Here is a 144179-nt window from a genome sequence, read left to right as displayed (position 1 = left end):
CATTCATTATCAGTTGGCGTTTCCTCACCAACAGAAGCCCCCAGGTGGGCATAGCTCCCTTTCTCTAGCCATGATTGATGGTAGGGATGCCATTTTTGTGGATGAAGAGCATAGCAACCCAAAGAAAAAAATTGGAGCCATCTATGGGGTAGTCTTGGGAGCTGAAAAGGGTCTATGACAAAAAGCAGAAATTATGTCACAGAAGCCATTGGAAGGATGGGGCAGGAGTGGATGAAAGAATACCTTTAACATGAACCAAGGATGAAATTTTACTCTAAATTCACAGAGTCATATTTCCAAGTACACTTGAAACATTTGGTGTCTGTGCTTGTTTATAGTTGGGATATCATAATTTCCTTTGTATGTATGTTTTAATAAAGAACTTGAAGAGAAAAGAAACACCTCTAAAGCCTTTTTTGATGACAAATAGATTTTATGAAACATTCTTTAATAATCTAAGTATAAAGGATCTAATAGCACATAGATCAAATCTCTCAAAATATCAAGGGAAATAAAAAGAAAAACAAATATGTAATAAAAAGAAATACATCGTTCTTCCAAATATTTCAAAATTTCTCTCAATATGCAGAAAGTCCCCAGCCCCAGTTACGGTTACCTGTCTCAAGGTTACAAGGAATGAAAGGACTTCTCCATGATCTGAGAGACAAATAAAATCTAATTTACTGTGGATATACATTAATAAATATGTATCCAAGAGGTCATTTCAGCTCTAGTGGCTTGGGCTGCTAAGTGCAGTCACTTTGCTCACAGAGAAACTATCTAGTGTAGTCAGCAAGTTCAGTAGGACTCATTTTTGATATTGTTGCCATTTAGAAAACTGACCTTTTTTTTTTTCCTTTTGGTCACCATTTTCACATTCTAATTCTAGCATACGAAAAAGATTGGCAGTGCTTTGGGGCAGTAGGGGCAGCTGGCATTGAGATAAAAAAATGCTGAAATGCTCAGGTTGGCATTTAAGGAGTAATTGCAATTGTGAATGGCTCTCTCAGGCAGTGTCAATGCAGATTGGCTTCTATGAATATGACCACTTGTTTTATGCTTGGAAAATTCAGTATAATGTCTTTTTTTAAATCTCAGATAACCACATTTTGCATGATTCCTTTTTATATTCTATGAGGAAGATTCTTTTGGAAATTGTGTCCTAAAAGGTATCCACAGACTGGTGTTGACCAAGTGGTTATACACATTAGCTATTCCCTCTGCAAACTGTTATAGGACCAGATTATCTCACTTGTCCTATTAAATGAAAGAAAGAGAAAAATACCTGAAAACAGGAAAATCACAGAAAGAAAAGTATAAACCAATTGTATTTTTCTCCTTCATCTCACCCATCTCCTTAAGATAGTATTAGATTTGTAAATGAATGCTTTGTGCACAATACTGTTTTACCTTGAAATTTCTAATTTTATAAACAGTCATCTAATTTTGGGGAATTTTCTGATAGCACAGTTTCCTGTTTCTTGGTTGCTCCCCAATTTTCTAAAATGTAATCATAGTTTGTTGTCCAAAGACAGGTGAAAAGTTGCCCAAGGAAGAATTTATCAATCTGGGAAACTCCCAAGATAAAGGACACTGAGAGTTGATGCTATCATATAGTTGGAAATCACTATTAAGAGCTTGAGGAAAATGATGGTTCACATTAAGTGAAGTGGAATGCTAAACACCGTGTGACAGACAGTGAAGAAGGGATCAAAAGGCTCACAAAGTAGATGTACTACCATGTAAGCCTGGAAAACTCGCCTGATGACTACATTGTAAAGGACATCCCAGACTTTAAAAATGGGAGGAGGCTGACTGCCTGGTTCAGTTGGTGAAGTGTGTGACTCTTGATCTTGGGGTTGTGAGTTGGAGCCCTGCATTGGGTGTAGAGATTACTTAAAAAGAAAATCGTTAAATAAAAAGAAATAAAAGAAATCCCAGGGGACACTCCTTTATTAAAGCAGCTTTGGCAAGGGGCATGAACACAATAGAAAAGCTTCATGGTGGCTGTGCTTCACAGACCATAGTTGATGGTAGGAGTTGCCTTAATAGACAGCAATGGGGATTGATAGGATCCCAAACTAAGGGAGGCTAATTGTTAAATGTCAAAAGCCAGTTGGGCATATTTACTGTAACGAGCAGCAAGGCTATAGTGGTAGCTGGGACACCTGAGATCAGAGGGCTCTGGAGATGGTTAATAGAACATGGCATCTCTAGGGACAAGATAGATGGGAAGTCAGCAAAGGTGTTGCTCAATCTACACCATTAAAATAAATCAAGATTGTCAATATGCTAGGCAACTTCCCAATAAAATGTCAAAATCTCTTACCCCTTTTCTGGATTTGAGCCAGTTTATCGATCCATAACTTATTTACTGTAGAAGAGACAATATTCTCAGAAGGAAGGACACAACAAGATCATGACAAGTGTATATGACAATAATTCCCTTAGTACTTCTGCAAAGGAATCTCTGGGCACTTACTTAACAACTATATACTGAGAAAGGGACCCAAACATTTTGAGGAACATTGGACAAAGAGGCTGTGGGGAATAGATAATAAAGACCTGGCTCAGGTTTGACTCAAGGAGTCCAGAGACCCACTCACTGATTATTTCCCCAATCACCCAATATATAATTGAATGTAGCAAAAAGAAACTCCATATTGAGATCTAAGCCTACGCCTGTATGTAAAAGCAATCATAATGAGGAATGCCAAATAAAAGTCTCAGAAATAGCCTCCTTCCCATCTTGCCTTCCTGGGACTGAATTTCTGATCCTCCAGTTTCTAGAAGTATGGAAGTATAAAGCTGGGAATATGTGAGCTTTAACTTATAAAGCTAAGTTCCCATTTCCTCAATAATTGAGTCACTCCTCTTTCCCAGGGGAGCTTCAATCTAATGGTTAATGAGAAGGATATAAAGGTTGGCTCCTTTGCCAATTTCCTACAATTCAGCTGTGCACATCCCTAGCTTCAGAGCTCCCCATGAGATTGGCTGAGGATGTTGTGGGGCTTACCATCTCTCTGCCCATTGGTACTTCTTTTAGCATCCTATAGGTGGTAATGTCAAGGATACTCTCCAATAAACTTTGTGCATGCAAACCTCAGTCCTCTCAGAATCTGCTTACCAGGGACCTGACCCGCAACATCATCCTTTCTCTTTTCAAAATAGAAGAATTGTGGGACTTGCCCAGCAAATAAACTCATCAGCTTATTTTAGCCAATTCTTCCAAAGTGTTAGGTATTCTAAATGATCGTTTGTCTGTGGCCTTTTTGATATGAAAATTACCTTGATCTGATGAATGATTACTTGGGAAATAAATTAATGAGTTGATTGTTTCATTTGGGCTCAGCCTAGCATTTTTATCAGAATATCCCATTAAAGATTCAAGGAGATGGTTCTTTCTTTGGAGAGACCATTCCATTCCTTCCAAGATTACCTTCCATTTTGGGGGAATTCTGAAATGCCCTGAGCTATGCAAATGAGTAAAAAGGAGCCTCTTTATTCTCTCTGGTCATAATATGCAAAATGGTGTGATCTTTTATTGAAATCTTCCAAACCTGAAATGCTTTTTTTTTTCCTTTGTCTATACTCATTCAAGTAAATTATTGTTTTTATAATAGTAAACCAGAGACAATTTCTCCTCCCATTTTTATATTTTGAAATTGATTTTTATTTTAAATCTTGGGTATAGACTGGCTTTTATCCATTGCTTTTAGAAGGCTTTACAACCTTTACAACCTAAAAGGTGTAAAACCCAGATTTACTGAGTATCTACTATGTGTCTGCCATTATGCTTCGCTTATTCATATGCATTATATCATTTAATCTTCACAATCATCATGTATTATAATTATTATTCCCATTATATTATTCCCATTGTATTTCCCAACTCCTAAAGAGTTGAGAGGTAAAATAAATTGACTAAAGTCAGACAGCTCATAAACTGAAATCAAGGTTAGAACCCAGATCCTAGTCCCAGAATCCATGTTCAAAGCTTTTTCCACAGCTAATTTGACTGTGTGCTTTGTATCTAAAAACCATATCTCCTTTATGGAAGATTTTTAACATCTTAAAAATTGTGTCTTATCTGAAATACTATGATTTTACAGATAATTAGACTCTATTGAAATTTTATTTCGTTTTCCAAAAATCACAGAGAAATTTGTGGAATAAGAAATCTTTTTTCTTTTTTTGCCTCTTAAAGAAGTGGACTATAGTATCCCCTTTTGAATTCTTTGCTTTGAACTCAGAAAATATTTTTACTTGAACAGAATGAGAATTTAGTATTTAAAATATAATTGTGGCTAGCGTGTATATGTATGTGAGTTTGTGTTTGTGTATATTTAATTTATAAGACATATTATTGTGTAGTAGAAGTGAATTAATAGATCATTGGAATGGTTCAGAAATATTTAATGTATTTAGGAAATAATTCTCTACCTACCTCACCAGATGGTTTTACCATCACCAGGGTGATGGGGCAAAGCAATGATTTCCTTAAATGGATCTGAAACAAATGACAATGACTCTCCCAGACAATGACTATACAGGAGGAAGAGCAGCACACTTATTCTTTGACCCTATCTCTGACTGAGTGGTAACCAAAGGAACAACTAGCAAGTAAGTCTTTCTGTATCACCATTTTAGTTATAAGAAACTCTCTTGAGAGAGCCAGTAGAGTATAATAACGTAGCATAGCCTAGATAGGGGCACTCCTCTTAGTAAAATAAATATCTGGGAGGAGATAAATAAGTGACTGTAGAAAGTATTAAGAAGTAATTGCTTGTGTATTCTAAGTCAAAAGTATAATTTTGTGATCAACACACATCTATTCTGTAGAAGAAAACCAGGGAGCGCAACATATCATTTATGTCAGTACATCCACAGCAACCCTTATTAGTTCCAGGTTTGGAGTGGGGACTCAAGGGCACTTTGGACTATTTACCAGATAGCGTTTTCTGCTTGTTGTTACTAATGCTTCATTTTAGTATCTCGGGATCAGTGTGTTTCCATATGGGGAAACTTTAGTCTACCCAAGAAAGTCTATTTTGACACTGACGTAAGAGGGTTATACGAGAATCTGATTCAGTGCTTTAACAAATGGTTAATCTTATGTAACAATGCAGTTCTGTAAATGCAAAACCTTTGGTTTAGTTACTAAAACAAACACTGCATATTATATCTAATGAAAGCTCTGATGTCCTACAGTTGGAGTGATAAGAATTCATTCTTGTATGTTTACTTTATAATTTCCAAAGTGTTCTGTTTCATTCAATGTCTTGAATGTTTAATATGACTAATCTCTTCTTGCTCTGGAAATGAGCATGTTCTTTGATAAATTGTTCGAGTGTTTAGGCATATAAATGGAAAAGATTTAGATTCTTGACACTGTATAGCATACAAGTTGATGAAGGGAACCTCACTATCACATGCCAAACAGGTTCTTCAACATTATGTATGTACAGAGAGATTAATGAAAAATAGCATAGGCTTTGGAAAGTTAACCTCTTCTCATTCCTAGATTTTATTTTGTTTCTTAGTTTGTTTTTTTAAGCTAGAAACAACTGAGCCATCATTGAACAGGTGAGAAAATCATACAGGTTTACTTTATGCACACACACACATATACACACAGCTATTAAGTAATAAGTATTTTCTGAAGCATTTGTGAAGGCTAAGGGAAGACACTGAAATAACTATAGATGATGGGGGGTGGATAAGGCAACAGTGCCACCAATTACTTTTATCAGCCATATCACCCCATTATGTAAATCATAGAGATATGCAGATATATCTTTATAGATTGGCTTTGGCTTATCTATAGGGACAGATGTTATCATTTGAGTTGAACCCAGTACATCATACATTCATAAAAGCCAGATGGATGACACTGCTTATAGGAAGTTTAATACCTGCCCATAAAGGCCAGATGGGTGCCGCTTCACAAAAAGGTTTATATTGGCCAGCTGTGACTGCACTCCAGAGAGTAATGAAATATTCTCAATTCTCCAAAGAATTTCTTTACTCTTTGTTTTCCATTGTAATTGTCTACAGAACCTTTCAGAACAGAAACACACCATTGACATAATCATATACAACCTATATCTAAAGACTGTTGCTCTAGGGTAATACATAAAAAATATAAGACACTCAGCAACCATTTCAGTCAAAGAAAATAAACCAGTCAGATTGTGAGATGATTTTATGCTGGCTATTTCCTTCAATTAAAAATGGTTTTGAGTCCCATAAGTGTAGCTTAAAATATGTCAAAGTGAACAAGAGATTTCTTTGATGGAAAACACTCAAAATCTATTCTCTTCACCTGTATTAACACACAAGATTCCAAAACATTGTGGTGAGTGAAAATCAAGCCAATGTTGAATGAAGACTAAATTGATATTCCATCTCTATGTGGTTTCCTCATAAAACATTTATTTTTGTGACTTGTTCTCTTTGCTGACTTGGTGACTGAATTGGTTATGCTTGGTTTCTTAAATTTTCAGTCTCATAAATAGTTTGCTTGTAATTTAATATTATGATTACTTAAAATCCTAAATTTACCACAGACTTTAAATTCATGGGAGAGCAATCTCAAGGCTTTGTAAATATTAAAATTTATGAATATCACAATAGCAAATTATTTTCCCCATGAAACTTTTTATATTCTAAGACCCATAACTTTCTTATAGGGTTTCATATTCTGTTTCATTCCTGCCTCTAGCAGTAGCAATTCCCACTTGTTTAAGGACTATTTATTTCATAAGCCAAGATTTGTATCACCTCATGAGTTTTACTGTGTGCATGGAAAAATAGAGAATAATTGATCTTAGTTAGCTGTAGATGATGAGGTTAGTAAGATTCTAACATGTTCAACTAAAATTCTTTAAGGTTAGTCAGTGTTGGTGAAACCATGAATGTTAAGTCTGTGAATATTAAAAGTTTACCATGTTGTCTAATCTAATACACCTATGGTGATAAATCTCTTAAGGCTTTTTAGGGGGTTAATGTGGCTAAACAAAGAAAAGAAGTATTTTAATTAAGAAGAGGGAGAGCATGAATCGCTCCCTCTCACTGAAGTCTTTATTTTCTTCGAATTTCTTCAGATATTCAATATAGTTTCCCTCTACACAAAGTATGAGAAACTCTGAGCTAAAAAACCAATGGGAAATTACTTCAAATTTCAGGTGTACAGGTCAAGAGTTCAGACTGGACACCACTTCAACTATTTGGTGAGAAAGTTCACCAAAAGAAAGAAGAAGAATGGAAGCAATATACACTCAATCCACATTTCTTATGGGCCAGCAAGCCAAAAGTATGTTTAGTCAAATATACCAACCAAACTTGGCTCTTCTAACTTTCAATGTAGAAGAGCTCCTTCACAGATTGAAACACAAATATGATGTTATTGAAGAGTGAACATGGCTCCATTGTTATCCCCCAACCAGGAAGTAGAGTCTATGGCCCAAGCAGAAACACTTCAGTAGTTTTGGCCTACTGAAATAGGGTTTAAAGAGTGAAGGACTTGAGCCCCAGCATTACCATATTGACAAGACATAGCTAATTTTAGTGCACAGGGCAAAATAATAGAGTGGGCCAGATCTCTGAGGTTCTAGGAATATGATCTCCTTAAAGATCTCTCAGAGTTAGAAATAAAGCATTGTAAAATATTAGAAATTTCCACAGATGGCAGAATAGAGAGATCGTGAGCTTACCTTCCCCCACAGAGAACCTATACCCACATCTCTGAGAACAAACTAGCAAAACTAGCAAAACAGATCATATACAACTAACAATACAAAGAAAAATCCATATTGAGATGAGGAGGAAAGGCAAAGATGTGGTTTGATCAGGAATTATTGCAGGTGGAATATTACAACCATAGAGGCCCTCTCTGAGGAATGAAGTCCTAGGCCCCAGATTGGGCTCTACAGCCTGGGGGAACTGCACTGGAAAGAGGAGCCCCCAGTGTTTGGCTTTAAAAACTGATAGGCCTTATGTCTGGGAGAACAGAAAGGCAGTAGGAAACCAAGACTCTGCTCTTAAAAAGTGTATACAATCTCACTCGCTCAGAATCAAAGTGCAGAGGCAACAGTTTGAAAAGCACTTGGGTTACATTTGAAGGAGATCCATTGACCAATTTACTCAATATATGCCAGATGGGCAGGGATATATTGGAACATTCTTCAGGGACAAAAGCACTGGTGGGCACCATGTTTTTATTACTTCCCTTCTACCTAGCTGGCCTGGTGCTGGTGGGTTCCATTTCTGAAACTCTCCATCTATTGTCCTAGCATCACTTGCTCCACCCTGGCTTTCTCCTGTGGTCCTGCCCTATTAAACCCATCTGCCTACCAGGAGCCCCTCATAAGCTGAATGCTACCCTAAACTTCCCAGCAGTATTCATTGGCCAGCCCCAGAGCCCTTCCCAAGTAGCTTCCCCAGCTCTTCCACTTTCAGTGGGAACACTTGGCTGGCACTGAAACCACTCCCAAGTGGCCCTACTCTGGGGCCAGCCCCACACACTAAAATGCCTATAATAGTGATAGCTGGACTACCACTAAGCCTATCAGTAAGCCCACAGCTATTGCAGCCAGACCCTGCAGCCAGTTGCACTGGGGGACAGCCTGCATACCATAGTGCCTGCAATAGTCATTTCCAGGCCACAGATTCAGACAGGCCATGGGCCAGCCCTGATCACCAGCATGCCCATAAAATTCATGGCCAGACTTGACAGACAGCCTCCTTAGCAGGAGGCTGTCACATCAGCAAGTCTACAAAAATCATGATCCAGACATAACAGGAGGATGAATGCAGTCCACACAGGGGTCACTCCTAGGGCAAGTGGCTCAGGTGGCCAGGGAAAGTTTGCAGTACAAAGTCCCACAGGGGACCCTCTTCATAAAGACACTACTCTGAGACCAGGGAACATAACTCATCTATCTACCTGATACATAGAAAAAAAACCCAGAGAATTAGATAAAATGAAGATACAGAGAAATATGTTCTAAATGAAAGACCAAGACAAAACTTCAGAAAAAGAGCTAAATGAAATGGATATAGGCAATCTACCAGATAAAGAGTTGAAAATAATGGTCATAAAGATGCTCATCAAATTCAGACGAATGGATGAACAGAGTGGTATTTTCAACAAAGAGATAGGATATACAAAAATAAAAATAAAACCAATTAGAGCTGTAAAAAAAAAAAAAGAAAAAAAACACTAGGAGGAATCAAATGGATTAAAGGAAGCAAAAGAACAGATCAGCAATCTGGAGGACAGAGTAGTAGAAATCATCCAAATGAACACACACAAAAAATAATAAAAAATAAAGATATGTTAAGCAATCTATGGGACAACATCAAGCATATTAAAAATCATGGTGTTCCTGGGTGGCACAGTCAGTTAAATGTCCAGCTTCAGCTCAGGTCATAATCTCATGACTCATGAGTTCAAGCCCCATGTTGGGCTCTGTACTGACAGCTCGGAGCCTGGAGCCTTCTTCAGATTCTGTGTCTCTGTCTCTCTGTGCCCCTCCCCTACTTATGTGCTCTCTCTCTCAAAAATAAATAAACATTAAAAAAATCATATTAAAGGAGTCTGAGAGAGAGAGAGAGAGAGAGAGAGAGAGAGAGAGAAAAGGGTAGAAACATTATTTGAGTAAGTAATACCTAGAAACTTCCCTTACCTGGAGAAAAAAAGGACACCCAGGTCCAGGAAGCATAAATAACACCAGACAACATGAACTCAAAGACACATAATAATTAAAATATCAAATGTTAAAGATAAAGAGGCAATCTAAAAGCACCAAGAGAAATACAAATTGTTATGCAATTTATGCAATAAAAACTGCCTAAGGCTATCAGCAGATTCTACACCAGAAACTTTGCAGAGCAGAAGGGAGTGGCAGGATATATGTAAAGTGCCAAAAGGAAAAAAACAAGAATATTTTACCTGGCAAGGTTATCATTCAGACTTCAAGGACAGATAAAGAGTTTCCCAGACAAACAAAAGTTAAAGGAGTTCATCACCATTAAACCAGCCTTACAATAAATGTTAAAGGGACTTCTTTAAGCAGAAAAGACTATAACTATAAATAAGAAAATTATGAAAAAAATCTCACCAGTAGCAAACATATAGTAAAGGTAGTTAATCAACTACATATAAAGCTAGTATGAAGGTTAAAAGACAAAAGTAGTAAGGCAAATATATCTAAAATAATTAGTTAAGGGGTACACAAAATAAAAGTTGCAAATGTGACATTAAATGTGGAGGAGGGAAGAGTAAAAATGTAGTGCTTTAGAATGTGTTCAAACTTATGTGACCATTAACTTAAAATTGACTGCTATGTACATAGAGTATTATATATCAACATTATAGTCATCATAAACCAAAAAACGTCTATTTTGTTAACTGATACACACAAAATAAACAGAAAGGAATATAAACAACACTAAAGAAAGTAACCAAATCACAAGGGAAGAGAGCAAGAGAGAAGAAAGGAACAGAGAACAACTACAAAAACAATGAGAAAACAATCATTAAAATGACAATAAATGCATATCTATCAATAATTGCTTTAAATGTAAATGGACTAAATGTTCTAATCAGAAGACATAGGGTGACTGAATATATTAAAAAAAATAAGACTCACACATGTGCTGCCTACAAGAGACTGATATCAGATCTAAAGACACATACAAATGGAATGTTAAAGGATGGAAAAAGTAATTCCATGAAAATATAAACAAAAAGAAAACTGGGGTGGTAATACTTATATCACATAAATTAGCCTTAAAAAAAAGCTGTAACAAGAAAAAAAAAGAAGTGATTTACATAATGATAAAGGGATCAATCCAACAATAGGATATAACACTTGTAAATATCTATGCACACAACATAGGGGCACTTAAATACATAAAGCAAATATTAACAGACATAAGAGGAGAAAATGGCAATATCACAACAATAGTAGGGGACGTTAACACCCCACTTACATCAATGTATAGGTCATCTGGACAGAAAATCAATAAATAAACATTAACCTTAATGATACCTTAAACCAGATATAACCTTAATAGTTATATACAGAGCATTTCATCAAAAAGAAGCATAATATACATTGGTTTCAAGTCCACATAGAATAGTCTTTAGGATAGACCACATATTAGACCACATAACAAGGCTCAATTAATTTAAGAAAAATGAAATCACATCAAATATCTTTTTCAACCACAAAAGTATGATACTGGAAATCAATTACAAGAAAAAAACCCCTAAAAATACCACAAATACAAGGAGGCTAAGAACCTGCTACTAAATAACCATAGGGTCAATGAAGATACCAAAGAAGAAATTAAAATATACCTTTAGACAAATGAAAATAGAAACACAATGTCCCCAAATCTATGAGATGCAGAAAAAGCAGTTCCAAGAGGAAGGTTTATAACAATACAGGCCTACCTCAAGAAATAAGAAAAAATCTCAAATAAATAATCTAACCTTATACCTAAGGGAATGAGAAAATGAACAAAGCCCAAAGTTAGTAGAAGGAAGGAAGTAATAAAGATCAGGGTGGAAATAAATTGAATAGAAATTCATGTGCACTTGAGAAGAAAGTATATTCTGTTGCTTTGGGATGCAGAGTTCTAAATATATCTGTCAAGTCCATCTGATCCAATGTATCATTCAGGGCCCTTGTTTCTTTATTGACTGTGTGTCTAGATGATCTATCCATTTCTGTAAGTGGGGTGTTAAAGTCCCCTGCAATGACCACATTCTTATCAATAAGGTTGCTTATGTTTATGAGTAATTGTTTTATATATCTGGGGGCTCGGGTATTTGGCGCATAGACATTTATAATAGTTAGCTCTTCCTGGTGGATAGACTCTGTGATTATTATATAATGCCCTTCTTCATCTCTTGTTACAGCCTTTAATTTAAAGTCTAGTTTGTCTGATATAAGTATGGCTACTCCAGCTTTCTTTTGGCTTCCAGTAGCATGATAAATAGTTCTCCATCCCCTCACTCTCAATCTAAAGGTGTCCTCAGATCTAAAATGAGTCTCTTGTAGACAGCAAATAGATGGGTCTTGTTTTTTTATCCATTCTGATAGCCTATGTCTTTTGGTTGGCGCATTTAATCCATTTACATTCAGTGTTATTATAGAAAGATACGGGTTTAGAGTCATTGTGATGTCTGTATGTTTTATGCTTGTAGCAATGTCTCTGGTACTTTGTCTCACAGAATCCCCCTTAGGATCTCTTGTAGGGCTGGTTTCGTGGTGACAAATTCCTTCAGTTTTTGTTTGTTTGGGAAGACCTTTATCTCTCCTTCTATTCTAAATGACAGACTTGCTGGATAAAGGATTCTCGGCTGCATATTTTTTCTGTTTAGCACACTGTAGATATCGTGCCAAGCCTTTCTGGCCTGCCAAGTTTCAAAGGAGAGATCAGTCACGAGTCTTATAGGTCTCCCTTTATATGTGAGGGCACGTTTATCCCTTGCTGCTTTCAGAATTTTCTCTTTATCCTTGTATTTTGCCAGTTTCACTATGATATGTCGTGCAGAAGATCGATTCAAGTTACGTCTGAAGGGAGTTCTCTGTGCCTCTTGGATTTCAATGCCTTTTTCCTTCCCCAGTTCAGGGAAGTTCTCAGCTATAATTTGTTCAAGTACCCCTTCAGCACCCTTCCCTCTCTCTTCCTCCTCTGGGATACCAATTATGCGTATATTATTTTTTTTTAGTGTATCACTTAGTTCTCTAATTTTCCCCTCATACTCCTGGATTTTTTTATCTCTCTTTCTTTCAGCTTCCTCTTTCTCCATAACTTTATCTTCTAGTTCACCTATTCTCTCCTCTGCCTCTTCAAGCCGAGCCATCGTGGATTCCATTTTGTTTTGCAATTCGTTTAAAGCGTTTTTCAACTCCTCGTGACTGTTCCTTAGTCCCTCGATCTTTGTGGCAAGAGATTCTCTGCTGTCCTGTATACTGTTTTCAAGCCCAGCGATTAATTTTATGACTATTATTCTAAATTCACTTTCTGTTATATTATTTAAATCCTTTTTGATCAGTTCATTAGCTGTTGTTATTTCCTGGAGATTCTTCTGAGGGGAATTCTTCCGTTTGGTCATTTTGGAGAGTCCCTGGCGTGGTGAGGACCTGCAGTGCACTTCCCCTGTGCTGTGGTGTATAACTGGAGTTAGTGGGCGGGGCCGCAGTCCCACCCGATGTCTGCCCCCAGCCCACTGCTGGGGCCACAGTCAGACTGGTGTGTGCCTTCTCTTCCCCTCTCCTAGGGGCGGGATTCACTGTGGGGTGGCGTGTCCCGTCTGGGCTACTTGCACACTGCCAGGCTTGTGTTGCTGGGGATCTGGTGTACTAGCTGGGGTGGGTAGGCAAGGTGCACGGGGGCTGGAGGGGCAGGCTTAGCTCGCTTCTCCTTAGGTGATCCACTTCAGGAGGAGCCCTGTGGCAGCGGGAGGGAGTCAGATCCGCTGCCGGAGGTTTGGCTCCGCAGAAGCACAGAGTTGGGTGTTTGCGCGGAGCGAGCAAGTTCCCTGGCAGGAACTGGTTCCCTTTGGGATTTTGGCTGGGGGATGGGCGGGGGAGATGGCGCTGGTGCTTTTGTTCCCCGCCAAGCTGAGCTCTGCCGTCCGGGGGCTCAGCAGCTCTCCCTCCCTTTGTCCTCCAGCCTTCCCGCTTTCCGAGCAGAGCTGTTAACTTATGACCTCCCAGACGCTAAGTCGCGCTTGCTGTCGGAACACAGTCTGTCCGGCCCCTCCGCTTTTGCCAGCCAGACTCGGGGGCTCTGCTTGGCCGGCGAGCCGCCCCTCCGCCCCGGCTCCCTCCCGCCAGTCCGTGGAGCGCGCACCGCCTCCCCGCCCTTCCTACCCTCTTCCGTGGGCCTCTAGTCTGCGCTTGACTCCGGAGACTCCCTTCTGCTTGAATAGAAATTCAAACAAACAAAAAATACCTAGAAAACATCAATGAAACTAAAGTTTCTTTCATAAAATAAACAAAATTGATAAACTTTTAGCCAGAATCATCAATAAAAAGAGAAAAAGAGCGCCCAAGTAAATAAAATCAGAAATGAAAGAGGAGAACTTACAATGGATACCACAGAAATACAAAGAATCATAAGAGACTAAAACAACTGGGATGACGTGGAAGAAATAGATACATTCTGGGGCGCCTGGGTGGCTCAGTTGGTTGAGCAACCATCTTTGGCTCAGGTCATGATCTCACAGCTCATGGGCTCAAGCCCCGTGTCAGGCTCTGTGCTGACAGCTCAGAGCCTGGAGCCTGCTTGGGATTCTGTGTCTCCCTCTCTCTTTTCCCCTAACCCACTCGCATTCTGTCTCTGTCTCTCTCAAAAATAAATAAACATTAAAAAAATTAAAAAAAAAAAGAAATAGATACGTTCTTAGAAACACAACCTTCCAAGAAGAATCAGGAAAAAGTAGAAAATTTGAATACACCAATTACTAGTAATGAAGTTGAATCATAAGTTTAAAAACCCCAGCAAACAAATGTTCAGGACCAGGCAGCTTCACTGGTGAATTCCAACAAACATTTAAATAGGAGTTTATACTATCTTTCTCAAAAAATTCCAAAAAGTTGAACATGAAAGAATGCTTCCAAACTCATTCTATGATGCCATAATTACATAACACCAAAACCAGGCAAAGACACTACACACACACACACAATAATTACAGGGTGATATCCCTGATAAACTATGATGTAAAAATCTTCAACAAAATTTTAGCAAGCCAAATTCTCCAATAAATTAAAAAGAACATACACCATGATAAAGTGGGATTTAATCCAGAGATATGGGAATGGTAGAATATCCACGAATCAATCACTATGATATACCATTGAAGAGCATCTCAATAGATGCAGAAAAAGCATTGATACAATTCAACAACCATTCATGATAAAAACACTTGATGAAGTAGAAAAAAGAGGGAAAATACCTCAACATAATAAAGGCCATATTTGAAAAACCCACATCTAACATCATACTCAATGGTGAAAAGCTGAAAGCTTTTTCCTTTAAGATCAGGAACAAGACAAGGATGCCCACTTTCACCACTTTTATTCAACATAGTATTGGACATCCTAGCCACAGCAATCAGACAAGAAAAATAAATAAATTTATTCATATTAGAAAAGAAGTAAAATTGTCACTATTTGCAGATGACATGATACTACATATAGAAAACCCTAGACTCCATCAAAAAACTACTAGAAGTAATCATGAATTCAATGAAGTTGCAGGATACATAAATCTACTGCATTTTTTTAACTATTTTTTTTGAGAGACAGAGAGAGACAGAGCATGATAGGGGAGGAGCAGAGAGAAAGGAGACACAGAATCTGAAGCAGGCTCCAGGCTCTGAGCTGTCAGCAGAGAGCCAGACGTGGGGCTCAAACTCATGAACCGTGAGATCATGACTTGAGCTGAAGTCAGACGCTCAACTGACTAAGCCACCCAGGCCCTCCCCCCCCCCATTTTTTAAACTTTTTAATGCATTTATATACACTAATAATTAACTATCAGAGAGAGAAATTGAGAAAACAATCCCATTCACAACTGCATCAAAAAATAAAATTCCTAGGAATAAATTTAACCAAGGAGGTGAAAGATCTATTCTCTGAAAACTATATAACATTAATGAAAAAAACTGAAGACTACACAAATACCTGGAAAGATATACTGTACTCCTGGATTTGAAGAATATTGTTAACATGTCCATACTCCTCAAAGAAATCTACAGATTCAAAGGAATCATTATTCAAAATACCAATAGCACTTTTCACAGAAGTGGAAGAATCCTAAAATTTGTATGGAATTACAAGCCCCCAAAAAGCCAAAGCAATCTTGAGAATGAAGAAAAACGTGGGAGGTACAGTGCTCTCTGACTTCAGATTATACTACAAAGCTATAATAATCCAAACAATATTGTACTGCCACAAAAATAGACACATAGATCAATGAAACAGAATAGAGAATTCAGAAATAAACTCATACAGTCAGTTAATCTTCAACAAAGGAGGAAAGAACATATAACAGGGAAAATCATTCTCTTTTGTAAATGGTATTGGGAAAACTGGGCAACTACATGCAAAAAAATGAGACTGGACCACTTTTTTTTTTTTTTACAACGTATACAAAAAAAATTCAAAATGTTTTGAAGACTAAATGTAGACAGGTGCCTGGGTGGCTCAGTCGTTTAAATGTCCGACTTGGGCTCAGGTCATGATCTCACAGTATGTGGATCTGAGCCCCAAATCAGGCTCTGTGATGACAGCTCAGAGCCTGGAGCCTGCTTCCTCTTTCTCTGCTTCTCCCCCACTTGTGCTCTGTCTCTCAAAAATAAATAAACATTAAAAATTATTAAAAAGTAAATGTAGACAGGAAACCATAAAACTCCTATAATATAACAGGTAGTAAGCTCTTGGGCATTGGTCTCAGCAATATTGTTTTTGATCTGAGGCAAGAGCAACACAAGTAAAAATGAATAAATGGGACTAAATTAGACTAAAAAGTTTTTGTACAGTGAATAACAGGATCAACAAAAGGAAAAGGCAACCTACTGAATGGAAGAAGATTTTTGCAAATGATATAACCAGTAAGAGGCTAATATCCAAAATATATAAAGAACTGAAACAACTCAAGATTTAAAACAGCCCAGTAATCCAATTAAAAATGGGCAGAGGATCTGGATAGACATTTCTCCAGGGAAGACATGCAGATGACCAACAGGCAGACACATGAAAAGATGCTCAATATCACTAATCATCAGGGATATGCAAATTAAAACTACAATGAGATATCAACTTACATCAGTCAGAATTGGTGTTACCAAATAACAGGTACTAGTGAGGATGTAAGAAAAGGGAGAAAAGGGAACCCTTGTGCACTGTTAAGAATGTAAACTGGTGCAGCCATTATGGAAAACAATGTGGAGACTCCTCAAAAAACAATTAAAAACAGAACTGAAACTAATACAATGTTGCATGTCAACTACACTTCAATTAACAAAAAAAGTAGTTGCTATGGCCCATTTGGCTCCATCTGGAGCCTGCTTCAGATTCTGTCTCCCTCTTTCTCTGCCCCTCCCCTGCTCACGCTCTGTCTCTCTCTTTCTCTCAAAAATAAATAAACATCAAAAAAATTAAAAAAAAAAGAAAATTTTGTCTATAATAGTCTGAATACTTAATGTCCTGAAGTGGACCTCTAAAAGATGATTCTAAAGTTGAAGAACCATAAAGGTAGGTAATTTTTGTAATAGCAAAGTTAAAATAGGCATTTGATTTTTCTTTCTCGGTCTATATGGGTTTTTATTTCTCTGGACTGTACATAAATATAAGGAAAGCCAATCATAAATATTATATATATGAATATTTTGAAAAATCTTATTTGAGCTTTACTGGATTTTAATCACACAGAAATTAAAGGGTTTGCATTTGGTTCCAAATGCATTATACATTTACAGACTTTTTCTAGTTTTTTTTAATTAAAAAAATTTTTTTAATGTTTATCCATCTTTAAGAGACAGAGCACGAGCTGGGAAGGGGCAGAGAGAGGGAGACACAGAATCTGAAGCAGGCTCTAGGCTGCGAGCTGTCAGCACAGAGCCTAACACGGGGCTCGAACTCACGAACTGTGATATCATGAGCTGAGCCGAAGTCGGATGCTCAACCGACTGAGCCACCCAGGCACCCCTCTAATGTTTTAAATAATTATTGCTAGTTTGCTTTTGTAACTGAAACAGATGTATATCATTGATAGCAACACCAAAGGAATGTTTTAATTTATTAATTAAAATGTTATGGCTTCTTCAAGGCCGGTACCTAAATGCAAGCAAAGGCAGTGATCTGTGAATTAATTTCTTTTCTCAAATTTCTTTTCTCAATCATTTTCTCAATGGATATATAAATAGCATTTAACTGAAAGAGAAAGTTCTGTGGCTAAATCAAAGCATTAAAATATTTTAGTGAAATTTCGATTTCAGTTCATTTTCCAAACTCACGAATGATTTTCCCTAAGCATGAAAGGCAGAAGTTGAGGAGGCTGGGAAGAATGTGGTCACTGTAAAGGGAAGCACAGTCCCTGGTTTCTGTGATTGCCACCATTCCATTTCAATGTTGATTTCCAAAGTCTGGTCATGATTCTTTCTGTGGTCATATGTAACTAAAAATGTCAAACTGGTAACAAAATGGCATAGCTGTTGAGTTGGCCTCCCAGCAGTTGGATGGCAGATCACTGTTTTGGCTTAAGAGCTTGGAGGAGAACCTGAAGATGGAACCAAGGCAATTCCTTTTCCACAATTATGTTCCAAGAGGTTCTCTCAAGATTGAACTTCATTGAGAAAGTTCCAGACAACATTGGCACTATGCAAGGGAGACTCAGCAAATAGTTTTTGATAGAGTCAGTCACTAATTCTCTGACCAGATCTGTTCTAGATCATCATAACCAGAGATGCAGAGAGGGCATGACAGAAGATTAGGCTAAATCTCTAATATACCCACAGCAACTATCTCTTTCATCTTTGGTTTTCGGTAGACTGACAGCTCTGATCAAATTCAAGTTGATGTTACTTTTAATACTATTCTTTCCTCAAAGGACACTCCTTAGTAAGAAGGGTGTGGGGAAAGACAGTGCCAGCTACAACATGCATTTTTGAAGGCTTCCTGGCCATACACCTTCTTTCTATAACATGTATTCCATTTCTTATCAGACTCAGTATCAAATGCTTTTCTTTAGGCTTAAAATGAGTGTTCTATTTGTGGTTTAATAGAACTTATAAGTTAAATCTTTACAATTTATAGAAAAAATATAGCAGGGAAAAATAGAGAACTTTTTGTGGTGGGTAAACTTAGTTATTGGGGAGTCGAATATAAAAGGGAAGAGAAGACATTGGGCCTTGATAGATACAGGTTGCTGTCCACAATACTTATTAAATATGACCTTGGAAAACACTAGAGATTCTTATTGTGTACTACCAAATAAAATGATCCTACAGTCAAGAGGAATCCTGGATTGCAAAATGACTTCTGAAAATATACAGTACAAGTAACATCGGTCTGGAATTTCAGTATGGTCTCAGTATGGAAATTCAGTATGGAATTTCAGAGATCTTACAAGTATAATGACTTTATAAAACTACTTCAAATTAACATAGAAGAACTAGAAACTGATTATATTATCTTTAATGGGTTAATGAGATTTATGAGGGAATCAACACATGTAGGAAAAATAAAATTCATGAATTTCGGTCTTAGATCTATACCTCTTTTTACCCTTGGTTCTTTAGAAAATGGAGTCTGTGACAAAGCTTAATTTCTCAAGTTTTATTGGTAGTAGCAGCAGATCTGAGGCAAAAGATAAAGTGAGGCAGGGAAAGAGGGAATGAACATACAAAAGGATACATAGACAAGCTGGTTCTAGCTTCACAAGAAATATAACTGATTGCTTGATTTTGCACACTGTTTTCCAAACAGGTCCTGCCTCAGAGTTTCCACTTTAGGGCAGGGGTCCACAGAATTTATGTGTAAAAGGCCAAAGAGTAAATAGTTAGACTAAGCAGGGCATATAGTCTAGGCCACAATTATTCACTCTGTTGTAGAATGGAGTTGCCATAGACAATAAGTAAATAAATGAACATGTCTGTATTTCAACAAAACTGAAAAAATAAAAGGAAGGTCAGAATGACCCTTTGACTGCTTGACAAATCCCATCTTAGAGAGGAAGGGGAGAGGGATTTACTTGCCCTTTCTTTCGTGTCTTCTCTCTCTCATTGGTCAAAGTTCACCTCATGGGCCATTAATACTTCTGACTTTGTCAGCTACCCCTCCCGATAGTCACTGAGTAAACAGATTCCACATATCACAGTGTGGTGTATCATCTGAGCTTAGAAATGTTGAAGGAGTTGTAGCCTTCATAGGAGGTTGAACTTGATTCCAAGAACCACCATGATAGCAAATGACAGGGTACTAAGAGGAAGAAACAATGGTGGCAGTTTGAGCTGTCTACTTGAACAGGCAGCCATGGACTGAAGACTGGGACCCTGATGGGGCTGATTCAATCTTGGGAACTACCTAAACTGAATCTGATAATGTATCATATTCATATAAGGATTAAAACTTTCTGTGAAGAAAATATAAGTGAGAAGTGTTAATTGACACATATCTGACCTATGTTCTTTGCTTTAAAGTTTGTTAAATTACCACTACTGTAAAACCATTAACAACATTCTCTGAGATGTTGCTGAGGCCTTAAATGGCTACAGAGCCTTAATGGCTACTGAGAAAATTGGGATAAAGTCAACATTTGAAAATAATATGCAAGAAGATGCAGTTGTCCTCTGAAGGGTCTCTGGAGCTGCTGTAATAGGCAGAATAGTTAGTTGATTAGATGGTCATCAGAGATCTTGCTCTATTTTTTACATAGCCAAACCCAGGCATTGGTGTCAGAGAGCTTGGGTTCAAAGCCTGGCTTTGGAATGGATCAGGCATACTCCTGACTCAGACCACCTCATTTGCTATTCCCCTACCTGGATATCCTCAAAACAAGTCCCTCATCTCCTTGGGGTCTTTGATGAAATGGCACCTGCATCCTGGGGCCCTGCTGGACCACTTGTTTAAAATCACAAATCCCTCCTTCTCCAGCCATCCATATTTATACCACCTCCTATTTAATTGTCTTCATAGCATGTATACCATCTAATACATGACACCTTTGATTTCTTTATTTTTATTAATGGCCTATCTTCTCTCCTGTAGAATAGAGAAAGCTTTTGTCTCTATTGGTCACTACTGGATCTTTCATGCCTTGAATAATCCTAGCACATTTTTGAATAAGTGAAAAATCAACATTTGAAAAATATAGAATTTTTATATATATATAAAAGCCTTATAGTATTTTAATTATATATAGAATTTATATATATATATAATTTATAAATCTATAAAATTATACATATATGTACATAAATAAAATTTACATACATATATAATTTTATATGTATAAAATATACATATTTTATACACATGCACAATATAAATTTTACATATGTGTATAAATATACACTATATATGTGTATATATAAGTGTATATATGTGTGTGTGTGTATATATATATATATATATGGCTTATAGAAATAATCTAACTGGCTCTGGCCCAAGATAGTGACATAGGAAGACATTGAACTCACGTCCTCCATGAACACACCAAATTACACCTATTTATAGAGCAATTCCTCCTGAAGAACTGATGGTAGACTGAACAGCTTCTGAACAACAAAAGATAGAATGGCAGAAGAGAATGGCAAAAGAGACAGAGACAGGGTAACAAAAGGAACCCCTACCCTCAACACTGTGAACTGCAGTGGGGAGGGATAGTACTGAGGGACTAGAAACAGATTCATTTGTCCTGGAGCACAGAAAAAAGTCCCAGTTTAAAAGAGCAGCTAGTGTATAAAGATCCAGCCCTAGAACTTTGCCAAATGATGGGGGAGCTTCTGGAACTCTCTCTGGGTGGGATGGGCTGGTGGACATGGTCTATGCTCCCATCTACCTTGAAAGAACAGACTACTTAATGAAGGGTCTTGGTTCCAGAACATGCCCGCTGCTTCAGTAAGCCCCAGACCCCTGGCCCAAACTAGCCCCAGCCATCCCATCAAAAAGGCCACAGGGTGGTTCCAAAACCCCTGGTCAGCACTCATTACAGCTCCAGCATTTATACCAAGGTGACACAGGCACAAAGCACCCTAAAACACTCCAGGCCCATACCACCTCAGCTTTAGATAGCTTGCTAGGGTACTCCCTGGATGATACCCGCTTCAGATTCAGCTGCCCTGCCACGATGCCCCCTACATGGAGCATTCTGGGAACCCCTGGCCCATGCCAGTGTCAGTTATAGCCACTTTGCCAGGGCATGCCCTGTGCAGAGCACCCTGGAACACCCCCACCCAGGCTGACCTCAGCTCCCAGTGCCCAGCTAGTGTGCCCTCTGTGCTGAGCACCCTGAAATTGTCCCAGCTTGACCCTCCTTCAGCTTCATATATCCTTCCAGGGCACACTTTGTGCAGATAGCCCAGGCACCACACCAGCCCCTACTTCAGCTTTAGCTGTCCTCCAAGGGAGTCCCCTGTGTGGAAGACCTTAGGGCCTCCTGGCTTGTACCCTACTTTGGCTCCAGGCACTCTTCCAGGCCACCCTCTGTATAGAGAATTCTAAAATACTCCAATTTACACCCACTTCAATCTCAGCTATTCTTCCAGGGTGCCTTTTGTACAGAGAATACAAGAACCTCCTGTAATGCACACTGCCTCAGCTCTAGTTGTCTTGCCAGGACACCCCCTGCATGGAGTGCCTTGAGACATCCCAGCTTGCACCCACTTCAGCTTCAGCTGTCCTGAAATGAGCATTTGCTACACAGAGCCCTAGCATTTCCTGGCCTACATCCTGCCTCAGCTCCATTCTCCCTCCCAGGGCACCTTCTGAGAGTCCTGGAATACCCCAACTTACATCCCTTTTGGCTTCAGCTATCCTCCTTGGTGCCCTTGGTGTGTAGAGCCCTAGGACCACTTGGCTTTCACCCATTTCAGATTCAGCTGTCCTGCTAGGGCACCCTCTGAACAGAGAACCTTAGAACCACCATAGCCCACACCCACTTCAGCTCCAGCCATCCCACCAGGGAAGCTCTAGCACAGAGTGCCCCACAACCTCCAGCCCATGCAAGCCACAACTCCAGTAAGCCATTAAAAATCACCAAGCACACACAACCTACATAGGGGCAGATACACAGGACCATTCCTTCAAGTTTAGGAGCAGTAACTATGTGCCTAATTCATAGAAACAAACATAGAAATTCAAGCAAAATAGGGAGACAGAGGAAAATGCTCCAAAATAAAGAATAAAACAAAAACTTCAGAAAAAGAAGTAAATGAAATAGAGATAATAAATATGCCCGATAAAGAGGGTTAAAATGATCATAAAGATGTGTACCAAGCTGGAGTGAAGAGTGAAAGAACTCAGTAAGACTTTCATTAAAGAGAAAGAGAATATGAAAAGAACTAGCCAGACATGAAGAATTCAATAAATGAAATGAAAAATACACTAGAAGAAATCAACAGATTAGCATATTAGCAATCTGGAAGCAGTGTAGTGGAAAGCACCTAAGCTGAACAGCAAAAGAGAAAAAAATAAAAACAAATGAGGATAGGCTAAACAATCTCTTGAATGACATCAAAAGAATACACATTTATATTTTAGGGTCCTAGATAAAGAAGAAAAGAAAAGAACAAAAATCTTATTTGAAGAAATAATAGCTGAAAAGTTTCCTAACCTAGGGAAGGAAATAGACATCCAGGTTCAAGAAGCAGAGTATTTTAACAGGATAAACACAAGGACATCTATATCACGATACATAATAATTAAAAATATAGAATTTTAAAAGCATCAAGAGAGAAGCATAAAGTTATGTACAAGGAAAACACTATAAGGATATCAGCTGATTTTTCAACAGAAACTGTAGTCCAAAAGAAAGCAGGATGAAATAGTCAAAGTGCATAAAGGAAAAAACTGAAACCAACAATACTCTACTCAACAAGTTTATCATTTAGAAATTAAGGAGAGATGAATTTCCTAGACAAACAAAAGCTATAAGTATTTATCATCACTAAACCAGCCTTATGAGAAAGGTTAAAGAGACTTTGTTAATTGGGAAAAAAAGGCCATAATTAGACATAAGAAAATTATGAATAAAAAATGTGAAATATGACAATATATATATAAAAAAGATGGAGGATGGAGTTAAAAATAGTGTTTTAAGAATGTGTTTGAAAATAAATGACCATCAACTTAATACAGACTGCTATAAACTTAGGATGTTATATATGAACCTCATGGCTCATAATCCAAATCCAAAACCTATAATAGATACATAAAAATTAAAACAAAGAAAGCCAAACATAACACTACAGAAACTAATTAATCACAAAGAAAGAGAGCAAGAGAAGAAGGAACAGAGAACAACTACAAAAGCAACCAGAAACAATTAACAAAGTGACAACGAGTTCATATCTATCAATAATAACTTTAGGGGTGCCTAGGTGGCTCAGTAGGTTAAGCATCCCACACTTGATTTTGGCTCAGGTCATGATCTCATGATTTGTGGATTTGAGCCCCGTGTCAGGCTCTGTGCTGAGCATGGAGGCTGCTTGGAATTCTCTCTCTGCTTTTTTTCCTGACCTTTCCCTACCCACACTCTTACTCTCTCTCTCTTCAAATAAATAAATTAATTAAAAGTTCATAATCTCATGGTTTGTGAGTTTGAGGCATATGTCACACTCTGTGCTGACAAAGCAGAGCCTGCTTAGATTTCTCTCTCTCCTCTATCTCTGCCCCTCTCCTACTGTTCTCTCTCTCTCTCAAAATAAATAAATTAAAAAATAATAATAATTGATCTAAATGTAAATAGACTGAATACTATCATCAAAAGGTAGGGTGACTGAATGAATAAAGAAATAAGACCCATCTATATGCTGCTTATAAGAGATTTACTTGAGATCTAAAGATGTCTATAGTCTGAAAGTAAAGGTATAGAAAAACATTCACCATACAAATGGAAATGAAAAAATAGCCAGGGTAGCAAGATTTACATCAGACAAAATAGATTTTAAAACAAAGACTAACAAGAGACAAAGAAAGGCATTATATAATGTTAAAGGGATCAATCCGACAAGAGTATATAACAATATAAATACCTAGGCACCCAACATTGGAACACCTAAATACATAAAATGCATATTAAAGGACATAACGGGAGAAATTTATAGTAATGGAATAATAGTTGGGGACTTTAACACTCTACTTACAACAATGGATAGATCATCCAGATAGAACAACAACAAGGAAACAGTGTTTTTGAATGACACATTAGACTAGGTGGATATAATGGATATATACAGAATCAAAAACCAACAGAGTACATATTTTTTCCAAGTACACTTTGAACATTCTACAGAATATGTCATGTATTAGACCCAAAACAAGTTTCAATAAATTTGAGAATTTTGAAATTATATCATGCACATTTCTGACCAAAATGGTATGAAATTAGAAATTAATCGAAAGAAAAAAAACTGGTAAAAACACAAATATGTAGATGCTAAATAACATGATAATAAACAACCAATGGGTCAATGAAGATATCAAAGAAGAACTAAAACATGCATGGAGATAATTGAAAATGAAAACACAAGGGTCTAAAATCTTTGAGACACAGCAAAAGCAGTTCTAAGAGGGAAATATATACAAGTACAGACTTAGCTCAAAAGTCATGAAAAAGTTCAAATAAACAATCTAATCTTACAGCTAAAGGAACTAGAAAAAGAACAAAGCTCAAGATAAGTGGAAGGAAGGAAATAAGAACCAGAGCAGAAATAAATGACATAGAGACTAAAAAAACAATGGAAGAGATAAATGAAACCAAGAGATGATTCTTTGAAAAAATAAAACCTTAGCCAGACTCATCAAGAAAAAAAGAGAGGGCCCATATGAGTGAAATCAGGTATGAGAGAGAAGTAACAACTAACACCACAGAAATACAAAGGATTATAAGAGAATACAACGAAAAATTTTATGCCAACAAACTGAACAACTTAGAAGAAACAGATAAATTCCTAGAAACAAAATCTTCCAAAACTGAATCAGGAAAAATAGAAAGTCTGAAGAGACCAAACACTAGAAATAAATATGAATCGGTAATAAAAAAAGTTACCAAAAAATAAAAGTCCAGGAACAGAGGGATTCATGGGTGAATTCTGTAAAACACTTAAAGAACTATTAATACATATTCTCCTCAAACTATTCCAAAAAAATAGAAGAGGAAAGAAAGCCTCCAAATATATTCTATAATATAGCATTACCCTGTGGTCAAAACCAAATAAAGACACCACAAAAAAAGAAAACTGCAGGCCAATATCCTTGATGAACATAGATGAAAAAAGTCTTCAACAAAATACTAGCAAACCACAATTAACAATATATTAAAGTGATCATTCACCCCAATCAAGTGGGATTTATTTTGGGGATGCAAGGATGGTTCAGTATTTGGGGATGCAAGGATGGTTCAATATTTTGGGGATGCAAGGATGGTTCAATAATTAGCAAATTAATCAATGTGATACATATCAACAAAACAAAGGATAAAAACCATATGATAATCTCAATAGATGCAGAAAAAATATTTGACAAAATTCAACATCCTTTCATGATTAGAATGCTCAAGAAGTGGGTTTAGAGGGAACACACCTCAACATAATAAAGGCCATATATGAAAAACCCACAGCTAGTATCATCCTCAATGGTGAAAAACTGATGACTTTTCCCTACGATCAAGAACAAGACAAAGATGCCTACTCTCACTACTTTTATTCAACACAGTACTGCAAGTCCCAGCCACAGCAATCAGATAGCAAAAAGAAATAAGAGGAATCCACATTGGTAAAGAAGTTAAAGTCATTATTTGCAGATGACATGATACTATATATAGAAAACTCTAAAGACTCCACCAAAACACTACTGAAAGTAATAGTGAATTTAATAAAGTTTCAGGGTAAAAAATTAATGCCCAGAAATATCTAGCATTTCTATATACTAAATAAAGTAGCAGAAAGGTAAATTAGGAAACATTCCATTTATTATTGCACCAGAAAGAATAAAACACCTAGGAATACACTTAATCAAGGATGTGAAAGACTTACTACAAAAATTATGAAACATTGATGAAAGAAATTGAAGATGACACAAACAAATGGAAAGATATTCCATGTCATGGATTAAAAGAATTGATATAATTAAAATGTGTTTATTACCCAAAGCAATTTACAGATTCAATGCAATCCCTATCAAAACACCAATAGCTTTTTTTCAGTACTATAATAAAGAATCTTAAAATGTATATGGAACCACAAAAGACCTCAAATAGTCAAAGCAATCCTGAGAAAGAAGAATAAAACGAGATAACACAATTTCAGATTTTAAGATATACTACAAAGCTATAGTAATCAGAACAGTATGGTACAAATATAGATATATAGATCAATGGAACGGAATAGAGAGCCCAAAAATGAACCCACAGTCATATGGTCAATTAATCTATGACAAGGTATACAATAACACACAATGAGGGAAAAACAGTCTCTTCAACAAATGGTGTTGGGAGAAACTGGACAACTACATGCAAAAGAATGAAACAGGACCACTTTCTAACACCATACACCAAAATAAACTCAAAATGGATTAAAGACCTAAATGTGAAATCTGAACCCATAAAAATCCTAGAACAGAAGAAGGAAGTAATTTCTTTGACATTGGCCATAGCGATATTTTTCTAGTTACGTCTCCTAAGGCAAAGGAACAAAAGCAAAAATAAATTATTGGGATTACATCAAAATAAAAACCTTTTGCACAATGAAGGGAACCATCAACAACAACAAAAAAGGCAATCTACTGAAATGGAGACGATATTTGCAAATGATATATCTGATAAGGAGTTAATACCCAAAATATATAAAGAATTTATATACAATTATACAATTTGTATATTATATTTGTATATTATACAAATATATTTGTATATTATACAATATACAATTTGTATATTATACATATATACAATTTATATACAATTATATACAACAACAATTACAAAAAAGGCAATCTACTGAAATGGAGACGATATTTGCAAATGACATATCTGATAAGGAGTTAATACCCAAAATATATAAAGAATTTATATAATTCAACATCAAAAAATCAAACAATCTGATTAAAAAATGGGCAGAGGACTTGAATAGATATTTCTTCAAATAAGACATACAGATTTTCAACACACAAACACAAAAAAAGATGCTCAACATCACTAATCATCAGGGAAATGCAAATTGAAACCACAATGATGTATCACCTTATATCTATCAAAATGGCTAGAACAAAAAGATAAATAACGAGTGTCGGCAAGGATGTGGAAAGAAGGAACTCTCATGCTCTGTTGGTAGGAATGTAAATTGGTACAGTCACAATGGAGAACATTATGGAGGTTCCTTAAAGAATTAAACATAGAAATACCATATGATCCAAAAATTCTACTATTGAGTTATGATCCAAAAGAAAAATGAAAACACTAATTTGGAAAGATACATGTGCCCCTATGTTTACTATAGCATTATTAACAATAGCCAAGATATGGAAGCAACCTAAGTGTCCATCAATAGATATATGGATAAAGAAGATGTGGTTTACGTATATGTTTGATTATAAATATTATAGACATAAAAAAGGATGAAATTGTGGCCATTTGTGACAACATGGATGGGCCTAGAGGGTATTATGGTAAGTGATATAAGTCAGTGAGAAAGAGAATGATATGAAAGTATATGATTTCATTCATATGTGGAATCTAAAAAATAAAAAAAAACAAAAACAAAGAAAAAGCAGAATCAGACCTATAAATACAGAGAACAAACTGATGGTTGCCAGAGTTTGAAGAGGTACAGGGATGGGAAAAATGGGTAAAGGACAGTGGGAGATATAGGCTTCCAGTTATAGAATGAATAAGTCACAGGAATAAAAGGCACAGCATAGGGAATATAGTCAACTTATTTCCTTGCTGTATCCTAGCCTCACACTGGGTTTTTAACTTTTAATTTTGTACATTTTAATATTTTTAAACTATAATTTTTATATTCTCTGATAATACAGCAGACAGGGGGAAGAGAACTGAAAAGTTTAACCCCTAAAATATGCAGTAAAATTGCAGATTCAGTTTTTAACACAACAAGCTGAGGAATTGCACAGAAAATAACACAGGCTTGTGTCTTTTTACCATTGCTTTTGTCCAGCACAGCTCATTGAGCTTTGCGGGTATATTCAAGTGGCTTCACACAACTAGCACTCAGTTTTACAGGTGGAGTGACCCGTATTGCAGCAGTAATTCTGTGTGATAAGCATCTACCACTCATCTCTTCCCTGGAAGGAGTTCTGTTCGAAGTGGGCATACCCAAATTTCTTTGCTGTTACTGACAGGACCCAGAAACCTATTTCTGGTTTGGACTGGCAGGAAAATACGAGAGGATAGCAGGGTAAGACTTGTCTTTCTGTGTCCAGGAGGATCCACTGCTGGCATTCTGAAGGGGATAATCAATTAAAATATCTTTATGCTACTCTGAAACTTGTGAAAAGAAGAGGTTTTTAATTCAGTAGGAACACTTCAATTGCATTACTTGGTGTCTTGCCTTCCCCCCAGCTTCTGGTACCTGCTGTTGAACATGTACCTACCTGGCCAAACCATTCGGGTAAAGGGAGAGGTGAGATATAATCTCTCCACCTACTTCTAGGTTGGGTGGCATCAAAATCATCCTGAATTCATTGAATTGTGCAGTCTCAGATCCTTCCCTTCTCTATGCCCAGAGAAGAGAGGGTCGTGGCATCCACTTTCCAGTGTTCACTAGAATGCTATTCAAAACCTTGGGATAGAATAACCTCAGCCTTTCTCTTCTCCTCTGTCATGAAACCAGGTCCTCAATTTCAAGGAAAGCTGTGATCTGAGTTTTACCTGCTCCTTTGAGCAACAGCGGAAGTGAAAACAAATTAGTTCCTCCTTATTTTCACATGCAAAACAAATGTGATAATATATTATTTTCCTCAGGAGAGCCAAACACTGGTCAGTGTTATACACTGCCCAATTTTGTATATTTCTTCAATTAGTCTTATTACAGTCATAACAAGTTAGCCAATATTGCCTTTGTTCTTATGCATTTCTCCTGAGTACATAGGATTTCTATTTGTTAAAATTCCTTAAATATAAAGAACTACGACTGGAGGATGGTATCTGATTTTAATACACTAAGCAATGTTATTTCTTTCCTACAGAAATTTTCTTCTGAGTTTGGTCTTATCACCATCATCGTCACCATTATCATTATGACAGATAACACTTACGTGGAACTTACGATATACTAGGCATTGAGAGGATTTTACATTTATTAAGTCACTTAAACTATAAAGCTTCTCTGTAACACAGATACTATTTACCCACTTTCCAGATGAGAAAGGTGAAGCTCAGAGACATTGAGTAGTCCAAAGTCACACAAGTAGGACAAGTGCTAGAGCTAGGATTTTAACCAGGCAGAGTAACATGCTCTTATCCTCTGAGCTATCCTTTTTGTCACCAACTAAAACAAACACTGCTATTCAACTGCTATTTTCCATTAAATTACTTGTTTTCTTTCTTGAGTCCCCTTTAGGTATATTAGTTCTATGATTAAGTGGTAATTAAGGAAGTGTTCAGATGCACAAATGGACTTGTATTTTTGATAAAACTCTGGTATTTATGTTGTCTCAGGGTTTTCCTCCTATTTCTTAATTTTTTTGTGTCTTATGAAAAATAATTCTGTCTCTTACTTGCTGAGAGTTATCATGACCATATAAATGAAAAATATAGTAATTTTAAAGAGAACCATAGAAGATTTATTCAGGTGGGCTTTAGCATTTGAAAATAGTCAAATAATTGAATTGGTAAGATGTGAACTGAAGGCAACAGCTTTACATGTCGCAGGAAGGAATTTTATAGGCAGCAATGGGCATGCAAGCCTTGTGTGACACAGGAATATGTTTGCTTAATGACTTACCAGATCTAGTGCCAGTCCTAGTTTATGAGAATGGCCCTGTGTGTTGCTATGTAGATGATGAATTGTAATAAATGTGTTCAAGGACATTACACTACATCAGCAAAGACATTTGGAGAATATATACTATATGCTGTAAAAGAAAGTTGCAAACATTTCTGATTAATAAAAAGATATTTTTTGTGGAGGTATTACTTCATTCTTCTGTCTTTTAATCTTTATTTGAAAATTATGCAATCAGCTCTTTTGTTATTAAATTAGTTTCAAATCTACTACTATATATCTCAGTATATAAGTGACTGCAATTAGATGACAGCCATGTTTGATTTCACTGCATAGCCTTCACTTTCTTTAAATTCATGTTCACAAGCAGCATATTAAATGAATTTATTTTACAAAACAGTAGTTGCTGAGTGGTGTTAGGTGTGTGTGTGTATGTGTGTGTGTGCCCGCAGCAACAGCGCGTCTAGGAACAAACTTGTGTCTCAGGGTGGAAATTTGGCCCCCTAAGTTTCAGCCAGAATTATTTTTTATGACTTAGTTATAAACCCACAAAAACATGGCTTTATAATGTAAATGCTGACATAACCTTTATATATACCCAGCAATAAATCCAGGAGCTATAAAATACAACATTTAAGAAGTCAAGCTAGGTAAAAATACTGAGTTAATGTGTATTGGGAGAAAGAGAGAAGTTAAACACTTCCAGTTTCAGTTTTGAACGAAATATAGACCCTTTTGTGTATTTTCCATAACAAAATAAAATTCAGAATGACCATCGTGTAGAAGTGAAATTAATGTCCAAAAATACTCTTTATGGGAAATAAAAGATACTTCAATTAGGGGATTACTGTATCCCAATCCAAAAGCAAACCTATGAAGGCCATTAAGAGTTCCTTCCCTAAAGAATTAAATTTCAGTCACCTATGTTCTGCTGGAGATAGAAAAGGTACTCAGTTCTCAGGGAGTGCTGTGACAGGGTAAAGAGTTTGTGGTGTTCAGTGGAACATCATGCCAGCAGAATTCTCATTGAACACTTGATGTCATGCATCATCTGACACTGGCTTTTCCATCAGGTCATTTCAGGATAAGGTACTACTGAAAAAGCATAACTGACTGGTGAACTGCTGACAAGTTTTAGGGGTTTGGCTGGCATTCCAAAGTTTATTTGAGTTAATCTCCATTCTCATTGGCCTGCAATGCTCGGTGAAAACTTGGTTTTCAGGGAACACTTTCATTACTACCTGATTGTACTGGTATCACAAACACCACAAGAAAAGTACTTGAGAGACAGGTTTTTATAGGAATAATTTTCTTCAGGTAAGAAAGAACTTCCTGTTACAAGGTACAAGGCAAGGAGTATCGGTTTTTGTTTATTTGTAACACATGGCAACTGCAGACAGCCGTATTTACCAAAGCCAGTGTCATTGGTGTGTTGGTGACTTGTTCCTGGAAATTATCTGGAATTTATACTTTCTACAGTAGGTTCCAAAGAATTCTCATTGATTGGTTAAGTAGGTAGAAGGTAGCAACAGATAAAATCAATTCAGCAACTGCACTGTGAAACTGCAGAAATTATAGTTGTAATTTTAAGTTTAATAGATGATGATTGATCTGAGAGGGTGTTAGACTGAATAGAAAATACCGCATTTTACTGAATCTCAGAGCCTTAGGGCTCAAGGACCTTATAAACTATACAACGATTCTCAGATTTCCATATATTCCATCACCATTTACAATGAAAAGGTCTGTACCATCTTCTGAGGATAATGTGTATATGCTTAAATGATTTTTCTTCTGCTCTAGTAATGGTTATGGAAAACCTATGTTCTGCTTAGACAAGTCTGTACCTGTGAGTTTGGTTGGGATTTTTTTGGGGGGTGGAGTTTGATAGTACATATAAAAATAATAGCTAAGTGGGAAAAGAAGCACTGGTTTGGTCAATGGCTGAGCAAACAGAAACATCACTATTACTGGATTTTGTTAAAAGATTTGAGAACACAGTTTAATTTTGGAAGCTTAGATGAGGCCTCTAGCTGCCTCTTCAGGAGATCTTAAGTTCTGAGGCTCTCATCCCCACCGCATGAGAAAGGCCAATCCACTGCACCTACCTGTGCCAGAAGAAAAGGGAAAGGTAGCAAGAGAGTCTCCTTCCCACTGATGGATCATTTCAAGCTGGCCTAAGCTGTTTATACACTGCTAGGCCTGACTTCCTGTGTGTCAAGAGAAGTAAGGAGAGCAAGGCCCTGGCCCTCTGACAGGTGAAACAAAAATTTATAGAGAGAGTGGAAAAGACCTGTTTTAAATGGATACAGGAAGTGAAAGAAGAAAGCAGGACATGACCATTTCTTCTTAAGACACAGTAACAGTACTCTCCGTTAAATGTGGTGCCAAAGATGTCAACTTTTGTCTGATCAAGTTGGAATGTACTCCTCCCACAGGGCAGTGGGAAGGACTGAAGCCCAGGCAGACATTCCCTTTTTTATGAGCAGAGATGGGAATGTGGCGAGAAGAGGGAGAAATGTTTATCTTCTACACTTCCCTTCTGACAGTGGAATCGTTTCCATAATTTGCTCCCCAAATGACAATCCTGAACTTTCTTGAATACCTCCAGAAGCTGGAAATTACTCCTGGCAGTTCAGTGTGATTTGGGATACTTGTAGGAAGTTCTTATATGGAACCCAACTTACCCCATGACTTCTACAATGTATGTGGGTGTTGTCTTTGCAACAGTAAAGAGCTGGTCCAGCTATGTAACTCATTTCTAGATATTTGAGACCGTTATCTCTCTCCACACACCCCTCCTGACCTTCAAACACCATGCCTCTCCATGAAATCTAAGAAGTAGGAAGAATTTTTATAAATATAAGGACACTTAAATCAGTTTCCTCTTGAGAGCACTTTCTGTTATATCACCTCCTGGAGGGGAAGTTCAGGTTAGAGTGCAGGAGAAGCAGCACTGATTGGCAGGACCCACAGTGGCACAGCAGGGAATGTGTAATGCCTCTTCTTTCCTCTCACTAAACAGCAGTGAAGGCTCTTGTCCCTCTCTGTGTGCCTTCTTTTGCCTCTGCTCTTAAAAGTGAAATTCTGCATAGTTGAGAGGACTGGTGCAGAGTTAAGACTCGTAGAGCCAAGAAAATAAAGAGTCAGATGTCCCAGCAGCTTTCAGTGCGTCCTGATTCTCACCACCCCCAGAGCAACCATGAAAGTAGGAGGGACCAGATGAAGACATTTAAAAATTGGTTCTGCTCCATAGTGATCCAGAGCAAGCTGGGGCTCGGCTGCTTTGAGGTGGTTTGAGAAGCTTCTCTCTGGGGTTGGGACATTAACGTGGCAGCCCTGCTTCCCTTTGAAATCACCCGGACTCACCCCCCAAAATAAAAGTGTTCCTTTTTTAAAAAAATCTATTTATCTTAACATACAATCTAATGAAACCAGATTCCATGGAAATCCAACAGAAGTATGTATTCAGCATAGCCATGGCCAACTTCTGGTCTTTAGCACGGATCTGTAATGCGGGAAGTGTGTGGGTGTTTGTGTCGGATCCGTGCCATTCATTGGGTCTAGAGTGAGATCTGTGTGAGTTAAGAATTCCATTTATCCCATACGTTACAAGGGGAGAAAGGAAGTGCACTTATGTGCAGTGTTAAGAAACAAACAAAACAAAACAAACCCCCCTACAATGTAAAGGCCTACATCTTTAAAACTGTACCAGCTGCTGGAGAGTAGATGATATACATTTGGGATCTCACATGACATGTACAATGCTTCATGGTCACTTATGTAACAACCATTTGGGTGGGGAATTACCTACTGAGGGCTTTGTATGACTATTAAAGAAATATTCATAGAAAATACCTAAGTATGATATGAAATGTAGATAAAGTAAACGTTAGCCACCTGCATATGACTTGGCAAAGCATGAGCCTTTGTAATTACCTGGTAGGAATCTAACATCTTCCAAGTTCTTTAGTAACCTTGGGAATTCATCAAGATTGTCAGGGCCTGTCACGAGGTAAGCACGGAGTGGATAAGGTTGAAAGAGCAGTAGATTGAACTTCCTTTATTTCTTTCTCATTACATCACACAAATGTCTGTGTTCCTGGCCAAATACATTAAGAAAAAAAATAAAAAGGAAATTCTAAATAATGATTGATAAAATGCCAAGCAACTTCAGAACTTTGTTGACATTTGCTCTCTTGAATTGTATCCTAATGCCTATATAAGATACAACTCTAAAGTAAGTAACTTAAAATACCAGTAAAAATATGCATTATTTTCACTGGAGCAGTCATTATGGAATGATAGCATTTAACCCAATAATTCCAAAATTATTCAAAACCATTACTATATTCTCTGCAAGTATCTACAGTTCCATGCACATTGCTTTGAATGTCAGTGTCACTGGGCCTTACTGTTTGGCACATGCATGTCCTCTAGCATCCTCATTATAGAGAAACTTGATCTATAAAGTTCAAGTGATTTGTCCAAAGTCACAGAAAGCTGGGACCAGAATCAAGATCTGTTTTCCAGGATAATATTTTTGCCACAACATCCTTCTGCCTTTTTCCTTCGTGGGTGGACTTAATTTTTGGCAAAAAAAAAAGCGCATAAGTTATTCAAAGCCAAGTCTAGTGAATAAGATGGATGATCAGCTCAGTTCAATGCGGCAAACATTCATTGGGCACCGACTATATACAAGGCATTCTGACAAGTGCTGCATGGCATACAAGAGATTTTACGGTATTGAGCATGACCTTAAATTAACTGTAATAGATATTGGGAAAATGAACTGTGATTACAGTATAATTGAGAGCAGTTTCCTTGAGTTCCTGATTCTGTATAATATCCCTTCAATCAATAGGTTTGGATTTTATAAAACCAACAGAGAAAGCACCTACTTTAGTTAAGTACCTATTTGTTGTGCCCTTCTTTCAAATTCACCATGACAGGATTAGAATGAACAAAATTATTAGCCTATGAAAAGCATTATGAGTCTTTAAAATGAAAATGGGACCCAGCATTTTAGGTAAGAATACAATTATTATTTTCTGTAAAACCTGTTAGAATTTTTAGAATATTTATGTACTGCCAAGTTGCTACGTGGATACCTTTGGGGAAACGAAATCAACACATCCAATCTGTGGTGACAGACCTTTAATCAATCCTGTGCTTTCCTAGAGTCTTTCAAATATGGCCAGCTCTTAAACCTACTGCTTTTTAAAATCCCAAAATAAAGATAATACTTTGTGAATCTACTCTGTTTCAATTAATTTATATTATGATGACATAACGGCCTAGAAACAAAGTACATTGCCTACACCTTTTCCTGTGGTTTATGTAACAGAATAAATGTCTTTTCACAAGAATATATAACTACTGACCTATCATCAATAGAGATTTGAGTTAGTTTTCCAGTAATAATGTCATTTGGGAGATTAACAGTTGTTAAACATACATTCGATGTCTGGTGCATTTTATAAATATTAATTGCATCATTTACACATTTAATCCTCATAATAACTTCCTCAAGTAAGTGTTAGTAAGGAATCTGAGGCTCAGAGAGGCTAAATAAATTACCTAACTTCACAGAGTAAGAAAGTAGCTATACTGAGATTCAAGTTCAGATTTGTGGGTTGCTAAGCTGTCTTCTTCTTGCTGCATTATCTGTCCATGCTTCTTGAAATCAGAGTGCTACGTCACGTTTCCCTTTTATAATCAACGGTATAAACTGCAAGGTGTCTGGCCTTGGGGGAAGAGAAAGTTGAGAATAAATGGCGGAGAAAGAAACGGTAACTAGCGTTCTAGGAACTTCCAAATCCAGTCCTTGGCCTCCCACACTTCCCTGAAAGAACCCTGAAGGATAGGTATTCATAGAAAAACATGTCTGGCAAACATTAGCACTTTATTAATATCTGTGTCTTTGACCACACAGTTTGGTGCATTTTCTTTGGGATCTAAGCTGGGTCTTATGAGGAACCTCTATAGACTCTTGCTTAGGCCAGAAGCCATCCAAGTTGTCTCCTTTTTCCTCTGCCTCTTTCTGGTTTCCACTTGGTTTCTGAGGGGAAATGAAGTGGAGAAGAGGCCACTTATTCTTCAATTAGGACAGGGCCTGATTCTACTTTACCATGTAGGGATGAAGCAAATATAAAGAGATAAGTGTTTGTGTTCTTTCCGACAGAACAAGTCTTAGAGCCCTGTACTCCCCAGTCTTCAACTTCTGGCACACTCAGATTGTGATTCTATCCAATCTGGTGAAAATTATTAACCCAGAGACCAAAAAATGTTCTTTCTTGTCTTTCAATACATCCATAGTGAGTGGATTAAGGATAGTAGAAATGGGAATGGGCTAGGACAGGGTCTATAGGCTTCTCTTAGCTATTGGGGAGAATTATGCATTGATTTGAAAAACATCCAGCTCACAATGCTGTCTTAATTCACACACTACCCTAATCTTCTGAGTTAACCAGCCTATATCTACCTTAAAGTTAGGTGAAATCATTTCAGAGGAGACATGGATAAAATACATGCACAAGAATTACATTTGACCATATCCTTTATACACTGTGGTAGAAATGACTTGACATGTAACCTGAGATTAAATATCTTTAAAGAAGAGGATAACTCACAAAACACCTGAAACAAATATTTTCTAAATTTGTGGCTACAGAATAAAATAATTATAATGGTTTTCTTTTTTTCCCAAACTTATCACTAAGTTTGTGCCAAAATTCCAAACACATATCAAATCAAACTGATGAGCCCATAATGTTAGTTTCCGATCTATATTGTGTAAACAGGGCTTTATATGCATGTGGTTCTATGAAGTGAGGCCCATCTTTTCCATGTATGAGGATGGAGCTTTATCTATCGTCCCAGTCAGAATAAACAAATAAGAGTTTTAAGGATGTCTTTATTTGAGATAATTCTGGGATAAAACACCTATTTGAGCCCCAACAAATAAATATAACTATTTTATCACCACATATGTAGTTTTCCTGCTCCTTATATTTTATTTCCTATTGGTGTAATATTCAAGACTGTGTTTAATATTTTTATTTTGTAAAATCTAAGTGTGGCAAATGCTATTACTTTACTGTCCAAAAGCTATAGTCTTTTCTTGGCTAACAAAATCCCAATTTTTTAGGTAGGCTAAGTACCAGCTTTAGGAAATGAATTATAATTAGACAAATTTGGATGATTCTTTCTACTTTATCAGATACTTGCTTTTCTAGCCTTTATTCTGGTGAGGGATGCCATATGACAAGTTCTAGCCAATGAGGCCCAAAGGGAGTTCTGTTATTTTTTTTCCCCTTTCTCCAATTAAAACGAATAGTTGCCTCCTTCTACCTGCTGCCTTCTTCCTCCCTACTTGAGACACTGAAATAAAGATGTGATTCATCATTCCTCGAAGTACAGTAATTATTTTGCAGTCATAGGGTACTAAGCCTAAGCTTGAAGGTCCGTTCACCATAGCAGTGCAGAAACACAGGAGATGTGCTGCACCCAAAATGAAGCCACAAGTTTCCAGAATAAGAATTTGTACTATTAGTCAGATTGAAGATGTGGACAATAACAATACACTTATGTATGTCATATAGAGGAAGCTTAAGGAGCTAGGATAGAATGAATGAGGATTCCAAAATATGGTATAGGCAGATCCAGAGTTATCCAGACCAAGGTAGGCAGAAAAATTCTGTAAGGAAAGTAATCTAAGCTGAGATACCAGTGGGTGCAAAGGCAGGTTGATGAGCAAGAATATGACCTGATTGCTGAATATCTATTATGTAGTTTAAGAGTGTCAAATGCCAAAGGGTCAATGGTGAGAGATGAGGTTAGAGAGGGATTAGTATCCTGATCCTAAAAGGACTTTTATGCCAGACTGAGGACTTTGCACTTTATTCTGATGATAGAGTGTTATTGAGGGAATATAATATATTATATTACTACCTATTATACATTATATATTATATTCTAGAAGTTCCAGAACTTGGAGACAAAGAGATATGTTAGGATAAGGGAGAACATGAAGAATATAATGGATTTTTAATCCTTTCACAAAATGTGCAGATTTTATTGACTATGCCTTATTCAGAGCTAGTGATGTCCTAGGAAAATGTCCTTCTGCTATCAACGGGAAGCTTTTATACATAAAGACTAGGGGATCACATGTCTGGGTATGAAACCCAAAAGACAGATTCTTAAGCTACAGCATCCATATATGTTGGTAGCAGAGGCTTTTCTAAGGAATGGCACTTCCCTCTAAATCTAGGCAAGTTTCCAGGCATCTAACAAGGAGACTTTTCTGGGTCCATTTTGGCACTGACTCTGTGTTCTCAGGGGCCACTGATAAGCAGGAATAGTGTAACCACAAGAATGCTCTCCGATAACAGTAAAGTAGGCTGCTGCATTCCTGTGCCAAAGCTATGTGCCCCCATCTACTGCCAGGCTGAAGAAAGAGACAAATTGGTCAAATCTGGTTTTACCTATTTGGGCTGGCAGCTATCAGGAAATGAGTAGCAGTATATGTGTATGTGTGAGCGAGCAAGAGAGAGAGAGAGAGAGGGTGCACATGAGAGCTTAGGCATAAATCCTGGCCATGTATGTGGTGCTACAGTGCCTTGCTTCTCTGCTCTCAGGGGAATACCACTTGACTGGTTGATGACTCCTGCATCAGAGGTGGACATGCCAGAAGCTTGCCTTTGCCTTGACTCTAGCAACCTGAAAGAGCAATGGCCAAGCTGCTTACAGTGCCTCTGCCCACTGCATCTTCCTTCCTACCACATCTCTAAAACCAAACTACTCATGATGAACACAGACTTGCTTTGTACATGCTGTCCACTTTTCCTGGGATCTCTATCCTTCTTTATCTGCTTGGGAGAATTCCATTTATCCTTCAAAACAGTTCATGAGTCACTTTGTCTAGGAAGAAGATTCTCTTTTCTCCCAATACCACATCTGAATGATCACTGTGTCCCCCTTAGTTTCCTTTTATCCCTTAAACAGTTTCCTTTAATCCCTATATATACATATACACATACATGTATATATAGGGATTGTGGTAAAGAATAAATAACATAATTGTGATAAAGAATACATAACATAAAATTTACCATCTTGAACATTTATAGTATACAATTTAGTAGTGTTAAGTACATTCACATTGTTGAACAACAAATCTTCAGAAATTTTCATCTTGCAAATCTGATATTTTACACCCATTAATCACCTTTCATTTCTCCCTCCTCCCAGCCCTCACAACCACCATTCTACTGTTTGTTTCTATGAATTTGACTACTTTGATGGATCATATTAAGTGGAATCATACAGTATTTTTTGTGTTACTAGCTTGTTACTTAACATAATGTCTTCAAGGCTCATTGATGATATAGCATATGAAAGGATTTCCTTCCTTTTCAAGGCCAAATAATATACCATTGTATGTATACATCACATTTAATTTATCCATTTATTCATTGATAGACATCTGGGTTGCTTCTATCCCTTGACTATTGTGAGTAATGCTACTATGAACATGGGTATACAAATATCTTTTTGAGACCCTGCTTTCAATTCTTTTGGACATAAACCCAGAAATGAATTTGCTCAATCATATGGTAATTACATTTTTAAGTTTGTGATGAACTATCATATTGTTTTCCATAGAAGTTGCACCTTTTTACATTCCTACAAACAGTGAACAAGTGTTCCAACTTTTACACATCCTCACCAACACTTGTTATTTTCTGTTTTTCTTTTTAATTTTAGCCATCCTAATGAGGGTAATATCTTTGTTTTGCTTGCATTTCTCCGATAGTTATATTGAGCATCTTTTCATAGCTTGTTGGCCATTTTTATATCATCGTTGGAGAAATGTCTATTCAAGTCTCTTGCCCATTTTTAAATTGAGTTTTTGTTGTTGTTGTTGCTGATGATTTGTAAAAGTTATTTATATAATCTGGATAACAACTCATCAGATTTACAATTTGCAAATATTTTCTCACATTTCATAGATTGCCTACTTCTATTGTTGTTTGTGTTCTTTGATGCATAGAAGTTTAAATTTTGATGTAGACCCATTTGTCTATTTTTTTATTTTGTTGTCTGTGCTTTTGGTAACACATCTAAGAGATCACTGCTAAATTCAATGTCATGAAGCTTTTCCTCTGTTTTCTTCTAGGAGTAGTTTTTATAGTTTTAGATCCTATGTTTAGGTCATTAACTCATTTGGAGTTATTTTCTGTATACGGAGTAAAGTAAGGGTCCAATTTCATTCTTTGCCATGTGGATATCCAGTTTTCCTAACAAGAAAATTTATTTGTTGAATATATTGTCCTTTCCCATTGAGTAGTCTTTGAAAAGATCATTTGACCATATATATGAGGGTTTATTTCTGAGATTTCTATTCTATTCCATTGGTCTATATGTCTATGTTTATGCCAGTACCACATAGTTTTGATTATTGTAGTTTTGTAATATGCTTTGAAATCAGGAAGTGAGAAATCTCAAATTTTGTTCTTTTTTTTTTAACATCGTTTGGCTATTTGGGGACCTTTGAGATTACATAGGAATTTTAAGATGGATTTTCTATTTCTGCAAGAAATGTCAGGGGGTATAGTTAAGGATTGCATTGAATATGTAATTGCTTTGGGTAGTGTAACGGACTGAATTGTGCCTCCCCAAAATTCATATATTGAAGTCCTACTACATTTGGAGTAAGGGCTTAAAAGAGATAATTAAGGTTAAATGAGGTCATAAGTATGGAGCCCAAATCCCATAGGACTAGTGTCCTTATAAGAATAGGAAAAGAGAATAGGGATGCATGTATACAGAAGAAATGTAATTTGAGGACAGACACAGCAAATAGACGACCATCTGCAAGCCAAGGAGAGAGGCCTCAGCAGAAACCAAACCTGCCCACATCTTGATCTTGAGGTTCTAGTCTCCAGAACTGTGACAAAATTAATTTTTTGTTGCTTAAGTCACCCAGTCTGTGGTATTTTATAATGGTAGCCTACTAGACGAAGACAGGTAGTATTGAAATATTGACAATATTGGGGGGCCTGGGTAGCTCAGTCAGTTAAGCGTCCGGCTTCAGCTCAGGTCACGATCTCGCGATCAGTGAGTTTGAGCCCCGCGTCGGGCTCTGGGCTGATGGCTCAGAGCCTGGAGCCTGCTTCCGATTCTGTGTCTCCCTCTCTCTCTCTGCCCCTCCCCCATTCATGCTCTGTCTCTCTCTGTCTCAAAAATAAATAAACGTTAAAAAAAAAAAAAGAAATATTGACAATATTAAGTCTTCTAATCTATGAACAAGGTATAGCTTTCCATTTATGTGTGTCTTCTTTAATTTCTTTCAACAATGCTTTGTAGTTTTCAGTGTAAAAGTTTTTGACTCCTTGGTTAAGTTTAATCCAAAGTATTTCATTTTTTTATGCTGTTGTAAAGGAATTATTTTATTAATTTCCTATTAGGATTGTTCATTGTTAGCATAAAGAATACAACTGAATTTTGAGTGTTCATTTTGTATCCTGCAACTTTGTTAAATTTATTTATTATTTCTAAGGGTTTTTTTTTTCTGGTAGAATCTTTATGGTTTTTAAGATCATGTCATCTGTGAACACAGCTAATTTCACTTCTTCCTTTCAATATGGATTATTTTATTTATTTATTTTTTCTAATTGCTCTGGCAAAGACTTCCTTAATGTGTAGGATAGAAGTGGTGAGAGCAGGCATTATTTATGGCTTTGTAAGTCTCTCTCTTGCACTAGACTAGACCGAAAAGTCTTGAAAGTAGGGATGAGTCTTATTTATGCCTATATCTTCAGTGCCTGGCATTGACTAATATATATTTAATTTATTTCCTTAGAGAAAATAAAAGATAAATAAATTTTTGCAAAAAATAAAAAGTTATTTTGGGATTGCCTGATAAATATCTTTGGAGTAATATTAGGAATATAATTTTAATAACTGGTAAACATTTCTGTTAAAAATATACAGTTCATTGTAGCTCACTCAGATTTAACATCAACAGTGACAGCATCCTGATAGAATGTACCCTAGATATAATGTGGTGAGAATGATTCTTTACCTCTGTGGTCTTCCTCCCCAAATCCCAGCCTAGTCATGAGAAAAACCCAGATAAATTCCAATTGAGGGGTCATGCTACAAAATACCTGACCATTGCTCCCCTCAAAAATGTCAAGATCATCAAAATCAAAAAAGGTCTGAGAAACTATTACAGCTAAGAAGAGTCTAAAGAGACATGACAACAAACTATAATGAGATCCTAGAATAGAAAAAGAACATTAAGAAAAACCTGACGAAATCAGAATGAAGTATGGATTTTATGTATTAATATTGATCCATTAATTGTAATAAATATGCCATATGAATATACGATGTTGATAATAAGGGAAATGGGGTGTACGATATATGAGAAATCTACCACCTTCACAAATTTTCTGTAAATCCTAAACTATTCTAAAAAAGAATCTGTTGAGAGGGTACTTCTCATGCTGTGGTCTTACCTCAATAAAAATTTTAAAAGGGGGGTTTTAAGTATTGGTATGAGCTACTGGGACACAAGATTAGAAGAAAATGAATATAGAAGATTCTAAACAAAGATTTTGGAAAAATGGATTTCAACCATTATTCTCACAGGCTCATTTCCATACTTTTTCTCTCTCCTCTTTATCCTCCCACTCCTCCTCTTCTTCCCTTCCTCCCTCCCTCCCTCCCTTCCTCACATACACAGATATACACACACGCCCAAACCCTCGAAACTGAGTATCCATATTTATCTATACGAAAGTGTGTGGAAGGAGAGAACATCATTGACATGCAAGGACAAAACACACACACACACACACACACACACACACACACACACACACACACTGTGCACACACACAAAACCCTCAAAAACAAACAAAAAATAATTGAGAAAGAGAGTAAAGAACAGGGAGGGGTGAGGTCAGCTAAATAGATTGTGAAGATGCCAATTAATCTTTTCTGAAGCAGGAATGAACAGAGATATTTAGGTTAGGGTATTAGCCTGATTCAAGCTACTTTTTGGAAATTCAAAAAGTACACATTTATATTTGTATAAGATCTTTCAGAGCGGCACAGTGCAAAAGACATTTCCTTTGGCCTGGTGATTCCACTGTAATATAAGCATGATGAAATAAGACATCGTTCTTGTCTACTATTGTAAACCCATTACTTGAAACAATCCTGACATATAGTCAGCACCCAAAAAATGTTTACTCACCAATGAACTTCTGTGTGACACTGTGCAGATGGCAAGGAGCTCCATGTACATTATCATATTCATCCCTCTTGAGAACTGTATTGAAGATTCTCAAAGTCATAGAGCTAGTAATGGGCGGAACCAGAGCTTGAACCCAGCTCTGAATGTAAATTTCATGTTCTTTCAGGGCTGACCTCTTTTGTGCCCTAGTGCTTTATAAGTAATAGGTATTCTACAAGTATTTGTTAAAATTAATACCTTCCTTGCACAAATGTTATTTCTGACCATTAACTAGATAATTTGTTCTAGTCTTTGTCTGTCAATCCAGGGCAGCAAGTGTTTGTAGCTCCAATATTTATAAGCATTTGCTCCTAACTGTAGATGTAGGTTTCAGTGAAAGGCAACAATGAGCCTAATTAACAATTTTTGCCTTGGGTATATTTTCATCTGAAGCTATTTATTTTTTAAAACTACCATACTGAGCCACTGCTTTGTTATATATAGGACTTAATATACATAATATGTACAACATAATATGTTGCCTATATATAATATATATGCCTAATACATATATGAATGTGTGTATATATTTCTGTATCTAGTCTTCTGTGTCTGACTTTGCAGGACTGGTGGGCTGGGATCCCTTCAGGAGATACTGTAACAATGCAGGCCTGCTTCAGTCTCCATGGACAGAAGTGAGTAGGGGACGCTTGCCAATGGCTCTGGTAATCCAAAGACTGTAGCTCTGGAAACCATGCATGTCCTTGGCATGAACCTTGCAGTTTCCATAGAGAGCATCAGGAACAGCCTGTGTCAAGGTGCCTGAAAGAGGGAGTTGGAATACCTGAATAGGAGCAGACATATTCCTGGATACTCAGGAGAAACCATCATGAAATGCCTAGAAATAACTGGAAGATACGTTTAGTAAGGACTGCAGTCTGACAATCATGAAGATGGGGGCTAATAGCTGCTGTAGTTTGAACAGAAATGTTACTAAGACTTCACATAAGAAGGAGGCCTGGAAGTAGTCAGCTTACAAGGATAGCTATTAAACAGTGGTTAGTGTATACAAACTTGGACATTAAAATAATTACCACCAGGAAATGCCTCATAGAACAATCAGGCTTCTTTGACCCAAGGAAAATCACTTGTGGATTAACAAGTGAGTAACAGTCCTATTTGGTTTGGGCTTACTGAAAGTTAAAGGGATTGGTTTGAATGTCATCACTTACTTTTCTTAATAAATGGTTGATAACCAGTATTAACAAGAAAGTTTTGCAATAGCAAATTTCAGCTCTCAGAAATAGCAGCCATCCTCTACATACTGTTATTTAAAAATAGTGATGGTTTCTTATGGTTAGGAGTACAACAAATCTTAGCTGGCTCTAACTGTTACTCTAAAATATAGATCTTCTTTTCAGGTGGTCATGGGGTAAAATTATCTTGAATTTGTTTTCTTCCAAGAACTTACAAACCAGGCAACTGGCTGGTGGTCAGTTACAGCCTGGGACAAGAAATTTGAGAAAAGAAGTTTTAGTGGGAGGCAGAGAACCAAAAGTTAATTAAAAACAAAAACAAAAACATACATTCAATACATTTAAGAAATTATTTCTGATCATTTTCAAATCCTCTCTGAACTAAGAGCATGATGGATGAGTTGAGCTTTAGGGAAATGAAGTAGTCTTCAAATTATAGCTTTATAAAGATTTCAGATTCTGCAATGAAATTTTAGACAATTTAAATCAAAGAGATTCAATTACCACTAAGCTAGAAGTAACAATTTTTATAATTTTCTGAATAAATGGGTTTTTTCCAAAGTCTTTGTTTTGATAAAATATTTCCTTCATGGTTCTCATTGACTTCTCCTTCTAGGCTGAGTGTTTTTAAATTAAGATCTTTGTGTCATCTTTACAGTTTCTCATGGCTTTACAGGTAGTAGGAACTTGGGGTACCATCTGCCAGTCTTTCTGTCTCATGTTGTTTGCACATGGTAGGAGCTCCATTACTAACCAAAGGCTGAGAAAGGGGCAATGTTTGCCTTGTAGATGACGAAATGCTGCTGTTATCCCCTCTCTTCTTCTCCATGTTTGATATCTATGTAACTTTGAAATACAGCAATTGAGTTTTATCTATGGGAATACCAGGATACAATGAATAAATTTCAGAATTGCTGAAGTTTAGTTTAGTTAATGAGTCATAAATCATAGCCTTAAAAATGAAGAACACTTTTGGTGTCACTCTACTTCTAAAATAGGTAATAAAGCTGCCTCCATAAGATTTATTATTATTATTCCAGGGATGTAAATTGGATAAAATAGGGAGAAGAAGCAACAAATATGAGGCACATCCATTATTACTTAACCAAGGGAAGTTGGACACTGCCCTGAAAAAACCAGCATCAAAAGCGTAAAACAAAAGCATGCACTGACATTGCTTTATGGTCCTTGGATGGTTATCTCGGCTCTCCTGCATGCAGTGTATTGCTGACAATATGTTTTTCCAAATTTTTATTTCACTCTAAAGATAGTCCCGGAAATAAGTTAATCATTTCTTCTGGAAGAAATTGAAATTAATGTTACTCTTGAGGATCGGGAGAGAGCAGGTGAAACCCGGAAAACATAATGTGCTTCATATGGTCGGGAATCCAATACCAAACCAATCATGTTTTGGCATCTGAAATTAAATCTTATTGTTCCTATTTGTAATAGTGTTTCCTCTCCTATACTGCCTCTGTGCCTTGAATAAATGAGGGTGCTCACAGTTGAACTGATTGCTATGGTTACAGGCAATCTGTGTTACATCTCAAGGAAGTGAAAAAAAGGGTAGTTTAAGGTAAACATTACCTCTCTCTTAGAGAGGACAATTCTCTCACAACTGTACTCCTGACTCAGGCTTTTGTTGAAAATATATAAAGAATGCATTAAGGCTCAGGTTCTTGCCAACCCTCCTGCCCCACTCATAAAGGCGTACCCTTGATGCCCAATCCTATTTTCACCTCTAGAGGACCAGCTACCTTGGTTTCTGGAGTTTGGAGGCTAGGAGCAGGTTTAGAGTTGCAGACACAAAGAAATGTGTGAGACCTGTAAAGTTATATTTATTATTATAACGTATTTGGTAAGAACTGGTATTGTTATTGGCACCGACCAACTGAGCCCTAATACTTCCGTTGTTGCAATAGCTAACACTAACAGCATTGGTACTTACAGTGGTGCATGCCTTTTCACAGCCATGCCTCTGTCCCCAGTGCTGGATGGGGAGTTGGGCCTTTCTGCTCCGTGGGTAAAGGGCTGGTCTCCAGGCAGTCTGTTTAGTTGGGTTCACCTCTCAAGCATGTATTGAGAGACTACTCCTGGCCAGGTGCTCTCCTGGGCTCTAGAAATGCGAAAATGAATAGGTCTTTTTCCTCTTGGAGAGTTGTCAGATAATCAGTATCTTTCCAAAGATGAAGAGTGGGCTATGAAAGACTTCTTTAGAGGAGTTTTGTTTTGTTTTGTTTTGGTTTGTTTGTTTAGGTTTTCCAAAGGACTTGACTGGCTGACAGCAGTTTTTCTGTTAAGAGAAAGGTTGCAGGTGTAAGACACCATAATTGGCTCTAGATGTTTTAATGATCCTACAGGCTCAAGCTAGAATCCTATTTCTTACTCGATACATTTTTCTACGTATTTTAGCCCATATTTCATGTTTCCATGTGTCTCTCCTTTTAGTTTATTTTTTCCTTTGTTCTCTTTTTGCCTTCTTTAAGATATATTTATAGATGATTTTAACCCCATTTTCTCTCTTAGTTTAGATAATTCCTTGATAATTATAGCTCTGTTGAAATTGGAATTGAAATAGGGAAATTAATGTTGTAATTCATTACTAATGAGTTCATACTTTTCTTTGCATAAGAAAGATATTAATGGCATGAACTAAGCTGACTGGCTTTGCTCTCTGGAAGGAAGAGGTTTTATTTCTTGGTTACAAATCCAGCTTTGGGCAAATGTTTCTGTTTTGCACAAAGCATATTTTAAGCCTGATTCTGTTGTGCAGGAGGTGATCCAAGGAAAGCTCAGTGTTTGAAGTAAATTGGTCAGTCCCAGATCTTGATTGAGCTTTATTCATTCTTCTTCTGTTGGTTTACAGTGGTCTGGTCTGTTCGCTAGCAAAATATCAGTATTTAAACGAATATGGACAGAGAATCTTGCTGTTCTGACAGTGAACGACAAGAAGCCATCAAGAACTGGACACATATTCCAGAAATTTAGCTTCCATTTCAGAAGTCAGAGATTTTTTTTTAAGTTTACTTATTTAATTTGAAGGTGCGGGCAGAGAGAGAGAGAGAGAGAGAGAGAGAGAGAGAGAGAGAGAATACCAAGCAGGCTCTGCACTGTCAGTGCAGAGCCCAATGAGGGGCTTGACTTATGAAACAGATCTTGACCTGAGCCAAAATCGAGTTGGATGCTTAACTGACTGAGCCATCCAGGAGCCCCAGAATTTAAAGATTTTTAAAGAGCTACCTAGGAGAATTTTAATATTGATGTAAGAATTTTCAGCACATTTAACATTCATGCCAGTTACCTTCCTTTGCCAAAGTGGAATACTTTTTCTTTCTTTCTTTCTTTCTTTCTTTCTTTCTTTCTTTCTTTCTTTCTTTCTTTCTCTCTCTCTCTCTCTCTCTCTCTCTCTCTCTCTCTCTCTCTCTCACACACACACACACACACACACACACACAAATACTATCAAGCATCTTATAAAGCAACCCAATGTGAAATTTACTCCTGGCTAGTCTACATGAACGGAAAGTAGTTGGCAGGGATTCACTTCCAAGGAAGCTTTATAGAGATGTTTGGCTTTATGGGACAAAATTTTCAGGGAGGTTTGCGGAAATGATCGAAGATTGGGCATAATGGCTTGGTGGGTATTGAAGCAACTATGAGGAGACATTTAATATAATATGAATAATAATGTAGCATTTAACAGTCCCCAAACATCAACACAGGAGAAATCTATATTAAGCGCCTGAAGTTATATATTAGTTTCCCAAAATGAGCTCTTGAGCTGTGCCCTAGCTGTTTTAAAATTAAAACGGAAATAGTGCGTCCCTTCTTCATTATTTCATTGCTTAAGCCGGGAGGACTTAGATGCCTTCCTTGAATATGGAATTCTTTCCAACACTCCAACAAATTGAAGGAGATTATGGGTTTGGTGTGCATGCTGGTCAACCAGCCGTATCCTCTACAGGTTCTTTTAAATATTTTGTTTTTCTCCAGAGATTTTATTTCTGACTCTCAATTTATAATGTGGACATTGGCTAGGTATCCCCAAATTGAGAGTAGGTAGCTGAAATATTCTAAAACAGGCAAACAAAAAAAGAAGCCTGAGCTGTTTTGTTTGTTGGTTTGAAAGGGGGATTGTTTTATGTTTTCCACCAAACACTCCCCATTTTCCTCATCCCCTGAGTAGCCATAAAGGGTGACTTTCTCTTTATAAATTAGATGCGTGTCTTAAAACTTAATTAAATACCCATGCAAACTAGGCTTTTTCTTTTAAAAAAAATTTTTTTAATGTTTACTTATTTCTGAGGCAGAGAGAGACAGAGCATGAGTGGGGGAGGGTCAGAGAGAGAGGGAGACACAGAATCAGAAGCAGGCTCCAGGCTCTGAGCCGTCAGCACAGAGCCCAACGCAGGGCTCAAACTCACAAACCGTGAGATCATGACCTGAGCCGAAGTCGGTCGCTCAACTGACTGAGCCACCCAGGCGCCCCACAAACTAGGCTTTTTCTTCTTGGTTTTATGTATGTACTATTTCTTTAATCTTTCCTTTTTTGGTTTCACTTGCCTCTGCAATCATGTATAAAACCAGAATTCCAATCAATTTTTAATGGTGTCATTTTGACGAAAGGACAGAATCCTACTTTTCATATAGCTGTTCTTTTTCTTTAAGTTTTATTCATTTATTTTGAGAGAGACAGAGGTAGCATGAGTAGGGGAGGGACAGAGAGAGAGAGAGAGAGAGAGAGAGAGAGAGAGAGAGAGAGAGAATCCCAAGCAGGTTCCATGCTGTCAGCACAGAGCTCAAACTCACAAACTGTGAGATCATGACCTGAGCGTAAACAGTCCGCCGCTTAGCCCACTGAGTCACCCAGACGCCCCTCATGTAGCTATTCCTAACAGCTAAGTCTTTGAGTAACACATTCATAGAAGAGACAGTTCTGTTAAAAAGGTACTTAGAGACCAGACAATAGATTAAAATTCTAGAATTGAAACTTCCATTAGATGTCTGACAAGGTGGTAAACTTTTCCAGGTCTCTGTTTTCTCATTCTGACAAATGAGAATGTTGTGCGAGATGTTTTTGCATTTTTAAACCCTATTCTATGGTCTGGAGATTTATAATCCCCAGATAGTGATTAAAATAATTAAAATTCTCTATTCTTAATCAAAGCACTATCACTATATTAACTAAGATGTTAGAAGGATACCTTTATGAAAGGAATATTCTTAATTCAGTCAATCTAAGGCTTTCAAGAATTTCACATTAATATTTCAAATTGAAGAGCCATTCACTTCAAACTAAAAGAAAACATTTCTAAAAGGGCTGTGGTGAGTAGTATTTGGAATTTGTGGACATCTGGAATGAATCCTCTTCCACCTTTTCATTGCTCTTCTTCCCACCCCAGGAATCCCAAAGCCAGCATGCTCTTGAACTTTGTATTTCTGGCCTGTAAATACATAGGTAATGGAGTCAGAGTATTCACTCTGAAACTCCCATGATCATAAGATTTTTGAAGTATTTTTTATAACAACAACAAGGACCCATCTCTATTAAAAATAATATTTTAAAAGAGCACTATAGAATTTTTAAAAGAGATATCTTAAATCAGTAATTATTGTTAAAGGAAATCTTAAAAGCTGATAGTAAAATACGTGGCCTCTATTTGCTAGAACAGAATTCCTTGCATTATAATATTTGGAAAAAAAGAAAATCTGGTTTAGTTTACACTCATATTCAAAAAGTGTTCATTTGTAACCTTCCATGTGCCAGGTGCCCTGGCAGTGGCTTGCTTGATTTTCATCTAGTTTAATACTAACAGTGATACTATAGACAAAAACCAAAAAGTATTATATATGTTTTTTTTCAGATTATGAAAGTGAGCATCAGTAAATTTACTTGCCCAAGGATTTAAATTGAGTCCTTTGGCTCTAACTATCAAAAACAACCATCATCTGAATAGCTTTTTCCTCAAGAAATTAAATTGTTCAAGTTCTCATCATTACTAATTGTATGCTAACTAAGTATTATCTAAGGGAAACTTTACACTAAAAAAGACAAATAATTCAGAATATCAAACAGCCAGATGATCTCTTGCAATTATAGAAGTTGTATGTAAATGGATTCATTTGTGTGGGCACTCTCCTTATGGGTTTGCCCAAGCCATAGTAATTTGCTTAGCTGCCCTTTTTTTTGATAATGTAAAGATAAACATCAACCCATATCTCAGCAATTACTGGATTAAATAAATCCATATCAATTTGGATTTATCTTTAGACCACTATGGAAAATACTACAATTATTATACAGTTGATCGTTGAACAATGTGTAGACTCCCCCATACAGTCAAAAATCTGCATATAACTTTTGACTCCCCCCATAAATGAATCCTATGACTGGAAGCTTTACTGATAACATAAATGGTTGATTAACACATATTTTGCATGTGATAATGTATTATAGATTCTTATAATAAAATAAGCTACAGAAAATATCATTAATAATATCATAAGGAGGCAAAAATACATTTATATTACTGTACTGTATTTATTAAAATTTTTAAATGTTTATTTTTGATAGAGGGAGAGTGCATGTGGGGGAAGGCAGAGATAGAGGGAGACACAGAATCTGAGGAAGGCACCAGGCTCTGAGCTGTCAGCTCAGAGCCCAATGTGGTGCTCAAACTCACGAACCATGAGATCATGACCTGAGCTAAAGTTGGAGGCCTAACCAACTGAGCCACCCAGGTGCCCCTAGTACTATACTGTATTTGTTGAAAAATGTCTGTGTTTAAGTGGACCAGTACAGTTAATGTCCTTGGTGTTCAAGGGTCAACTGTAGTTTTATATTTTGAGAGATCAGCTCATCTTGGATATTGAAAGTTGTATGATATTAAATCTATGTCTTGGAACATGGTAAAGTTGTTATAGAAGATGTGTTTGTCTACTTTTCAAAGTTCAAAATAAGGAAATATTTTTTTCTGATTTACATGAAAAAGTTAATAAAGCTTTACAATTTTAAAATCTCTTTTAACAAAGAACTCAGAAATCAGTGCCAAAGTTCCTCCTTTAACATCCAAAAATGTCCAAAAGAGTGGGCCCTAGATTGATTTGCTTCTCTTTAAGCCTGTCTGATTGATTAATGAGACATTTTCAAAGGGAGAAATGTCTTGCTGTGTGGTTTTTCCGGGCCCTGCCTGGAGGAAGTAAACCTTGGAGGGAGCGGTTTATCAGAAAGAAGAATGAAGGTTTTCACCAGCCTTGTGTCTACTATTCAGCACCTTCTTGATCACTGGAACCAAAATGCTGGGAAAACCTGGATACTCTGATGTGGACATGCAGGGCCATATGCTCACTGTCTAGTCAGAAGGGAATAATCCTTTTCCTTGTATCCTCATGCAGAGGCATGGACCACCAGTGTGATGGGAAGAAAACAAGTTACAACTTAAAAAACAAAACAGAAACAGATACCTTAATTAAATGTGATTTAATAGAAAGAAATTCATATTCATTAGCATACCATAATTGTAGCTTATTTCCCTGCCAGCAAGAAAACTGATCTCAAGCAAAGTTTACCCATTCAAGAAGACTGAATGTACTCTTATCCTTGACTGATTGCAACTTGGATTGAGATGAAGCTTATTCATCAAAAAACCTCAGCTAAGACGGTAATCTTTCCATCTTTTCAAATACCTGCCTGATGCTTCATAGGGTGACCTCATAAAAGTTTGATCCTCTACATACATATTTCTGTATCCCAAAGGACTGTGGGAAACAAGAATAAACCAAGATATCTCTTACTTTCATTGAAATCTGAACAGGAAAGATTTGAAGGAATACCACTCTTTCTGGGTCTTTTCAGGGAATCAAAGAAAGAAAACAAAACAAAAACAAAAACACATACCTCTAGGTTCAGTCATCCTCCTGTTTAAATCTCTGAGAATGGCCTCACTGATCTCCCCTATTCCCCAGGAAACACCTGCCCCTCCAGTTGGCTCTTTGTTGGTTAATAACAGTGTGTCAAGGGGAAATAGCATTTCCTCTGTGTTAGATGTTTCTTTGTTAGAGCTGTATCACGTTTAGGCATTTTTCTTTCATTTCTTTTTTTTTTTTTTTTTGATGGAGGAAAAATGCAGGATGATGAGAAAGCACTGATTGACATCACCAGATTACCTTTGAATTATAAAGCCATTCCAGTCGGATCACTAAGGCTTGAATATGCCTTAGGCTCAGAGACTTAATTGGAGTTTTCTCTTGCAGTTCCATTTTCTTCTTGAAGGGTTACAGAATTAGAGCTAATAGATAGAGAAAGGGTATTCCAGAACATTACATTTAATTTGGTGAGATTGTCCATTTTGTAATATTCATGTCTTTCAGCCCCTTCACGTGCACTTCTGTTGATGCTTCAGTTGTTTTTTTTTTTTGGGGGGGGGTGTGATGCACATAATTCCATTATCAAATTTACTTTCTTTCCCCTACAATGTCTTTTCCATTTTGGAGTTGTAGGAGATTATGCTCATTTTTGTTTTTAAACTACATAATCATTGGTTTGGGGGTAATAATGCTTACAAGTATACTTTTTTAATATAGCAAAACTTTGGTATGATGGTATTTACCAAAAACTTCTTGGGGACTGTAAGAATGAAGATTTACACCCAGTAGGTTCCCTTTCATCCCTTTGTTTCCAGTGACATTTGAAGCCCCCAGCTTATAGTTATTAATCACATTGCTGATGGCTTTGTCTTTCAACTACTCTCCCTCTACTATAGATTCTGTGGTCATCTTTATTCCATACAGAGGAATGAGGAATTTTTGTGATGCAGTAACTTGAAGTTCCAAGTGATTGAAAAACACAAAGAAGAATTAATGAATCTAGGTTAACGTAACACAATAAATAGTTTCTTTTTTTTTAAGTTTCTTTTTTTTAAGTTTATTTATTTATTTTGAGAGAGAGAGGGAGAGAGAGAGAGAGATCCCAAGCAGACTCCATGTTGTCAGCACAGAGCTTGATGTGGTACTCAAACTCACAAACCATGAGATCATGACCTGAGCCAAAATCAAGAGTTAGATACTTAACTGACTGAGCCACCCAGGTGCCCCTCTTTTTTTTTTTTAATGAGGCAAAAATAACTAATTTTCCTCCAAAATAAATTGGGTCAAAATGACAAAAGGATCAAAATATAGAATTCATGAGTTGGCCTGGAAAATACAAAGACAGACCAATAAAAATGAAGACCTGATCCCTGTCCTCATGGAACTTATGGTGTAAGGGGGGAACATACATTACTCAGATAATTACAAAAAACAATTATCTATAAACACAATAAGTGCTACAAAGGAAATCACGAATTAAGAAGGATTTTTTATATTTTAAAATGACTGAGAAAATCAAAAGAAGAAGAATGTTCTGTGACATGTAAAAATTATATAATATTTCAAATTTCACTGTCCATAACTATGGTTTAATCTGAATGCAGTCATCCTCATTTGCTGATGTACCATGTATGGCTCCTTTTGCATTTTAGTGGCAGAGTCGAGAAGTTGTCACAAAGACAAAATGGTTCACAAAGCCTAAGACATTTACTATCTGGCCTTTTACAGAGAAAGTTTATAGACCCCTGTTCTAAGGGAATGAATTAAAAGTTGGTTTTGTTCCCGTGGTCAAGGAAAACCTTGGTTGCAATACTCATAAAAATAGAGTCCCTAGAGGTTGTAGACCTTACTTCTATAGAAATTGCAAATACTACAAGAACTGAATAAATGGAAATAGAAGAAAATTAAGGGAATTTTTCGGGAAATCCGGTTTGATCAAGGAAGAAACCAAGGCTATATATTTGTGTTATTTTAATAAATTTGCACTTTTTTTCTCCTAAACCTTTTTATCTACCTATCTGAATGTGTGTGTGTGTGTGTGCATATATATATATATATATATATATATATATATATGTACATTTACATATATGTATAATGGAGTCTAATTTTGACTTTTTATTTCTCACTTATAAGGTTCAACCTCTAATAAGTGAAATTGGTTAGCAACTGTTAGATATTACCAGTCTCACTGAATCATTATTTAAATATGCTTATGGTTATGCCATTTGTTGGTTTTAACTTAATGAAAGGAAAGTATGAGAAGTTAGAGAAATGATATAAATATCGATTTTGGAGTCATGGGTCTAAATAACCTTCAACAAGTTATCCTCTTTTAGCTTTTATTTTTTTTTTACTCTGAAATCAGTATATCATTACCTCATATTGTTATGAAGATTAGATAACGCATCTAAAATGTTTGTCACCGTGCCTAGTACCTAGACATGCACCTTAAATGTGTTATTTTTATTGTCATTATCATCACCTTTACACTAAGCTTCTTGAAGTCGGGAACATGTCTCATTTGTCTTTAAATTCCCATTGTCTATTACATAGTAGGGGCTCAAATTTGTTAAGTGAATAAGCTATATTTATCACTTATATTTCAAAACTTCTGTAAAACAATTTTTCTTTATTTAAAAATAATAGTATCTGAATTCTAAAGAACAAAAGCAATATTTGGCTTTTGGCAACACTTGCAGAGAAATAACATATTAAACAGGTCATTAGAATATAAGAAGTTAGGGGTTCCTGGCAGGCTCAGTCAGTGGAGCATGAGGCTCTTGATCACAGTGTCATGTGTTCAAGTCCCACATTGTATGTTTACTTAAAAACAAAATAAAATCTTATAAAAAAAAAAAAAAGAATAGGGGTTCCTGGATTGCTTAGTTGGATAAACATCCCATTCAGTTTTGGCTCAGGTTTGTGGGATCAAGACCCATGCTGGGATCCTCAATGACTGCTTGGGATTCTCTCTCACTCTCTATTCCCCTCCTCCACTCATGTATTTGTGTACATGCTTTCTCTCTCAAAATAAATAAACTTAAAAAAGAAAAAGAACATAATAACTGAATTAAAATCTGCACTAGAGCTTTGTAAATGCAGAATTGATGCTGAAAAAAATCAAATCAGTGGGGTGAAGAGGAAATTGTGAGAAGTTCACCAATGCATATTTTTATGCAAAGAAATGAAAGTGATGAGATCAAGACACAATAAATAAGAAAGTCAAACTTCAGCTACTGATAATACCTGAAGGAGACAACAAAACAACTGGGAATGAAACAGTTATCAAAGATATACTGGATGAAAAATGTTTCGAGCTAAAGAAGTATCCATTGAGCTTGCTTATTTCTATTTTTTAGTTCTTCCTGTAACCCTCAGATCTTTCTACCTTGCTTATCTTACTTGTACAAACACATAAAAGTTTCTGAGACTTGGTTATGCAATAGGAGTATAGCTTTCATAATTTTGGAATAGCTGGGATGCTTTTAAATTTTATTTGTATACTGAGAACAAACTGAGGGTTGATGAAGGGTGGGAGGGAGGGGAGGGTGGGTGATGGGTATTGAGGAGGGCACTTTTGGGATGAGCACTGGGTGTTGTATGGAAACCAATTTGACAATAAACTTCATATATTGAAAAAATAAATAAATAAATTTTATTTGTATAAAAGCCAATCCAAGTTTAAACACAGATAACTAAATTCTTACCTAGGTTGATTTAAAAATTTGAGTTAAGTTTGAATTAAATTTTAACTAAAGCATTAGATAAAGCATTGCTTAAAGATGGATAGTAGTGGTAAAATGTGTGTCCCATTTAGGCATCTAAAATATTAACCATGAAAGTCATTAATGAAGCTTGATAATACATATGAGCTTAATAAAATATCTGTTTAACAACACTTCCTAGCTTGGGAAAAGGTAGGCTATAAAGGTGAATAACACAAAATTCTTGCCATCAGAGAAACTGATAACATGGTTGGAAAGAAAAATGTGTGCAAGAATAAATAAATGAACAAAGAAAGGATCATTAGAAGTATAAAACATGGTTTGAATATGTAATAAGAAGATTCAAAATTTCAGAATAGACTATTAGTTATATGAAAGGGGCCATTTTAAAGCATCAGTCAGGGTTACAATTGATTCAAAAAAATTCTTTAGGTTCTGGAGACCTGAAATGACTTTGATAAAAAGAGCTGATTTAAACCTTGTCACAGTGGAACTGTTGTTTTTGGATCATTGTTATCTATCTTGGAATGGAGCCATTTGATCTGTTTCTCCTCTGATTCTACCTCTTCTGGGCTCTCCCTTCCTCTTCATCATCATAATAATATCTGTCATTTATTAGATTGTTTTTAAAAGTAGTGGCTAATATTTGCATATTCACTATTCTGTGCTGGGTACTATCTCAAGTGTATAATTTAATAATCCACATGCTTTACTCAACAATCCTCGTAACAGCCTGAGGAAGTAGATACTATCTGTATTACCATTTTTCAGATATGGAAACTGAAGCAAAGAGAATTCAAATAACTTGTCCAAGGTTGCAACTTAAAAATGGTAAGGCTTGGATTTGAACCCAGGCAGCCTATCTCTAGACTTTGCGATCTTAATTGTTATGCTGCACTATGACCAAGCCCTGCAATTGGTATTATGGTAATCTTAATAAGAACCTGCCAAGATAGAGATTATTATTTTTATTTTCACAGGTTAAAACTGAATACTCATTGAATCTCTTAAAGTCATAGCGTTAGTAAGTGACAAAGCGGGACACAAACCCAAACCCAGGTTTGGATAAATCCAGTGCCTATTTTCATTATCTAGTATTATCTTTTATTAGATTTTAGATAAGACACCCTCTAAGCAAGAATTTCAACCTAAACAAAAAATTCATATAGTATGAATATGTAATATAGATAGGTTATTTTAGAGAGATGATTTTCTTATAGGAGATCTATTTTTAAACAGATTTTCAAAAGCAGATATTTATGGGTAGAAATACATTTAATACTTGATAACAAAGACTTTTGCTTATAAATGCAGGATTGAAAAAGGCACATGTTTCTTAGCTTGCTCTTAAAGAGGACGATTAAGAACAACAACAACAAAATTCATCTTAATATGTTATACCACACTCAACTTCAGCTACAGTAATTTTAGAGCAAATGAACTGTTAGACTTTTTACTATATTCTGTTATCTGATATTAGAAAACTCCCTTGTATAAGTGACATATACAAATAAAGGGAATTAGCATTTAAATCACCAGATCAAGTCTAACAAAGCTTGTATATATTCATAGGAGTGGTTTCCATGAAGAATAGAGTGTTGCATCAAGAAGATAATTGGACCAGTGTTCTTGAATCTTGTGTAGGTGATTTTGACAAGAAACCTTCATGTAGATTTGAAACCAATGACCTAGGAAGATGTGTGCTTTGAGTTTTTCCAGAGACAATGAAGTATGTAAGCTGTCATCATTTTCGCTTGGAGGCTACTCGTGTCATGGACTACCCATTTGTATGACAGCTAGCTGACATTAAGTTATCTGTGGTGAACTGGATGAAACCAACTGGTCTGCCATACAGAATGATCCTTTAGTTTCACATTTTGGTCATCATTTTTCTAACTGACGGATCTGTTTAATTAATCTCCCAATTTGGTTTATTCACCTTGGCTATTTTATGTGATTATGAATAAGTTTTTCAATCTCAACCGTTTTTTATGGATAAAAAAAGCAACATACTACTTTTGCTTTTATTTTGTGTCTTTGAATAGCAATTTGAATTACCACTTTTTTTGAAGTGTCAGGTAAAAGTGTTACAAAAGGATTTTTTTTTTTAAGAAACCACAGTTTGCCTGTTCAAGTTTGAGCCAACTCAAGTTCTTTGGGTAAAAGCCAACTCAAAATAGATCTCCAGTTCCTGACATGAAAACAGCATATAAAGGTAAGAAATTTAAGACCACCTAGTGATTTTTAATATCACAGGGAAAAGTTTAGTTGATTTTTGCTATCTTTTTCCCTTTAGAAAAAGATTTAAAATGCTAATAAAACCCAGTCCAGTCTTCCTTTGAGAATGAAAAAGGAAATGGGGGCACGGTACTCATTTAATGATGGATATATGAAAATGACAGCATCTTAGGGAACAAGAGAAATGATGTAAATCTTTTAAAATGAGGATATTAAAGACTTTTTCTTGACATGCTAAAGGCAATGTGTACCGGGAATAATTATAATGCCTACAAGAAGGTAAAAAGCTAACTTGGTTTGCTGGAATAAGTATTATTGGGATGTACCTTTTTTTTCTGATGGGCTCAAATAAATGACTAAATATATGCTAAATATTGATTTTTTAAAAATACACATTTTTATTTACTAGATGGTTCTTTTTTGAAAAGATTATATGTGCCTTCCCTTCTTGGAACATTTTGTTTATTCTATTTTTTTCCTTCCTAGTTTCACAATGCCATTGGTTTACTCCCACTCTTCCTCCATCTCACGTGTTCCCAATACACAGAGTTTTGTGATGCCCCTCATTAAACACAACACACGGTTATGTAGATTGGAGGTTCAGTTGTTCTAAGTACCGTTTTTGTAGCATTACGGATATTGCTAGTCTTTTGTGTGGGGTCTCTGAGATCTGTGCTTGTCTGAGCTTTTGCGCAATCTGTCATGATCTTAAAGATGGTAAAACAGGAAGAGAAAAAATTTGAACTAAATTTCAGCTATTTAAAAGCAAGTGCTTTTCATGTCCTTAACTTCTATCTGAAAAATTTCCTATTTAATCTTGCCCTTGGGGCGCCTGGGTGGCTCAGTCGGTTAAGCGTCCGACTTCAGCTCAGGTCACGATCTCGCAGTCCTTGAGTTCGAGCCCCGCGTCAGGCTCTGGGCTGATGGCTCAGAGCCTGGAGCCTGCTTCGGATTCTGTGTCTCCCTTTCTCTCTGCCCCTCCCCCGTTCATGCTCTGCCTCTGTCTCAAAAACAAATAAAACGTTAAAAAAAAAATTAAAGCTTGCCCTTGATTTCACTCTACCTAAAAATTCCCTTAAGACCAACTCGTAGTTGTAAAGTTAAAAAAAATAACAAACATGATGATGACATAGTTACTCTTAAAAAAAGGAGCAGAGGTTATTGAATACAAAATATTTAGTGTACTCTCTATGCAAAATTGTAGTCTTACTTTGTCCTACAATATGTGCCACATTTTTCTGTGAGTTGGCATATTCAGTTTTAGGTGGTGCCTAAAACATGAACAGGTAATGTTGATAAATAAGCTTGAAATCACACTCCAAAATTAGATGAAGAGCTCATGTAACCCATTTATGCTGGAGGAACCAGGGAATGAGAAGAAGGTACATACAAGGAACAGTGCTCACTACTATTCCTGTGCGCATTCAGGATTTGCAATTGGTGGAGTGGCCAGATCAGGGGAGGGCTGACAACTGCTCTCCCATCCCTCCTACTTCACAGCAGATTTTGTAGGTTTAAGTTTGCATTGTATCAGAGCTTCGCTAATTGTTATTTCTAGCTGAATAGCACTCAGCTTGACCCAGGTGTGAGTACATTAGAAGGGAACAGAGGCAGGGTGTAAACAGAAGAGCATCATTATTCTTTCAATTTGCATATGTGTAATAATTACACACTTTGGGAGGAGAATTGGAAGGAACATTATTATATTCCTTTGTGAGTGCTTCTCAATTTTCTTACTTCTAATAGGTATACTCTTTCACCTTTGGAAAATTCTTGATGCCATAACTCTTTATCCTTTGCTTTCCTTTGGGATATAATTATTGGCAGTTGACAAAACTTTCACATTGGATTTCAAGTTGAAGAAAGTCATTTAAGTAAGCTTAACCAATGTACTCACTTTCACTAAATATTTTTTAATTAGTTATTTCAATAAAAAGGCCCATGTTTAAAATATTATCAATGAACTGTCATACATTAGCCAGAGAGATTCTCCCTGGCATGAGTCCAGGCTTGTCTTTACAAGTGAAAAGAGAACATTTTGTATTCTACCTGCCAGGTGAGAATCTGAGTCATACCTCCCAAACTGGTGTTTTTGGAGGCAGAGAGCCAAAGAGAAATTTAAAATGTAGCAGTTTTTCCTTCTTAATATAATGCATAAAATATTGACAGAATGTGTAATATGGATGGTTTTTAATTTCAAGTTCTGGTTATAAAGTTCTAATAAACGATCGAGAAGAACACTAGCTAATTTAGAACATAATTCTTGGAGGAGTGTGTTATGCCCCAGGGCTTTGGCTTTGGAGAGACCTTTGACAATATTTAGCATTTCTTCATTGAAACTATTGAATAGCACAATCTCAGTAGCTTTGTGTTAGGATATTTCATTTTGTAAAACCATTCCTTCTCTTATTAGCATTCCCAAGCTTTTATAGTGGTTATAGGATATGATTGGATTAATAAAAGGTTTTCTAGAAGACTACTCAATTCATTAATAGAATTTTTGTCATAAAAATTAGCATTTAAAAAATTGTATTTTGAAACAATTGAACATAATGAATGAGTTAAATAGAGTATGTATTTTTAAACTAACGTTTTGTTATGGTTTTGAAATTCAAAACTTCACTTTTTTGAAGTAATAATGCATTTGGTGAGTCTGTTGCTTAAATTATTTACTATTCTTATCCATGCTATAATCAAACTTCAACAGTTAAAAATATTCGTACTGCTATTCACTATTATTATGGGAGTCTCAGATTCCCATATAAACTGTATAAACACCTAATTCTTCCTGTTTTCATTGTGATACTACTAATCTAATTCCAGTTGCAGTATGTGCTTTTTTCCAACACTACCAAGCAATTAACTAAATTCTGATACTAACCACCTGGGGACGGCATTAGATCCCACAGGTTAAGAGCTCAGTCTCCTAAGATGCTCCCGCCCCCTACCTTCAGACACAATTACAAGTCCTGGTTGTCACCTGTGCTCCTGACTAACTGGCTACAGGTCAGAAGTCTCAACAGCTCCCTCTTTGGGTTTGGCTAGTTTGCTAGAGGGTCTCACAGAACTCAAAGAAATATCTTAGTTATTAGATTGTGATTACTGGTTTATGATAGAAGGATGTAACTCGGGAATATCCAGGTGGAAGAGATGCATAGGAAGAGGTGTGGGGGAAAGGATGGAGCATCCATGCTCTCCCAGCACACCTCTCTCTCAACACCTCTGTAAGTTTACTAATGTGGAAGCCCTCCCAACACTGTACGTTTGGGTTTTTATGGAGGCTGCATTACATAGGCACAATGGATTAAATCATTGGCCATTGGTGATTGGACCTCTCTTCTGGGGGAGGAGTTTAGGCAGAGTTGAAAGTTCCAACCCTGTAATCATAAAGGTTGGTTACAAGGGCAAGCAGTCACCATCCTTGGGTGCTTCCTAAAGGTCACCTCACTAATACAACCAAATACACCTTTATCATTCTCATCACAGGAAATTCCAAGAGTTTTAGGAGCTGTGTGCCAGAAACTGGACAATGACAAAATATATATTTATCATAAATTACACCATCACAGGTACTTCGGCCCACACTTATTTATTCTTCTTTAGAAATCTTATTTCAACTCAAACATCACAGCCCAGTAAGGAATCAAGTTTGTTTTCCATTGTCTGCATCAATGACAGATCATTCTTCTCAGGTTCTGTAATTCTTGCCCTGGTTAAATTGTAGGCTCCCTATCGCCTATAGCTTTAGACCAAGAATTGGCCTGCCCTTCAAAGTCTTCTATTACATGACCCCACTCTACTCGTCCAAACTTGACTCTTGTGACTCTTCCACAGGAAACACAGACCTTCAATAAAGCAAGCTATTCACTGCCCTTAGAGTATCATATATACATCTGTACATGCATACTTCTGGTCTACATTTTCCCCAGCCTTCATCGTGCTTCCTCTCCCTTTACGTATTCTTATCACCTTATTAAATTCAATTCAAAAACCACTTTTTTCTCTATTTATCTTCACATGAATTCTGCTCCTAGCTCTCCCTCTCCTCACTTTGGATTTCAGTAGCATTCACTGTTGACCCAATAACATTCACCAGGAAAAACATGAAACTTTAAATGTATCTTTTCTTTTCTTGGAGTCTAATAAGCTTCTTAAGGGCAAGAACTCTGTCTTACCAGTCTTATTCATATACTGCACACAATATCTGCTCCAGAAAAGGCACTCATGGTTTGCTTAAATGAATAAATAAATAAATAAATAAATAAATAAGAGTAGAGGAAGGAAAGAAAGGGGGGAAGGGTGCAAGGGAGGGGAAAAACGGAAAGAAAAAGAGGGTGATTGACTGATCTCTTGTGTCATCAGCAGAAAAGTAAATTTTTGAAAGATGAGGGCTATACCTTTGTGTCAAAGAAACCATAAATATACATCACAGAATTGTAAATGCTAAAATATTCATTCATTCAATAATTATCCAGTAAGTTACTCCTCTTCTGTCCTCCATGAGGGAATTTTTCCCTCTGTAATCATAGAAAGTACATCCCTGCTTTTCGCCTTATCACCTCAACATTTTGGAAAATAACATAGTTCCTCACTAGTTTTTGGAAGTCCATGTTAGCTATGTTGTCCATGTCCGTACCTGCATAAAAATGTTTTCCCTCAGCTAATATTCTCAGCATTAAATAATTTTAATTAAGACCTCAAATTAGAATTTCTGAATCATCTTCTAAAGTATACATCACACATAGTTAGATAGATTATGATTATGGATGAGTCATAGTTACCATAAGCATACAGATAAGGAGAGCCTCAAAATATCCCTAATCTCTCTGTGATGATAAATACCTCCCCTTCCAGTTCCAGACAACAGCAATCTAGGCCTATACTGAAGCATATTTACAAAGGATGTATATTCTTATCTTAGTGGGCTGGTTGTATGTTTTCATTCTATATATAAAATTCTACCTGTAAAAAAATGGTCAGAGATCAGGTAGATTGCTCTGAAATCTTTCCTACCAAACCTGTATACCATATCATAACAGTTAGAATACACTCAACAGAATGTAATAGAAAACTCGAACACAAGTAAGTGGTTGAAACATTATAGTGGCCATGTTGATTAGCTTCGCAGCTCAGTGATGGCTCTCTCCATGTTTCTGCATTGCTGTCCTAGCTGGGTTGGGTAGCTCATCTCTGCATTGCTAAAGCTCTAAGCATCACATTCTATTGATCAATGTCAGAGAAAAAGAAAGAACAATTTCTTCCCCTGGCATTAAAAAATATATTAAAAGTGAAGAATATTTTCCCACAAACATTTTCTATTAATTTTTTTCTTCTCCAATTAAAATCTGGGACCCATGTGAGCAGAGACGTTTCTGCTTTGCTCACTGCTGTTTCTCCCGGACCTAGTGTCTGCCATGTAGTGGGTATATATTTGTGGAATGAATGGATGAATGTATCTAGGTCTTATTGGCCCTGGATTGCATGCCCTTGCCCCAAACCAATCATAGACAAGGAAGATGAAACTCTATAACTGATTATGACCCTTCATAGTTTATCTGAATTAAATGGGGAAGGATAGACCCCAGAGCAAATTGTGGGCCTAACAGCAAGAAAAGGGGGCAAATGGCTATTAGGTTGACCCGCACATGGTCTTGGTAAATATCATAGCTAGCAATTTGCGGGGGGAAAGGGTATAAAAGTCAGTATTTGCAGTATGTTTTCAACAAAGTAGGTTAATGAAGAAAGAAGGAAGTAGGAGATAAAAAGTATAGAATATTTTTCCAGCCTAGGAAAGGAATGAAATATTGGATGCAGTAAGGTCACGGAGTCATGCAGCTTGAGATTGTCCAATTATTCTGTATCTTTATGTATTATCTATTTAAAGCTTTATATATGCCCAATGTAGTGTTGTTTATTTAATTAAACTTCATGGTAGAACTTTGTTTCGTTTGTCCTGTTTTTCAGATATTATCACAAATGCTCAATCATGTCATTAGGAGGTATTATCCAAAGTTACCTGGAGAAATAAACTGTTTCAAATATTTTACTTTTATTTATCTTCATCAGATTTTTTCTTTCTAGATTTAGGCCTGGACATCCTGCTTAAACTGTTTAAATCCTGAATCTGCTGCCCACTGTATTTGTTACAAGTTATTATTAGAGACTTTAGTTTTGGACATTGGACAATTAACCAGCAATCTTAGGTTTAATGGTTGAAATGATCAGTCTTTTAGCAAACTGCATTATCATTGACCTTGTAGGTTTTTTTAGCTCTTGTATACCTCCATCATGAAAGCTTTTACTAAAGACTTTTCTGCAAAATGGTAATCAGAGACTTCAGCAACATCCAGGTAAATTGATCCATCACAAACAGATAAAACAAACAGTATTTCCCCCTTTTAAATCTGTGGATGTGTCTAGAGAGTTTTGTTTTCATATAAGAAATGTTTTTGATAATCAGTCCTGAAATTCTGCAGTTTGCTAAATACACCTTGATAGAAATTTTAAAATCCATAGTCTCTTTGAATATCAGATCTTTGTCTGTTTTCTATTATGTATTTATTTCATTCTTTATGACTCCTCAAAGATTTCAAATTTGATTCAACAGTCATATTTGGTATTCTTTTAGAACTTTTGGAAAGATTTCAAACACATTTTGAAGGGCTCATTCTTCTCTTTTCTTTGGACTTTAAGGCCTCTTCACCAATACTTTGCTTCTGACAATCTGAGAATTAGTTTCCCTAATAACTAAGACAAAAGCCAATGGAAATAAAATAGTTCTCCCCTCATTGCCATGTATTAACAGGGTTCTGTCACTCCAATCTGAGGATTTCTTCCTTGAACATTCAGAATAAAATAGATGATATCCTGTAGTGATTAGACACATGTGCTTTAGAGCATGTCCACCTGGATTTAAGCCCTGGTTCTGCCACTTATTAGCACTGATCTCCTTGAGTCTGGATAATGAGGATAATAACTGTGTTGATTTCATAGTACTGTTATGAGCATTAAAGGAGATAATGTCCAAAGGATTCTTAGCATAATACTAGACACATTGCAATTGCTTAAAGATTGTAGCAGAACTGTCATGTTAAAGAAGATCTGGCATTGGAGAGGAGGAACAAAGTTTGGGGGAGGTTTCCAACATACGACAGAAATGCAGCAGTGCTAGGAGATCGAGTATTCTGCCAGTAATCAAAGTGTTGCTTGCACGGGACATTGCACATTGCTACTTTTGTATATGGCACTTGCTATTAGAATCTACTGCAGTAGTTTAAAACTCATGAAAAGGGATGACTACATCACTTTTGAGGGTGTGTAATCCCTAAGGAGTCAGTAAACTTATATGAGCTTTGACCTTTTTTTCCTGTAAGTGCTTGGGAAGTGTCAGAGTTTGTTTTCTGTTTTTTTTTTTTTTCTTTCCACCACCCCGCTCCCCTTGAGTTACCTCAGATGCCCTTTGGTGTGTTTGATATTTCAGGCACTACGCTTTGAGATATTCATTTTTTCTCCTCCCATTTATTCCCTCCCTTTATAAACATGAACTGTGGATCCCAGCCTGTATCTAAATGGGCTCTTTCCTTGTTGAGAGCATAGTAAGATCCATTGATCTCCAGGGTCTTCAAGTCCTCTGTGGCCAGTGTATTAAGGTGCACGCTGTGTGTTTTGTTCCCCTGTAGGACCCTGCCCAACTGGGTACTCTGCAGCTTAATTAACCTTGGAGATAGACAGTGAAGCATTTGTTTAGTTTGACATTGTGGGTTTGTCAGATTTTTTTAGGGGGAATGGTAAAAATAAACATGTTACAATAATTTATGTACAAGGATGTTTATTGCAACATTATTTGTAATGGTGAAAAATTGAAAACAGACTAAATGTTTATCAACCACAGAACGGTTAAACAAATTATGGCACATCTATAAGATGGAATACTAGCTAGACTTTAAAATAAATGAGGCAGATTTGTATGTAGTTGTATAAAAATTTTTCAGTACTGTTGAGTGGATAAAAGCAAATTGAAGAATATTGTGTATAGTATGATCTTGTTTCTGTGTGCGTGTGTCTGTGTGTGTGTGTGTATAAAACCGAGAATGCCCAGAGTGTAGTAATTAAACTGTTAATCGTTGCTACTTTTGAGCAGTGGGGTCTGGAGGCATATAAGGAGTGAAACTTTTGCTCTTATTTAACACACTTCTATCATGTTTGAATGATTCATGGTAAGCATGAAATCCTATGATAATTTAAAAATAAAACTAATCAACTAAAAGCTGATTTTTTTTTACTTTATCTGCATTAATTGTCAGTTGCTTATTGATTAAAAATTAAAGAGAAAATATTTTACATCTATCCTTTCTCCCATCCATAATCCTGGAATCTGATTATAAAAATTAATATAATGGCCCTGGAATCATAGATTCAATTTGATACTAACTAATACTTTATGATAAAAGATTAAAATAGTAACCAAATAATTTAATAACTGATGTTATCAATTTGTATTAAAGAGAATATTTTTTAAAGGAAAATAAGGGGAAAATATTTTCTCATACTATTTCTATATTTAAGGTTTAAAGGGATATTTGTTTGAAGGGAAATAGGTCAGAAACCAATTGTACAAAACAAAGGACTCTGTGTATAAGAAGTAAATTAAATATTGGGATAGAGTATGGGAAAACCCAGTGCCTGGTTTATCACTACTAGGCTTACAAATTTTTCTGCCATTATTTTAATAAACTTGATGATGGATTGCATAAAGACAAGGACACACGACATTTTAACTCTATGTGTGTGTGTGAACGAGATAAGGGAAAGAGGAAGGAAAGGAAGACTCAGAGAAGGAGAAGGTGAGAGGGAGAGAGAGACTGAACTAGCAAAAGAGATCTTGAGAGAGAATCGTCCTTACCTCTCAGAATTTACCCTCTATTCTGCTGTAAGACTAGAGAAGATGAGCTCTAAAAAAAACGTAGAACATGAAAAATGATAATAATTATCAACAATTAAAAACCCAAGACTTCCAGTTTCTGGTACAGCATGTGAAAAGCTTGGCAGTTGCCACTCTGTCCTAACAGCAAAAAGCTAAACAAACTGAAAATCAACAATCCATCCTAGATCCATAAGAGAGGTGAGGTCACAAGGCAAACTGCTGCCCCCCAAAGTTGGCATGCCCGATAGAAAAATACAAAGAATTACAACTTACCAGAGCAGAAACTCGTGAGCTGAAACCTCCTCAGAACGAGGGTAGAGAGACCTGAACTTCAGTTGACAAATGGCTTGAGGTTCCATGTGAACAACTCTCAATGCTAAAAACCCTGGGGTGACATGGTCATGGTAGAAGGGAGAAGACCTGCACACTCCTAGGTTCCACCTCCCAGATATATCTACCAGGTTCTTAGAGTGAATACTGGAGAAAAATCCCTTTGTGCTTCTGGCAGGGAGCAGAGAAAGGAACCATTTTGAAATATGGTAGAGAATTATGCTCTTCTTAATAAGGTCTGCCCCCAGGAGAAACTAGTTAATGAGAACCTAACCTGATGGAGTTTTATCAGAGCCTAATTAACCTGAGGGGAAGGGAAATATTCAACTCCAGCTGACTCTAGTTTCCATGTGAAGGAAAGAAAATACCTAACTAGAGCCCACTCTAGACTGCCATGTAGAAGAAGGAAAATATCCAGGTCCACCCAACCTAGTCATCCTTTCCCATCTAAGGGTAATGAGAAGATGGGGGGAACTAAGAAGCATGTGTGAACTTCACAGTCCAGAAGCACTGGTTCACTAAAAGACTGACAACTAGTTATAAGAGTAGAAAACACTTCTTCCCTTCCACCTACACCTTACCACTATATTCCTAAAGAACTTTTAGGAATGTGTCTTTTACCTGACACATCATGCCCAGCTATTGAGAAAAAATTACAAGATATACTAAAAGGCAACAAACACAATTGGAAGAGAAAGGGCAAACATCAGAACTAGGCTCAGGTACAGCAAAGATGTTGGAATTATCAAACCATGAATTTAAAATATTTATAATTAATAAGCCAAGGGTTCTAATGGATAAAGTAGACAACATTTAAGAACAGAAGGACAATATAAGCAGAGAGATGTAACATCTCTTTCATTTCTGATTTTATTTGAGTTCCCTCTCTATATTTCTTGTTAAGTCTAGTGAAAGTCGTGTCAATTTTATTTACCTTTTCAAAGAACCTGCTCTTAGTTTTATTGATCTCTATTGTCTTCTTAGTCTCTAATTTATTTTTGCTGTAATCTTTGTTATTTTCTTTCTTCTACTAATTTTTGTGGGCTTTGTTCTTCTTTTTCAAGTCCTTAAGGTGTAAGGTCAGGTTGTTTGAGACTTTTCTCATTTCTTGAGGTGGACACATTGCTATGAACCTCCCTCTGAAAGCTGCTTTTGCTGTGTTCCACAAATTTTCGTATGCTATATTTCCATTTTCATTTATTTTTTTAAATGTTTTTTATTTATTTTTGAGAGAGAGAGAGAGAGAGAGAGACAGTGTGAGCAGGGGAGGGGCAGAGAGAGAGGGAGACACAGAACATGAAGCAGGCTCTAGGCTCTGAGCTCTAGGCACAGAGCCCGATGTGGGGCTCGCACCCACGAACCATGAGATCATGACTTGAGCCGAAGTCGGACGCCCAACCAACGGAGCCACCCAGATGCCCCAATTTTCATTTATTTTTAATTGAAGAGAAGATAATGGAAGCTTTCAGGTCTTCAAATCCAAACTTCCTTCCCTTAAAAAATGCTTCTGTAATCTTTTTAATTATCACATCTCTATTTAAGCATTTCCTGCAGCAGGGAATTCATTCCTTTATTTTTATTTTTTATTCCTGTATTTTCAGATAGACTATTCCAGAACATGGACTTGTCTTAGAGAAGAAATTGTGTCTACTTCAATCTCTGACATCAACTAGCAGAACGAATTCTAGCAAGTCATTTAAACTCTCCAGGCCTTATTTTTTTTCATCCATAGGATGAGGTAGTTAGACTCAGAGGGTATTAAAGTTCTATATAGCTTTAAAGTGCTATTTGAACTTCTATGATTTTCATTTGGAGTAGAAATGCAATGTAACAGAATTAGCATGGGCTTTGGAATGAGGGAAACTGGGTATGAATATTAACTAACATTTTCTGGGTGGGTGACCTTGAGAAGATCATCTGATGTCTTAGTCTGACTTCTGTATCTTTAAATTAGAATTCACAAAGCCCATTTTGGATAGTTGTTCTGTGTGTTGATTGAAATAATGCTTTTAAAGCACTCAGCTCAGCATCATACTAAGCACGTGATAGGTGTCCAACAAATGTTAATTAACTCTTCCTTTCTCTCCATTTAAAACAGGAAATCTATGGATTAAAACGAAGCAAAAGTGAATACTTATTAGATAAAGAATATATTTTTTAAAAATAGAGTTAATGACTGGTATTAATTGGGTAAAATTTGTTCAGTGTTGTTTGGATTATTCTACTTGGATCCAGAAAGACTAGATTATGTTGGAAATTTATTTCTCCTCTCTAATTTACCATTATTACAACACAGAATGTTAAAAAATAGCATAATGATACACAAACATATTTAACACTGTTGAAATAACTTTCTATGCCCAAGATGGAGCCATTCCTGCCTGTGGGTATCACATCAGCAAACTGAAACTTAGATAACTTTCCTGTCCCCGGAAATGCTCCTTTTGATCAGAACTGCAGTAAGCCATCAGCCAGTCCCCAAACACTAAGCCAACCCTGGGCCTTCTCACCCCCAACAAGGTTGACCATGTGGCCCCAGCCTATCAGATATTTTCTATTTTTCTCTTTCTTCTTCTTTATTCTTTTTCCTGTAAAAGCTTCTTGCCTTCCACCCCATTTTGCAGTTCTCTGAATGGAGACTGTTTTATAAAGTATTAAATAAAGTTTGTTTGTGTTACCTACACTGTCTTCTTTAGTCAATTTTAACAACAGTTACTAGTAAAGAATTGGATACTTGTGGGGTGTCCAGGTGGCTCAGTCAGTTAAGCATCTGACTCTTGATTTAGGCTCAGATCACGATCTCAACTGTTTATGAGTTTGAGCCCCACATGGGGCTCCACGCCGACAGTGTAGAGCCTACTTGGGATTCTCTCTCTCTCTCTCTCTCTCTCTCTCTCTCTCTCTCCCCCGCCCCTGCTTGTGCTATCTCTGTCTCTCAAAATAAATAAATAAAAACTTAAAAAAATAGTTAGATACTTGTAAACACTTTGCCATGGTTTATTGAAACTATTCTTCTATCTAAGTCTGTCTTTCAAAACAGTCCTTGAGGAAGGAATCCCAATCCATCTTTCTGCCCCCACCACACAGCATGGTGGCAGGCATATGTTAGGGATCATCAAATATTTATTATTCTAAGCTAGTAAGTATTCAATACAAATTACACCTTCAAATACTTTAGGAGAAATAACTACTCCATAATGAGCCAATTGACAGCACATATAATTTATTATCTCAGATTAAGAATCTGAGGTCCCAAAAGATTATCAGACTTGTCAAAGTTCAAAAAATGCCTTCCTAACAAAAAGAAGTTTGGTGACACAGCAACCAACTGGACCACTCAGCTCTTCCTCTCCCTTCAAGGCTCTTGTAATTCAACAGAGGGTACTAAAACCAACGCAAAGGAAATAAAGGAATTCAAATGTAGGCCACACAGGGAAATAATATAGCTCTAGGTGTACTATTAATAAAGAGACATGGGGTGACTGGGTGGCTCAATGGGTTGGGCTTCCAACTTTGGTTCAGGCCATGATCTCATGGTTTGTGATTTCAGGCCCCACCTTGGGCTCTGCACTGACAGTGAGAAGCATTGGAATTCTCTGTCTCCCTCTCTGCCCCTCCCCTGCTTGCACTCTCTCTCTTAAAAATAAATAAATTAAAAAAAAAAAATAAAGCAGCAAAACAGGCAAAACAAAAATGCTCAGGTATAGCAAGAGAGGAATGGAAGAAAGTACTTGTGATCAGTTAGTTAAAATTTTGCCAACTAAACTTAAAAAAAAATAGAGTCGAGTAAAAGAATAAAGAACCAACACTTGAGAACACATAAAAAGTTGTAGCAAAAAGAACATAGAAAAAAGTGAGAGAAAGAGACTCCTATTGCTTTCTATGAAGCAAAAAAAGTATTACAGAGCAAAACGTCAAAGCTAGATTCATGCCGCATGTAACTCCCTGGAAATTCTCCTCCAGAGTTATGCAGCACTGTAGTGCGGATGGCATTCACCCAGAGATTCCAAGCCTCTGAGATACGCTTTTGTACCCATGTCACATTTGTACATTGCTTGTCAAAATTCTTCCATGGGATAGTGATGAATGAGAATGTGGAGCTAAATATAAACAACCGTATAATTCTACTCATTAAATTAAAAAGTCACTTCAGCTCAACATTCAAAAACAAAGGAAACTAAAAAAAAAAAAAAAAAAAAAAAGAACATCTGTAAAATTAGGAACTTTGGCTGCCTTGAAGAAAAATAGCAAAAAGTATCTTTCTGTGAATTTTCATGGGATGAGGCCCTGTGTCCTTTGTGGACACCTCGCAAAATTAATTCCTTCATAACCAATCTTTAAATCCTCACTGAGAAAGAAAGACATTTCTAATCATTAGAAAAGAGGAAATAAACATGGGAAGTAGTAAGTTTGGGGGTAATTACCACTCTTTCATATTAAAAGATTTCAAGATTATCCAGATGTTTGTACAGTTCCCCAGAGAAAATTGGAGACCATTTCCTGCCAGGATGGAATGAATTATATAGTGTATGTGCAACATTTATTCTGTCATAAAAAAAAATCCCACAAGTTTATTCCATAACAATGAAACTTTGTTAATTCTTGGAAGATAGGAAAAGCCACCTGGGGCCTTTTATAGTTAATTTATTTCACACAGAAGACTCCATTCATAGTTTACCTGATTCTCTGTAATGCCCTCTTGTGCCCCTCAGGGCAACTTTATCTTGATGGGACTTCAGTTTACCTAATCCAACCAGTCTGCATGGATAAACTGAGTGGAGGGTTGGATTCAGATGCGAATTGGAGCCTGACATTTGAACACTGTGGTAAAATCAGGAAGAAAATATAATGACATACAAGGCATGAAACTCAAATATCACTCCAAGAAGCCCTGTGCTTTAAAGAAGTTTAGAGGGTGATGGGTATTGAGGAGGGCACCTGTTGGGATGAGCACTGGGTGTTGTATGGAAACCAATTTGGCAATAAATTTCATATATTAAAAATAAAATAAAATAAAACACATGACTATTTAAAAAAATAAATAAGTTTAGAAAATAGTTATTTTGCAAGCTTGTCTTCATATTGGTTTTAAAATGCTTCCAACAATGTATATTGAATAGATTTAAAAGCCAACATGTGACCATTTTTTTCCTCCTCACCTCATTAGACTTTAATGAGGTGATAAAAGGAGAGAAAGATTGTCCCACACTTCAGGGCAGAGTCAGTTCTTCAAGAGCCCTGTACAGAGTAAGAATTGAAATTTGAAGAGAAGGGTGACATTAAGGAAGCATGAGCTGCATATTCCTATGGAAAGTGTGAAATTCTCCCCGATTTATCACAATTGAGATTCTTTTTCACATTTATACCAAACATTTCATAGCTTACTCATTATAGTTTTCAAAATCTATTCTCATAATTTATGTAGTCTGATTTATGTAATAATGCAATAAAATAATCAGAAAAGGTAATGTTAGAACAAAGATAGCATTAACATCCATGTAAATTTGTGGAGTCTGTCTCAGGCAAGTGAAGTGGCTTGCTTATGCTCAGCTAGCACATGGTCTGAGGCCTGGCAGAGGTGGGTTTACTCTCCACTATTTAGAGAAAGGTTCTATACATAGCTGCATTTCCTGAAATTCTCTAAGTGATGCCTTGTACATCGTAGTATTTGACCCAATGTATGCTGAAAGAGCGATGCGACTGAGAGATCTGGCCCACGTAAGGGGAGAGAACTTCCACGAGAGAGAGAGCAGGTGGCTCAGGTGGGGTGAGGGGTCGGGTAAGGGTGCAAGTGGGAATAACAGCTACAAACCAGTTAACAACTGCACCGTTTGTTAAGTTCTTATTGTGAGTGTGGAGTGGGTTTGTTTGTGTCTTTCTGTCTTGCTGCTTAAGTAGTTATGATACTTAGTGCGTTTAGTGCTTGTAAGAGTGCTATGAAATAAGCATATTACTACCTTCGTGTTAAAGATGAGGGAAACAGGTAAATGGGTGGCTCTGAGTCTCTTGGGCAGTCTCTCCAGTGTGAAAACCTAGGCTCTTCGTCCTGAGTCCTGGGGTTTCCCTCAAAGAGATCTGCTGAACTGGAGTGAAAGATAGGAAATGGGAGACTAGAGAGAGAAAATTATAGACATGCCTATAAGCAAGCCCATTATATCCACTCTCCATTAGCATCATTTCTGCCCTCATACTATTAGCATGTTTCCCGCCTGTATTCCACCTTGAAATCTAATGGGAATGCAGAAAGTGTAAGAAAGATATGAATAGAAGTGTGTCCAATTCACAAATGGGAATTGGAGAGAAAAGGAAGAAAGCCGGAAATGACTGAAGACTTTTCCCATGTTAGTGATGAAGTAGAAAGGATTAAAATAAAGATTTCTGATCTCTTGGCTGCCATTAGCTCACTTGACAGCAGTGAATGCTTAACGTCAGTTTCTGTCACCTTTAAAACAAATGGAAACAATATCCTTTACATCCCCAAATAATATAAATAAGCTTTGACATTAGACAAATTATATTAATGACATTTCGTAAATACTATCTCATAATTACACAAAATAAGCTCAGTGCCTTCAATACGTAAACATCCACATGTGAAGTGGGAAAAAAAAGGAGTAAGTGGTGTGTAGAGCCAACTGAAATCATGAAAGTATGAAAAGTTTTAATCTATATTTGTGTTGTTCCTGGAAAACAAAAAAGTAAACCAAAACATTCAGGGGTTTGCCAGATGTGGACCCACTTCACGAAATGGTAGCTTCTAAATACAGTGCATTGAAGTTAAACATTTTCAGATTGGGTAAAATGATAGAATGCTTCCACCAGCATTTAGCCCCATGAATCTTAATTTCCCATGGAGTTTGCTTTCAAAACCTTCCAATCCCTCTTATTCTACCTCTGGATGCTCCCAGCCCCTCCTCTGATTCAGGAGGAATCATATCATCGGGCAGTGGAGGCAAATTGGGACCAAAATTCAGGGAATCCAACCCGACATGAATAAAGTATGATGCTATCATGTCAGCACAAATCCAGTTACAATATTATTGAAATATGAAGATACTTTTTGCATATTTATGGAATCAAGAAATACACAGCATCATGCTAGTTTTATTTTTATTACTTCTTATTTTGGAATTCCAAGATCTGAAACCATCAATGTGAATATTAATTTATATGCTAACTTTAAAACAGACCTCTAGAATATATTTATAGATTAAAAAATGGTTTTCTAAGAAACCATTCAGTCATAGGAAAAGGTAATAATATTTTGTTCATTATTTCAGTGCTCTTTCTCCTAGAAATGCATGGTAGATTTGGTACTCTTTGTTTGCTGTGTAGATTACAAGGCTAAATAACATTTTTAACCACATACAGCTTTGGGATAACTATGTAGTACTATATGATCATATACTACATCAGTGAATTTTAGTTATTTATTCTATTGGTTCCCTAAAATCAAAAGATATGTATGACTGGTTAAAGATATATAAAAATATATCTTTAATTTAATTTTAAGTTATTTATTTATTTTTATTTACTTATTAAAAATTTTTTAAATATTTACTTATTTTTGGGAGACAGAGAGACAGAGTGCAAGCAGGGGAGGAACACAGAGAGAGAGACACAGACAGAATCCGAAGCGGGCTCCAGGCTCCGAGCTGTCAGCACAGAGCCTGACGTGGAGCTCGAACCCACAAAGCATGAGATCATGACCTGGGCTGAAGTCGGACACTTAACTGACTGAGCCACCCAGGCACCCCTAATTTTAAATTATTTAAAAAGAAATACACCATAGGACATAAATCAATATTGTCACTGTACTAGTTGATATATAAAACTACTTATTCACCGTCTATGATGCCATAAAATCCCTGAGATATTACTCATGTTACTCATTGGAAGTTGGTTTCATGTGACCGAATACTTTACAGGATGGAAATTCATACATAGTTTCCTTGGTAGCCATTCTCACAGATTTAATCATGGTGACTCATTTTGGCACTGTGTGGCTATAATAAGTAATTCCATGGGAATCCTAATGTAATTCAGGAATAATTAAAGTTCACTAAGCAGAAAAAGATTCTGGCAACATCACAATGCAGAAGTTAGTTGTCCATCATGGTTTTAAAAAAATATATGATGTAAAAATGCGGAGAAAGCATGTGTGGAAGGCCTTGGAATGAGGACAAAGGGAACAGGTTTGCCTTACATCTCTTTTCAGAAGTTTTATTAGTGATTTCCACACTGAGAGTAATAGTGGTAACAGCTACCATTTATTGGCCACTTATATGTCTAGGTGTTTTACATAATTGTCTTACTGAATTTTGGGAGCAACCGTGAGACAAAAGTATTATAGTGTTCATTTTACAAAGATAGAGAAATAGTGCTCAGAGAAGTTAATCAATTTGCCCATGATCCCACTCAGTGAGAAGTTGACATTCAAAACTAGGTTTTCTGAATCCAAAATCTTCCTCTGTCCCAAGGAGCTACACTTCCACTGATTACCACAACTTCCTAGTGTACATCTCATCCTCATTCAGAAAACTCCACACTTCTAATACTTTTGGGATATTTCTTCATGAATGTTGAACAGTTGGTGGTGGGAAACCTCTGATTGCTCTTATTCAGAAATGGTTACAAGGATATTGACCATTTACCCTGAAAATCAAATCTGTCTTGATCGACCAGATCAAGAGCCTGACTAGGGTATGATTTCAGAAGAACCAAAAGACTCTTCTGTCAAAAGAAACATGCTCACAGACTTGCCCACCAAAGCTGAACCATTGTCCTACTTCATTTCTTCACTTCTTACTAAAAATACATTTTTAAAAATTTTTTCTTTTATTTTATTTATTTTTTTGCAGTGTTTCATGGGTAGAGGAAAATAGGAGAGGAACGTAGGCTGGAGGCTGAGGATTGGAGCTGTGGAGATTTGAGAGGTAGGATCAGTTCTCCAGGCCTGATTTATTAATTGTAAATCATTAGAGGGTAGAAACCATGTCTTAGTCTGTCTCTCCAGCTTCTAACCCAGTGCCTGGCACATTGCTTTGGTCCCATTACTATTCACTAGGTTGGTTAAGAGGGATATTCAGGTCTTTTTTGAATCAGAAAAGAGAAAGAAAGAAGAGAGAGAAAGAGAATCTGAAAATCCTGAACACTTGGGTTAGGGGTAAGAATCAGCTAGTAGGATTTTCAGGATTGGGGGAGAATAAAAGAGATTTGATTAATGAATGAGAGTAAAGTCATTAATATCCTACCTAAGACATATAGAAAGCACTCACAAATAATGACTATTTTTAAAATCTTAATCCTCATCTCATCTCCGTGATGTAGGTATTATTATTTCTACTAAACACATTAACTAATGCTCAGGGAGAATGATTAACTTTCCCAAGGTCACATAACCCGTACATAATCATGTTTGTTTGTTTTTGTTTTTTTTCCCTGGGACCTTCACTAGCATACTACTATATTGATTATTTGAAAAAGACAAACTTCAAAGACCTCACAATAGGGAAAGGCCTGGTTTTGTAGTCCCCTGAGCTCTGGGTTATCAGACCCATTCATTCACGTAGGTTTATTTATGGTAGAAGTTACTGACAATAAATTTCAAATTTAGAAATAAACTTGATTTTGCATGTTACTATCACATGGCTGTAAATTCTCCTTACATTTCCCTACCACATGCCAGGCAGAAAGAGACTTAGACATTTGCAGGAAGCTGTGTCATTACCAGTCCCATGTTATATGAATTTTTCTTCTTGCTCACCAATGTATCGGCTGCTCCTTTGCTTTCTTTGAGGCAGTTCAGTTTAATTTTTCATTATGACAGGTTTTTGTCTCCAATTCTTTATTTAGAGCATGGTTCTCAAAACTTTTTCATTCTGTAATCCTTTTGAGGGTTTCCACAACCCTCAAACATACCTTGAACCACTTTGCTATCAAAATAAAAGTTTGGAAGAATAATTCAGCTGTTGGGAGGGGAAGCTGGTAACTGTCTCTACTTTGCTTGACACTGTGTGAGAGAGGAAAGTGCTGGGGAGAAGGTGGGCAGTGCGCAGAATGCAGGCTGGGCAGGATATAGGGCCTTATGGTTCCAGTAAAAGAGAAGAAAGGGGTTGAGGCAGAAGATATTTTGTTGCAAATCTAAAACTGCCCTTGCTTAACAGATGTTAGAGAGGTTGCAACTCTGATTCGTGATTCCCTTGGAATAGCCCTGGGGAAAGGACATCCTCTTTGTGAAGTATTGATTTGAAAACAAGCAGCTTTTTCTCCTTTTGTCCCCATCCACTGCCCTCCTTCTCAAAACCCCTCCCTTTCCCTGTTTTCCCTTCTCCCCTTCTAACTCTGGCCTCTTTTCCTCCTCCTCAGTCACCTCCTCCTATTTAGAGAAATCCAGTGATTTGATTTATTTTCCTTGGGTTTTTCAAGGGGTCTCACTCATGACCCCACCAACTCCTAGGGCGAACTTTGCCCTCTGACCCAGAAAGCCTCAATCCCCAATTCAGCTTTTGTCTTTCCTACCAAATATAGATGAGTGATACTGGGTATTCTCTCTCTCTCTCTCTCTCTCTCTCTCTCTCTCTCTCTCTCGCTTTCTTTTTGGTGTGCAAAATTTAGCTCGCAGCAAATCTGAGCTGGCTCTCTTTTTCACTGGCTCTCTTTATTCGTACCTGCTTTTCTTGAATTGATCAAGTTGCAGCTGTTTTTCTCTCTAACTTCCCCTTCAGTTTCAGCGAAAATAAACTACTTCCTGACTTCAGCGCCTGGCCATCTAGTGATGTTATCCTGACTGAGTAGCTTGACTACAGAGTTAGAGGAAGTGAACTTTCAGCATTGTTTGCCTATTGAGTAACATTTGTTTTTTCCTTTGGTACAAAGACCTTGTTCGGCTTTTGAGGGCATGAAGCTTATGTTTTGTCCCCATGTAAAGATCATGTGTGGTCACTGAAGGTTCAACTGCCACCAAGACTACACATGTTTGCAGCTGGCCCTTTGCCACTCGTTCATTCCAGCATCCTCCGTGATGTCTGGTTCTCATCTGGTCCTTCCTAAGGCCATTTGCTTTGTGATAAATCACTGTGATTCCTGTCATCGCTTACTCTACGATTCCTTATTCTAGCTGCAGCTACAATCTCATGCTCAGTGACAAATCAACATTACATCAGCTTGACTGTCTTTTTGTGTCTTTATACAGTTTGAAACTTCTTCCTGCTTTTTTCAAAACTCCATGGACTTCCCACTCTCTAGGCTTCTATCTATTTAGATTGACTTCTTAAATATTCTCATTTTCTGGAGGCGTTTGGGCGGCTCAGTTTGTTGAGCGTCCGTCTTCGACTCAGGTCATGATCTCACGGTCCGTGGGTTTGAGCCCCATGTCAGAGCTCAGAGCCTGGAGCCTGCTTTGGATTCTCTGTCTCCGTCTCTCTCTGCCCCTCCCCTGCTTGCGCGCTCTCTCTCTCTCTCAAAAATAAACGATTTAAAAAAATAAAACGAAATACTCTCATTTTCTGTACCATCTTTTTCCCCTCTCCTTGTGCAGCTCAAGCTTACTATGTCTCTTGGTTGTCCATGGAGGCAGTCTATCCTCCTTTTCCCTCTTGAGAACAAGACTCAAGTTGTTTCCTCTTCCCAACACTTACCTTTGATCTTTCCTGGATAAAGAGAATGTGTAATGTGAGAAACTTCTTATTCCTTGCTCCACAAGTCATGTTTTTCCTTCCTCTTCCTTTCTCTCTCATGTCTCATTTTCTCCCTTCTTCCTTCAAAATAATTCTGTCTAGTTTTCTGTCCTTAGTTTTCTGTCCTTAGATGTGCACATTAATCTTAAAATATAATCTAACACCCAAATGTAGTTCATCTTATGTCACATTCAATTTTAAAATCTAAATTTTTAGCAACAAGTATCAAGTGTCTAAATACAAAACTCTAAATCAGCCTTAAAAAGTAAGGATACATTTTACCATCTTACAAATTATTTCCACTCATTTTCCACTCACTGAGTTATCCTTAAAAATGATCAATATGCCAAGATTCTAGCTGACTTGTTTGGCATAAACCATTATCTGGGTGGATGGATGATATTTACTCTCAAATATCAAACCAATACATTATCAAGTGAACCTGAATGTTCTTTATCAGATTGGTTTAGATATAGAATGTACAAATCACTCATTTCCCTTTTTATTCCTGGGATGGTGCAGATTCTTGTTTCTGCTCTTAGAATATTACACCGAATGTGATGTTTACTATGTCACCACAGAGGCTTTTCCTGCCAAGGGTAGTTTATAGGGACTTACTGATGTCCCTACAACATTTGAAGAGATAGCAGAAACAGTGGAGGTTGAATATGCTAATAAACATTTTTGGATCAAAACTGTTTGCATTTCCCCAGGATAGCTGGCTTTAAAATACACAAAAGAATAAGCTCTAAATTACTGCAGGGTTTGTCAACCTCCCTAACAGGTTTTTTCTCTTTTGTTCTGAATTCACTTTAATGTGGACTTAACCATTTCTCAAAGCAATAATCACCATTAGGAAAGAAGCGTGGAAAAGTGGAAAAGAGCTGAGGTTTGAAGTCAAGTTGAAGAGATCATTCCTTATCTGTATCTGCAGGAATGACATCGCCTCTCTGTCATCATTTTCTCATAGGTAAAATGGGGATAGTGATTCTTAACTTTCCATCAGGGTTATGGGATCGAAGATACCATGTGAAAACACCTAACATTGTCTGGGAAGTAAAAGGTGTGAATCAAATATTGCATTATTGTATTGACTTGTACTATTTGTTTTATTCATGAACTGATACCTACATCAAATTTACAGGTTTAGGCACAAGTAGATGGAGTACCACATCCTCGATATGATTTCTGGAATACTGGAAAGCTCCAGAAAATACTCAGAAGCCACTTCCTGACATTCTGACCTGTTGTCTCTATCTCCTCCCCTCAATGTGTTCTTTCTTTACCTTAAAGTTTGGTTCACTATTGAAATATAAACACCACTAAGAAGATTAATCCTTCGTCTTATCAATGGTTACCTTTCAATGTGAGTAGAGTTATCAGAGACATTTTCAGTGGAATTTGATTAGGACTAAAGTAAAGACAAAAAGCAGTTTAAGACACTGGGATTCTTGGGCCTGAGGGTTTAGAAAAGAGTATATGGAGAGGGATTAAACAGCAGCCTTGAAGGATATATAGGTAAAAGAATGCTCTGAGGTGCCTCCTACAATCTAGCCACTGAGCTAGGGTGCCAACCCCAGTTGCCTATCAGAATCACCCTAAAGCTTTTAAAACTACCAATGCCCAGGCCCAGCACCTTGGAGATGAGGATTTAATCATTTGGGAAAGGCATCTTGGTGTTTAAGAACTCCTCAGATAATTCAAATGCTTACTTGAATTGAAAACCATAGAATTGGAACAAATAGGGGCACTGGAAACATTTTTGTCTAGTCCTTCCTAACCTAGCCACAGGTTTTGATTGAATTAACTGCTTAAAACCCAACCTCCTTAAAAAGGATTTGTTTGTTATTGGTTTAATTATTTTTAAGGCCACGCTTAAAAAAAAAATGTGAGGCCGTAGTATTTATTGACTCAATCTCGTCATTTTGTTAAAGAGCATACAGTTTGAATAACTAAGAGATTCTAGGATCAGTTCAGCAATCATCCATGCTAGGTAAAGAATTTTGCATTGCTTTTATCCTTAGAGTTTTTGAATTTAATAAGCAAGGTTCTCGTTCTTCTCAAATGAAGAGAATTATGATAGAATCTTTAAGAAATTCCTAAAATAACTAATTCAATTAACTAACTTGTTTGTTGCTTTATAATGTATAATGCAACTTTATATATCATAATGATTAGGTATGTATTATTAATTATTATTATCATCATCATCATCATCATCATTTTTATCACTTGCAGAAGAGTAAACAAAGGGTTAGAGATTCTGACTTGCCCAGTTATGTGAAGATTTAAATGCAGAGGTAGAACTTCACTCAGGTGTTGATGTTAAAATTTGCATCCATTCCACAAGTTTATTATTTTGAAGTTCATTTTGTGTTTCTAGATCTTTAGCAGTACCTTGGTAATTTTTTTGACTTCACTGATTTTCTCTGTAATAGCTAGGGATATCAAGGATTATGTGGCATAGAAATCCCAAAACGGTAGTGTTAGGTTTTTGTTTTTGTTTTTTCTTTTTTGTCTTTTTCATTTTAGAATATCAGAAATCAGAGTGTGTTAACAAAAGAGTGACCCTAAGTCCTGATTCAGTCTGGGACGGTCTTTGCTTATGCTTTGTCCTGGATTAGTTAGCAATTGTGCCCCTTTCTCTCTCCAAAGGTTCTCAATTAGGATGATAAATTATATGATCACCCTACCTAATGAGCATGCATCAAGCTTCCTCTCTTTGTTTTGCAGAATTAAGTTATTTATTTGGTCGAGTTTTCTTTCAACGAGTAGTCAGTAGCTTTCATAGTTCCTTGATCCCCCCGTCATGTTTTACTTAGAGCTTCACTGAAATTTGAATATGTAGTGCATATAGAATCATGGTGATGATAATGATAATAGTAACTTGCATTACTAATCATTGATTTGTCTAAGCACCAAGTTACAGGCTTTACATCCATTATCTCATTTAACACTTATAAAACCTTGTGAAGTAGGAACTAGTGTTGTCTTCATTTAACACAGGAGCAAACTGAAGTTCAGAGATGCTAAGTTGCTCTAGGTTCAGGGCTGACTGACAATCAGGACTTTAACCCATGTGTGACTTCAGAGTCTGAATTCTAAATCCATACACTAAAATTCATGGCCCTCTTATCCATTCTACAAGAACCATCTTCTTATTCAGCTACAAAGCAAAAATTCTTATCCCTGATTATTTGCTAGATGTAATAGGGCATAAAGGAATGTAAGAAAAGTAAAGCGTTATATTCAACATGCTGTTGGAAACTTTAAATCTCCATATACAGTTGTGTCTATAGCGGCAGGAATACCTGTAAAGAATATAAATATTTTTGCTTAAAATCTCAATCTTTTGTCTAGTGTAGACTAAATATGAGGAAGATTGATGACTCTTCATCTGTATGTTTTGAGGTAGCCTACACCGTTTAAAGTCAGTAACTTGGTCAGCAATTTTATAACTTATAATGTTGTGAGTTAATTGAAGCTAGACCTAACTTTGACTATTCACATGCACTTGCTATAAGAAAGGGACCAAAGGACTAGTCTAAACAAATGGTGCTCAGCATGGTTAGCCAAATATTTGTCACGAGGTTTAATCATTGTAAGTTCACACATATACAGCAGAGAGATGAAATTTTCTCCAAACTAGTTTCTATTGAGGAGAAATGCTAGGAAATGGTAGAAGTTCAAACAATGGAAATGGGGTGGTGGCGGAATTTCTGAAATTCTATCTTAGTAGTACCTGCACATGAAGAAGAAAATCAAAATAGTGTGACCAAGTCAATATTGTAAATCCAAGTAGAGTTATTCAGGGCCCAGGCTGATGGACCCTTATTGGATATTAGGAATTTAGGAATTACTGAATGTGAACCTTGCCCGTAGAGAGGCCAGAGTAGTAGTGAATAGGAAAGACAAATTCAAATAAATGTGTTATTGACTATTTTGAAAAGTTTGAGGTAATATTTGGAGGGTAGGGAGTTGAGAAAGCTTTCTGAATGTGTAAGACTAAACAACAATTACAAAGATGAAGGGCATTTTCTTTTCAGACTGAGGGAATATGGCCGTACTGGAGAGCAAAAAAGGGCTATTAATGTGTCAGTGGCCAAAAGAAGGTGGCTTTTGGGTCTGTGCAGGGGGTTAGCCTCCTGGTGGCAGTGTAGTGGTTGGAGAGCACACAGATAGGCAGTCCCAATAGTAAAATATTTGAGGCCAGCACTGAAGGCTAAGTACTGAAGCAGGAAATGGCAGCGACAATATCCATATGGTGAATGTGAAACATTCCTGTTGTAGACATTGAAGATTCTGAAGGCATTGGAAGAAAATCTGAAGGTGTAACTTGAACAGACCTAGATCAAAAGATTTTATAGAGGGCGCTACAGAGGGAGAATGTAGAAGGATGAGTATGAAAGTGCCTGAGATTAGGAACAAAGTGGATGTATAGCCTTTATGTAAGTTAGCACAAATCTAACTCTTCTTTTTACAGAGGTGAAATAGAAAGCAGATTTTCTTCTATTCAGCCAAACTAAACACTAATAAAATTGGCCTACATGAATGCAGAAATAAATCATCCCAAACATGATTAATGTGCACACGTAACGGAGTTTCTGAAAGCAGGTACAAAGTATATTTTTTCCACCATCACATAAACTCTATAACATTTCCATAATTTGAGGTTTCAAGAATAAGAAAAAAACCCCACAGCTCTAAATGTTGACTTCTCTTAAGAGCAGTCATTATAAATATATTTGGCAAGAAAAAACAATTTTGGAAAGATTAGTTGAAAGTGAAAAAAAGAGAATTTCTGAAATTTCTTTATTTTTTAAAATTATAATTAAAACTTTTTTTAGAGTGGTTTAAGATTCACAGCAAAAGGAAGGCACACAAATTTCCCTATTGTACCTTTTGACCTCATATGTTCATAGCCTCCCTCATTATCAACATTCCCCACCAGAGTGGTATATTTGTTACAATTGATGAACCTATACCGACATATAGATTCATGGATTACAATAAAGATTCATAGATTACATAGATTACACTAAGTTTCACTCTTAAGGTATGTTTTATGGCTTTGGAAAAATGTATAATGGGTTGTATCCACCATTATAGTATTATACAGAGTGGCTTCACTATTCTAAAAATCCTCTGTGTTCCATTTGTTCATCCCTCTCCTTCACTCCCAAACAGTGATATTTTTATTATCTGCATAGTTTTTGGTTTTCCAGAATGGAAATATGGTTGAAATTCTATGGTATGTAACCTTTTTGGACTGGCTTTTTTCAATTGGCAATATGCATTTATTTATGTTTCTTTTTGTCTTTTAATGGCTTGATAGCTCATTTCTTTTTAGCATTAAATCATATTCCATTGTCTTGGGTGCCTGGGTGATTCAGTTGGTTAAGCATCCAACTATTAATTTTGGCTCAAGTCATGATCTCAGGGTTGTGGGATCAAGCCCCGTGCTGGGCTCTGTGCTGAGCAGGGAGCCTGCTTAAGATTTTCTCTCTCCGAAGATGGAGCAGATAGAACCAGGGAGGGGAAAAACTGAGCTGTGAAAATCAAACCCACTTTTCGCAACACAACACACACCATTTTTAACCCCAACAGAGGTGCTGCTGAATGCACCAGGGATCTGAGCTACTGAATAATGAGTTCGGTGGGAAGACCCCTTAGGGAGCCTTTCAGCCAAAGCCACTGATTTTCCTAAGAAAGCTGAGGTTGGTGAGGCCAAGTCACTTAAAAAAAAAATCACACCATCAGTTAATGCCAAAAAAGGAAATAAATTTAGTTCTCCTACCTCTCAAAAAAAAAAAAAAAGATTTTCTCTCTCCCTCTCCCTTTGTTTACTCTCCTGCTCACTAACTCTCTCTAGGAAAAAAAAAAAAAAAAAAAAAAAAAAAAAAAAATATATATATATATATATATATATATATATATATATATATATAATATCCATTGTCTGGATGTACCGCAGTTTATTCATCCATTCACTTACTGAAGGACATCTTGGTTGCTCCCAAGTTTTGGCAATTATGAATGAAACTGCTATAAACGTCTATGTGCAGGTTTTTGGGTAGACGTTAGTTTTCAGCTTCTCTGAATAAATACCAAAGAGCCTGATTGCTGGATCATATGATAAGAATATTTTTAGTTTATAAGAAATGGCCAAACTGTCTTCCAAAGTGGCTGCACCATTTTGCATTCCCACCTATAATGAATGAGAGTTCCTGTTGCTCCACACCCTCACCAGCATTTGTTGTCAGTATTCTGGATTTTGGGTATCCTGATAGCTACCTCATTGTTGCTTTAATTTGCCTGTCCCTGATGACATGCTCTGCGGAGCATCTTTCCATGTGCTTGTTTGCTCTCTGTATATCTGTTCTTTGATGAGGTGTCCATTAAAGTCTTTGGCCCATTTTTAAATTGTGTTGTTTACTTTCTTGCTGTGAGTTTTTAAAAGTTTTTTCTTCCTTTTTTTTATATTTTGGATAACAGTCCTTTATCAGATGTGTCTTGCAAATATTTCCTCCTAGACTGTGCATTTTCGCATTCTTTTGACATGGCAAAAACAGAGGTGTTCAATTTTAATGAAGTCTACCTTATCAATTATTTCTGTCATAGATTGTTTCTTTGGTGTTCTATCTAGAAAGCCACTACCATATCCAAGGTCATCTAGATTTTCTCCTATGTTATCTTCTAGAATTTTTATAATTTTGCATTTTACATTAATGTGATCCTATGTGAGTTAATTTTTCTGAAGGGTGTACAGTCTGTGTTGAGATTCACTCTTTGCCTATGGATGTCCAGCTGTTCCAGTGTCATTTGTTGAAAAGACTAACTTTACTCCATTGTATTGTCTTTGCTCCTGTGCCAAAAATCAGGTAACTATCTTTATGTGGGTCTATTTCTTGGCTCTCTATTCTGTTACTTTTCTTTACCATTAGAATTTAGTAAGCTTATAAAAGTTTAAAATGTATATTCATTAAAAAAAAAAAAAAACTACAGTGTTTTCTTCTGTATGTAAAAGGCCAAGTTAGTAGTTACAATGCTAATAAAAAGCCTATAGGTGTGAATAGTAACTCTCCTGGAAGGCTGCTAAGATATTTAGAACACGTATCCACCAAAAGAGATCCAACAGAAGATTATTTCAAATTGTGGTGTTCTCTCAACACTTATGGTCTTTCTTCTCTCACTTCCATTCCCAGCTTTTTCCTTTCCTGAGGTAGGAATGGTTCCCAAGACCTTTACTTAAATGTCCTTACGCCCTACTCAAAGTATGGACCCTCTCTGACTTCCTGTTCCTTCTTTCTGTCTTCAACAGAAATTGCCAGCTCATTTCTCTTTCCCTGGGGGCTTTATGTTCTTCCCTTTGGAGATGCTAATGAATGAATAGCTTCATTGTACGTGCAGATAATGTTGATGTTCTGTCCAGTTCCCCTTCAATCCTTTGTTCCTAATTTGGGGGCGCTCCTGGCTTTGTGCGTTTTGGCTGTCAATAGCCAGTGTCCGTTACTTCAGGAACTTCTTTACCCACAAGAATCTAGGGATTTAATCCTTCTGAAGTAGCATTTAAAGAACAGCTAAAGAGTGTAAGATTATGAAAGCCCAAATTTGTCATTTTGGGTCAGAGACAATACTGAGGTGAGGCAAGCCTAATTTTTAAGGTTTCCCTGTTGAATCAGGCTAGAGCATATTGGGCCTCCTCTCTGTTCCTCTTTTGCACCCCCCACCCCCTTACTGATATCCCCTGGAAATGTATACATCTCTTCCACCTGAATCCTTGTCAGGGTCTGCTTCTGGCATATCTGACCAAAGATGGTGTATAAACTGCTTTAGAATTGTTTATATTTTAACAGTGATTATTGAAGACATGATGCTTTAGCTCAAGGGACTTACTTTCTAATGATGGAATAGCATGTCCATGTAAGGCAGGGGTGTGTTCATGTGCTTGTAAATAATGCCCTTAAACTGTGTAGGTGACCACCTAATTGTCTAGGCATAAGGCAAACTTTAGTTATAGGTATGGACTAAATTGCATCTTTAATTCTAGGTTCCTGTTTTCCTCATCTATAAAATGGGAGAAATCTCTCAATAACTTATTCATGAGTTGTCATGAAAGCTTAATAAGATAATGAAATTATGTAGACCTTAGCCTGTGCTTAAGATAGTAATCATTCATTAGCATTTGCTAATTTCTTATGAAGCAAATTGTATACAGGCTAAAATTAAAAACTTTAAATTAAATTATACTGAAATGTATTTAAATTATTGCTTACCACTTTATTAAAGTATGACTTTGAGTAAATACTTTACCTTCTCTAAATATCTCAGCTACCATTGTTTATAGAATGAAAGTCGTCACATTAGGGAAATTCAGTTTGAAATAGACTGACGAGTAGAATTATAAGTAGCAGATTTGTAATAAAATGTAAATTAATTTTGTTTAAAGATCGAGGTCTTGAAATTAATGGTTCACAAAATACAGTAATTGTTAGTGGTAAATCACAATGAATATTTTGTGATACTGCTTTTAAAATCAAGGGCTACTAGTTAGATATTAGAAGCATTTAGTTTACCTTTTATTGGGCTTCTCTCTTAGAACAATTGTTTAGCTTTATTAATAAGGACATTAATGAGAATAAGTTTATTCATTTGATCTCAGTGTGGGCCAGTGAGCTTTGCTCTCTTTCATGATCACAGACTGACTCTTAATCCTTGCCAGTCATTATGTGGATTTGTAATGCTCAAAATGAGAACACTAATGAAACTGGTCAGTATGAACACACTGGTACAAATCCCAAAAGGCCATTTATATGTATGTATATGTATATATGTACATACATAATATAGCACATCAGATTAGGGCCAAAGGATCCAAGAGGATTAAGTAAAGCAGAGGGTGTTAGTATAGGTATGAAATTCACTATAAACTCACTGTAAAGTCATGACAATGACTGAGGAAGATACTCAAGGTGCACTATAGCTCTAAATGAGAAGATTCACTTTCTGAATGGAAGGGTGACATAATTTTTATTTTATCTCTTTGGGCCTTAGTTCTACATTTATAAAGTAAGAGAAATAATACCTTTTATTCATATATTAAATTACATCATTTGTGTAAAGAGAAATGAGGAAAAAATCTTTTGGGTTCTTTAGAAGAAAGCCCCAATATTCAGCTAAGTGGGTCTATTATTTTTATGACTTTCTTCAGAAAACCCTTAAATATATGTTAATTATAAGAATAAGGAAAGTATATTTTGTTGTGAGATAGCACATCACAGAGATAATCAAAGTTTATTTGAAAGTTGCCAAACATGGTAAAAAAGAGCCATATGAGTCTTTGGTGCCTAAGTTGCGACCTAGAAGAACTCAAAGGACCATTCTAGTGGCACAATTCACTATTCTATTATTCTGTGGTTTCAAACACACATGGAATGCCATGTCACAAGTGGCATTAATTAGGTCCTTCTTTTGTAAATTATTGTTTTCTTCTACCTACCTCCTTCTAATTAAATTAGTTTTTGATCTTGATCGTTGGCCTTTTCTATTGGTTCTTTCATCTAGAATTTATGACTGCTGTGTTCTGAAGCTTTATCAAACCAAAATGATCTATTTGCTAGTAACTAGGAGATTATCTTTATTTTTAGAAATTTTCCACCGTCAGATTTGCCTCATGTATCTCTTCAGTGTGCAACGTTACGTGCTAGAGGGTACTGATACTATGGGAAATTTAAAATTTTATTTTCCTAAATACAATTGATAAGAATAAGATCATAAAGAGTTAGATAACAGGTTTATTGGTCTTTTGAACTTTCTGAAATTATGGGCACCAGAAACTGGAAAAAATCAAACACTGGTCGATATTGTTCTTGGTCAGGCCAAGAAGCCCAAAATGGAGCAAATATGTCAGATGAAGTAAAGGGATTGACAGTTCACATGCTGCAGAATTCTTTTTACGCTTTCTTCCTCATGTAAGTAAGTGACACTTGTTAATGACTAAATTTTGTAGGAGAATATTCAGCTGAATCTGGCCTCTAGATATCTGCCATTTTCAGATGGTTGACTTTATGCTGGCCATGGCCATAGCCTTGAGAGAGACCATTTTGGTTGATAAATCTAGTGGTTTTCTCCACTGCTTACTTCTTTCTAGAAACAAGTTGGCCCGTGAAGCATTGCCAGTGGTCTAGATAGAATTGTGAACAATGAGAAACCTTAGCAGAATACAGAAAGAAAAAAATATGTCTTGTTTCTATTATCTTTGTTTCTAGATTAAAGTGGGTTTTTTTAAGAATTTTAATTTAGAGATGGAAACATACTTTCTTAGTTTAGTGGGTTTCACTGGACACAGCAGCAACCACAATTGCCAAGTAGCTGGAAGAAATGGTTTCTCAAATAGAAGGAAATGTTATTAATTCCCAAGATAGAAGTGTGGTAAATTCAATGGGATTAGTTTGTAAATTTGACTTGGTAATGAACCACTAAGGAAAAAAAAAATGACAGAAATTTCCCCTTAAATCAATAGCTAACATTGGATATTTGAAATGCCATGACACTTTCTCAAAATATTTTAAGTAGATGGTGGAAATAATAATAGTTAATTATATCATAGGACCTGACAGAGAACTACAACTATTGGGTCTTGAAAATATGGACTTAGAACATAAATTCGGGAAATAGTCCTGATATATGTTGGGAAATAAAGACCTTTTGTATTTGATTTGGAGATCTTTGATATTACAGAGGAAAATACAAGAATCCTGGTGTATAGTCCATATTTTGCCAGTCCAAATCTTATTTCTCATCTTCAATACCTGGTAACCAGGAAAGGGAAATCTCATTTTCATAATGAGAAGGAAAATAAAAGTAAGTTTAGAGGGGAACAGGATAAGAGCCACTAGGAAAAGAAATAAGCATGAGAGATAATTTATAACATTAAACCAACAGGGCTGCATAGAGAGAATTATGAGAGTGGGGAAAGTATCTGTCAATGCATATTTGGGGATATTTAGTACTTGAACTTAAACAATAAAACAATGATCAAGATAAATTTTAGTGAAATAAAAATGTTAAACTATAAACTTACCTATAAAATACACTTAGAAATGTCACTGAGGTTTTGTGGTATGAAACTGAAATAACAGACTATATTATAGTTGGAAAGCTAAGACATGTATACATACATACATATATATATATGTCTTATTATATGTATATCATGTGATACATGTATATATATATATATGTATATATCACCTTTCCCATTTTTTATACATATCCAATTCTCCCACCCTACATCTATTTTTCTTTTTTAATTCATATTATCAATGAAATATATCATCTGGTATTGAGGGCTCTTTGGTACTATACTACCTTCTTTGTAGAGCTGAGAGAAAAATGTAGCCTCTGTCCTCATGGTAGACAAACGGATATACAATAGTAATTTCTCTTGTGGATCATCTTATTGATGATGACAGCTAAAAGTTCCTGCCTTTGTTTGATTTTTTGAAATATGTATATCATTGCCATTCAATTACATAAGAGGAGTTGTAGAGGCGATGGAATTGAAGCTGCACTTTACAGCAAGAAGGAAAACTCCATGGGAAGCACTGTGTCCTCAGCATAGCTTTGATAGAAGCATAGACCTGGGAGTAGAAGCAGGGCAAGTGATCTACATAGACCTGGAGGAAAAAGTGAAGCTCTCAGGCAATGCATAGATCACTGCCAATTTACACTCTTTTTTTTTTAATGTTTATTTATTTTTTTTGAGAGAGAGAGACAGAGGAGTGTGAGCAGGGGAGGGGCAGAGAGAGAGAAGGAGACACAGAATCCAAAGCAGGCTCTAGGCTCCATGCTGTCAGCACAGAGTCGGATGCGGGGCTCGAACTCACAAGCTGTGAGATCCTGACCTGAGCAGAAGTCAGATGCTTAACTGACTGAGCCAACCAGGCGCCCCCAATTTACACTCTTAAAGCATTTTAATACAAGCGAGTATTTGATTTCAAAGGCTCAGGGAACACTTCCACTTTGGTCCTTTGCCCATTTAGCAGTTTAGGATTACCATTTGTGTACTAGCTAGATTGTGAGGTTGAAAGTTTCTATTATATTTTACTTTTATATGTGGTTGCTAAGGTAAATGTTTAATAAGCAATCACAGATCAGTTATGGGTGCCTTTTTTATATTAATGTGGTTGTGTGCAGCTCTTCTAATAACAAAACATATGCAGAAGATTTCAAAATTAGTTTCATTACTTCATTAAAGTTTTTACAGTGCTTTCCTTTGATACAACTCACTGAATGAAAGAAAAGGAGAAGCTGCCTTCAATTCCTTTCCCCATGTCCTCTTTGTCTAGTTCTTCTAAGCTATTGCATATATATAAGAAATATATATGTGTGTGTGTGAGAATTATCCCCACACACATATATGTATAGCTTAGTTTCTTTCAGTTGAACTACATTAAATTAAGGGGTTACTTTGCCCTAGATTAAAATAACAAAAATGAACAAGTGAACTTTTGGGATTTTCTATTCCCATGCTCAACCCTTTTTTTCTAATAACACAGGATGGCATTTTCTCTTGAACATGTTAGTGTGTTTTTCTCTAAGTTGTTGCCCTTTCTTTCCCACAATCAGCCACTTTGGCTGGAGCTTATTTACTGTGGTCAATTACTGAGTGATTTACATATTCACTTTACATTTTTTTGTTAATGCAGTCTATTTCTTTCTTTCTTTTTTTACTGAAGTGTAATTGATATATAATATCCTATTAGTTTCAGACATATATCATAGTGAATTGATATTTTTATACATTTAGAAATGATCTCCATGATCAGTCTAGTTACCATCTGTCCGCATATAAAGTTATTACAATATTATTGACTATATTCCCTCTGCTGTACATAATATCCCCATGACATTTATTTTATAACTGTAAGTTTGTACCTCTTAATCCCCTTACTGATTTTGTCTGTCTCCCTCTTCCTCCCCAATCTGGTAACCAACAGTTTGTTTCTGGTATCTATGTGTCTGCTTCTGTTTTGTTTTGTTTTGTTTTTTAAATTCCACATATAAGTGAAATCATGTGTTATTTGTCTTTCTCTATCTGACTTATTTCACTTAGCATAATACCGTCTAGGTCCATCCATGTTGCTACAAATAATAAGATTTCATTCTTTTTTTGGCTGAGTAATATTCTGGTGCATGTGTGTATGTGTATACACCCTCTTTTTTATCCATCATCTATCAATGGACATTTAGGCTACTTCCATATCTTGGCTATTGTAAGTAATGCCACAATGAACATAAGGGTTCTTATACCTCTTCAGATTAGTGTTTTATTTTCTTCAAATAAATATTCAGAAGTGGTATTGTGTGATAGAAAAGTAGTTCTATTTTTAACTTTTTGGGGAACCTTCATAATTTTCCAAATTGGCTGCACCAATTTACATTCACATCAACAGTTTTCTTCACAACCTCACCAACATTTGCTACTTTTTTGTCTTTTTGATAATATCCAATCTGACCAGTATGAGGAGATATCTCATTGTGGTTTTTATTTACATTTCCCTGATGATTAGTAATGTTGAGTGTTTTTTCATGTGTCTGTTGATCATTTCTATGTACTCTTTGGAAAAGAGTACAGTCCTCTGCCAATTTTTAAATTGGGTTGTTTGGGTTTTCTTTTACATTAGGTTATATGAATTCCTTATATATTTTGGATATTAACCACTTTTTGGAATTCTGATTTTCAAATATTTCCTCTAGTTAAGTAGGTTGTATTTTCATTTTATTTGGTTTCTTTTGCTGTGCAAATGCCTTTATGTTTAGTATAATACTATTTATTTATTTTTGCTTTTTGTTGTCCTTGCCTGAAGAGATTGGTTCAAAAAATATTGCTAAGACCAATGTCAAAAAGCTTATTCCCCATTTTTTTAAAGGAGATTCATGGTTTCAGGTGTTATATTTAAGTCTTTAATCCATTTGGAATTTATTTCTGTATATTAGAGAAGAGAATGATCCAGCTTCATTCTTTTGCATGTAGCTGTCCAGTTTCTGAAACACCATTTGTTCAAGAGACTGTCTTTTCCTCATTATATATTCTTGCCTCCTTTGTCATAGATCAATTGATCATATATGCATGGGTTTATTTCTGGGCTACCTATTCTATTCCATTGATCTATTTGTCTGTTTTTATGACAGTACTGTATTGTTTTGATTATCATACCTTTGTAGTATAGTTTGAAATCAGGGACCATGATATCCCCAGCTCTGTTCTTTCTCAAGATTTCTTTGGCTATTGTGGGTTTTTTGTGGTTCCATACAAATTTCAGGATTATTTTTTCTAGTTCTGTGAAAAATGCCATCAGTATTTTGATGAGGATTGAATTTAATCTGTAGGTTATTTTGGATAGAATAAATATTTTAACAGTATTAATTCTTACAATCCATAAACATGGCATATCTTTCAATTTATTTCTATTGTCTTCAATTTCTTTCATCATGTTTTATAGTTTTCAATGTACAGGTCCCCCTGTCATTAAATTTATTCCTAGGTATTTTATTCTTTCTGTATCAATTATAAATGGGACTATTTTTTAAGAAAAATTTTTAATGTTTATTTATTTTTTTAAGAGAGAGAGAGAGAGAGAGAGAATGAGTGCACACAAGTGGGGAGGGGCAGAGACAAGGAGAGACAGAATCCCAAGCAGACTCCACACCATCAATGCAGAGCCCAATGCGGGGCTCAACTCACGAACTGCAAGGTCATGGCCAAGATCAAGACTTGGACACTTAACTGACTGAGCCATCCAGGTGCCAGTGGGATTATTTTCTTAATTTCTTTTTCTGATAGCTCATTATTAGTGATTGGAAATGCAACTGATTTCTGTATGTTAATTCTGTATCTTGCAAGTTTACTGAGTTTGTTGGTTTGTTTATTTATTTATTACTTGTAATAGTTTTTTTGGTGAAGTCTTTAGGTTTTTCTATATATGGTATCATGTTATTTGCAAATAGTGACAGTTATTTCTTCCTTTCCAGTTTGGATGACTTTTATTTCTTTTACTTGCCTAATTCTCTGGCTAGGATTTCCAATACTATGTTGACAAAAGTGGCAAGAGTGGGGTATCATTGTCTTGTTCTTGACCTTAGAAAAAAACCTTTCAGTTTGTTGCCATTGACTATCATGTTGGCTCTGGATTTGTTATACATGGCTTTTATTACGCTGTGGTACACTAGGCTGGTTTAGTGATGATAAACTCCTTTAACCTTTATTCATGTGGGAAACTTTATCTCTTCTTCAATTCCTTTTTTTAAGTTTATTTATTTATTTTGAGAAAGAGATAGAGAGAAAGTGAGAGAGGGAAGAGCAGAGAGGGAGAGACAGAATCCCAAATGGACTCTGTGCTGTCAGTACAGAGCCTGCCATGGGGCTCTAACTCACAAACCATGAGATAATAATCTGAGCTGAGATTAAGAGTCGGATGCTTAACCAGCTGAGTCACCCAGGTATCCCTTTCTTTCAATTCTGAATGATAACCTTGCCAGATAGGGTAGCATCAGTTGTAGTTTTTTTCCTTTCAGCACCTTGAATATATCATGCCACGCCTTCTGGCCTACAGAATTTCTGCTGGGAAATCAGTTGAGAGCCTTATGGGGTTTCTCTGGTATGCAACCAGTGCTTTTATTTTGCTTCTTTTAAGGTTCTCTTTTTATCTTTATGTTTTGACATTTTAATTGCTCTGTGTATTAGTGTGGACCTCTTTGGGTTCACCTTGTTTGGGACTCTCTGTGCTTCTTGGACCTGGATGTCCATTTCCTTCTCCAGTTCAGGGAAATTTTCAGCTGTTATTTTTTCAAATGAGTTTCCTGTCCCTTTCTCTTTCTTCTTCTGGTACCCCTATAATACAAATGTTAGTATCCTCAATGTTGGTCTTGAGGTCCCTTAACCTATCCTCATTTTTTAATTCATTTTTTTCTTTTTGCTCTTCAGCTTAGGTACTTCCCATTACTCTGTCTACCAGATCATTGATCCTTTATTCTGCATCCTCTGATCTGCTATTGATTCCCTCCAGATTTCATTTCAGTTATTATATTCTTTGGTTCTGATTGGTTCTTTTTTTACATATCCTCTTTGTTGAAGTTGTTACTGAGTTCATTCACTCTTCTCTCAAGTTCAGTGAGTATCTTTATGACTATTACTTTGAACTCTTTCAGTTACTTCTTTTTCTAAAGTTGTTATATTCTTTCATTTGGACCACATTCCTCTTTCTCCTCATTTTGTTTGACTTCCAACGTTTGTTTTTATGAATTACACAAGTCAGCTACCTCTTCTGTCTTAAAGGAGTGGCCTTGTATAGGAAGTACCCTATGTAGACTATGTGTGCCTGGAGGTTTTGGTTAGCTGGCTGGAGTTGGAGAGGTTGTGGGCCAGGCATCCCTGAGCACTCTGCACCAGGGACATCCTGATGAGATGGATGGATCTGGGGTGAGTACGGGCTTGGTGATACTGAGGTGCTCTGTAGCAGGGTCACCCAGGTGGGATGGATGGTGCTTGCACAGCCATACTCCAGAGAACTCCATGCAGGGGGCATTCTGGTGGGATGGCTAGAGATGGATTGGGCATGGTCTGGGGTGTCCCAGTGTGCTTTACACCTGGGCTACCTTAGCAAAATAGCTAAAGCTGTAGTGGGTGAAGACTGTGTGTCTCCTTGTGTGTGCCATGCCAGGAGAGCCATGGAGGGACAGCTAGAGTTGAGACAGTCACATGTGTGGGCGGGTGGTAGGGACCTGGTATGGGCTAGAGCCCAGGGCTTGCTGAGGTAGCAAGCTGCCTAAAGTGCCTAGCCCTTGCTCCTGTTTGTGCTATCAAGGTAGAGGAGAAATGTAAATAATAGCATTCTCTAGCCCTATGACTCTGTAGAAAGTTTTGGCAGTTTCCTCACTGTTAGGTGGATGCTCTAGGGTTGGCAAATGGGTTTTGTTCACTTATGGTCTAGTTTCCCTTTTAACTGCTGGGTTATTTTGTTTGTTTTTTGCTATGTTCCAGGTCATGTGAATCTGAATGTGGACCACTCAATGCTATCCCTTCTCACTGAAGTTTGTAGAGTCATGGGTGGGCTTCCTATTGCTACTGTGTCTCCATCTCTCCTGCTGCTCTCTCTGTGGTCACTCTATCCTTTGTTGTGCAAAAGCTGTTCAATGGACCCTCAGTTCTTCTTCAGGAGGATTTACGCTACATGTAGATTTAGTGTGTCTGTGGGAGGAGATGAGTTCATGGTATTTCTATGCTGCCATTTTGGACCTGCCCTCAATACCTAAATTTTTTAAGCTAAGAAATGACCTACCTATGCTATGAGTCAATGGTGGGCTAGGGTTTTAAGGTTTTTTTCAGGACCTTCACCAAGTCTGCCATACCTTGTTATGGTAGTTTCCAGGGTACTAGGCATGGACTGTACACTTTAAATATATTAGTTCATTTAATCTTTAAAATACACCTGAGATAGATTCTATAATTATCACCATCTTGCAGATGAGAAAACTAAAACACAGAGAGACTAAATACCTCAAAGTAATTGAGAAAGTAAACAGCAGAGCTAGGTTTTGAATTCAGGCATTCTGAATCCAGACACTGCCCTTAAATACTTTAAGGGATAAAGCATATTAAGGGCAGATGATCCTGGGCATTTTCTTCTCTCACCATTTTTTTAATAGTTTTCAAGAATAAGAGTGGGCTTCCAAAGTGACTTTGTGAAGCCCTGAGGACATCCCATGGATAAGTGTTGATGTAGGATATTAGCCTAAGGAGTTAATTTGTTCCTGGGTCACTGGAATATACAAGAAGTGATTTAAGGCATAAGTGCATGACCATGGAAAACCTTGAGCAGAATTCTTTTCCCAAGTGTGCATTGCTTCTCTGAGTACAGACATCCATGGTTAAAAATTGGGATGAGATAATTTGAGGATAGTAATACAATCTTACTTCATGGAAACAATATATTGATGTTGTCATGTGTTTAAGGTATAACTAACTTCTTGAAAGTTATATAAGATATTTTATGGGACATATGAAAACATACTAACATTTTTAGGGACTAATTAAATATGTATGAGTGTGTATAAATATGAATAATTACTATATTATGATTTATTAAAAAGGAAAATACTTAGAGAAGTAGGGTAATACCTAACTTTTGCAAGTGAATTTCACATTATCTCACCTAATCTTGTTTACAGACAAGGAAGCTAAACCTTATAGAGATTAAGTAACTTCCCCAAGGTCACAAATATGATAAGGACAGAACTGGATTTGAAATCAAGTTTGTCTGACACCAAAGTCCTTGATCTTTAAATATCACTGTGTGTGTGTGTGTGTGTGTGTGTGTGTGTGTGTGTGTATTTGAGAGGTAGAAAGAGTGTGCTGAGTAGAATAGAATAAAATGGTTTCCTTTTGTAGTTCTAGTAAGAGCTGAGTGGTACCACTTCTATACATACATTCTAGAGGTCATTTAGTTAGCAAATGTTATTAAGAATATGTTTTATTGAGATTATGTGCAAGATTATGCTAAAAACATTACAGGATATAAAGAACCAATGGTCAGCTCTACCTTGTACCACTTGTGGTTGGAAACGTTCAACTCTGTATCACTTATTGATTTCTTGTTCAAAGTTTCCTTCCTGCTTTTTCTTTGAATATCAGCTCATTTAATTACATCAAGGCCATTTTCTTCTTCCAAGTCCCAGTGATAGTAGGCTTATACCAAAGAGCTCTCAGTGGGGACTAAATGTTAGAGGAAAAGGTAAGAAACATTAAAAACATAGCAAAAGGCATGGTTACTGATATTATGGGAATGACAGACGTGAAAGGGGCTTTGAGGGCAAAAAAGAAAGCCTCCTTATTCCCAGACACCTTTGTGTCTGGGTGAATGCAAAGATGCTGAATCATTCTTGAGGAGACAGACATTAATATTATATACAATGCACTAAGAAAATACTGCTGCTATTAAGACTAATGGTCAAAATACTGATTACAGCTCTGGTCAAAGTGCCTTCACATAGGAAGAAGAGATTATCAGGCCTCCGATAAGATCATTGCTATAAACTATTTTTCTAGGGAAGGTGAATTTCTATTGATATTTATTTTGATATAGCTATGAGGTTTAGGGCTTATCCTGTTGCCTTACAGTATAACCCAGCTAGCTATAGGTGAACATAGGGTTGGATTCCAAAATTTCTCCCTTATTACTTGGGGCATCCACCAGAAGAGCCACATAGTTACATATTACTGAATGCCTTTCTTGGAAAAGGAAGTGCCAACTTTTCCTACTCCTCTCCATACACATACCACAGCCTTATTTAGTTCAAGAGTGCTTAATCAGGGAATAACTAAATTGGGAGTACAGTGGTCCTCCCACCCCTTATCTGCAGTGCCCCTTCAGTTTCAGTTGCCTGTAGTCAATGGTATTTCAGAAGCAGATGATCCTCCTTCTGACATAATATCAGTAGCCTAACACTACGTCACTATGCCTAAGTCATTCACCTCACTGCATCTCATCACATAGTCATTTTATCATCTCACATCATCATGGAAAGGTGAGTCCACTACAATAAGATATTTTGAGAGAGAGACCAGATTCACATACCTATTATATACAGTATATTATTATACTGTTGCATTTTATTATTGTTAATTTCCTACTGTGCCTAATTCATAAATTAAACTTTATCATAGGTATGCATATATAGGAAAAACATAGTATATATAGGGTTTGGTACTATCCTCCATGTCAAACATTCACTGGGGGGGGGGGGGGGGTCTTAGAACATAATCCCCGGGCATAAGGGAGGACTACTGTAATAAGTCATAATCAGTGTGACAGGGCAGTGATGAGTAAACACTGAGTGTTCAATAAATCTCAATAGCCAGTCAATAAAAATAGGAGGGACAGTAATTAAGATGGATCGCCACTTGGAAGAGGTAATCTGAGAGGGAGGAAAAGGTGATAGAGGGTTATGCTGCCCCCAGGAGTCAGCAAAGCCCTCATATTCCTTTGGAATTCCTCATGAAACTTAGACCTCCCTTTATAAGAAATGCCGTGACATTAAGCAAATGCACACCTCAGGTATGGCAAATTGTAGTGATTGCCCAGATTAAGGGTGAAAGATTCAGAGTGGCTTAAAGAGAAAGAAGTGGCAAGGTTGCCAGGAAAGCCTTAAAATTCTTGAGAATGTAGCATAATGAATGAATTAAGAATGAATGTATGAAGAAATGAAGACTAAGAATCAGAAGGCTTGTGTCTTTCTCAGTGAAGCTTGGGCTCCACATCTAACTTCATTTTCCTTGTCTGTAACAGGAGGGGTGTAGGCTAGAGTAGTGCCAAGGTTCCTTCCTGCTTTAAAGACTCATGGTTCTGAACTCACGTCATTTCAGAATCTTTACAGAATTGACACATATCCTTGATCCCCAGTGAAATGCTAGTTTGGTTGCCTGACCACAGCATCTCCCTGCCTATTCTAAAACCACTTCTCAAGGAGCATAGTATTGTCTGGCAGTATCATTTCTTTTTAAAGATGTTCTTTGAGGGTGACTTTATATTTTGATATAATTTCAAGCTTATGAAAAGGTTCTCCAATACTTTTCCCAGATTCACCAATTATTTGCATTTTGTTCATTTGCTTAATTATTCTCTGCATGTGTATATGTTTTTTTATCACATATATACTTATAGACAGAAAACCATTTGAGAGTATATTTTAAATATTGTCACCCTTGATCCTTAGTTTACTGAATATTTCCTAAAAACACACGCATTTTCCGACATAGCCATAGTCCAATTAACAAAACCAGAACGTTTAGCATTGATATATATTATAAGCTAACAGTCCATATGGAATTTTAATTAATTATGTCAATAATGTCCTTTATAGATATTTTTCCTTGTCCAGGATCCAATCCAGAACGACTTATTGCATTTAGTTGTAATGTCTCTTTAAATATGGAATGGCTCCTCAACCTTCCTTTACCTTTCTTGATCTTAAAATTTTTGAAGAGTACAGGTAACTTGCACTCTACAGTGTCTTTCAACTTCAGTTTGTGTAATGTTTGCTTATACATAGATTCAGGTTATGCATTTTAGGGAGGTAGTTGTATCACTGAAGTTGTATTGTGTCCTTCTCAGTGTATCATTTCATTCGGTACGTGATACTGGTTTATCCCAATATTGATAATGCTAACTGATCATTTGATTAAGCTTCTAGCTTTCTCTACTGTAATGTTTTGTTTTTTCCCTTTATAATAAATAAAATTTTAATTCACATTATAAGTTTCTAATCACATATACTTTAGCATGTTAGATATTTCTACTCCATTGTTTCACTTTTTTTGTGCTAATATTGGTATGATTTCCTGCTGTCAAGTTTACTTATTCTTTTCATCGATGTTTCCAAACTGATGATAAGCTGATCTACGGGTTTTTCATCTCAGATACAATATATTTCATTTTAGCAATTTCGTTTGACTTTTCTTTTATAATAGTTTATATGTGTATGCTAAAATTACCCATCTGTTTATTTATGTTATAAACCTTTTCCAATATATTATTTTAACTAAGTTATTTTAAAGTCCCTGCCTTATCATTTTAACCTCTTGGCCATCTCTGAGTCTGCTTGTATTTCCTTTACATTTTTTTCTTCCTGTGTTTTATAGTTTTTGATGTGTGCATTGTATGTACTAAAATAACAACAACAACAGCAACAACAATAAGGACAACCCAAACCAAACAAACAAGCAAATAAGACACAGTAGAGACTGTGAAGTAAATAATGAGTAAATATGTTTCTACTCAGGAAAGGGAACACCCTTTTTTCTGTCAGAAGTCCATCTAAACCATAGTTGAGCTATTGTTTTAATTAGATTTAGTACACCATTAGGTTAGTGATTCAGGGGTGAATCAGTACTTACCTTTGGCAGAGTAAGAACTCTGTACAAACAATATCCAACTTTTAAATCAATTGGAATCTCATTCTGTCTTATAAACTGGCTCCCAGCTTTTTATGTTGTTAAGGAGTTCCCTTTGCTATCATGTTTTTCTTCCTGGCTTTCTGTGTTTCAAGAGATCTCTTTCTACTTTCCTGTCTTGACCTTGTCTTTGGAGTACTGAGAAGTGTAGTCAGTGAATGCTCAGCATACCTGTAAGGGTTTTAGCATGGTATGTCCAACAGACAGGGCAGAAGAGCTGAAAGAGACTCTCAGGTTCTGGGCACCTGCTCCTCAGTGTTGTCTCCCTTAACTCTTCTGTTATTCCTCCTGCTTTGGAAAGCCTCTGAGAAGTATGTAATGAGGGTCTTCAGTGCCTTGGAGGGTCTCTCTCAGTTCTCCTCTCCTATTCTCAGCATTCAGCAAGTGCCTGTGTTTTAGGGGTTCTGTCTCAGATCTCTTGTTCTGCTCATAATCTTTTGCATAAGCATTTAGTGAGGCCTATGGGAAAGATCTGATGAGTAGGTATAGATTCTCTTTGTGCATAGCACTTCTCAGAATTCTGAACATCATACCAATTGCCATTTTAGTCTTTAAAATGTTTAGAGTTCAGTTAATTTCTCCTGAAGCCCATTAATGGTAGTTTCTTCCTATTTCCACTTTCCTACAAAAGATAAGAAAAGTTGTAGGACATTTTTTTTTTTATAAGAGTCTAGTGACTTTCTAGATTTTGGTTAATTTTGGCTTATTTCATCCTCAGCTATCTGATGAGTTTACAAAAAAAATCTATGACTTTGTAGGTTATTTGGCTTGTTTTTGATATTAGGGTGAAAGTAGAAGCTGAAAATAAGATTTGGTGTTCTTTTAACACATTTCCATCATTATGTAACCACTTTCTGATAGAACAAGATGTTCCAGGATCATCTTATACTTTCCCGGCTCCAGCTCTGTAATTAGCCTTTTTCTCATGGATCCCTGGCTCTTTTTAGCGGAAATGTCACTATTAATTAGAAGCCATATATAAGTATTAGATGTGTTCATTGCTACTAGTGTTATTTCTTCTAGGTCCTCTTAAGTAGACAAAGCTGAAAAACTATCATCTATCTATCTATCATCATCATCATCATCACAATGTATCCATTCATCTATTAAAAACTGAGTTCATACTGAACTCATTCCAATCTAACAACATTATATACATCATAATCTTCTCTTTTTTAATATTTGTAACTTTCTGCTACAACAATGTTAAACTTGAGCTTCATTATCCTTAACACATTTACTCATTTGCTCAAGAGAGAATACATAGAATTTAGTTTAAGAAATACTAACCCATATCACTGGGAAAAGACAAAACAAACCAACTAACTAGAATTCAATATTTATTTACCATTTTAAGGTAAAATTTACGTAAAGTATAGAAGTATTAACTATTTAATTCAAAGAGTTTTGATAAATGTATATGTAGTATAATCCTCACCCCTTTAAAGATACTGAACAGTTCCATTATTCCAGAAAAGATCCCCTTCCCTCTCTGTCCCCAAATCAATTCTCTCTCTCAAACAACTGAAGTTCTAATTTTTTTCATTATATATTAGTTTTGCCTGGGCTACATATTCACAAAATGGAATAATACAGTATGCATTCTTTTGTGTTTGGCTTCTTTGGTTCAGCATAATGTCTGTGAGAATCATATGTGCTATGTGTATCAATGGTTCATATTTTTGAGAAGTATATTATATGTACATATTTCATAATTTGTTTATCCATTTTCATATTGATGTACATTTGGGATTTTCCAGCTTTGCTATTATGAATGAAGATGCTATGAACACTCTTGCACAAGTCTTTGTGTGAACATATATTTTCATTTCTCTTGAATACATTATCATGTATTCATTCTCAAGAATGAAATTGCTATGGCATAGTATATATATATATGTATAACTTTATGAGAAACTGCTAAACATTTTGCCCAAATGTTTGTATCTCAAGTATTTTTTTTTTACTTAATTTTAACACCTTTCTTTTGGAACTAGTATGAGGCTTTTTAGCTTCCCCCACTCTATGGTTTTACTTGACCTGAGTGCCCTCCATAGAAAGAGCTCTAGTGTTGGATTGATTTAAGGTCATACAGGGAGCCCTTACCTAACTGGAGTAGGCTAGTTAAGTTTCTAACTGGGCTTCAAAGAAGTGGCAAGGAACCTACATTCTCATTCAAAGAGCTTCTGGTCTTCCCCAAATTCCCCTCCATCTCCTCAATCATGCAGCTATTCAATTCTGAACCTCTAGGAAAGTTATCATATTTCAGCAACGGCTGGAGTTACAAGATACTCTGAAACTTTGTCATTTGGGAACATACTTTGTCCTCCACAAACCATAAGATGTGATGCTGAGGAGTGGGTTGGTGGACATTCCTTTGGCTGACTTGACCCCTTTGCTCTTTTAGTCATCTTGTGGCAGAGTAATTGGAGGCTACTTAATGGCTGAACCAGGCCCTAGTCTTTGTGATGTCTAGACTTCATGAGCTCTGTCTTTAGCTAAGAATTGTCAGAAACAAACTGACTAGGGCGTTTGAAACTCTGCAGTGTTCTGAAATACAGTAGAGCGTCTGTACTCCCAAAATAGCACTCACACAACACTTGGAGTGTGCATTCTCTCTCTCTCTGGACACTGTTGTTGCATTTTCTTTACCCACACCAGTTCATCCTATTACCTCATCCTTTTCTTTAAAGGGAGAACGTGCTACAGTTTTCTTATCAGATTCAGACACTTCTCCCTAACAAAGTCTTTTCCTTCAGATGTATTCTTATTCTCCTTTTTCTGGTTTATTGGTGTCATAGGGCATTATCATGTATTATTGTCTGGCTGTGTCTCCTTAAATTCAGGAGACACTAAACCCCTGGTAATTACAGTGCTAGCCTAGTGAAGGGCTTTTGTGATTAAAATGTTTTATCATCAGTAGTTGTTGTTCATGATTTTTTAAATGTGTCTGCTGTCATGAACACATACTGTAAACATAGCTGTGATACGCAGCTAAAAAGAGCAGTAAAAATACATTTCCTGGTGAGTCAGTTCATTTTAGGTAACAAACCAGGCCCTGGTTATTATGTATGTAGCAGAGATGGCAGATTCAGAGAATACATGTCAGAAGAAAACTTCTGTTGATGATGAGAGCAGCCAGGCCCTTTTCTTTTGGGCAATGGAGAATGTGCCAGGAGCCCTGCTTCTCTTCAAAGAGAGAAACTGTTTCCATTACTAATTTGGAGTCTATCTTTTACTTCCTGAGATATGACATTATTCTCAGGGAAACCTGGAGTCCTGTGTTGGTTCTTGCAGCCCCATCCAACTGTAAATAGAAGTTCAAATATTTTCTTTCCATATTCCAATAGGTCATTTGTTCTTCCTTTGGGGCATGTATGTACTAGTTTGGAGACCCTGGGTTAAAGGATGAGTTGGATATGAACCCCTCGTATCTGACCACATTAGAGAAAACTCCACATAAAAGCTTAACTTTGAATGATGAGTAGAAACTGGAGAGTATGCACCATAAGAGAGTGAATGGCATGAATACTGCCATGGAAGCACAGGGTATGTGGGAGGAATAACAAAATGTCCATTATTTTAGAGCATCAAAAGAGATTTGTGAGGAAATTAGAGCCAGGATATTAAAGGCATTGAATGCCTTACCTAGGGTAAGAATTTAAACTTTATTCAGTAGGCATTGGAAGGCATTTTACATATATATATATTTTCCCCTTTGAACTGGGAGGTGTTTAAGGGAAGCAACGTTTTTGTTTATCTCTCTTAATCTCTAAGAAACTGGCCCTTTTCTTATGTGCATTCCCTTCCCTACACAACTTGTTATTGGAAATACCAGTCTAGAGTAGATAGGGGCTGGGATACATTGGTGGTGAAGGTGATGAGAGAGGAATTCAGCAAATGAAGATGCTTCTTACATGACCAGTGACTGGTTTAAGTCTGTTATATCAAAGCCTTAAAGGAGGGTGATGGTGATGGAAATGAAGGCAAAAATCACAGATTGTTTAGTGAAGGAAGAGAAAAAAAACATGCTTCCATTAAGAGTTTCCAGCCTGCTTAAGTGGGAAAGTGGGGATCAGGAAAAATGGAGACACCTGGAGAAGGAGCAGATTTGAAGGACGTCATAATCATGGGGGCTGATATTTAGCTAGAGGTGCCCAAAATAAAGCAGAGAAATAGGTATATAAAGATAGGGCTGGAAATAATATACACAACTGGAACATTAAAGGAATTAATAAGATTTAGAGGGGAATTGGTTAAAAGGAGAAGATGATCAAAGACAATGTTGGGAAGACACCTCCCCACATTTAACCAGGCAGTACTAGTTGGAGCAGAGACTAGGAAATCTCAGCTTAGTCTCTTAATTCAATTATTCATGTCTTTGGTGATTGTAGCTACTTCACAAATTCTTTTCTATCAGTTAGGTAAAATTAATGTGTTTCAGAAATCAGACTTCAATAATCTCAGGGAGTAAGTTTCTTTTTTTTTTTTTTTTTTTTTTTTTAATGTTTATTTATTTTCGAGACGGAGCATGAACGGGGGAGGGTCAGAGAGAGAGGGAGACACAGAATCGGAAGCAGGCTCCAGGCTCTGAGCCATCAGCCCAGAGCCCGATGCGGGGCTCGAACTCATGGAGTATGAGATCGTGACCTGAGCTGAAGTCAGCCGCTTAACCGACTGAGCCACCCAGGCGCCCCTCAGGGAGTAAGTTTCAAGAAGTCTCTACACAAAGAGGGCTTAAGGAGCAAAGCAATACAAAAGAGCTAAGCATACTTTTAGAAAATAACATAAAACATAATGAAAAGTGAAAAAAATAGAAGTTTCTAAATACAGAACTACCTCTGAAATGGAAATAATTCTGAATATTACCAAGGCTATATTTAAGGTGACTTCCTTAAATGATATAGGCACACTGATGTTACGGACTTATCAACTCCACTAAATGTGAAGTTTGGTTTTTTTCTCACTGAGTTGCTCAGTTTGACTGAATTGATAAACTGTTTTGCTGTCATAAAAAAAAAATCCAAAAGGTTTTTAAAAGAAATATAGAGAATTCGTGAAGCCTTTAAGGTAACAAAAAATCCTAGATCAGGGCTTAGGAAGTAATTTGGGGAAAAAAAGGTTAAACAAGGCAGAGACGCATTTCTGGCAAATTGCCAATAATATTATACTTAGTGGAGGAAGGAAGAGTATGTATTTTTTTATGGGTTGAACTATGTTGCTCCAAAATTCATATGCTGAAGCCCTAACCCTCAGTATCTTAGAATGTAACTAGATTTGAAGAGGGCCTTTAAAGAGATTATTAAAATTAAATAAGGTCATTGGGGTAGGATCCAATATAATATGACTGGTGTCCTTATAAGACTTGAGAGCACAGACTGGTACAGATAGGTGATCATGTGAAGACACAGGGAGATGATGGCCATCTATAAGACAAGGAGAGAGGCCTCAGAGGAAATCCACCTTGTCAACACCTTGATCTTAAACTCCTGGCCTCCAGAACTGTGAGAAAATAAATTTTTGTTTAAGTCATCTAGTCTGTGGTACTTTGTTAGGACAGCCCCAGCAGACTAATATAATTTTCAAATTTAAAAAGGGTGACCTGAATTAAACTTTTGTTTTGTTTTGTTTTTGTTTTTTGAACTTGGACAGGTTACTGGATGGATACTCATGAAGAAAAAAAAAAATCTTGTCAGACTCAATCATTATGACCTAGAAAGATAGGTCTAAGAAAGATGTGATGCAGTCTATCTTGACTTGAACATGTTTAAAATTATATTCCATAGGAAAGACTCATCATTTTATTAGGGAATCAGATTACAACCATCGTACGGAGGCTCACTGGTTAGAGGACCAAACTCAGAGCGTGGTTATGAAGGTATATGCCAACATGGAGGGGGGTGGTCAGGACAAAGTGGACAATAATCTAGAAAGAAAAGACACATTAACATTTGCTGCTAAAATTGTATCTGTTTTACAAGATAGAATCAGCATTATTAATGCAGATTCCTTACTGATGTGGGCAAATGGTGAGAGATTCACAGAGAATTTTTATTAAGAGTGTAAAGTACGAGGGGCAGAACAATAATTACCAAAAGGGAATCCTTGCTTTGTAATCTTCCTTAGTCTGGCTGATGGCTATTCCAGGGGTGATTATCAAGCAATGAAACAAAAAAGTAGCCCTATAGAGGGTAGAGTCACCATAATGAGAGGCAGGAATAGAAGTGCAGAAATCAGGAACCATGAGGTCATCTTTCAGTTATGCTTGCCACTAGCCAGACAGTCCCTGGGACCCATTTTTAAGCTCTAGATTCCACTTAGGAGTTAGAGGGAGTTTAGAGGTGAAGATAAAAATAATTAGGAAGTAAGCTATATGAATATAGGTTAAAATAACTTATTATTAAACAAGAGAGGCCTAGGTTATTTAATAGTACCTTGATTTTTTTTTTAAAGAATGGTTTAGTTATAACTGATGATAATCAACCATTCTCCATTTACACAGCAGGGGTCAAAACAAGAGGAAATGGGCCCCAACTGCAATGTGTGGGATTTAGATTAAACATAGGGAAGAGTTGGTTGAGTGGGATGAATTACTATGGAAGGATATGGAGTTTCCTACGTGGGAGAACTTTATAAATAGTTTCTCAAGTGTCAAGCCTAATTTAAAAATTAAATCCTGTCTGAATAGTGGGGCTGGAGATTGGTGAATTGGAAGGTATAAGAAAACAACACAAACACTGAAGAGACCTTCTAATCTTCAACTGTATGATTATCTTGTAAGTAGTACAAGATATGAAGTAGGATATTAGAAAATCAGTGAGCACTAATACATGTGTTGTGATTTATTCTTAATATTTTATCTTTCTTCTTCCATTAATCTGGGCAGCAGTTTGGGCCTTTGCCAAGCAAGTTATAATTATCTATTGTTGAGATTTAAATCTCTTGATTATGCAAAATGCACCAGAAAGACCAGATAGAGAGGTTGGGAAATTTTTGCCTTTAAGTGTGTGTGTGTGTGTGTGTGTGTGTGTGTGTGACTAATATAGGGTGGTTAGATAAACACATGGGAAAAATTAGTGCACAATATTAGGTAGAATTATTGACTTATGTGACAAGGGCTATTTGTGTTGGAAGAGTGGGACAGAGGGGTTTATAGGCTGGAAGTGTCACAGAGTAGATTTTAAAGGATGGGAAAGAATTAAAAAAGAGTGAGGGTATAAGAAGGACATTTCTGGTAAAAATGTGACCAAAGGGATGGAAGTGAGAATGTGTGTACTTGAGTCATACTTTTGATACACCTAAGAGCCTTGCATAAGTATAGCCTCTGGGATAAATTCATAACTGTTCATAAGCCACACAAAGCTTTTATGATTTGCCATTACTGACATCTGTGACCTTAACTCAGCTTCTTTTTGTTCACTCTAACTCCCTTTTCTTTGTCACTGCCTTGAGTCTATTTGAGTTCAAATTCAAGTTCTGCCACTTTATGACTCTGTGACCTTGAGTCTTAGTTGCATCATGTATAAAATGGGGATAATAATGGGACCTATCTCAAGGCACCTGGGTGACTCAGTTGGTTGAGCTTCTGACTTTTGATTTCAGCTCAGGTCATGATCCCAGTGTTGTGGGATTGAGCCCTGCATCAGGTTCTGTGCTGAGTGTGGAACCTGCTTAAGGTTCTCTCTGTCTCTCTCTGTCTCTGTCTCTGTCTCTCTCTGTCTCTCTTTCTGCCACCTCCCCCCACTTGTACTCTCTCTCTCTGTCTCTATGTCCCTCTTTCTGCCACCTCCCCCCACTTGTGCTCTTTCTGTCTCTCTCTCTCTCTCTCTAAAATAAAAAGAAGGACCTACCTCAAAAGGTTATTGCGTGAATCAAATAAATTAATAGATGCAAAGTGCTTAGAATAGCACCTTGCATGTTGTAAGCATCAATAAAATATTATCTATTATTATTATTATTACTACTAATCCTGTAAGTCATGAAATGTAGGTGTTATCTCATCCTTGTCCATTCCTGAGCAGGCTACATCAACATCATCCGTGTGCTTGCTAATCTTTGTTCTTACCTTGTTCACACACAGTGCTCTAATCCTAGGCTGGGATGTCTGTATCTTCCTGGGTTGTGGGGCCTGCAAGCCACCATATCTTGTTTATTTCTGTGTCCCAGAGTCTAGGAGCAGTCAGTCAATATATGTTGAATAATTAAATGAATGAATGAATAAATAATTGATAGAGAGATATAAATCTATGAATTCACACATTATACACTTCCCCCCACCTCCACTGAATCCATCTTGTTTAGTTACTAATACTAAAGAGTAATATTAGCATTATAAAAAACCAAACAAAATAGTGGAATATGTAATGAACATGTGTGGATCAAAATTTAATGATTTTGTATAATTGATCTCACTAAAAAAAGCTTTACAAAATATATTCATATTGCAAAACTTAAAGCCTACCACTATTATGTAATCTTAACAATTATATTGTACTTTAAAGATTTGTCCATAGTAATCGAGGCATGAGGTATTTCCACAACCTAATTAGTTATAAAATGTACTTTCTATTTTTAAAGTTTTCTATTGTAAATTCTTAGACTGTAGAGGTGGAGGGATCCAAAGGTAGGAATCAGGAGATATGGCAATGAACTTCTCTGGGCTTTAGATCCCCTTCTTTGAGGGTTTGGACTAAACAGTCTCTAAAATATCTTTCCTTTAGATATGTTTCCTGTAGATTGTCTGAATTTTGTAAATCTATGATGTGGCTGAGGTTATAATCTAGGTTTCTGGAATGTAGACCTAGTGTTCTTCCCATTAAAATCATGTAGTTTTATTAGTCACAGGATTAGTCTTTTCAATTATTTTATTTGCACAGAAGCTCTAAAAGATAGAATTATGGCAATGGAGAATTATTAATGTTTTAATAAAAAATAAAATGGTAAAAATAGAATTTTTATCTTTTTTTTTTTTGGTAGATACCGTTCTTTTTTTTTTTTAATATATGAAATTTATTGTCAAATTGGTTTCCATACAACACCCAGTGCTCATCCCAAAGGTGCCCTCCTCAATACCCATCACCCACCCTCCCCTCCCTCCCATCCCCCATCAACCCTCAGTTTGTTCTCAGTTTTTAACAGTCTCTTATGCTTTGGCTCTCTCCCACTCCAACCTCTTTTTTTTTTTTTCCTTCCCCTCCCCCATGGGTTCTTGTTAAGTTTCTCACGATCCACATAACAGTGAAACCATATGGTATCTGTCTTTCTCTGTATGGCTTATTTCACTTAGCATCACACTCTCCAGTTCCATCCACGTTGCTACAAAAGGCCATATTTCATTCTTTCTCATTGCCACGTAGTATTCCGTTGTGTATATAAACCACAATTTCTTTATCCATTCATCAGTTGATGGACATTTAGGCTCTTTCCATAATTTGGCTATCGTTGAGAGTGCTGCTATAAACATTGGGGTACAAGTGCCCCTATGCATCAGTACTCCTGTATCCCTTGGGTAAATTCCTAGCAGTGCTATTGCTGGGTCATAGGGTAGGTCTATTTTTAATTTTCTGAGGAACCTCCACACTGCTTTCCAGAGCGGCTGTACCAGTTTGCATTCCCACCAACAGTGCAAGAGGGTTCCCGTTTCTCCACATCCTCTCCAGCATCTATAGTCTCCTGATTTGTTCATTTTGGCCACTCTGACTGGTGTGAGGTGATATCTGAGTGTGGTTTTGATTTGTATTTCCCTGATAAGGAGCGACGTTGAACATCTTTTCATGTGCCTGTTGGCCATCCGGATGTCTTCTTTAGAGAAGTGTCTATTCATGTTTTCTGCCCATTTCTTCACTGGGTTATTTGTTTTTCGGGTGTGGAGTTTGGTGAGCTCTTTATAGATTTTGGATACTAGCCCTTTGTCCGATATGTCATTTGCAAATATCTTTTCCCATTCTGTTGGTTGCCTTTTAGTTTTGTTGGTTGTTTCCTTTGCTGTGCAGACGCTTTTTATCTTCATAAGGTGCCAGTAATTCACTTTTGCTTTTAATTCCCTTGCCTTTGGGGATGTGTTGAGTAAGAGATTGCTACGGCTGAGGTCAGAGAGGTCTTTTCCTGCTTTCTCCTCTAAGGTTTTGATGGTTTCCTGTCTCACATTCAGGTCCTTTATCCATTTTGAGTTCATTTTTGTGAATGGTGTGAGAAAGTGGTCTAGTTTCAACCTTCTGCATGTTGCTGTCCAGTTCTCCCAGCACCATTTGTTAAAGAGACTGTCTTTTTTCCATTGGATGTTCTTTCCTGCTTTGTCAAAGATGAGTTGGCCATACGTTTGTGGGTCTAGTTCTGGGGTTTCTATTCTATTCCATTGGTCTATGTGTCTGTTTTTGTGCCAATACCATGCTGTCTTGATGATGACAGCTTTGTAGTAGAGGCTAAAGTCTGGGATTGTGATGCCTCCTGCTTTGGTCTTCTTCTTCAAAATTACTTTGCTATTTGGGGCCTTTTGTGGTTCCATATGAATTTTAGGATTGCTTGTTCTAGTTTCGAGAAGAATGCTGGTGCAATTTTGATTGGGATTGCATTGAATGTGTAGATAGCTTTGGGTAGTATTGACATTTTAACAATATTTATTCTTCCAATCCATGAGCAGGGAATGTCTTTCCATTTCTTTATATCTTCTTCAATTACCTTCATAAGCTTTCTGTAGTTTTCAGCATACAGATCTTTTACATCTTTGGTTAGATTTATTCCTAGGTATTTTATGCTTCTTGGTGCAATTGTGAATGGGATCAGTTTCTTTATTTGTCTTTCTGTTGCTTCATTGTTAGTGTATAAGAATGCAACTGATTTCTGTACATTGATTTTGAATCCTGCAACTTTGCTGAATTCATGTATCAGTTCTAGCAGACTTTTGGTGCAGTCTATCGGATTTTCCATGTATAATATCATGTCATCTGCAAAAAGCAAAAGCTTGACTTCATCTTTGCCAATTTTGATGCCTTTGATTTCCTTTTGTCTGATTGCTGATGCTAGAACTTCCAACACTATGTTAAACAACAGTGGTGAGAGTGGGCATCCCTGTCGTGTTCCTGATCTCAGGGAAAAAGCTCTCAGTTTTTCCCCATTGAGGATGATGTTAGCTGTGGGCTTTTCATAAATGGCTTTTATGATCTTTAAGTATGTTCCTTCTATCCCGACTTTCTTGAGGGTTTTTATTAAGAAAGGGTGCTGGATTTTGTCAAAGGCCTTTTCTGCATCGATTGACAGGATCATAGGGTTCTTCTCTTTTTTTTTGTTAATGTGATGTATCATGTTGATTGATTTGCGAATGTTGAACCAGCACTGCATCCCAGGAATGAATCCCGCTTGATCATGGTGAATAATTCTTTTTATATGCCGTTGAATTCGATTTGCTAGTATCTTATTGAGAATTTTTGCATCCATATTCATCAGGGATATTGGCCTGTAGTTCTCTTTTCTTACTGGGTCTCTGTCTGGTTTAGGAATCAAAGTAATACTGGCTTCATAGAATGAGTCTGGAAGTTTTCCTTCCCCTTCTATTTCTTGGAATAGCTTGAGAAGGATAGGTATTATCTCTGCTTTAAACGCCTGGTAGAACTCCCCTGGGAAGCCATCTGGTCCTGGACTCTTATTTGTTGGGAGATTTTTGATAACCGATTCAATTTCTTCGCTGGTTATGGGTCTGTTCAAGCTTTCTATTTCCTCCTGATTGAGTTTTGGAAGAGTGTGGGTGTTTAGGAATTTGTCCATTTCTTCCAGGTTGTCCAATTTGTTGGCATATAATTTTTCATAGTATTCCCTGATAATTGTTTGTATCTCTGAGGGATTGGTTGTAATAATTCCATTTTCATTCATGATTTTATCTATTTGGGTCATCTCCCTTTTCTTTTTGAGAAGCCTGGCTAGAGGTTTGTCAATTTTGTCTATTTTTTCAAAAAACCAACTCTTGGTTTCGTTGATCTGCTCTACAGTTTTTTTTAGATTCTATATTGTTTATTTCTGCTCTGATCTTTATTATTTCTCTTCTGCTGGGTTTAGGCTGCCTTTGCTGTTCTGCTTCTATTTCCTTTAGGTGTGCTGTTAGATTTTGTATTTGGGATTTTTCTTGTTTCTTGAGATAGCCCTGGATTGCAATGTATTTTCCTCTCAGGACTGCCTTCACTGCGTCCCAAAGCGTTTGGATTGTTGTATTTTTCATTTTCTTTTGTTTCCATATATTTTTTAATTTCTTCTCTAATTGCCTGGTTGACCCACTCATTCTTTAGTAGGGTGTTCTTTAACCTCCACGCTTTTGGAGGTTTTCCAGACTTTTTCCTGTGGTTGATTTCAAGCTTCATAGCATTGTGGTCTGAAAGTATGCATGGTATAATTTCAATTCTTGTAAACTTATGAAGGGCTGTTTTGTGACCCAGTATATGATCTATCTTGGAGAATGTTCCATGTGCACTCGAGAAGAAAGTATATTCTGTTGCTTTGGGATGCAGAGTTCTAAATATATCTGTCAAGTCCATCTGATCCAATGTATCATTCAGGGCCCTTGTTTCTTTATTGACTGTGTGTCTAGATGATCTATCCATTTCTGTAAGTGGGGTGTTAAAGTCCCCTGCAATTACCACATTCTTATCAATAAGGTTGCTTATGTTTATGAGTAATTGTTTTATATATTTGGGGGCTCCGGTATTCGGCGCATAGACATTTATAACTGTTAGCTCTTCCTGATGGATAGACCCTGTAATTATTATATAATGCCCTTCTTCATCTCTTGTTACAGCCTTTAATTTAAAGTCTAGTTTGTCTGATAGAAGTATGGCTACTCCAGCTTTCTTTTGGCTTCCAGTAGCATGATAAATAGTTCTCCATCCCTTCACTCTCAATCTAAAGGTGTCCTCAGATCTAAAATGAGTCTCTTGTAGACAGCAAATAGATGGGTCTTGTTTTTTTATCCATTCTGATACCCTATGTCTTTTGGTTTGTGCATTTAATCCATTTACATTCAGTGTTATTATAGAAAGATACGGGTTTAGAGTCATTGTGATGTCTGTATGTTTTATGCTTGTAGCGATGTCTCTGGTACTTTGTCTCACAGGATCCCCCTTAGGATCTCTTGTAGGGCTGGTTTAGTGGTGATGAATTCCTTCAGTTTTTGTTTGTTTGGGAAGACCTTTATCTCTCCTTCTATTCTAAATGACAGACTTGCTGGATAAAGGATTCTCGGCTGCATATTTTTTCTGTATAGCACACTGAAGATACCGTGCCAATCCTTTCTGGCCTGCCAAGTTTCAAAAGAGAGGTCAGTCACGAGTCTTATAGGTCTCCCTTTATATGTGAGGGCACGTTTATCCCTTGCTGCTTTCAGAATTTTCTCTTTATCCTTGTATTTTGCCAGTTTCACTATGATATGTCGTGCAGAAGATCGATTCAAGTTACGTCTGAAGGGAGTTCTCTGTGCCTCTTGGATTTCAATGCCTTTTTCCTTCCCCAGTTCAGGGAAGTTCTCAGCTGTAATTTCTTCAAGTACCCCTTCAGCACCTATCCCTCTCTCTTCCTCCTCTGGGATACCAATTATGCGTATATTATTTCTTTTTAGTGTATCACTTAGTTCTCTAATTTTTCCCTCATACTCCTGGATTTTTTTCTCTCTTTCTCTCAGCTTCCTCTTTTCCATAACTTTATCTTCTAGTTCACCTATTCTCTCCTCTGCCTCTTCAAGCCGAGCTGTCGTTGTTTCCATTTTGTTTTGCATTTCGTTTAAAGCGCTTTTCAGCTTCTCGTGACTGTTCCTTAGTCCCTTGATCTCTGTAGCAAGAGATTCTCTGCTGTCCTCTATACTGTTTTCAAGCCCAGCGATTAATTTTATGACTATTATTCTAAATTCACTTTCTGTTATATTATTTAAATCCTTTTTGATCAGTTCATTAGCTGTTGTTATTTCCTGGAGATTCTTCTGAGGGGAATTCTTCCGTTTGGTCATTTTGGATAGTCCCTGGAGTGGTGAGGACCTGCAGGGCACTTCCCCTGTGCTGTGGTGTATAACTGGAGTTGGTGGGCGGGGCCGCAGTCCGACCTGATGTCTGCCCCCAGCCCACCGCTGGGGCCACAGTCAGACTGATGTGTGCCTTCTCTTCCCCTCTCCTAGGGGCGGGATTCACTGTGGGGTGGCGTGGCCTGTCTGTGTTACTTGCACACTGCCAGGTTTGTGGTGCTGGGGATCTGGCGCATTAGCTGGGGTGGGTATGCAAGGTGCACGGGGGGCAGGAGGGGCAGGTTTAGCCCACTTCTCCTTAGGTGATCCACTTCAGGAGGGGCCCTGTGGCAGCGGGAGGGAGACAGATCCGCTGCCGGAGGTTTGGCTCCGCAGAAGCTCAGAGTTGGGTGTTCGCGCGGAGCGAGCAAGTTCCCTGGCAGGGACTGGTTCCCTTTGGGATTTTGGCTGGGGGATGGGCGGGGGGAGATGGCGCTGGCGAGTGCCTTTGTTCCCCACCAAACTGAGCTCTGTCATCCAGGGGCTCAGCAGCTCTCCCTCCCTTTGTCCTCCAGCCTGCCCGCTTTCTGAGCAGAGCTGTTAACTTATGACCTCCCAGACGCTAAGTCGCGCTTGCTGTCGGAACACAGTCCTTCTGGCCCCTCCGATTTTGCCAGCCAGACTCGGGGCCTCTGCTTGGCCAGCGAGCCGTCCCTCCACCCCGGCTCCCTCCCGCCAGTCCGTGGAGCGCGCACAGCCTCGCCGCCCTTCCTACCCTCTTCCGTGGGCCTCTCATCTGCGCTTGGCTCAGGAGACTCTGTTCTGTTAATCCTCTGGCGGTTTTCTGGGTTATATAGGCAGGTGTAGGTGGAATCTAAGTGATCAGCAGGACGCGCGGTGAGCCCAGCCTCCTCCTACGCCGCCATTTCCCTCTCCCCTTTTTATCTTTTTTTTTATCGTTTATTTATTTTTGAGACAGAGAGAGACAAAGCATGAACGGGGGAGGGTCAGAGAGAGGGAGACACAGAATCTGAAACAGGCTCCAGGCTCTGAGCTGTCAGCACAGAGCCGGACGCGGGGCTCAAACGCACAGACTGCGAAATCATGACCCGAGCCGAAGTCGGCTGCCCAACTGACTGAGCCACCCAGGTGCCCGGGTAGAATTTTTATCTTAAAATAACTAGTAAAACTGTATAATCTTTAGTTAATACTAATTAATAGTATTGTTAGTTATCAGCATGGCAATTCAAAGGACTCTAGTGTGTAAACACTTTTAAAGGCAATTTATTTTATTGTTACATATCTGTCATAATTTAGAGATATAAGATAAAGAATATATCTATTTCAGCTACAGAATCCATAGGACTGCTGTATTTGCTTTCATCCCAAAGTTAATTCTTTTTGAGAAAGAGGAATTCAAAGGCCATAATTATATTATTGAAATAGCTAGAACACCACACACAGTATTCCAGGCATCTTGGAAACCAAGTGGGCTAGGTGCATAATGGATCGGATCAATTACCAAAAAGTCAACAGGCAGGGATGAAATTAGCAATGGCACATTCAGGCTGCTACATACTCTCATCTATTAATTGGGTTGTTTAGTGACTGAACTGACCCACCATTTCGCATTTGGAGTTAATTGACATAGCCAGCCTGACTATACTATGTTCTGGTTAACTGAGACATAGATATGGTTCCTGCTTTCTTGGTTCAGAGGGATAGCAAAAATAAGATGATGAAGGCACTAGTCAGGTTAAATTGTCAAATCTGAAATATTCATTTTGGTATTACCATCAATACTCTAAGGAACCATTTTTCTATGCTCTTTCTTTCCTACATTTTAAAGTTAGCATTATTTATTTTAGAAATCTGTAAAACATACTTTACTCCTTTTCTTATAATAGCATTTTGTTTTCTGTTGATGAGGCAGTATAGAACACTGCTCATATTCTGGGAGTATAACATAGTGGCCAAAAGCTTTGGAGTTAAATGGACCTAGACTGGTGCTCCTTTTCTATAGTATGGAAGGTACAATATCTAGTTCCTAAGGTTGTGGGGAATTAAAGGTTCATAATAAACATGAAGGCCTTAGCACATGGTGATTAATACATAGTAAATAATTAATTAATGTTACCTCTTGTTTCTGAGTGATGACACCAGAAATCAATAACCAATTTTTTCCCCATCATCACTTGATGGAAAGTTTTGACTTAACATTTGTCAGGATTCACTGTTGCTTGTATTGGAAAATGATATCCTTAGATGAGAGACAGCCTGGGAAATGGGGATATACAGTACTGTTTGGAATAAACTTATTTTTCTTCCTTTAAAAAAATTTTTAATGTTTTTGTTCATTTTTTTTAAATTTTTTTTTTAATGTTTATTTATTATTGAGAGAGACAGAAGCAGAATGTGAGTGGGTTAGGGGCAGAGAGAGAGGGAGACACAGAAGCAGAAGCAGGCTCCAGGCTCTGAGCGGTCAGCACAGAGCCCGACACGGGGCTCGAACTCACGAGCTGTGAGATCATGACCTGAGCCGAAGTCGGACGCTCAACCGACTGAGCCACCCAGGCGCCCCTGTTTTTATTCATTTTTGAGACAGAGAGAGACAGAGCATGAGCAGGGGAGGGGCAGAGAGAGAGGGAGACACAGAATCTGAAGCAGGCTCCAGGCTCTGAGCTGTCAGCACAGAACCTGACGCGGGGCTCCAACTCACAGACCGCGAGATCATGACCTGAGCTGAAGTTGGATGCCTAACCAATTGAGCCACCCAGGTGTCCCAAAACTAGATCTCATTTTTTAAAAGTAAGCTTCACAGCCAGCGTGGAGCCCAGCACAGGGCTTGAACTCACAACCCTGAGAACAAGACCTGAGCTGAGATCGAGCTGGATGCTTAACCAACTGAGCCACCCAGGAACCCCTTATTTTTCTTTTTTAATTGTTTAATTATCAGGTGCTATTAATACAAGGAAAAACAGCTAAAATGATAGTGAGTGAAATAAAACACTGGTCCTCCATCATATATGTCTCATTACCTGAAATGTAGTTTATTTAAAAACTGATATATGCATTGAATTAAATCATGTTCTTTTTTTTAAATGTTAATTTATTTATTTTGAGAGAGGTGGGGGGAAGGCAGAGAGAGAGAGAGAGAGAGAGAGAGAATCCCAAGCAGGCTCCGAGCTGTGAGTGCAGAGCCTGACCTGGGGCTTGATATCACAAAACATCAGATCATGACTCGGGCCAAAATCAAGAATTGGTCTCTAACCGCTCAACCAGCTGAGCCACCTGGGCAGCCCGAAGTAAATCATGTTCCAATCTTTGACAGACTCCCTCATTGTGCAGTAGAGAATGGTGGGTAGAAGCTAAAAACTACTTGAAAGACTTCATCCAGCTCTGGCTTCTACAACTGAGAGGGAATAAAGACATCATGTGTGGAAGGTTCAGAGAGAAGGTACAAAGGTGCCAAGAGACTGGAGACTGGAGACTGAAGCCTAGGAAGAAATGCTAATGGGGTTGGGCTTGTAAAGAAGAAAACAGGGTTGGAGGATAATGATACTAATGTTATAAAGAGTTGACACTCAGCAATGTAGCACGGCCAGAGGCCAGGCCATACTAAGGTGAGGTGGGAAATGAATGTCCTCTCTTCCCTTTGGGTGTTTGATTCTGCTCCCCGGATGGCAGGGAGCCCCCTTCCCACACATGCATTTTCCTTTTTTGTTTCTTTCTTATTCCTCCTCCCCCATTGCTGATTCTTCTCTCTAGCACGTCTTAGTGGAAATAATATCTGATTTGAAGCTAGAAGCTCTGAATGTGAGGTTTCAGCAGGTAATTATTAAATATATGAACTTGAACCAGTTCTGAGTTTCATTTTTGGAAAAAAAAATAAGCGTTTCTTAATTTGTAAAAGGACGATAAAAAATATCTGCCTCATAGGGTTGCTGAGAGGGGAAAATAAAATAGCAGGCACAAAAATCACTTTGTAACATGTAGAGTAAATATGGGTGTGGGTTTTTAGTATTATCAATGTATTTCTTCAGTCTTTACATCTTTCCTCTCCTTCCCCTTCCAAGTAACAGGTAGCAGAGAAGAGAGACAGAAAATTGCCTTCTTACCTTTCTTTATAAGGTAGCTTCTTATCTTTAAGAAAAGGCTTAGTGATAGAGGGATGGATCTCAGGCTCTATTAGGCTTTATTCCAGTCTTGTGATTTCATGACAAATAAACCTTCACATATTTCCTCTGTGGGGTTGCTTATTGCTTTTTTTTTCGAGGCCCAGAGCAATCACTATCGCCTTCTAAATCTATACTTTGAGACCCTAGACATTTTTTAAAGAGAAAACTAAGGAAAGGAACAATTTCAGAGGCATGATTATATTGGTATGGATTGTGCAGCCAGCCTCTCCGGGTTTACCACCACCAAACCTTGTTCAACGCACCCTGCAGCCAATGTGGATTTAATCCTGCAGTGCTTTGCCTTGGAGAAGGAGACCAAAGAGTCCTGACTCCTCTGCATTGGCCATGGCTGCGTTTCCATGGTGATCCCAACAGAGGCCAGACCTCTGCTTCCTGCTGTTTGCACTGTGCTACCTGAGAGACACAAGGCAGAGTCCTAACAGAACTCTCGGTTCTGTTGCTGCCCTAAAATCACAGTGAGCACTGCCTTTGCTCAGTGTAACATGCTGGCCTGCCCTGGACCACATTCCTTCACCGCAAGACCTGGGATTTGCCGAGCAGAAGTTGCAAGTGTCTGCCGTTTCCTCACAGGTGAATCCAGAGTTTCACAGGAAACTGAGAGGATCCCATTTGCTTTGTCCTTCGTCTCTTTCTGTCATTCGGGACCATGTTAGTTTGTTAGCGCTGCGGTAACAAAGTACCATAGCTGGGTGGCTTAAACAACAGAAATGTATTGTCTCACCGTTCTGAAGCCTAGAATTCTGAGATCAAGGTGTCCGTAGGGTTAGTTCCCTCTGAAAGATGTGAGGGTGAATCTTTTCAAGGTGTTTTTCCTAGCTTCTGCCATGTACTGGCAACCTTTGGTGTGTCTTTGACTTCTGCTGCATCACCCCAATATCTATCTTCATTTTCACGTGGCGTTTTCTCTGTGTGCATGTCTATATCTGAATTTCCTTTTTCTATAAAGACACTGACCTTCTTGGATTAAGGGCTTATCTTACTCCAGTGTAACCTCATCATAATTATTTACTTCTGCAAAAACCCTTTCCCAAATAAAATTACATTCTGAGGTACTAAGGGTTAGGGCTTCAGCCTATGAATTTTTTAAAGACATGGTTCAATCCATAGTAAGGAAAAACTCTTATATATATCTTGATTAAAATCTATTGAGTGCTCAAACTGTTTAAAACACGATCTGGGTACTGTAGACATTGCTTAAAGATGTAAACTATGAATGACCCATGCCTACTAAGAATACACCTTTTGTTGAAAGTCAACTTTGTAGCTGAGAAATGTTAAACAAACATATGGGAATAATCTGAACAAAATTAATAGTAGATTTCCAACTTTTTTTAAGCAAGAGGAAAATCTTGGAGATTGAGAATAAAATATAAAAATTAGAAAAGACATATTTTCTCTGATTCAAGTGAGGATTTAGAGTCTCTTCTACCCATTTCTTTTCATAATAGCCATTGAGGTTTCATGGAAGTATTAAAATTGAATTAGAAACCCAAAGAATAGTTTGATCTAAAAGAGCAGAGGTGAGGAGAGGGAGTGTTCCAAAATAAAACACATAACATATGAGTAAAAGTTTGGGGATAGGGATATGGAAGGAATCTTAAGAAATTAGAGACTTGAGTTATAGAGAATAGTGGAAGCAAGTATTGAAAAGTAGGTTGGCTTCTTAGAGTGGAGGATTCCTTCATGGTTTGACTGACTTCAGATCTTTGAAAGAAATTTTGGGTAATTAGAAGCTTTCCTGGCCTCCAATGACCTCCATATATCTTAAATCATCTTATTCGCCTGTCTATACCTTATCCTTGTTTGATGGTTTCCAATCATTAGATAACTTTTCTTCTTAGAAAGGCAGCATTGAGACAATCTTAAAATTGGGGAAGCAGTTTTGTAAACTTGTCTCTTTATTTCTATGCTAGAAACAGCATAATTTTTAAAAATTACTATCAAATTCATGTATATAATATGGACTTAAAGCTTTGATGAGGATCAGATGACAGAATTATGAAATGAAAAGAACTATACAGTAGATACTGTCCCAGGGCCGTAGGTACAATATTGTATCTCATCTTCACAGATTTCTAAGAAAGATTTAACCATTCCTAATTTCCAGATGAGCAATATGAAGTTTAAGTAAAGTATTTTTTCCCAGTCTCACAGTGAGTAAGTGTAAGAGTTGGAATATGAACCCAGATCTGCTTGACTATAAAGTTTATGCCTTTTGTTTCCCCTAAGATCTTATGCTGGAGAATAGAAGATACTGAAATCTAAAGGTATCAACACAAGGTCAAAGCTTATAGTCAAATCCTGGATCAGAAATGACAAAAGAATGAAGGGTTTGTGATCTGAGGAAGCATGAATCCAGACTATTCAGCACTGATTTGACTTTCCTTAAAGACCATGGCAGAATTACATCTTAAAGATGTAAACTCAGCCTCCCATGTCCATTGTTGAGCCAATGGAAGAATTTTCCTACTCTGAAATGCACACTAAGTGCTAGTTACTTCTGTCTAGTCTCCAGCCCATGACATAGATGGTCTCATGTGCTTCTATTCCTGTTTGCCAGTCTGCTTCTCCCTACCTTATCGTCTCATTCATACCAAACTTCATTAAATAAATCTCTTAGTTTTGTGCACATTATTTTTTGTATGTACATATAGAGTCTACATATTATATAGCAGAAAATAATTTAATAGAAATACAGGTCAACTGCTGCCTCTAGGATAATGTTCAGTGGGGTCAGGAGGAAATCAGGAAGTAGGTTATGGAGTTATGCAATGGACTTCAAATAAGAGCAGGCTTTTCCTTCCAAAGGGAGTTTAAAATGTGCTTCCATTGTCAAAACTTGCCAAACACCAACTTAACAAGGAGAAAGGAGCCACTGTATAAAAACCAAACTGAAAAGTTAGGTATGAGAGACAGCCATTATATCACATGCTATTTATGTGAAATAATAGGACAGGACACTAGCATTTTACAAAACATTTGGAAAAGCCTGTCATAGAACTCAGTCAATTCATTCTCACTATCCACTAGTTTCAACAAATGTATCAGCAAAGAATAGATACTCAGAGAAAATGTGGAGTTACAAAGAAAAATAATTATACACATGGAACTCTTAAAAAAAAAAAGGAAAAATATTGAGAACTTGCTTCCAGAAACGCCTGAACTATTATGCAGTCTCATTCAGACAAGCTCTATATCTTAGAGACATTAGCAGAATGCTAAACTTGTAAAGTTCTGAATCTGGGATCTGGCTATTCATGGGAAGCTGAGTTGTGGATACATTTAATTTAGGTTTCATGGAATGTATTTATGTAATTCTCGGTCACTTCTATGAATGTTTATGTCACTGCTAGCTGTCCTGGTATAGGAATGTCTATCAAAAATGTAGTGAGCATCTTTTGCTTTGACCCACCCAGCACTATGACAAAGAGGAGCATCTGTATCAGGTTATGAATGTGTCCTCCAGTGGTGGGCCATGTATAATCAGTAGTGGCGGAGAAACAGAGTTTGAAATGTGTGGACCAGGAGACAGCTATGGACATTTTTTCCCATAAGCTATAGTTTATATAAAAAAGTAACTTGTTGGAATGCTTCCCAAGTCTTATAACAACATAAAACTTTATGTAATATCAATAAGTTGTGAAGCTGAATGAAACTTTGTAAAACATCATTAAGTAAAATAAATTTTGATCAGTCAGTGATGATAGATAAAATACTGAATTATTTTCCATTTCCTTAATAAAAATTGTATTATAAAATTGTTGTCCTATAGAGTACTGATTAAAAAGTGTGCAGCCAAAAGTGTCTTATAAAAAATGACTTATATAACTGTGTTGGTCAATTAATAAAAATATTGTTATTTTTCTGAGCTTTGTGATGTTTATGTTATTTGTCAGACTTTTAAGACATTTAAATGTTATATTTTCATTCTCCATTTTAAATAAGTAATCATTCGTACTTAATTTCATATTCATGATTTTGTATTTTTTTCTTAAAGAGTCTCCTTAGTACATCAGTCTCCACCCCCACAAAACCTGAATTCTTTCCTGAATCTGAGCAATAAATGAAACAGTCGATAATAACCAAGATATCTAAAAAGGAATGAATAGACTTTTAAATGTGGTCCTTGTAAATCTTAATTTGATGTCATCAAAAGCAACCTCAGAAAAAGGATTCTCTGAAATTCCAATTTAAGCCTCACTTCTTCAGAAGTTTATCTTACATTCTAAGAACACGTAAATTTGTGTCAAAGTATTTTCCAGGCTTCTGTGTATTACTTCCTGATGCAGTGTCTCCTATCTCACACATAGAAATGTGGAAAGTCACACAATACTAAGAAGCAGAAGTAAGTGCTGATCTATACCCATAATGTGTGAAGTATTTCCACAAATTATAAAGCCACTAGAATTTCCACTGTGGCCAATAGTCTATATACACTGTTCGCTTTTTCTAATAGAGCTCATATAAGGGTCCCCAGGAAGATAGAATTACTTTAGTCCTATTAACGTCAAGTTCTTGGCTCCAAGTCCCTGGGCCTCTTCCAGACATTGAAATGGGCAGCTGTCATCTACACAGGTATTTTCTTAGCAGTTTGCTGAAGCACCAACCCCTTTTCCTCTAACCATCATGGCTCTTTTTAAACACGTTTTGCAGCTAAAAAGCAAAATGATAAAAGAGCACAAAACAGGGAGGTATAAAAAGAAAATAGGAGCGGCTCATTATGTCACAGAGGCAAAAAGCTGTAAATGGAGGAAGATCAGGGAAAGCCCTGGTAGGACAACTAATCTGACAAACTGCAAATTAGATTATTCCATATATTCCAATCACTCTAAGTGTTACAGAATTATGGACAAGATGAGCATATCCATACTGCATGATGGAAGACACAGGAATGAAGCCAGAAGTTGTATACATAATCTTGTTCTTCAGATGGGCATATGAACCTGGGAGTCTACTCATCCAAAAATGGATAGTAAACAGACCTGGGGAAATTTGGATAGTGGAGGGCAAAAAAATTTCTTTAAGTATTACAGTATATGGAAGTGGAATACCATCTTGAAGATTTATTATTAAAAGAATAGGATGCCGAAAGAGATTTCTCGCAGGGAACAGAAGAAAATTTAATATAAATTTAATAAAAACACCTAGTCTCAATGCTTTCATTTTACTGGATAAACATCCAGTTTACAAGAAGATAAAATTCTTATGAAATAAAAGCCACAGTCATCCAGAAAAGTAGTGCTATGAAAATAAACACTGGGGGTGGGATTATTTTTTTTAAACCCAATAACTAATAATGTAATAACGGAATAAAAATATGCTCGTAAAGGGAAGAACTGTTGTTGCAGAAAACCAAATGGGTAATGTCAAGGATAAATATACTACATGTCCCCCAGAATGCAGACAAAGAAACAATAGCAATAAGAAAGAATACGGCAGTTAGAAAAGATAGAGAGCAAGGATTCAACATAAAAATTACATGTCAACTTAAGGACAATGCCAAACAACTGGGACAGATTCAGTAAATAAAGGCAAATTGAACTGTAATGTTTGGACTGAAAAAACAAACAAAAAAGGCCCCCAAACTTGGTAAATGCGGATTGAAAAAGCTCATCATATTCTGAAAAGAGCATGAAAAGAGATGCTATGCCAAGCTATATCTTGGCCAAATTTATGAATAATCAGTGACATCAGTGTCCCTACAGAAAATGGATGGAGACTCAGAATAATCTGAGGAGAGTTTATTTACAGAGAGACTAATTTCAAGGGAGTGGATGAGATGCTTGGGAACCACAAAAGATTAAGGTAAGAATCCAGAACTAGTAACAGCAGCAGACTATCTTACTCATAGACCCAAGGGAAAAAGGAGATGGAGAGGTCATCAAATCCCAAATGTAAGTATGTTACGTAGGGCAGGCCACCTTAAGGTGATCAGTGGCTTTCTGGGACACCGGGTTGGTTCAGTGGGTTAAGCATCCGACTTTGGCTCAGGTCATGAGACAGTTAGTGAGTTCGAGCCCCACATCAGGCTCTGTCCTGACAGCTCAGAGCCTGGAGACTGCTTCAGATTCTGTGTCTCCCTCTCTTTCTGACCCTCCCTTGTTCACACACAAACACACACACACACAAACACACACACACACTCTCTCTCTCTGTCAAGAATAAATAAACATTAAAAAAAAAGATGATCTGTGGTTTTCTGTTAAGGAACAAACCATTTTGAAGCAACCTGACAAAGGGAAATAATACACTAATTTCTCTCCTTTCTCTTCCAAACTCTTGGCCCCAGAGGCCAAATCCAACAGAAAACCACAGGGTGGGCATCCCAATGGTGTACATTATTCAGGCCAATCTCTCAGGAGAGAGAACAGAATGGAGAAGGAACATGATGGATTGATAGAATATGCTCGATGCAGCAATCAGAAAAAAAAAATCCTTCAACATTTGATAATTGAAGGAATAAAATGTGTAAATAAGCAAAAAATGTTAGGCTTAATAAATGCTTATTTATAAATTTATGATTATTGTTAATCCATTTGAAAACAGATGCATAATTCTTAATAAAGAACATATATATTACAAAATAATTTGAATTATGGTAATAGCTCACTTCTTTTCTTTAATGTTTATTGATTTATTTTGAGAGGGAAAGCATATGTGAGTTGGGGGGGTGGGGAGAAGCAGAGAGGAGGAGAATTCCAAGCAGGCTCCATATTGTCAACATAGAGCCCATTGTGGGTCTCGAACTCATGGAACCATGAGATTGTGACCTGAGCCGAAATCAAGAGTCAGCTGCTTAACCGACTGAACCACCCAGGAACCCCATTAAGAGCTTATTTCTTAACACCACAGATTAGAGTGAGATTGGATGGGTAAACTGATTAATTTCTGATCTCATCAGGTGTATAGAAAAGATAAAAGACTTTTTTTTTTTCCTTTTTTTACCCTGGTATTTAGAAAAAGCTATATGTGTATCTGTGTGTGTGTGTGTGTGTGTGTGTGTGTGTGTGGAAACTTAGAGGTTATTTCAAATAGGCACACACTATATTTTTAAATGACTGAATAAATTTAAAATTGGACATAGCAAAAGATAATGTTTGAAAAAGGTAAACTGAAGAGACTGAAGTAGTCAAAATAAAAAAAAATGTAGCAGTAATTACATGTTCCAATTTTAATAAAAGTTGAAGGTACTAGTTTAAAAAATCTAATAGCATGCTGCTGTAACACAATACAATAAACAAAATGAAGAGAGAAATAAAAATTAGATGATTTATCATGACCTTATAATGGTTCTCAAGCTTTTTGATCTCAGGATCTCTTTACCCTTATAAAAATTGAGAACACAAACAGCTTTCATTTAAATAGATTATATCTATCAATATAGATTGTGTTATAAATTAAACTGATTTTTTTTTAGTCAGGTCGATTGCTGTATACATAGTAAAATTTACTCTTTACATATGCAAGTCTATGACTTTTGGCAAATCTCTACAGTTGTATAACCACCATCACAATATTTCCATGCCCTTTTGAGGTCAGATGCCTCTCTCTACTACCAGTCCTGGAACACTCCATTTTCTGGCTCTATATTTTTACTGTTTGCAAATGTCATATAAACGGAATCATTACATAGTGTATGGAGTCTGGGTTCTTTCACTTGTCATAATGCTTTTGAGATTCATCTATGTTGTTACATATAGTTTGGTCCCTTTTATTGTTGAGTACTATTCCATTGTATAGCTGCCCCATGAATTTTTTTATCCATTCACCAGTCAATGGATGTTTGAGGTTTTCCAGTTTTTTGGCTATTATAAATAAAGATGCTATGAACATTTGTGTATGGGGTTTTGCGGGGATATATGCCTCTATTTCTCTGGGTAAAGACCTAGGAGTTGGGATTGTTATATTGCATGGTCAGTGTATGCTTAACTTTATAAGAAACTGTATAAGAAATAATAACTCAATAAAGACAATTCCAAAGTGGTTGAAAAATTTTGCATTTCCATTAACAACGTATGAGAGTTCTATTTACTCAGCATTCTTGCCAGGACTTGATATTGTCAATTAAAAATTATTTTAGCTATTCTAATAGATATGTAGTATTATCCTGTTGTGGTTTTAATTTGCATTTCCCTGTTGGCTGCTGATATACAGCACATTTTCAGTGCTTATTTGCTATCTGTGTCTCTTCTTCGGTAACATGTCTGTTCAAATCTTCCGCCCATTGGGTTGTTTTCTTATTATTGAATTTTAAGAGGTGTTTTTATATCTTCTGGATACTAGTCTTTTGTCAGGGTATGTTTTGCAAATATTTTCTTCTACTTGTGGCTTTTCTTTTCCTTTTTATTTTTCTTTAAGTGTCTTTCAAGGAGCTGAAGTTTTAAATTTTGATGAACTCCCATTTATCAATTTTTTAATATGGTTCATGCTTTTGTATTCTATCTAAGAAAGCTTTGCCTAACCCAGGTCACAGAGGCTTTTTCTCATGTTTTCTTGTAGAAGTTTCATAAAACTGAGAAATTTTTAAAACATAAAAATACACAAGCACACCTACTATTACCCTTCAGAGTGTGATGTGTGTATGTATCAAAGCCATACATCATGTAGACTGGAACATTCTACAGTCCACTCCTGAAAGAACGTGAGTGCGGAAGGCAAATATCTTAGAATTATTCTGAAAAGATTGACCTCATAAGCTTTCTGAAAGGGTTTCATGGATTCCCAAGAATTTTTAGACCACATTTGAGAATTGTCAATCTAAAAGGTAAAGATAAACACAAATTATAAGTGGTAATATTAAATTTCAAATGGAGTAAAATTCAGGCAATACATTAAAGAAGACAAAAGGGTATTTCATATTAACAAACTCTCCTTTACCCAATTAAATTATAAGAGCTCTACATTTTATATATCAAACATATTTTTGAATATATTTTAGAATATATTTTAAATATGTTATATATGAAATATATTTGGAATATATTTTAGAAGTCTAGAAAATAAGGATACTTTCAAGTCATTGCAATTGTACTTGAAGAAATTATACCTCTTTAATTATTTAGAAGATAAAAGAGATCAATAATATATAAAATTTTTAAAGAGAAGATATAATTTTGACTACCTGAAACTTTCTATCTTATATAGAGAAGATACAACTTCTTTTGTTTTTAAAGTTCATTTATTTATTTTGAGGGGGGAGAGGGGCAGAGAGAGAGGAAGAGAAAGAGAATCCTAGGCAGGCTCCACACGGTCAGCGTAAAGCCTGATGCACAAGGAATGAGATCATGACCTGAGCTGAAGTTGGATGCTTAACTGACTGAGCCACCCAGATACCCCAGAAAAATACAACTTCTTTTTTAGCATTTATTGAACATTTAGAAATATTATTATTGCCATAGCTCAGTGTAGAAACGTTGCAGTTTGCATTTTTTGGATACTTACAATAAAATTAGAAAATAATCACATAAATTAAATAAACAAATAAAATTTACAAAGCATTTTTCTAAATAATTCTTGAATCATAAGAGACCAATACTGCATTAATAAATCATTTAGAAAATAACAAATAAGAGAATATTATATGGCAAAATTTATAAAAGATTGACAAAATCTTACTCAAAAGCAAATCCAGAGCCTTAATTTTTATGCTAATCACTGATGAGGAGGGGATATAAATAAACTTTGCATCATTCAAAAAAATAATAACAATAGGTAAACTTAAGTAGAGATAATTAAATAATAAAATCATAGAAAAGGAAATACTAAAAAATATTTTAAAAGGAAATGAAAATACTAACTCAAAAAGATCTCTACGCCCCTGTATTCACAGCAGCATTATTTACAATAGTCAAGACATGGAAATAACCTAAGTGTCCATCAGTAGATGAATGGGTAAAGACGTTGTGATATATATACGTGTGTGTGTGTGTGTGTGTGTGTGTGTGTGTATGTGTGTGTGTAAAGAAATATTATTCAGCCATAAGCAAATAGGAAATCCTGACATTTGTGGTAACATGGATGGACCTTGAGGGCATCATGCTAAGTAAAATGAATCAGACAGAGAAGGTCAAATGCTATGTGATCTCACTTAGACATGGAATCTTGAAAAGAGTGGGGGGAAGTCAGATTTGTGGTTGCAGGAGGCAGGGGTAAGGAAAGGGAGAATTGGAGGAAGATGGTCAAAAGGTACAAGCTTCCAGTCACAAGATAAATAAATACTGGGGATGTAATGTACAGAATGGTGATGTTAGCTAACATTGCTGTATGGTACATAGGGCACCTGTTAAGAAAATAGATCCTAGGAGTTTTTATCACAGGGAATTTGTTTTTCTTTTTTACTTTCTCCTTTTATTGTATCTACATGAGATAATGAATGCTAACTAAACTCTTGCCTATCATCATTTCACACTATACTAAGACTATTGTGTTGTATGCCTTAAACTTAAACAGTAATAAATGTCAACTGCATCTGAGTAGAACTGGAAGAAACCACTTTGGAAAATCTGATGAAGAAAAAAGGAGAGAAAATCAAATAAAATATTGTAAATAAAAACGAATATAGTGAGAAGTGACAAGGTTTTTTAAAAAATATGAAGGATGTATATAAAAATTTTCTATTAATTTGAAAATGTTAATTATACAATACTATTTTGAAAAAAAGAATTTCCAAAAGTGTCTGTAAGAATGTAAAACCAAGATACATCAATGACCATAAAAGGAATTGAAAAATAAATAAAAAATATCATCAACAAAAATCACCAGGACAAGTTAATTTCATAGGAACATTCTCTCAAACTTTCAAGGAATAAATTATATGTTTTCCATTTTAGCCATTGTAGAGAACAGGAAAGGTGGTTAAATTTTGTGAAACTGGCATTAAACTGGCAAATATAGAACAAAAGAAAACTATACCCTTTTCAAAATGTTAAATGAAACACTTGAATGTCCTGTCAGGAGTTAATAGTTATCCTACACACAAAGCATTCCATATATTTAGCCAAATAAATTTAATAAACCATGGATAAAACAAATCTTAACAGAGTGCTCTAGTACAGGGCATCTTAGGATCTCAAATATACAAAAATGCACGGTAAGCCTTCGTAATTTATTTAACCGTAAAAACACCTGTCCTTATTTTTTCTTCCCTGCCCCATATGCCTAATAATGGTTTATAATATTGGGCCTCCCAGAGTTCCAGGCACTGGTGTGTGTTAGTATTCTCAGCTACTGGACAGACTGTCAGAAACCAATCTCCCTAATTAACATAGGTGTTGAAATCGTAAATGATGAAGATCAAACTGACACTGGCAGAGTATTCACAGCATCATTCATCATCATCTTGTAGATTTTATCGTAAGAATGCAAGATTGATTTACTACTATGAAGCACATTAATGGAAACACTTTAGAAGGTTAGATTTACAAATATGACCATTTAAGCCAATGACAACATGGGCTCTAATAAAATTAAAGAGAAGAATATCTTCCTTTATGAAATTGGCAAAGATGGAGAAAGCCGGTTACAAAGCTGGCAAGACTGCTGGGAGCTGGGTGATCTCAGATGCTGCTGGTGGGAGTGTCAAATGGGCAATCTTTCTAGGGGACAATATGGTGACGTGGGTTTAATATGTAGTAAATTTCTTTAGAAGTTAAAACTTTTTAGAAGGCTTAGATTCTAAGAGAATCGATGAGAGAAAGAGAGAGACCAAGAGTGTTGTTAATAGTGTCTCTATTTTATAAACTTGCTCCACTCCTTTGGAACCAGCCAGCCTCTGTCCTCCTCCCTTCCTGACCCTCAGTCCCATAGCGAGGACGCTTTCATGTCAAGGAAAATGAAATTAAGTCTCCAATTAAAAATCTTTCCTGGTCCCCAAGTAACTGGCAGGTAAATGGTTATCTGCAATTGTGGGTTAAAATATTACTGGTTCTCAAGTCATATCAAGAAGACAATCTTTGGCCCGGCCGGCTGGGCTGCAGTAGCCAGGATTTCCTCACACAGTAATAACTCGAATTGCTCCATCACCCAGGTTCCTAGGAACAGAAAGTGCTCACAGGTGAGGCCAGGTTACCAGCTGCTTCCTTCAAAGTCCACGGGGACAAGTGAAAGGGACGCTTATGGTTCTTCAGTCAGAACTTTCTTCCTTCAGCATTCTTAATGCAAATGCAGTCTGGGAAGTTTAAAAATGTATTTTGTCACCTGTTGGTTCCCTGACTTCAGAGTACCAGTCAAAGCTGTAATGCAATAATATCCAAGAGGTGAGTTTTTGGTTCCCCTGCAGTCAGGGAGCCACAGCGTCATGCTAATGTATCTCCTGCACAATCACAAAGAACTCATAATGCTGGCAGTGTAAGGGCCTGGATGTCTTTTACACCTATTTGTTACCTTCAAGGTCAGCAAGGATGCACCTGGAAAACACAGATGCAGGAACCTTAATCCCGCCTACTCAGGAAGACTTGTCTTTGGTTAGGTTATTTGAATAAAACATCATTTGGGATCTCACACGGTATATTCACACATGCTTATTTTAAAAATCTGCGTTTTGTGGAATATGCTGTATTTTAAAAGATTCACTACAGTCTACCAGTTACATATTTTACTTCGCTTTTTACAGACTTCTGATAGCAACAGCAGTAAGACTACTGAAGAATATTTCATTTGTACTGAATATAAGCATGCAGATAATTGTACAAGTACAAAAAATACTGAGATGTGTGTGTGTTTGTGTGTGTGTGCGTGTGTGTATATGCATGAGCTTTAAATATGTACTATTTCCATGGCAACACTGGAGATGAAGCAATTAACAAGATTTGACAAATAATTTCAAAGAAACCTTTGCCATGTTGGAACTTACCAGGATATGTGCTTCCTTAAATTCCTCCTACCTTGACCACACTTTTAGGACTTGATGCTTATAACAAAGGATAGTCCGTTAAATACTATAAAACGTTCTAAAGCAACTTTGTCACCAATATAGCTATTATGATTAATTTTTCACTTGACCCTCCTTTAAAGGCCTGGAACAAATTTTTTTTCTTTTTGTTTTATGAGAAAGAATAAGTGAGTTATGGAAGAGATTTCTACTGCAAAACCTTTATTAAAGTAAAATATTCTGAAGCACATGACTTAAAGAATGTTGTTTTATTCTGCCAGTACAATTTAATAATGTCATTTACACTGAGCTCGATAGAATGGCAGTATCAGAAGTGTTGCACACCAGAAAGTCATTAAGCTAAATATTAAAAACGTTGTTTTATACTTTAAGGTATATAAATAATTTATAGTATGTAACTGACAATCTAGATGAGAAGGAGGGAATGACTGCGAAAAATACCTGGCCAATGCAGATGTGGAGTCTGACTGCTGTTAATGTGTAGTCCTGGGATTCACTGTGGCACATTGATGGGGAAGATGCTAATAGAGTTAAAAAAAATGTACGTTCCAACTGAAGGGTCACCAAACATTACCTGGGCCAGTCACTAATCCTCTCAGTGCCTCAATTTTATAATCTGCAAAATGAGATCATTTGGAAAATGGAATGAGAAGAATGCTGCAAAGACATTTTGAGAGCATTATTATAATAATACTAGGAGAAACAGAAGTGAAGTAGACTGTGGCCGGGTTAATCAGATAGCTTCACCATTGATGTTTATGAGGGTAAAGTTGTGGGATGTATTTTTTTAATAAAATTGTATTTTATTTATTTGTTTGTTTTTGAGAGAGAGCGAGAGAATGCGCATGCATGCTCACGTGCGAGTGAGAGAGGGGTCCAGGGAAAGAGAGAGAGAGAAAGAGAGAGAGAGAGAATCTTAAGCAGACTTTGCACCAGTGGGGCCCTGTTGCCGCACTGGTTCTCACAACCCTCAGATCAGGACCTGAATCGAAATCAAGAGACGAATGTTCAACTGACTGAGCTACCCAGGCACCCCATAAAAATTGTATTTTAAATAAGGGCTTAGAGGAGTATGCTTTGCTGCATAACCATTACGTTTTTCTCTCTTAATTGACCTTTCATTCTTACTAATAGCTTTTATTCCTTCATGATTTTTACCGTATATATGTCCCGTCACATGCATCTCAGATTTACTTTCATTCACATCTTGCTCATTTTCTTAGTCCAAGGTTTTGAGAAAGGAAACATATTGGTCCAGTTTATCTTCCCATGCCACACAATAGGTTATATGTCAGGGGTCTCTGGGTGACTCAGTCCGTTAAGTGTCCGACTTCGGCTCAGGTCATGATCTCCTAGTCTATGGGTTCAAGCCCCACATGGGGCTCCGTGCATACAGCTCAGAGCCTAGAGCCTGCTTTGGATTCTGTGTGTGTGTGTCTCTCTCTCTCTGCTCCCATGCTCATGCTCAGACTCCCTCTCTCTCAAAAATAAATAATATCTCTTTCTCAAAAATAAATAAACATTAATAAGTCATATGTCATTAGCCAGCAGGAATGGTTGGCTGTTATTGAGATAGTACCACACCTGGTTTAACCAGCTCTATTCAACGGGAGGGTCCAAGGTTTATACGATACAAAACATTGCTGACTAAGCCACAAGATACCCTAAGCATGGAAATTTCACTAATCAGGGACTGTGAACAACTGGGTGCTGGGGGATATCTCATATTCATCCAGACATACTGAACAACTTCCATCTTCCTAAAGGTGAAATGTCCTTGCCTCTGGGTCTTTGTAGATGCTGATTCTCCCATTTTCATTTCTTTAATACATCTCAAACTTTGTTTAATAAATAAGCTTACTCCCTTGATTTGATGCTCCACTATCCCTTCCAATATTGAACTCTCTTTTGGCGTTCATTCAACATGCTTGCCCATTCATGCTTTCATTGTAGGCTGGGGAAATATAATTTGACAGGTGGGCCCGAGAAAGCTAACATGAGTAAAATGTAAATACTTTCTTTAGACTGGGTAAAAACAGTATCTCAGCCCCATCAGGCTACTGCACATCTATCCTTACCAACTTTTGATTTTGCCATGTGCGCAAATGAACAAACCAAACTCTGAGAGAAAGGAAGTTGGAAAGGTAAGCTGAGGGTATCTCTTTCATTGGTACGAAAATATAGGAAAGATAATTTGGCTGAGAAAGAGGAAACCAAGCCTTCTAGCAAACAAGCTTCTGAGGGAAACTTCATTGGAACACGCTTGAAGTAGGAGAACAAATTGCTGGTAAGTGATTTTGCTGTCTGAAGAGGAAGAACTAGTGAGAAAGTTTTTAAACCACCCCTTGGATTTTTTCCTTTGAAAAATGTATCTAAAATATTTTGTAGCACAATAGTTAATATTAAGTTTAATTACTGTTATAACATATTCTTTTTGGTGCAAGAAGGAGACTAAATTTACTTACTCTATGTTAATTGAATTAGCCAGTGTAGTACGAAGCCTTATAACTTGGGTCACGTGACTGACATTCTCCCACCGCATTTGGAAGCTCACCTATCTTATAGGTGTGACTTTTTCCAGCCACTATTAAAGTTAACTGAGAATACGTAAAATTAAAGATACTTAGTAACAGTAAAGTACTAAGGTAGCAGTGAATGTGATCATGGAAAGAGCCAGAACTTCATTACTTCAGAAAAATAAAATAAAATAAAATAAAAACATTGCCTTTGATGTCTGAGAGGGCTAAATGAAATCCAAATTTTAGCATTTACCTTTTACGTAATCTCCATCAACTCTTTCCATTTGTTTATTCATTCATCCACCAGATGCAAAATGAGTGTTTATCATGTGCCCACGATTATACTAGATGCCAAACATAATGATGAACAAAGCAGGTGAACTAACGTCCTCCAAACGTCTAATCCAGAGACTACCGTCCACTTGTATTTTAAATATGAATATTTCTTATCTCATTGAAAATATATAATTAAGTAGTTTAATTATTTTCCCCAAATTTGAAGGGTTATTGTGAAAACTAAGTATTTTATAAAGTGCCTAGTATAAGTGCTTAATACATTGTAAATATTCATAATAAGTGGTATGTATTATTTCCACAGTGTCTTCTAAAATGTTTAGTATGAGACTATAGTTTTACTGATAATAAAAAATTGGTATTAAGAATATAATTAACTGAAATTTTTATGTTGCTTAAGTCAGAGAGATAAGTATAGTAAGCAGTATGATACAATCTGTGTTGTATATAAGAAGAGTAATTTTTTCCCAACTGACTATATGTGCATAACTTTTTGGAAGCTATTGGGAAAAGAAAAAAAACTATAAATACATAATATTAATTTCGTTAGAAAGGTTTTTTTGAAAAAAAAAATAGGCTTTTATGAGCTGTTTAAATAAGGGGAGAGAGAGAAGCGGATGAGTTTAGACGGCGTGGTGGGGGGGATTCTGCTGAGTTTAGAGTGCAGCTTGAGAAGGTTTGGATGTGGGTGGGAGAGGAATGCAAATAGGAAAGAAGGCTGTTTGCACATGTGCTCATAGAAGTGGTGAAGCTCCACAGGGAAATAAAAGAATCTAAAGGGAATGAAGGATAAAGGAAAAGTGATTAAATAGATTAATTCTAATCCAAAGTGTAATCAATGGGTCCAAAGTGTACTCCATTGTTAAAATGATGGGCACAAGTGGAGGGAAGTTGGACAGTACCCTGCTGGACTATGAGAAGAGTTTGCTTCTTCAAGATTAAAGAGAAGACAAAAACAGAATACTGAAAATGATAGGAAAGTATCAGGTTTTTGGAATGCTGCCTGGATTACAGCAATGTACTTGCCTTTTCTAAACCTTGGAAGAAATATAACTAATCAGGGAAGAAACCCTGGAAATGACAATAAGTATAAACTTTCTTCCTGAAACTAGAGGGTACAAGATCTCAACCTGGGTGGTAGAAATTATGAAAGAGGGAAGGATAAAGAGATAGAGGGAAAACAAGCTGAGATGGAGAACAAATAATGTGGATCAAACTTGAGAAGTACACAGACTGGTAATATAACTAGAGGCCACCAAAGAAAATGGGAACCTTTTAGAGTGTGACAAAAATTGAGTATTAGGTCTATGGAGTGAACAGGGATTCTCAATCAAGCCAGTCTGGTTTGGACTTTGACATTGGACAGGGAATCTGAATAGCATATATTTATTTTTTTAGTGTTTATTTATTTATCTTTAGAGAGAGAGAGAGAGAGAGAGAGTGTGTGTGTGTGTGTGTGTGTGTGTGTGAGAGAGAGAGAGAAAGAGAGGGGCAGAGAGAGAGGGGGAGAGAGAATCCCAAGCAAGCTCCACACTTGAAGTGGAGCTCAATGGGGGCTTGATCATGACTTGAGCCCAAATCAAGAGTCAGACACTTAACAAACTGAGCCACCTAGATGTTCCTAAATAGCATATCTTTAAGACAGGTCATGTAAAAGACAATCTGAGTTTTTACCAGGGCGGAGACTAAGAAGTACTAAGAAAGAGTGCTAAAGAAGAGTGGACCAGGTGATGTGGGAAATGCATCAACCATCTGGGAATTTTAGGAAAGAGTGATTACCTTGAGAAACATTTGAGAAACATTTTGTGCTGCTTGAAAGTCTTTGACATGTCTGTATCTATGTCAGTTTCCATTCAAATGTAGACTGTGAAGAACTGCCATAAAAATGTGGCCATATTTTCCAAGATAATCTCAATTATAGTGTCTTGAGGGGACAATCTAAGTCTTTCACAGACATAGGGAGGATTTTACACATGTGTCACAGAGAATTAGCTATTATTATTTAAAAAATGAGTGAGTTGTTCTTGAAGCAGACATACTGACATAGTTCTTTACAGTTGTTCCTGGAATTCCTAACACTTGAAACTGTGAGTACATTTGATGAATGCTTATAGTATTATTAAATTCATTTATTCTTAAATTCATTCTATATATAAATATTTATTAAGTACTTACTACATTCCAGGTACTATTGTAGGTATTGGGAATATAGAGGTAAACAAGAAATATAAACTTTCTGTTCTCATGGAGTTGACATTCCATTGATGGCAGAGAAGGAATAGAAAATAAGAAGAAATGTTATTGAATACATGACAAAATAATTTTAAGTCATGATATGTGCAATACAGAAAATAAATAGGATGATGTGATAAGTCATGAGGAGGTGTGAGGCTTGGGTGATCATGACAGAGTCCTCTGAGGTAGTAACATTTAAGCCAAAAGACAAGATGTCAGCTACTGGTGAGGCAGAAACACAATGGCCTAGAGCAGAAATGAGCTTTGGGAAGTCCCTGGAATAGCAAAAGGGTGAGAGAGCATAAGTGCAGCTAAGAGGAAAGAGGGGAAGGAGACACAGTTGGAGAGAAAGACTTGGTCTGAGCATACACACCATAGTATGGCACAAAATTTGGATTTTCTTCTTAGTGTAGTGGGAAGCCATTTGCTGAAGAGCAAGTTTTTTTTAAAAAACCAAAACGTTGGCCATCTGGATGTCTTCTTTAGAGGAGTGTCTATTCATGTTTTCTGCCCATTTCTTCACTGGATTATTTGTTTTTCGGGTGTGGAGTTTGGTGAGTGGATGGAACTGGAGAGTGTTATGCTAAGTGAAAGAAGCCATACAGAGAAAGACAGATACCATATGTTTTCACTCTTACGTGGATCCTGAGAAACTTAACAGGAACCCATGGGGGAGGGGAAGGAAAAAAAAAAAAAGGAGGTTAGAGTGGGAGAGAGCCAAAGCATAAGAGACTCTTAAAAAATGAGAACAAACTGAGGGCTGATGGGGGGTGGGGGTGGGTGGGTGATGGGTATTGAAGAGGGCATCTTTTGGGATGAGCACGGGGTGTTGTATGGAAACCAATTTGACAATAAATTTCATATATTAAAAAAAAATGTCTACTTTACTACTGATGAAAGTGATATTGAGAAAGTGACCAAAGTATCAACTTTATTACTGATAAAACTGGTATTTATTGGACTGTAACTAAAATATTAACTTTATTATTAAAAACATATTGGAGAATTTGTGTTGTATCTGTGGACAATACTATACAGCATTAGAATTATAATTCCCCCTTCTCCCCCCTATCCTGGGCAGCTTGGACTGGGCGGCCTCTTCTCCTCCTCATGGGGTCCTGCCCCTATAAAACCATGTGAAGGAAGAAAGCAGAAAGGGTGGGCTAGAAAGTCTTCTATCCCAAAGGGTTCACTGGAGGACTTTTAAGAAGGAAGTGACACCGTATAATTTCAGAGGTACAAGAAAATGTCCTACACTTTGATGTTCTCCAATTAGAAATGTATTTCTTTGCTCTCTTTCTTCCTTCCTTGGTTTGCCAAACACTTACTGAGAATCTATCACCCATTCATTACTCTGCTGGGTGCTCGTGATCCAAAGAAGATTTCCAGCCCTAGGGATCCTCTAGTTTTATGATGGAAATGACACATTTACTAGCATTGGTGGAGGCTTGAACCAGCAGAATTTCTTTTAGGGGGAAAAAATCCATGTTTGTGAAAATGCTAGGATGTGCTGTTTTTGATTATAAAACACAAGGTCTCAACGTAGTGTGATGGAAAAATTTGGACAGAGGAGCAAAACTGACCCAGCCAGTACAATGTCAGAAATTTGTAGTTTTCAGATTGGTCCACGGGACTTGGAATAAAGTAGAGAGTCAGAGTAGAGGGGTCCAACATGGCAGTAGGTAGCTGGTTGGGCTCTTGGGAGAGACAGCCAGTGAAAATTTCCTGTGATTGGTGAAATTTCAAGGAACATGGGATGTGGAGTTATTTCTTACCCTGGGCTGCAATTATCCCCCATTATTTATGACATTATTCTGAAAAGTCTGTTATGTACAATAGCCTTCTATCCCTGACTGGTTAAATTGGAGGAATGCAGAAGTAAAGTAGATGTCTTTGGTGGGGATGAAATTCTTCAAAGTGAAGAGGTATCTCTCAGAGGTAAGATGGTAAATGGGAGCAGGAAATCAGAATTACTGGTGGCAGGAGTATAAGCCCCTCAGAAATGTAAGCAAAAAGGGGAAGATTGCCTGGGATTTTCCAGCTGAGCCATCTTATTTAGGTATTAAAGGAAAAGGTAATGATCCAGAGGGATTAAGGAGTTGAAACTTTCGAGTAGCAAATATTTGAATCACATAGAAAATTATAGTATAGTCTAATAAATACAAGGATTTTGTACTGAAGCCTGGGATAGAGGTAGTTAATGATAGTTTCCTAAGGAGGGCAATAAGAGTTAGCTGTGAGCCAAGGATGGGGTGAAGGAGGAGGTTTTTCATGCCAAAAAAAGGTACAAAAGCCCACAGCAGTTTAGTTAATTGCAAGTGAGTTTCTAGCATCTGGGATATAGGACTAAAGTGGTGGAGCTAAAAGGTTAGTCAGCATCAAATCCCAGAGAACTTTCTAGACTGTATTCTGGACTCTATCTTGCAGGTAGTTAGACAAGAAGAGGGTCTCTGAAGGATTTTATGAGGAAATGACACACAAGACTTTTTATGTTTTATTTGTATTTTTTAAAGTTTATTTATTTATTTTGAGAGAGAAAGAGTGAGTGCGCATGAGTGGGGGAGGGGTGGTGAGAGAGGGAGAAATAGAATCCCAAGCAGGCTCCTCTCAGAGTCTGACACAGGGCTTGATCTCACCAACTGCGAGATCATGACCTGAACTGAAATCAAGTGTCCGATGTTTGACTGAGCCACCCAGGTACCCCTATACTTTTATCTTTTAAACTGCATTTGCATAAAGGACAGCTTCCCACATATTTAGAGTTGATTATGAAATGAGTGCAGGTTTCCTTGGAGGCTCTTCCCACCTCTCCTTCCTCCTGTTGTAACTTCTGATCATCCCACACTCCTAGACTCTCAGGTTGTATCCCGATGCAGGGTGCCTTCCTTCCCCTGAGGGCATCACATGACTGTGCCTTGATCTTCCTTTTCTTTTCCTCAACAAAGATCACTGATCTTATGTCTCCTACTCTTGAGGCCCTGTTCTCTGCCAAAGCAGAGCTGATAAAGCACCCACGCCTTCTGATGAGCATCGTCTTACTAGGACTGAGGGAAGATGAACTTATACATACCATGTACCTTCCCTAGCCACAGTCCCTGTTTCATGTCCAGTACCTGGCACCATGCCTGAGGTGCAGATTAGACCTGCAACAAAAAAAATCTAATTAATCATTGCAACCAGCTCTATCTTGTTCTGATTTTGAGATGAAGAAATTTAAATTCAGGCAGATTATTAAGTTTATCCAAGGTCACAAAGCTGCTGAGTGGCCCTTTGAGGATTTAAACCAAAGTGGTTGGCCTCCAAAGCTCATCCTTTTGTCATTCTATCATGATACGCCACTCTCAGAGACATAATTAATATGAATTTCAGAAAAGGAGCTAGCGGTGTGTGTCATTTTCATATTCTTGTAGAATAATGGAGAAATACGATGTGGAGCTGGGATAATTAAGTGGGTACATAACTAGTTGAACAACCATACATAAAGGCGCTGACGGATTGATTGATGTGGGCTTGGAGGAAGATGTCTCCTGGTTATCCCAGTGTAAGTCCGCAACCACGTCCTCCTCAGCAATCTTGTTTAAGGCTAGAATGGAGACATATTGGTAATATGTACTTAATTTGTAATGACAAACGCTGGAGGATAATAAAAATGAGAATTCATAATGTAAAATGATCTTAACAGACTAAAATTTGGGGTTGAATTTTCTCCAACATTTTAGAAAGAAAAATTCTACATATAAAAACAGTTGAATGAATATTATATGAATACTCACATATTGAGTGCTTAGGTTAAACAACTGTTAATATTTTATCAGTTTTCTTTACCTATCTAAATATCTACTCAAAAATTTAAAATAAAATTTTTTTAATGCTTATTTTTGAGAGAGAGACAATGAGAGTGATCCGGGGAGGGGCAGAGGGAGCCCGAGACACAGAATCCCAAGGAGGCTCCAGGCTCCAAGCTGTCAGCACAGAGCCAGATGCGGGGCTCGAACTCACGAACTGCAAGATTATGACCTGAGCTGATGTTGGACACTTAACCAAGTGAGCCACCAAGGAGCTCTTAAATACCTACTTTTTAATCATTAGAAAGCAGGTTGCAGACCTCAAAATTTGACTACTCCCTATCTCCTAAAAATACATTCTTCTATATTACTCTAATTCTGTTGATCACATCTAAGAAGAAAATTAACAGTAACTCCCTAAGATCATAATATCCAGTCCATATTTAAATTTGCTCAATTTTTTATTATGGTAAAATATTTATAATATAAATAGAATTATCTTTTGACCATTTTTAAGTGTACAGTTCAGCAGTCTTATGCACATTCACATTGTTGTGAACCATTACTATTATCCATCTCCAGAATGTTTTCATCATCATCCTCAGTTTTCGAGTCACTGAATTTTATATGAAATTTTATAGGTATGGTACATAATCTTACATTTGGATCTAAAAATCAACTGCATAAGCAGAAGACTGAGGAGATGGAAACATATCTGTAGGATGAATAAAAAGCAATTAGGGGCTTTAGTCAACAGTAAGTTCAATTGTGAGTGTCAAAAAATGAGTGCAGGCTTAGGCTGACATGCAGTCTTAGAATCTGAAAGAGGGAGTCATACTATTTTCTGCACTGCTCAGACCCTATTTGGAGAAGTATGCCCAGTTCTAGGCTCTATACCATTGGACAGTCAGAAAAATGATACTTGGAAGGTGAAAGGATTTTAAAAAGGCATCATCTAAGAAAGAGGGGAAGAGATTGGATATTTGGGACTTTCAGAGAAACAAAAGTTAACATATTGAGCAAGAGATGTTATTTTAACTGTCTTGGAATATTTAAAGAACTGCCATTTGGAAGGTAAATAAGAGGAAAGTGCCATGGGAAAGGTTTTAATTCAGTGTAAGAATTCGATTGAAAATGTTGTCTTAGGAAGTAGCTAGTATCTTGTTATAAATGGCACTTACTGTAATATTTGGCAGAGGAAATTAGATGCATTGAGTGACTTTTTTTGACTAGATGACTTTAGAGTCTCTTCTGACTATGTTTTGTTTAGGATTCTTTCGGTTGCAAGTAACAGACCCAAATAGTAAGCTTCTTAGGTAAATGAGGAATTTATTAAAAGAATGCTTGATGCATTGCATATGATCAGTGTTAGGGTTGAACACTGAAACTCACGCCAGGCATGCTTCTCTTTCTCTCTCTGTCTCTCCCAATACCCCCACCCCCCACCCCGTTGCTGTAACTCTCACACACTTGCTTCACCCTCTCTTTAGCTCTGGCCTCAGTTTCTATCATTGATTCAGATGCAACCTGGTCAGAAAAGAAAGCTGCTGACTGTTTCTGAATCTTAAGATGCTTGGTTGAAAAATCCTAGAGAAAGGCTCTGTGTTACCTACCTGTCAACTCTGGCCAGGAAAAATATAATAATGAACAGATTTGCTTTAGCTGTTGAGTTGTCAACTGTCTCAGGTAACAATGGACCCTTATGATGGGAGATTCAAATGTTGTGAAGGCCCAGAGTGAGTGTAAGACCCTATCTTGCCTTAAATGACATGGATGGCCAGTCCCGAAGGAAAATCACCATCTGCAGAGTGCTTCATGGCAATCTCAAGACACCCTAGAGGAGAAAATTCTTGAAGGTCACCCGGAAGCACCACATTAAATGTTGTAGCATAGTTGGGAGCTACTGAGTAATCCCTGCTACCCACAGACTGGCTAAGAATGCGGCAAATAAAGCAAGGCTTTTCTTTTCTGACAAGTTATGGGAAAGCTGTGAGACAAGGGCAGTGGTGCATACCAGCTTAGGCTCTGCAAACATTTACATTGTGGCTGAAAGCCAAGGGCGAGGCCCAGGACCTTTGGCACTGTAGATGAGATCCTAGCATTTTAGCAGAAAAGTCCATCCTTCCTTTACACTCAGGAGAGCTGAAAGTCCTCAAGGTGAAGTAACAATTCAGTGATAGAAATGATCCTCCCTAACATGGGAGTTCCCTGTCTCCTGATATTTCCTCTTTCCTGTACACTGCCCCATCTCTGAATGCCCCTCTGAAATGACCTTATCATCTCCACAGAGG

Source organism: Panthera pardus, unplaced genomic scaffold, assembly GCF_024362965.1.
Source record: "Panthera pardus isolate Hobbes unplaced genomic scaffold, ASM2436296v1 HiC_scaffold_13, whole genome shotgun sequence".
NCBI lineage: Eukaryota > Metazoa > Chordata > Mammalia > Carnivora > Felidae > Panthera > Panthera pardus.
This window is presented reverse-complemented; position numbering follows the sequence as displayed.